Below are 144179 nucleotides of genomic sequence, written 5' to 3' on the forward strand. Positions count from 1 at the left end.
CTTTTTGAAGTTTTTGATTTGTGCTTAAGCAAAGAATTAACCTCTTGACCAAATCAGCTGACTCTTCACTGATATTGCTAAATGTTCCACCTTTTGCAAATGTTCCTGCAGCATTTGCAACAATGGGATCTCTTGGCTCATGGTACTCTCCTCCTTGCTGATTTCCTGTGTCATAATCTCAAAAAGGTGCAGCATTTGGATAAGGTATTGTACAAGTCCCTAATTACTATTCATCTCTATTGTCCCAGCTTTGACAGCTGCATCCCCTCTCCTTTGAAATACATCACCAGTGATAGACCTGTACTACTGAAATGGTATTGCAGCATGTAGTAGGTGGCGTTGCAATGTGAAGGCAACTTCTGTTGCAGGAACTCTATCAGCACACTGAATTATCCTGAACTGCTTTCAGGCTTTGAACAAATTACTAAAATATGTATATATTCTGTGGCAGGTGACCAGTATGTTGTTCATTACTTCTAAGGTGAGGAACTTCTACACAAATATATTTCTGCAGTGCGCTAAACACAGGACTCTGAACTATCCTTTGTTAGCCACGGTTTTGGCAATATTAATCAGTGGCAACAAATCAAATTCTGATACTCGGGTTAAAATAGTCCATGAGTTTGGCATTGTGTGCAATTTCTCCATGGCAAACAGCACACCACCCCAAAAAGCACTATCAGCTAAAGGTTCAGCGGGTAGCCCTTGCATCACTCCCTTGAAGTAGATCCAGTGTGCAGTGATGGATATGTAATCTGTTGCTTGACAAGTCGATCGTGGGTTGGATGGACTGACCAGAGTGCTCCTTTGTAGCTTCACCAGCCAATTGCAGCACCTGATGGTGCCGCACTGCAAATCAACAGTGGGAGACAAGCACAACTTGGAAGTTTACATTTTGGTCAGAGGGTCTCCACAAATTCAAGAAACACCTCTCCTTCCACAAAAGAATAAAGGAGGGAGGTCAAGGTATAACATTTAGGCCAGTTTCCTATTTTATAAACACACTTTCTGATGGGATAAGTGGTACAGCAACTCATAGGTTGCTGTGACTTCTTTATTCATAATGCATTTGCAAGTGAACTACCGAGAGCAGGAAGTCTGCTTGACACTTTGGGTGTGGGCTGTGTCACTCTGTCTATTGTGCCATTCTGAGGTTGCTGGAGGTGCTGTCTGCATACAACACGATTCAGAGAAGATGGTCCAAGTCTATTGGGATCATACAACAGGCAACAGTAGCAGGGCAGTTTCGGAAGATGCTGACATCCTATTCTTCATCCTCCCCACCACTTGATTCTTTCAGTTAAACTTCTTCTCTCTCACCACTAGCAGCTATGTTTTGAGATCCTCTTTCCACTTAATTGCATGTTGATTTTTCAGATTGGCTAGTTGGCCCCCAGTACCATAATGTCCACCTGGCTTTCCACTATGAAATGTATTTGTGGCAAATTGAGCATTCTACGTTGTGTTCCTCTTTTGAGCAAACCACTAAGAAGTTCCAAACTGGGTAGTAGAGCTTTTGTGTGGAGCCAATGCCTAAAAAACTTGTTGAGGTGGAGCTAGAAGGTTGTATAGGCCTTTCATTAGGATGGACATTGGCTGTGGTAGGGGTGGTGCCTGCAGGTTTTTGTGGTCCTCTAGAAAAGATGAAATAAGGTGGAGTTTGTAGAACTCTATGACTCAGAGCACATTGAATAGGGATTAGCTGTACTTGCTTTGTGCCACTCTCCACACTAACAGTCACAGGCTCATCATAACCTTCCTAATTACCTAGGCTCTTTGGAACATTTCATTTCCCTTGTCTCTCGTGATTGGTCTAAGCTGGGTTAATTGATTGTGTTTTAATCTGGAATAATTATATTGTTTGCTAGGACATAATGATGTATTAGGATAAATCATGTGATTAAATTGTTTTTAATTTATATGTATAATAAATACTACACAAATATAAAAGAAATATTTTTCTTTGTTGCTTACAATTATGTACTTTGTATTTTGCTACTGTTGTTGATCAAGAACTGTGAATTAGTTGTCAAGGGGATTCTTGCTACAATTAAGCTGGGTTCCAGTACATCAGAAATAAAGCTTAGAGAAGATGAGGGGCACTCTTTCTTTTCCTCGCTGGAGAGCGTGAAACTGATGTGTCCAATATAAGAGCAGTCACAATATCATCCTAGTCTACAGCAAGCTCAACTTCTATTTCCAGTAGGAACTCAGCTTCACCTTCGAGAATATCAAGTCTCACAGTCTGTGGTTCCTGTTGTTGACTTACCTGTAAATATTCAGTTTTCTGCTGGGACAAATCATTTTCAGACTCACTGTATCAGAACCAGGCACTAACCCGTGATTGTTCTCATGAAGGGCCAACATGCCTCCACAGAGCTGCTTAAGCCTACCTCTCTACCAACCTCATAGCCCAGTCCCAAGGAAGAGCATGAATGTCAGCACTGGAAACGTATGGAAAAGGGATTTGAGAAAACAAGGAGAAGGGAGAGAAATGAGGAGCACTAACGTCTTTGGACAATGGGTGAGGTTCTCACATGGCTTTCTTGGGTTTTTGGTGATCACAATGGGTGGTATGTGGATGTTGCCATGTCACTTCAAACAAAGTACAAAATAATAACTATTGTAACCTCCTTACGTTTTTTACTTCTCTGATAGGTTCTATCCTCTCACCAATCTGGCAACCCACCGTGAGATCCCGATTTCTTCATGTTGTTACTGAGGGGTAGAGATGTGTGCTCGAGTTAATGTAAGGAAAAAACATACAGTATGGGTGAAAGAGTGATCACACAAGTTATTGTCTTGTATTTTCTTTTCTCTTTAGGGAACCTTTCTCCTTTTTTGGAATACTAATCAGGTAAACTGAGAGTTGTTTCAAATATTACTGTGCCTTACATTTTGGACTGTGATCACTTGTTCTTATTGTTTCTTCCTTTACAGCTAGCAGGTTCACTTCACAAGTGGGATCCTCTGCAGGGGAAGACGGCATCTATAGACAAAAACAGGTAAACTCACTGGGTCATTTTTCAAGGCAAGCTCAATGTTCATTTTCTGGAGTTTGACACGGAACCCTTGCCCCTGCCAATACTTCTCAATAACGAACAAGGTGGCTATTTGGGTGCGGTCTATTACAGTCTTGCCATATCCAAAATGGTTGACAGTGACATGCTCGCTCTGAAATCTCTCAAGACTTTGTGAGTCACTTCAAGTCTGTTGGGGGTGTCTTAAGGAGGCGCATTGGCATTCCTCTGTACATAGCGCTAATGATCACAAACACTAGTGTGCAGGTGATGCGTGTGAGTTTATGACGAACAGTATGAGTGGAGTCTGAGCAGCCTCGTGAGAATGTATTATGGTTTCCCCACCCACTGCTCTCAATGACTTAGTCAATGCAGTGTTGAGAGACATGGGCTTTGGTTTTGTTGGTGTTTAAGGCTGATCCTTCTCCCAGGATCTTTCAGCCTAGAAGAGAATGCAGTAGGTATTTTGCACATCTGGAAAAAAAAGAAGGGATTGTAAGTATTATAAGTCTTGTTATATGTACCTATAGATACCTAATGTGATCTGTCAAATGATATCTCAAAGATTACAATTGGTAAAACAACAGCAAGCTCTTATCCCAACCGTTGCACACCAATGTGAGAAGTTGGCCTGATATGTGATGTCCACTATTCTAGTGGGCACCCTGTATCAGTCCAAACAACCCATTATGGTGATGGTTGTAAAGTCAACCTTATAGACCAGCTATCCTAGTGGTCGCATCCTAGTGGTAGCATGGACAAAGCAGTCTTAGGCTAAACGCAAGAGGGCATGTGAAGCCAGCTGTTTTACCAATTGTAACCCCTTTAATATCAAATGAAAGGACACCACACAGGTTATATATAAAATATATATATATATTTATTTCTAACACAACCCCTCTGAACTCTTTATGAGGTCAGAGGCACAAGCACATAACAAGATACTTAATTATCATACAATAAGTTGCACAATATACAGTGGAGCCCTAGGGGCACATAAAACCATATACTAAAATAGTGGTATAAGAACCACGTCACGAAATAAGGATAGGCCTAGGGCCTAGGGAGTCGCTGGGGTTACACTGTACTACCTAAGGATATGAAGCAGGAGGCCCACGGGGGCGTGTGCAGTGTCTTAACACACATGCCAGTTACCATAGAGTTAGAATGGGATGAAAGAAATGGAAACTAGTTCTTTTGGGACACTTCCGGATGGACTAGGAGAAAGCTACTGAAAACTAGGACACTAGGATAGTCAATACCTACTGGAGCACTGGAGTACTCGCGTTACCTCACCCACAGGAAGCGGGTGCATAGGTGTCAAAGTGTGTCGGGTTTCGTCGCTGAATCCTATGGAGCCTTGGAGAAAGATGCTGCAGGCGACCAGGAGAGAAGTGTCCGGTTGGATCCAAGGGCAGGTCGAGGATGAAGAGTACCTGAAAGCAGAAAGGTCAAAGTCTAGGTCACTAGCCAGTGACCAGGAAGAAACCAGGAAGGAACCAGGAATGAACCAGGCGATGTCGTGAAGCAATCAGGTGATGTTGTGAAGCTTGTCTCTGCAGCCACATGGACCAGGAAGTGTCGACGATGACCAAAAGCTGGGCAGGGACTGTTCCACAAAAGATCTCGCTGTCGGTGGTGTTGGCTTCCGGATTGGAGGCAACAAGTCTTGGCAAAGGCAACCCATGCAGGAATCAAAGATGGCTTCTTAATCAGACCAGCAAGGTCTGATGGGCTTCTCCTTTCCAGGGAAGCAAGGGCCAGCCTGGAGCAACCAGGCCAGCAGTGTAGATTTGTAGATTCGTCATCACAGAGGCCACTAGCCAATGGGAAAATGACTGGACAGACGCATCGAGTACAAAAACACTAGCAGGCCCCACGCGGCACTCGTGGAGTGTGGAAGGCTGTGCGTCGGTGTAGAAGGTGCTCAGGGATGGGGCTTCTAAATCCCCAATGCACAGCTTCGAGGGTGCCTCGGGAGCTGCACAGGTAGCAAAGTGCAGGTTTTCCAAGATGGCCGGTCCCACGTCTCTCGTCGCGTCCACAGGTCTCATCTTTGCTGTGGCTGAGGATTGGGCTCAGGGAAGTCTGGAAGTCTGGTTTTTGTCAGGCTCTGCATTCGGGCTCTGGCAGGAGCATCAACAAAGTAAACTGCTGATCGCTGGATGGTGCCTGTTTGCACAGGGTGGTCACTCCCTGACCACAAGGGATATTCTTCAGTCTTCTATCTTCAGTAGAATGTCGAAGGTCCAGAGTTTCGTTTCAAGTTTCAGTTCAGGATAAATCTAATGTCTCTTGACTCAGCTCCTACCTATATACTAATCTGAGGGGCTGGATTACCTGCTAGGTCCCTCCTATGGGTGGGACCAGGGAAGGGGGTAATTACACTCCTTTCCCTTTGTCCAGTTTCGCGCCAGAGCTGGGGCTGGAGTACCCCAGCAACTGGTTTCAACCGGACTATGCATGGAGCACCTTGTGTGCCCCAGGCAGTGTCTCATTTCCTTCAGCCCTCCCTGCCCCAATACACTATGGCCTGTCTGGGGTGGTGCTAGCACCTCCCAAGACAGGAAACCTATTGTCCAAGCCTCCCTCGCTGGAAGGACTCCCAGCAGCAGGAGGTCAGACTTGTGTCTGTGGCAGCAGCATCCATTTTGTGATGCTGAGGCTCTGGTTAACTTTAATAGGGATTGCTAGGAACAACATGTCTTCTCCCTCTAGAAGGGTGGAATGCTACCCCCGTCGCCAGAGCTGGCGAGGGGGTAGTATTCCAAAGCGTATGACACCTTACACAACATGTTTTGATAAAGCCAAACCAAAGTTAGCATTCAACCGTGAGGATGATAATGCACTTAAGAGTATATGGTATGGCTATATCATAGAACAGCTATAAGGACATGGTTCAGAAAGCTGCAGACAGGCTCAACTCATGCTAGAGCCTCATCTCACATAAAACCAAGCACTCTGCCTCCAGGATTGTTAAGGCCTGCCATAGGTGTGACTTATAGGTGTATATGTGTCTATGTATAAGGTTAGATATAGGTATACTATATCTAAAGCAAAGAGTGATTACACCACCTTGCCCCAGCTGAGTGATTAGCCAGTTGTGTCAATTTGGATGGCCAGCCAGATGTGGCATAATACATGCTGCAGCCCCTGGTAGGCCTTGGATGCACCTATGCCCTGAGTACCGAAGGTACACTATACAGGGGCTCATAAGGTGACCCAATATCCAATTGGAGATGTACCTAAAGTACATGGAGTCCATTTTACAGTGAGAGCAGATAGCCTGTGGCCCTGATTAGCAGGATCCCAGACCAACTAATTCAAAAACCAGCTAAACACTAGGCAAAAAAACTGGGGTAGCCATAGTCAGGTATCCACCTTCCTACACACGGGTTCTGTAATTGGGGTTCTAATCTGTTGACTCAAACACCGACTACTTGGATGGCTCCTCCAGATAGGGGTAGGTTTGGGATGTCTGCTGTTCTCACAGTAGAACAGGTAGCACCAGTATCCAACAGAAAAGTGATATTGTGCCTTCCACTTTCACATCAATAAATGGACCTGACTGATCTACCGGCAAGGATGCCTCAAGTACGCACTCCTCTTCCTCCCCCCTCAGGCAACGCCATTGCTCATCTTCACTTTTATTGTTATTAAGTAAAAGGTATTGTGAAATCACAGAATTTTTCTTACCACTTCCTCCATGAAATCCGGCATCCACACTGTACTTTGGCTGATTCACAAATTTGGCAAAGGTGCAGGTGGCACCTGACCCTGCTGATTAAATTCCTGCTTTGGCTGATTCCAAAGCATCTCATTCTGCATCTGTGGATTTAAATTTTGGTTTGGCCCATTATTATTTTGAATATTCCTACACTTGTTCTACCAATGTCCAAGCTTTACGTACCCATGACACAGAAACGTTTTCTTTGCATCCTCTCTATTCATTTATCCTCTTTCTTTGCCACCATTCACCACATGATCACTCTGACTCTGTTCTTTCATCTGACTATCAGTCTGACTATTCAACTTAAGTTCCTGTTGTTCTGCCAATTTCGCTTAGGCCCGCATAATTTTCTCTTTTAACTTTTTATGCATTGCCTCAATATCATCCCCACAGTATTTCGCGTATTTTAGAATGTCATCAATGGGCTTTCCCTGCCAACACAACATGTGTTGTTGAATCATCTGACTAATTTCTGGCTTCAAACCATACACAAACCGATACACAAAATGACCCATATCTTTATCTCCGAAGTTCTCCAATGTTCTCAACGCCACTCTACTGTTTTAACACATGCAGCAATCATTCATAATACGCATGAACAGACTCATTCGGCTCCTGGGTTTTTCTGTCTATCTTTACCCAATCTGTTTCTTTAGGAGGAATCGAAATTTTCCTAGCATAGTAACGATAAGTTTCAATTCTATTAAGGACACGGAGGCGAGGATTATGCTTTTCTCTCTTCGCTGTTTATTTCACAAAAGCACATAGCAGCTAGAAAAGCAACTTATTGTCTTTGCAAAAAATATATGTCAAGCACCCAACACGGGTTGAACATATCAAACATGAGAAAAAACACATGGGATAAACGACAAGTCCCATCAGTCCAAGAACCATAGTCCTTTCATAGTGTCCATGACGTTAAGTTAGGGCATCCATCTTATGCTCCCTTCCTCTTTCTTCGCTGCTTCGCAGCCAGTTAAGTGCCTTTTTCCCTTTCTCCACTCATAATTCTGTAGTGGGATTGTTTGGGGTGGCACTGTGTGGTTATTTCTTGCGTTAAACGGGGACTCTTCATTGCGGGTTTTCAATTGTGTGTTTTTCCTCCCACAGAGCCCCGTAATTTCTTACTTTTGTCGCGGGACGTTTTCGCCCCTGACGCGACTGTCCCCGGGGTTGCGGCTCACATGCATTGCCGCTAGAGGGCGCCGTCACGTCTCGTTCTCCTCGGCGCGATTTCCCCTGACGGGAGTCGCGCTGAGGAGAGCGACAGCGTCGGAGCCTTTGATTGCCGCCTCACCGTGACGCCCGATCCCGGGTTGTATTGCCCCGTTACTTCTTGACGCCCCGTGTGGGGTCTGTACCAGCGGGTTACCGCTACTGACGCCTACGGGCTGTACTCTCAGCACTTGCCGTTGGACGGCGGATTCCTGCAGTTTCTGAAGCCTCCGGTCCTGACATAGAATTTTCCCTTTCTAGAACGTAATTACTTGGTGATATTTCTTCATCACATCATCAGAGGGTGCTCCGGTTTTCGCATCTCTTGGATAATCTTCACTTGGCCAATCAACTGTGATCTTACATTCTGTCCATAAATCAGTGGGTACCACTATATCAAACAGACCATCCAAGTCTTTCAACAGAACCTTCAAAACCTTCACAAACCTCTCAACCTGTTTGAACCATTCAACTGGTTTCTCTCTCAATTTAGGAAAATCATTTGTAAATGACAAAATATCTTGTCGACTCCATGGAACATGAACATATCCACCACCAGTTACCTATCTTAGGCGACACAATCTTTCTACTTTTCCTGCGTCCTTTAACAGATATGCATTAGACACTGCTTTCGTCTGTGCTTCCTCTTTTTTCCTTGTTCACCTCGTTCTCCACTCGTCAATGCCTCCCCACTTTTGCAAAACATTCATCAACTCCTTTACTTGTAACTTCTTTCCAGGCACCTTCATATTTTCTAAATCTTTGTCAGTAAACTCCACTCAATATGGTTTCTGCATCTCCTTTGATCTCCCTATCTCAATTCCCATTTCAGAGGAAAGTTCCGTCAGTTTCTCATGAAACAATCTCACATTTCTGATTCTACTCCTGCATATAAACAACAACTCTTCCTCATGGTAAGTGCTTAACCTTTCTATTTCCACATTCCCAGCTATCATTTCTTCCAATTCTACTTTCAGTTTGTAAATATCTAATATCTTAGGGGGTGAACTTTGTTTTTCTATTCCTTGTGCCCATCTCTCCAAATCTACTGGAGTTACTGCTGTTGAACTTCTGGCTTCAGAGGATACCACTGAACTTCCTTCTTTAGAACTACTGGTTGTAACTCTTTTTGGGGTTTCAATTACTGATTCCCTTATTGGTAGATCCATTAGGGAAATGACTGAATCGCACGATCGTCTGTTATTACAATTTCTTTTCCGGGATAACTCAAGAAAGTAGATTCAGCTTGTGTTTTTAGGCAATTTATTTTGTCTCCATACAATGGAACAACAAGACCTACAGTTACTGGTATTGTCAATGCTTCAGGGTTCAAATTTAATTGGCCTATCTTCTGTATTAATTCCTCTCTATTTTTATGTAATGCTTCTTTTTCCCTATCTTAAAGTATCCTATTAACTGAGATATCATGTAAGATTTGTGGAATTACTGGTGCGCTTGGGATGGCTCGACTTGGTCCTTCTTGATACAGTCGAGAGTTTTTAGTTAAAATGTCCTCCATTAATTCACCATATCCTGTCAATTTTAAGTGCTTTGTTTTCTCCTTACACCTGCTCCCTGACTGTTCCTCTGCCATTAATATTGGATATAAACCTTCCGATACCATTGCTTTTCTCCATTGCTTCATCTGACCCTCATGTGACTCACGCAAATACCTAAGAAAATGACCCATATATCTTCCACTCCAGTTTTTCTCTCATTCAGAGGATTCAGTCTCCCATTCTTCCAATGCCTCATACTGCGTTACCTAGGTCTCGGATCTAAATCATTCATCCGCATCCTCAAATTCTGCAAAATTCTCCCATTAAATGTACCATGTTCAGGAAAAGCTAAAACACCATCATCTTTCATATGTTATATCCAATTCTCCATCCATACACATGTATGATATCCTCTCTCCATCATCATAAATAAAGCAGATGTTTTAGGTGGCGGAATAGGAATTCCCTCTCTAGTCAATGCAGACTTATCTTTCTTAAAGAAATTCTTAATCTTCCTTATAAATGACATTTTCTCTTTTCTCCATACATACTGGACACTCCATACATAAAACAATAATCCACAAATCCTCGAGCTTTTCTGTCAGGGCGACTCACCCTAAAAGGCAAATGTGAATCAAGCATACAAAATTTCATCAACCAATCCAAAATCAGTTTTTATCCAATCTCCCAAACAGATTACGGCTCACGCTCCTGATCTAACGAATGCCAGTGTCCTTTTCTATATTGTCAGTTCTGCTCCTTACTACTGACCCCTTGTTAGATTTGGGGGTCTCTGGTTGGCACAGGTAGGTACTTGTGAGAAATAGGGACCCTTGCCTCTAGTCAGGGTAAGGGGGTACTCTCCTAAAATAACCCCTGCTCACCCCCTTGGTAGCTTGGCACAAGGAGACAGGCTTATCTCAGAGGCAGTGTGTAAAGCATTTGTGAACACATACAGTAATCAAGTGACAACACTACAGATGGACACCTCACAGGTTTTATATCAAAAATAAGTATTCTTTATATAGATTTACCACAAGACCACAAACAACAAAAATCCACAATACTGTACTTAATATGGTAGAATTAGCTTAGTTCTCTTTAGTTCTTAAAATGCAACACTTTCAGTCAAGGTACCTTAAGATGCGACACGCAGGGCAACAAAAGTGTTGCAACGATGAAAATGCTGTAAAGATACGGTGCAAAGAAATAAAGATGGCACTTTCTCATTGATGCCACACGCTTCCTGTTAATGCAACGGCATCTGCTGCGACGTCGATCCTCTCCCCCGGCGATGCGAGATGCTTGACACAATGCGAGCCGTTACAGGCCCTGTGACAAGCTTCCCAGTGATGCAGCGGCATCTGCTGCAATGTCGATCCTCTCTCCTGGCGATGCGAGTTGTTTCCACAACGATGCCAGCCGCAACAGTCCCTACGACACTCTTCCCGGTGATGCGGCAGCATCTGCTGCGACGTTGATCCTCTTCACCGGCAATGAGATGCGACAGGCCCTGCGACACGCTTCTTGGAGATGCGGCGGCATCTGATGCAAAGTCGATCCTCTACTCATGCGACACGCTTCCCGGTGATGCAGTGGCATCTGCTGCAGCATCGATCCTCTCCTCCGGTGATGCGAGGCCCTTCGTGTTGAGACTCAGTAGCGGCAGTTCTGAAACACGCTTCTTGATCTTGAGTCGTGCTTCCAGCTCCTTGCGACAAGCAAGTCCCAAAAAAAGTCCAACACAACTGCAGGCACTTCAGGAGAACTCTTGAGGAGCTGGTGGGTGAAGTTTGTTGTCCCTGAGATTTCAGCAGGAGGCAAACTCTATTCCAAGCCCTTGGAGATCCTTACACAAGTTGATGAAAGTACACACAAAGTTCCTATCTCCTTTCTTTGGCAGTCAAGCAACCACTTCAGGCCAATCCCCCAAGCAGCACTTCAGCCTAGGGTTAGTCTATCCTCGGTTTCTTCAGGTTCCTCTCCTCAGCAAAGGTTTCTTCTTGTTTGTCCAAAAGTGATCTAAATTCTTGGGATCCGGGTCCCAATATTTATACCCCAAACTCCTTTGTCCTCTGAGGACATAGGGGTCTTTGCCTAGTCCAAACCAGTTCTGGAGCACTCTGTTTACATGACTCCTTTCCTTTCAAAGTGCTGGGCAGAGACATCAGATGCACCACAGGAGGTGGAGCAAGCATTGTTGAGGGAAGGCACAGCCCTATTCAGGTCTCAGGTGCAACACCTCCCTCCCATCTAGATGCATATCTCTCTATTCACCACTGGGCTGACTCGTCCTGTCTCCTGGAATCCCCCAGCCCTATCACTCAAACTCCAGACAAGGAATACACAACCTAGCAGAGGCAGGTTTGGATAGTTAGACAAGAAAATACCTACTTTCTAAAAGTGGTATTTTCAAACACAGAATGGTAAAATCAACTTCACTAAAAGATGCATTTTATCATTCTGAGTTCAGGCATACTAAACTCGAATTTCTACTGTGTTCCCTGAGTCAGTTAGGTTTATAAGATGTAATAATCTAACTGCCCATTCTGGCCTATGGAGAACAGTTAGCATTGCTATAGTGGAAAACGAAAATGGCTGTAATTCACTATTAGGACATGCCACACACACCAGGGCTTTTCCTACATTATACTTACACTGCACCCTGCCATTGGACCTACCATAGGGGTGTCTGATATAAAGAAAAGGGAAGGTTTGGGGACTGGCAAGTGGGTGCACGTGCTCAGTCAACATGGCAGTACCAGACTGCACAGATGCTCTGCAATAGCAGACCTGAGACACACGTTTACAGGCTGCTTCCGTGGGTGGCACAACCAGTGCTCCAAGCCCACCAGCAGAATTTGGTTTACAAGTCAGGGGCACTCCAGGTGCACTGTACTAGGGTCTGACAGGTACACCAAACCAGTCAATCATAGAGTCACTAATCCATACATAAATTTTACAATAGGGAGAGCGTATGCACGTTAGCACTGATCAGCAGTGGTAAATTGCCAGAGTCATACAACCAACAAAAACAGGTCAGACAAAATACAGGAGGAAGGCAGAAAGTTCAGGGATGACCCTGGAAAAAGGGCCAAGTCCAACACCCCTCCTTTACAATTTGCGTCAGTCCCACACCTGCTGTTTCAACCTATCCCAGTGCGGCTCTCTGTGACGTCAGTGCAACTCCGGCAACTGACCCTCCCTTCACAAGGTAATTTGAAAACGTATTTCTTTTCCTCTTCCTTTAACTGAATTCCGTTAGTGACAATGTAAAAAAACTAAACAAAGAATAGATTTTGACTTATTCTGTAGACTCAGAATTGCTCCTCTTTCACTGCGAGTAAAAACCTGTTTACCCTTCATTCAAGCTCAAGAGAACCTGTTACTCCTTCCGTGTTACCCTTTCTAGGTGATATAAGCACAAGCAAACCTTTTTGCTATCAATCATACTCAGCTTTTATAAAAAATAGTCCCTAATTTAACACTTCCAGCCCTGCGTAGCTTCTCAGAGCTATTCCCAACAGACGAGTAACCTCACTGCAGTATGGCTTCTATCACCACCCACTATTCATTCCTCCTTGTAATTTTTCCAGACAACATAAAACAGGACATCAACTCTTTTGTTAAACAGGGGGCGTGGCTTGGGCGTCCGGCAAGATGGCCGCACGATAGTGTAGCTCCGCCGGCCGCCTACACAAATCCTACAATAATCCTGTCCTCTACCCTGCCATCGGGTGTGGAAAACAAGCTGGCGTGACACCTGTGGGCTGATCGGTTGGCCCTCTGCTGCGGCTGGAGTCTGACCGGGAGCACTCGATATTGCAGAGGTGCTGCTGACCGTGTGAAAATGGCGGACGACAGGATCGGAGACTAACGGCTGCGGAGGCGAGGTGGCACAACTAACGATGCTCAGAGATGATTACTGAGCCGCGGAGAGGCAAAAGGTGAAATCGTGCCGCATCGGAGACGCTGTGCTGCCAGGGGGGACTTCGGACGGCGTATGAAGAGAGCATGTCCTAAACGGGAGCTGCGGAGGTGAAAGCGAGAGGGGAATCTATGACAGCACCCAGCTTCGGACTTCCTGGTAGGCCGCGCTGACACCGCGCACTATTAGACAGCTGGACTCTGCGGACCTCATACAGTAGCAGTGCACAGTAGTCATACTGGGGGAGCTCCGGCTTGTACACTGGCAGCCACCGTCTTCTAACTATCAAGCAGACTGAAAGTGACTGTGGGACCTGGACACGCGGCATGATATAGTGAGTGGAGGGAACGTCCCGCAGTTATATTTAAATTGGCACTTACAACAGTGGGTGATCCATCCCTGCACCCCCCCACACCCCTCAGCGTTCGGCTACTGCATTCTAGAGGGGCCCACTGCGCCGTATGCAACACCTCTGTGGTGGATTGTGACACTGCTAGCTGCGCATGTGCAGGGGTACTGTAGACACGGACATTACTGTATTTTATTTTTAGAGCACTTGCTGGACGGGCACTAGAGTGCGTTGAAAGTGCCACTGGTAATTGCGCTGAGCCTGGGGAACGACATATTACGATACCACGCGTGTTCGCACTGTTCTTTGAGTGGAGGAGACAATGGGCAACCCGGAAAAAAAACAACCGCTACTAACTTTCGAATTACGCAAAGGCGGGAAAACTGCGCAGAATGCAACGTCGTACTCTGAAACAGACTCTGAGGCACAGGGCCCTACAGCGCTAGAAAAGTCGCTGGCAGCAATCCAGGCGAGTCTCCAAGCTATTGACGGGAAAATGGACCACTTCTCTGCAAAACTAGATAAACAGGCAGTGAGGCTTGGGGAAGCAGAGAACCGCATATCTGAGGCGGAAGATGGTCTAAAGACGGTCACTGACAAAACAGCTGACTTGGCCAAGGTCCTGTGGCTCATACAGGCCAAGAATGAAGACATCAAAGCGCGCTCGAGGCGCAACAACGTGCACATTTTAGGATTGCCAGAATCCACCAACGTGGGGCGTCTCGAGGACTATGTCGAAACACTTTTGAGAGAAGTATGCGGCGCTGAGGCCCTTCCGCCTATGTTTGTGGTTAAGCGGGCGCACCGATCATTGGCGCCTCCTCCCCCTCCGGGGACCCCAGCGTGCCCGATCATAGCTCGACTGCTGAACTTTTGGGACCGCGACACTGTCCCCAGGGCCACACCTCAGCAAGGTACAGTTACTTATCAGGGCAACGTGCTTAATTTCTATCGGGATTTCACTGCGACAGTGCAAGCGGCGCGCAAGGAGTTCCAAGGTGTGAAAAAAGCTCTCATAAAAGAAAAAATCCCTTACGCCATGCTATATTCAGCAAGATTGAGAATTTGAGAAGGAGCCAACGCCAAAATCTTCACCAACCCACGCCAAGCAATGGAACATATTAAATCGCTGCGTCGACGCAGCCCTTCACAACAACATACGTCGGACAATGACGATTGAAATGCCATGTGTATATAGGTGACATTTGCAATGACTGCGGCAATACGGATGATGGTCTTGTCCCTGTGGTAATCTACGGGGTTTCACTGGGCAGACCTCTGACCTAGTGCTTAGACTTGGAGGAAGGAATTGGCCGAGGCACGAACCATGGTGTCACCTTGAATGTATTAGAGTGCTGCGGTTATATTTCTTTTTGGATTGCTATCCATTCTCCTTTTCTGTATGTTGTTGCGCTTTTAGGGCGGATCTGAATGACTAGAGGTTGGGTTGCCTATCTGCTTTAGCACCTAAATGTGGAGGAACAGCTGATCACTAAGGTGGCCCCCTCCCGTTTTCTACTGGGAGTGGATTTGCTGCCACGACCCTCATGGATATTCCCCACCTGAAATGTTACACTGAGTTGTGTTTGTTGGGGGAGGGGTTTTTTAAGGGTTGCACCTTTGGCATGTTGAGGGAGCTGAAGTGGGAGGGGGAGGGAGGGTTTTGTTTTGATGTTAAATGTCGTACATCCCGGCAACATATCTGTAATAGAACAAAGGATCGCAGTAAATGCCTACCTGCATACTTGACACTAACATGTAATGATGCAAATCCTGAATTACATTGCCAATGACAGGAGCCAAAATTAATTGCATAACTTGGAATGTTCGCGGTTTAAATACGCCTAGGAAAACTCGGCAGGTATTAGCACAGCCAGATAGACACAAAGTGCAGATCGCCCTATTGCAAGAAACGCACCTTAGCAAGCACTCTGAGACCTTCATGGCGCGTAGATGGGCAGCGTTCAGATTAGCCTCTTCATACTCTTCTTATGCCAGAGGTGTTCTTATATTGGTTAAAAGAGGGGTTGCATTTTCAGCGGTAAGCACTAGCGTAGATACAGAGGGCTGCTGGGCGATAGTACAAGGCACGCTGGGAAAGACACTAGTGACAATTGTCAATATATACGGCCCAGTAGTGGACGACCCCCTACCCATATCACAGGTGCTCAAAGTACTGCGAGACTGGCCGTCAGAGGCATTACTATTGGGAGGACATCTCAACACCCAACTGCAGCCCCAGCTGGATAAATCAAATCCTGAGGGAGTGCGTACGGTTAAAGTGGCGAGATGTATACACAACATGATGGTGGAACTAGGGCTGGCAGATTCCTGGCGCTTGCGAAATGGGGATACACAGGAAGGGACACATATTACCCCGGCTTTTAACAGCTGGTCCAGGCTAGACTGCTGGTTGTTAAATGAAGATGCTAACACTTGGGTGGAGAGGATCCACACACTCCTGCGCACTCTATCTGATCACAACCCGGTGCTTCTGAAATTAGATATACCTGTAAGCCCACACAGACCCTTCACATGGCGCTTCCACGCGGAGGTGCTGACAGATCCAATTTATGCTGATACCGCCAGGAAAGCTATTGTACAATACTTTGAATTAAATGAGGGGACGGTTGATAGTCAAGCAGTTCTCTGGGACGCTTTTAAAGTGACCATAAGGGGGGTGTGTATTATCACATCAGCTGGTATACTGTGTGACTTGAGACAGCAGCTGCAGAATGCGGAACGAAGACTGGGAGATCTAGAACGTCAGTACAGTCTGACACTATCCAAAGACACACTAGCTCAAATACATGAACAAATAGAAGAGTAAAACACCTTAGTGGACACGGAAATAAAATATTTATCAAAGAGACACGCAGCTAGGGCATATAGGGAAGGTGGGCGACCGGGTAGGGTCTTAGCCAATAGGATACGTGACAGATTGGACAATCCACCCATAGACCACATTGTAGATGATGCAGGCGAGCTGCATCATTCGCAGCAGGCGATAGTAGAACATTTCAGCTCCTGCTATGCAAGCGTGTATACTTCTGGCGGGGGTGGAAGAGGGAGCCCTCGATCAATATTTGGCAGATACTGCATGCGCATGGCTATTTCATGTGCACAGAAAGTATCTGGATTTGCCCATCGCGGAGGAGGATGTCAAGGAGGCGATATTGGCATTGCCTAACAACAAGGCACCGGGGCCACATGGCCTGACTGCGGAATTTTATAAAGCCCATGCTGACTTACTGGCACCGCACCTTCATGCAGTATACGCCGAGGCGCACGAGACTGGTGTCTTGCCTCCGTCTCTGCGAGAAGCCCTTATCATCACACTGCTCAAGAAAGACAAACCACCTGAGAGATGCGAATCATGCCGCCCCCTGTCCCTGATTAATTTAGATGCAAAAATACTAGCGAAAATCTTGACCACTAAATTGCTCCCACTGATGCCCCTACTCATTCGTCCGGACCAGGTTGGGTTTATCCCGGACCGGTCTACGTCCCTAAACTTGAGAAAGATATTTGCAATGTTTTTACGTCCTCAATCCTGAGTTAGAAGCAGTTGCTGTACTACTCGACGCTGCTAAGGCTTTTGACATACTGCGTAGAATGGGGTTTCCTCCAAATTACCTGCAGTGGATTCAGGTCCTCTATTCTGGCGCGTCTGCAAGAGTGAGGGTGGGAGGGTTGACATCAGAGCCCTTCCCCATAAAGCGTGGTGCACGACAGGGCTGTCCCTTGTCCCCTTTGCTCTTCGCCATTGCTATAGAGCCGTTAGCGTGCAGAATTAGACAGGGTCACAGGGCAGCAGCGCTGAACTTCAACATGAGACCGGTCGGAATCTCCCTCTACGCAGACGATATGGTCCTATATGTTCGCAAGCCGAAAACTTTTTTGCCTCAGGTGCTACGTGAGTACGACCGCTTTGGTCTATTCTCCGGCCTGCACATTAACTGGGGGAAATCAGTGAATATTCCCCTGATGAACATCACTGCTCCACCCCAGGTGGAATATCCCCTACAGTGGTCTACAGACCCAGTAAAATACCTAGGGGTGTGGATACACCGGGATCCCGAGGTGGTGACGCAGGAAAACTATGGCCGGGCATATGCCACACTGGTACAACAGATAGACGGCTGGGTTTGATTACCGTTATCCTTGACAGACCGAATAGCTATAATTAAAATGGTGGTCTTACCAAGATTTTTATATTTATTCAGCAATGTCCCCACTCCCACAACTAAACATTTTTTTTAAACTATCCAAACACAGCTGTTGCGGTTGGTTTGGGGAAATAAACAGCCGAGATTAAGTTGGCGCACACTGACACTGCCCTTTAACAAGGGGGGATTTGGGGCCCCAGACCTCTACGCGTATTATCTGTGCACACAGACCCAGTTTGCTTATTTCTGGTTTAAGCCACATGCATTTGTCCCGCACGTGGCAAAGGAAGGGGGGGACCCACAACCAGTACCACTATGCGGCATTTTGTCGCACACGGCCAGGCGAACGCCGAAAGCAGAGATAAATACATTGGATATGACCATTGCTGCATGGCAGGAGATCTGGAAGAGGATGCAGAAACTACCACTATATGCGCCTGTGATGCCCATAGAGGGACACGCAGCCCTCTCTGTGGCTCGTGAACGAGGCCCTATAGCGGCTTTAAAAGAGTCGGGCATAGTCTCCATGGGAGATCTATACCCGGCAGGACAATATAATAATGATTTAGACTTCATACACCATCCCACACCGCTATTCTTATATACCTGTTACAGGTTACGTAGGGCCATCCAAGACCACTATAAAGAGTTCCCTGAGGAACCACAGACCTTACAGGCGCTACAAATGCTAATACTTGCACCGACGAGGAAAAAGATAATCACTAAGCTATACAAGGCACTCCAAGAGGAAACCCCGTGTGAGGCTAACCGTTGTCTGGAGCGGTGGATTGTTGCACTGACCCCTCCGATCACGGAACAACACTGGGAGCACATCTGCGAACTCACAGGGTGATTAACGTCCAATAATAATTTGAGGATTATACACTTAAAGTACATACACCAAGTGTACTACACACCTAAAAAACTGCATAGGATGGGGATACGCGACACAGCCTGCTGCAAGCCCTGTGGGAGAGACGACGTGGACTTCATTCATCTAGCATGGCGCTGCTATAAGGTGTTTACATACTGGGTAAAAGTTCTATCTCTTATAAAAGTAATGACAGGGGTAGAAGTAACATGCGCCCCGCTGGAATGCCTCTTAGGATTCGTACCACACATGCGTGCAACACTGGGGAGGTTTGTTAGAGTAGCGCTGCTATTAGCAAAACAGAGGGTGCTGTTTACATGGGAGAGCCGACGAGGCCCAGAGGTAGATTTGTGGCTGAAAGATATGCCCCTAGATTCATCAAAGTCCCGTTTTGCGTGTCCTTAATAGCGATTATTAAGGAATCGCTATTAAGAACTTGCAAAACGGGATTCATGTAGGAATCGCTAAATAAATTGTGATTCCTACACATTGCTTATTTGCGATTAGCAAATTGCTAATCGCAAATAAGGATGCGATTTCAAGGGTGCTAGGGGTGTCCAAAGGACACCCTGTAGCACCCCTGAAATGTAAATTTTGACTTATGTTGCGCACACACATGTCAAAGGACATGTGTGTGTGTAACATACAACTGAGAAAAATGCACAAAAGTGCATTTTTCTCAGTTTTCGCTATTTACCACGAAGTCAGACTTCGCGGTAAATAGCTGCAAAAAATTGCGAAATTGCAATTTATTAATGGTTCATGAATAGCATTTAAGGAATCTCAAATTGAGATTCCTTAAATGCGATTGCAATTTGAAAAATCGCAATTTTTTGCGATTTTTCAAATTGCGAGTTCATGACCCATTGATGAATTCCAAATGCCATTTTTGCAGGCGCAAACGGCCGAATTCTGCGATTCGCACCATTTGCGCCCGCAAAAATGCTTCATGAATCTAGCTGTATGTGTATTGCTGCGAACAACTAGAACGCTATGCTGAGGCCCAAAGACATCTGGGCTCCACTGTGAGAGTATTATCTTTTTCAACAGGTACTGGACTCTGAATAAATGCCACTTGATAAACTGAAGACATTGTAACAATGATGGAGCTGGAGGCGGCTTGCAAGTTCAGTGCTGATCACAGGGAGGGGTAAGATTGGGTTTGAAGAACTGTTCAACAAGGGAGGGATGTCACGACTTAGATCTTGTGTTGGTTCTAAATTTGTACTATACTGATGTTCGAATATCCTAGTCTGTGCCGTGCTGGACTATGCTGGCAGGGACATGATGTATGTTTATCTAATGTCTAATAAAACCTTTACAAAAAAAAACTCTTTTGTTAAACATAAATCAATCTTCAACACTTATCACCAAACTAACCTATAATACCCATAGCTCTGCTACCAGAAAACTGATCCAGCGGCTCACCAGCAAGAGGTACGGCAATACCGTATACTCACCTGGGCCCATAAACACACTTACACACACACACACCCAGGCAATAACTGTTAGAATCAAAGTTTATGATTTTCTACCATTTCAAGATTAGTCACCTCTTATTCTCAACTATTCTTTCACTGATCAAAAATCTCTTTCCTCCGGTCAATGGACCATTAGTTGAACTAGTTGATGGTGAAATTACATAAAAGTAACTTCCTTTATGAAATCGTCTTACCTTTTTGAAATGACCACAGACTCTGGAAATATTTTAAAACTTCATCTAAAGTAATTTCATGTGAACCACTTACAAAGTAAAGTACATTCTCCGTCGCTCACAGGAAAATTCAATTAATCATCAAACTCCTACTTTATATCTTGCAATGACATGCCTATAAAGGAGAGGACAGAGAAATAATAGTTACCTAGGATGGTGTTAAAACCAAGCCCCTGGCCAAGGAGCTGGGAGGGGTCCCCCGGGAAAGTAAAGGAGACAAAGACTTCAGGACAGGAATCAGTACAGGCTAGATGCCCTGTCTAACACCGACGCTTGTGTAGCACCACTCCCTGACACTCTCTTCCTCCTCGAGATTCTTCTGCGATCTTCTTATAAATCAATTAATTTAAGCTAAATGGTTCTGTATTCGATTCTTCATCAGCATCTCTCGTCACTCCGACAACCACCCAATCTCATGCATTCTAACTAACTAAAGCTACCTCCATTATACCTTTTCACTCATCATGTACCACCCATTAATGTTTCAATATCGGAAAATACTAACTCTGATTGGTCAGGCAAGGGGGGGAGATCATCACACCATGCTTAATTTCCGTCTTAATCTATCAGTCTATTGTTCATAAATCCAACCCCTTAATTCTTTATTCAAAAGTTTTATTCCCACCCGTATTCACATCTTATTTGAAACAAATGTTAAATTTTACATGAATGTCTATTCATTCAGGAGTTTTCGATGCTAGTTCCCAGGGTATGTATCTTTTGTGTCCTTGGATGGCGTTCAAGAGTCTTGTCACTCTTCCGGCTTAATCTCACTAAGCATGCGCAGAGGTCGGTGGTTAACAGACTACGAAAGGCCCAAATATGCACTAATAAAAGAGTCAAAAAGACAAACGTTAATTTAAAAAAATCAATGGGCTCGCTGTATACCACCTATGTCTGCTCTTATCCCATTCATTTATTAATGCTTTCCCCGCATTAGCATTAGTAAAATAGCTTGTGTTATTGTCAGCAAAGCAGATGCCAAGCATGTGAGCTTCCAAGCCACCATCTTAATAGTGTATGCTCATGTGCAAGAAATTCCCTCCAAGCGACAGCTCATCATACTTCGTAGATGCAGTTTACGCATGTGCAATAAAGATTTCCCGTTAGCAGCCATTTAAGAATTTTGCTAAAGTTACTTATTAGTAAACACGTAGGCAAGCTTCTCTGTCTTTTGTGTTTCAATGTGGTGTGTATTAGTATTACACAATACGTAATTAATATACTATTAGAAGTTAAACGAGAGGATTGCTTCTGAGCAAGTCTCTTTTCTACGAGTACTTGCTTCATCAGTACCCCACAGAAGGCATTGCTAGAGACTGCTAGAACCCCCATGATGCAGTTGTGATTGCACTCCCTTGGATTCGGGGAGCCCCAATGATCTCTCCCTAGAATTCAGTTTTTTTATTATTTGTCATGCGCAAGAACATCAGAGAAATAGCTTACAAGCTGCTTGTGTGCAAGAAGGGTCAGGGTGTGGGGGGCGGGGGGGGTAATTGGGGAAACCTTAGTTGACCCGCTAAGGCAAGGAAAGGAAAACTATGGGCTCCGCTGTTGCCCTGTCTCAGCAACGCAGCATGTTGCAATCAGGTAACAAGTATGGCCACTCCATTGGCAAGCTTCTAGAAAGAACATGGATTCTGACATCTAAATAGCAGATCAGCTGTATCTAAGCAATCTTATAATTGGGGGCCCAAGGCCTGAATCCTCTGTCAATATCTAAATAAGGAGGACTTATTTTTTTAGAGACAGGGTGCAGGGGCGTGGATATATGAGTGTACACTCACTGAACTGCTACATATCCAACAAATGAGAATGGCACTGGCCAACAGATGGAAACTGATATTTTGAAACACATTTTATACAGGTCATCTCTAATATCTTTCACTGCCTATACCCAAAAATGAGTAACTGATAGCAAATATTCTGGAAATATAGCGTTCACGCTTTAAAAATTATGTATTTATATTTTGACCTATAAATGATTGAATTGAATAGGAGGGAGAGAATAACAAAGGTTTTTTTTCACTGAGTTTTTTATAGAGCGAACTTGAATTGAAGCTATCGGGTATCAGGGCACTTTACACGAGCACCAGTTGCGTTACATGAGGCCACATTCATCTTTAGTAGGCACGGGGAGATTAACTGATTTGCCCAGAAACACGGGATGTTGTGTGCTGCAGCCGAGACTCGAACCTGGTTCCCCAGCTCTGAGATCGACCGCCAACAAACCTGCAGATCATACAAACAAATTTCATTGAGAGTGGCATTTAACTCATTGCCCTTCTCTGAGGAAAGTCTCCATTAAGACTAAGATTGAGGAGATGAAGTGAAATCACCAAGAGAAGGTGGTGGAGGCGGTAAAAGCATTGCTGAGTATGGAGGACTCTGAAAATGTGGGGACTGATGTGAAGCTAGTAGTGGAGGCATTGATGAGAATAAAAGTGGCATGGATGAATATGAAAGGTAACATGAGTAGGAAGTTGAAGTAGATGGAAGCAGTGGGGTTGATGGAGGGGCAGTGATGGTAGTTGAAGTGTGTGCAAAAGTTGATGAGTTGATGGAGGAATTGTTGAGAATTGGTGGCAATGGGATTGTTGATAAGGACTTTCTGTTGCAGATATTGGGGCTAAAGGTGGTGGATGGTGTGGTGGTGAAGGAGGTGATGGAGGCACTGAGTACAGTTGACTATACAAATGTGGCATGTTATGCTGTGGCCAAATCATGTTTGTATTTACAGGTGGGGTAGAACTTTGCCTAACCAGGTGTCGTAAACAGTCTATGAAACAATGTGGCAAATTATTTCGTTCTTGCTTTATTTTAAATCCTTGCCGATAATGTGGTGGGCACATATTGGACCTCTGGTTCTACTTGTTTGAAGGACAATCTCTTGAACATGGCAGTTTCAAACTGCCATATTGGTGTGAGGAATATGAACTGCTCTGCTGTCTAGATTAATTTTGATTCTGGCACTTTATAAGTTTGAAATTTTTACGCATACTAACAGTCTCTCCCTAGATTTTGCCTCATTAGCACCAGTGTAACATACAAATGCAGCAGTGAGAAAGGTGACCAGTCAAGCTTTGCAAAAGGCAGTCTACTTCTTAGCAAAACAAGTCAGATTATTTGTAACGTTTGATCCGTTTGAGCTACAAACAATTTGTTAAGTTAAAATCATCATTTAATGCGTCAGATGATGTATTATGTGGCAAATATAGCAGAGCCATAATTATGTGGAAAACATTTGCAAACTAGGAAATTTTGCTATTCATGATTAAACTGCTCTTGCAGAAAAAGGGAGAAGTTCTGATGACAGAAACTTCATGGGTCAGAGACAAATTGCTTGTGATTCCAATTTTGAGTGAATTTGGGACATTCAATGAATGGAAACACATCCCACTTTGTGAATGTATTTTAATTCCCAAAACCATAAATTAACTTGCATATCCATTGGATTAATTAAATAACATAATATGCTGTAACTGGTCAGTGAAATGGCAAATTCTAAAAATTGGGATGTATTTCTCTTTCTGGCCACACGTTTCACTCCGCCCACTGAAAAATCCCTAGCATTCTCCACCCACAGTTCCCCTATGTTTTTTCCCCACTTCGACCACTGATGACAGGGATTATGTAGCTTTCAGGCTAATGCCCAGGGTTTTAAGTGGGCCGGGTCTGAGCACTGGCAGTTTTTTAAAGGAGGCCTCGAAACTGGTCTCTATCGGGCACTGTTTTATGCCCTGTGTTAGAATTGGGGGTCCATACTTAGTAGGGCCACGGCCTCTGACCAACTAGGGACCCTCTCCTCTAGTCAAGGCAAGGTGGATGTACGTCAACAGATAATCCCTGCTCACCTCCTTGGTAGCTTGGCAGAGCAGACAGGCTTATCTCCAGGGCAATGTGTAAAGTATTTGCGCCAACACTCACAGTAATTAGAGGGAACACCACAAACGGACACAACAATGGTATAATATAAAAATCATATTTTTATATGTTCTTAGGCAGACTTAAAAACGGACATAAACCAACATAAAAATAGTCTTCTTAAAACAAAAGTGTTCTCCTTGTGGAAAGTGTTCTCACACAGTAAAAACGAGTCTGTTGCAAAGGATTTGGGCACCTCAGAATGCACCCCGAGCAGTCTGTGGTCAAAAGGGACTGCCCCTCTCTTTACGGGGACACTCTGGTGCCAGTACGAGGGTGCGGGGAGGGGCTTAGCAATCGAGGATTCCCTCGCCGGCTGACGCGGGCGAGGCACACACGCTGGACTTCCCTCTCCCCCCAGGTGGACGCGCTCGCACTTGTCTCACACTTGAGCATTACCTGGGGGGGGGGGAAGCTGCAGGCTGTTCGGCTCCCGAGTCTCGGGGGGCCGGTATTCCTCCTCGCAGCGCTGGGGCAATCCACGCTCCTTCTCGGGTGAGGCAGGCTGCCAGCCAATCCCTGCGCGGCTCGCCGATGACGCGGCGGGCCGCCAGCCAATCCCTTCGCTGCTCGCCGATGACGCGGCGGGCCGCCAGCCAATCCCTTCGCGGCTTCAGGAAATCCCGGCGGTGATGTCAGAACCCGCTGTCCAATCCCAGCGCGGCGATCTGGGCGAGCCTCTCCTTCACTTCGCGGCTCCCGGTGCCTGTCAGATCTCGATGTTGGGGGCACCGGGGGACGCCGGGTTTTCTCGGGCAGAGTCAGGGGCCCACGGCGCTCCTGTGTAGTGGCAGGCAGGAGGCCTCCTGAACTCTGGCGATTCCTTTTGGAATTGGAGTTTGGGGAGAGAGGATACGAGCCCACGAGCTCCCGCAGCACCCTCTCTCTCCCTCGGCAATTTAAGTCACCAACCAGTCCTTCCCCTGCACACAGCAAGAAGGGGGGGGAAGGCGATGACCACGGCAGAGTTTCTTTGTCCCTGGACTCTGGGGCCAGGAGGCTAGCTCTTCTTCTAGCCCTCGGAGAGTTCTTCTTGGCAGGAGGGGGGCCAAGCACACAGCACAGTCCCAACGGCCCCTCTTAGGCAGGACAAGACAAGACAGCAGGTCAGCTTCCGGACACACAGCAATGGCAGCACTGTTCCTGGGGTCTTCTTACGGTGTCCTTTTCAGCAGGGCGCCCCTCTTCAGTCAGAAGTAGTCTGATTTTAAAGTACACGGGTCTTTCCTTTATACAGAAAATAGTCTTTGATGCCTTTGAGGTTTTGTGATTTAAGCACGGGTCGCCCTTGTCCAGGCTCTGGCGGTGGGAGTCTCTCGGTCCTGGGGAATCTTTCCCTTTGAAGCAGGGAGGCAGGGACATCCGTCATCCAGCAGACAGGGGAGCCGGTATCGTAAAGGCAGGGTACAGCCTAGCACCACTCCTCCCCTAACCTTCAGGGGCAGCCAGCTATCATCCCACTGCTGGAGCTTTTCCAGACCCTGTCACACTCCCTCTAACTCGCACACCCAGGCAGGCCCACAGACAGACTGGACAGGAAATTAGCCACTTTCTAAAAGTGCTATTTTCAGACACCACATTCAACAAGCATTTACAATGTAATGGTTTTGCCTTTGTTAAAGTTAGAGCTATTGGCATTGCTCTTGACATTATTTTTATTTATGTTTTTTTAACATAAATAAATGGCATTGTAATTTACAATGCCACTAGCTTTATCTCTCGCAAATGACACACACAAACACACACAGAGCCCCCCCACACACACCCACACACAGAGGCCCCCCACACACAGCCACACAGAGCCCCCCACACACACAGCCACACAGAGCCCCCCACACACACAGCCACACAGAGCCCCCCCACACACACAGCCACACAAAGCTTCCTACACACACAGCCACACAGAGCCCTCCACACACACCCACACAGCACAAGCAGGCAACAGGGGCACACGGAGGCACAAGCAGGCAACAGGGGCACACAGAGGCACAAGCAGACAACAGGGGCACACAGAGGCACAAGCAGGCAACAGGGGCACACAGAGGCACAAGCAGACAACAGGGGCACACAGAGGCACAAGCAGGCAACAGGGGCACACGGAGGCACAAGCAGGCAACAGGGGCACACGCAACAGGGGCACGAAAACGGAGGCACAAGCAGGCAACAGGGGCACACGCAACAGGGGCACGAAAACGGAGGCACAAGCAGGCAACAGGGGCACGAAAACAGAGGCACAAGCAGGCAACAGGGGCACGAAACCGGAGGCACAAGCGGGCAACAGGGGCACACGAAGGCACAAGCAGGCAACAGGGGCACACGGAGGCACAAGCAGGCAACAGGGGCACATGGAGGCACAAGCAGGCAACAGGGGCACAAAAACAGGCACAAGCAGGCAACAGGGGCAAGAAAACTGAGGCACAAGCAGGCGACAGGGGCACAAGGAGGCACCAGCAGGCAACAGGGGCACACAGAGGCACAAGCAGGCAACAGGGGCACACGTAGGCTCAAGCAGGCAACAGGGGCACACGGAGGCACAAGCAGGCAACAGGGGCACACAGAGGCACAAGCAGACAACAGGGGCACACAGAGGCACAAGCAGGCAACAGGGGCACACAGAGGCACAAGCAGACAACAGGGGCACACAGAGGCACAAGCAGGCAACAGGGGCACACGGAGGCACAAGCAGGCAACAGGGGCACACGCAACAGGGGCGCGAAAACGGAGGCACAAGCAGGCAACAGGGGCACACGCAACAGGGGCACGAAAACGGAGGCACAAGCAGGCAACAGGGGCACGAAAACAGAGGCACAAGCAGGCAACAGGGGCACGAAAACGGAGGCACACGCGGGCAACAGGGGCACACGAAGGCACAAGCAGGCAACAGGGGCACACGGAGGCACAAGCAGGCAACAGGGGCACACGGTGGCACAAGCAGGCAACAGGGGCACAAAAACAGGCACAAGCAGGCAACAGGGGCAAGAAAACTGAGGCACAAGCAGGCGACAGGGGCACAAGGAGGCACCAGCAGGCAACAGGGGCACACAGAGGCACAAGCAGGCAACAGGGGCACACGTAGGCTCAAGCAGGCAACAGGGGCACACGGAGGCACAAGCAGGCAACAGGGGCACACAGAGGCACAAGCAGGCAACAGGGGCACACGGAGGCACAAGCAGGCAACAGGGGCACACAGAGGCACAAGCAGGCAACAGGGGCACACAGAGGCACAAGCAGGCAACATGGGCACACGGAGGCACAAGCAGGCAACAGGGTCATGAAAACAAGCACAAGCAGGCAAAAGGGTCACAAGCATGAATTGTAATTTAGACGGGCTGAAGTGGAGAACGGTCAGTAGGGAAGTAGTGCGGCTGGTGCAGTGGTACCAGGCCGAAAGGTGAGAGGGGCTGTCTGCATCCCAGTTTGGACAGTTTCCACTACCTAACAGGGATTGGTGGGAGGGGGGGCGTACTTCTTGCTTGCTTTAGGGCTGTTACTTTGGGGACGCAGTGCACGCTCCTGCCTGCTGCCGCCGGGACACGACAACAGGCAGGGAGAGGACAGGCTGGGAGAGGGCAGGGAGGAGACAGGCTGGGAGAGGGAGGGGACAAGCTGGGAGAGGGCAAGCTGGGAGAGGGCAGGGAGGGGAAGGCTGGGAGAGGGCAGATTGGGAGAGGGCAGGCTGGAAGTGGACAGGCTGGGAGAGGACAGGCTGGGAAAGGGCAGGCTGGAAGTGGACAGGCTGGGAAAGGACAGGCTGGGAAAGGGCAGGGAGGGGACAGGCTGGGAGAGAACAGGCTGGGAGTGGGCAGGCCGGGAGAGGACAGGCTGCGAGAGGACAGGCTGCGAGAGGACAGGCTGCGAGAGGACAGGCTGCGAGAGAACAGGCTGCGAGAGGACAGGCTGCGAGAGGACAGGCTGGGAGAGGGCAGGTTGGGAGAGGGCAGGCTGGAAGTGGACAGGCTGGGAGAGGACAGGCTGGGAAAGGGCAGACTGGGAAAGGACAGTCTGGGAAAGGGCAGGGAGGGGACAGGCTGGGAGAGAACAGGCTGGGAGTGGGCAGGCCGGGAGAGGACAGGCTGCGAGAGGACAGGCTGCGATAGGACAGGCTGCAAGAGGACAGGCTGTGAGAGGACAGGCTGCGAGAGGGCAGGCTGGGAGAGGGCAGGCTGGGAGAGGGCAGGCTGGGAGAGGGCAGGCTGGGAGAGGGCAGGCTGGGAGAGGGCAGCAAACAGCTGGCCTGGGAAAACAGCACAGGGATCCTTGAAACCAACGCCTGTACTTCATAACTGTAACCAGTCCCTATAAGACCAGGGAAGCAGTGCTTGGATCCCTGAAACCAGAGGCAATTCTCTGTGTCTGAAGCCTGTCCGGAAACTTGCAAACCCAGGCCTCACTGGTGAGACACTGGCGATTGCATCTTGAGGAGTAAAATAACTGGCGGATCGTGACAACTTCAGGAATAGCCTTTTGGTGCGGTTGGTGATCAACACAGCAGAGGAAGCCCGAGTATCATCTTTGTTGGGGGCTGTTCGGGGATCAAAACAAAAATAGAGGAAGGCCCTCTGAGGGGGGGGGTCTGATTCATCACCAGCTCATGGAAGTGTTCCGAGTTAGAATCGTCTTTAGTTGTAGGGGAGGGCTGATGGGCGGGGGCAGAGGTCACTCACTCTGGTCTCCCTGTAGGGCCACAGCATTCACCATCTTGCAGAGTAAAAGCTGAAGGCCAAGGCGTTGGCCGCAGCCCCGTGCTGCCGTCCTACAGGTGCCTCGCCGATACCACGCAGCGCTGCCCCAGGCTCTCGTCCGCCTGCCTCCTACTTTCCCTGCAGCCAACCATCTCCTCAGATGACGGGCTGCCGGCGATACCTCCCTGCAGCTTGGTTTTCTTGTAAAGTGCTCTGATGCCTCCAGGCCATGTCCACACTATATAAAATCAATGCCAACATTCGTAATGGCCGTAGGAAAGTTCTCAATCTACTGTGGTTGTTGCCTGCCTCAAAAAGTAACTTATAAAAAGGTAAGTTACATCTTTCATTTTTCCAAATTTAAAACTACAAAAAGCTTGTATATAAACTGTCTTTTAAAAATGAAATGTTTATTTCATGCTCACTCCCCCGCCCCTTTAAAAACGCTCACCTCACGACTGTGTTTACATTAAACAAATAAATACTCCCACTTCAACCCCTCATTAGGAGCCACGGGGTGCATGGTGTCTGAGTGGCCGGTCAGTGGTGAGGCAGGGAATTTCTGCTGTACAAAGGATCACCGCAGCCACTGAAACCGCAGGTATCTTGTTGAGCAGGTGAATCGTAGTGGTAACAATTGCTCTTTTGCCTGCCTCCGCTAACGTTTGTAAATTGAGCGAGTGACATCAATAGACCCTCCGAAAGACATCGCGCTACACGAGTGTTGCCAGCTGCCGGCGTACCTTCCCCAATGACCCTGTGCAGATGAAAGCCCCATCACCTAACTCACATCTACACTTACCTTCGCTCAGCTGCAGAGCAAACAGTCCGCTTCAAAAAGTAACGCTCGGGTGACCTGTGCCGCTGGCAAGTACTTCCGGCGGGATAGACGGGACAGTCCTGTGCATAAAAGATTCCAACACCTCCCTGGGTTAGTGCACGTACCCTCTTGTGACGTTACTTAGAGTCTCCCTGCCGGGATCGCGATCCTACACATTCAAAACACCCTATTTAGTGACGTAACGTCTCTCCTGCCTCCTCGCGCTCACCCTGCCGCTTCCCAAACGGCAGAGCAGCCAGTTGCCAGTTAACATTCTCAGGAGGGGGAGGGGGGATCCATCGGCTGCAGACCCGGACCAGATTCGGGGGCGTTGACGAGAAGAGGCTTTCGGCTGACGTAGCCAAAAGCCAAAAATTCACGGGAACGCCCCCGAATCTGGTCCGAGATTGACGGACAGAGCCCTCTCCCAATGGCTAGCCTCCATTTATGGAGCTAGCCAATGGGAGGAGGGGGCGGATACCCGACCCCACACAGAAATCATAACGTTTTTTGGCGCATGCGCACTACGTGCGCATCGCCAGTCAAAACCTAAAAACCACCCAGGCTAAAAGATGTATTATGAATTTCTGAGTCCTGAGAAACCAAGTTTGGATTCTCTATCTTGTTCCTGGGGGAAGATAGGCAGGTCCCCATGCCCCCCCCCCCCCCTCCATTCTGTCCTATGGGCAAGGTAGCCTTGCTACAGTGAAAAACGAATTTGGCAGTAATCCACTACTGCAGCATGTCCCTTACATCTGTACATGCCCTACTAGGAGCACTTGCACTTTGGCACTGATCAGCAGTGGCAAAGTGCCCAAAGCATCTAAACCAGCAACACATTATCCAGCATTGAATCAACAACATAGGAGGTAGAGATTAGAAAGTCAGGGGAAACCACGCCAAGGATTCCAGGTCTAACACCCTGGCACAGGCGGTCCGTTTTTTCCACACTGCAGGGACAGCAGGCACATCATGTGGCGTGCTCACACTGCTCACTTCTCACGTCATTCCAGGGGAGCATAGTAAGGGAAATCCAGAGAGGAAATGACTCTCTATAAAGGATTTCCCTTCTCCTTTTAAAACTCAGGAGCAGAAACTTTGTTGTGGTGTCATCAGGGCTTTAAGTGGAAGCGTTTTCAATATTATATACTAGCCATAGTTGCTGCTTATTTATCTTATTCAACTAACAACCATTGACCAAGCCAATAGTCCTGACTTGTTGTAGGTATGATGTTACTTGTTGCATCTGCATCATATATCTGGATGCAATGACAGAAACGGCAAAATACAAGTCGGGCAGCACAGATTTTTAGCTTAACGTGTTTTAAGCTACTCCCTTAATTACATTGGCCACACCCTTTGAGAGACCCCCTAGTGTTTTTTTCCCACTTAAATCCCTGCTCATACCCGAACTTTTGTTTAACGTATTTGATGTATTGGGAAGTGTTCCCTTGTAACTAGGCTGAAGTGAAACGGAAGACAGAACGAGGACTTTAACAAGGAAAGGGCGGGTGTAAAAACATCCTGGTCACCATTACACAGCACATTTCTCACTCAAAGTCGACTCGCTACTGGCCGCCTCGGGCAACCTAGCCTGACAGACATTTTACACGCCTCCGAACGCGCTGCCAGGTCTCAAGGCTGCGCCCAGTGCGGATCTCTGCACATTCAACACGCAGTACGGGCACGGTGGAGGTGACCGGTGTCAGGGGCACACGGCAATAGGGCTGGGGCGATGTCAGTTTTCAAAGTGTGTTTGTAAAAGGAGAGTGGGTGCCCCAAACTAAGGGACGTTGAACTCATCAGCAATGAAACAGACATTTGTATTTAAGTCAAGGCTGGTTCGGAGACAATCTGGCTCGCTTGACATCTGTCCCTGCTGCTAGCGCCTTTGCATCTAGCCTAAAAGGGTCATTTATTACAGGCTGTTGGAGAAAAAGACTATTCAAATTAGACCCTTGGCCCCGCCAACTCCTTCGTAACCAGACACGTCAACACGGATACTGTGCTGCTCTTCCACTGGAGCAGGGAGTGTGTTTGTGAGACTGAAGGCGTCGTCTCTCCAGTTCCCGCCCAGTCTCAGTACACCGCGCCCTCTCTGGTGATAAAAACCCTCTCTGGGCTGCAGTTGCACTTTACTTGTAGCTGCTGCACATCCTGCCTGCTTCGGCTCCTCTTAGAGCTTATTTCTTCTCTCATCTAACGCCGCTCCCTACCGCCGCCATGGTGAAAATGATAAAGAGTAAGGTATGTATGTCTTCTGCTCCGTATTGTGTCTAGTGGGGAGGCGACGTAACAGGATGGAACAAAAGGCTTGCTTCTGTGTAGGGAAATACCTCCAGTGCCCCAGCAGGTCGTGCCAGGAACATTAATTACGCGGGTTACTCATTCGCCTTAATTAAAATAATTTAGGTTACCTCATAGTTGTTTGGTAGCAATGTTGCACAACTGTATCAAGTCAGCCAGCCGTGAATACTTGATCATGCTGACAGTGCAATTTGCTGCTTTAAGGCGTTGCAAGTTACTTAATTACTTATCGGGGTGTTGCAAGTTACTTAATAACTTATCGGGGAACTTGTGTGTTTTTCCCTTTCATCTAGCTGAAAACGGGTAGATGAGCACGTGGAGGGTTACAACCTATCATGGATGTAGATTGACAACTTTTAGCAATTCACTAACAGAATTCGGGTTACGCCTTGAAAAAAATGCTGAAGTCGCAGGCTTTCAGGTGTACTCTGACAGAAGTTTGTGATTTGTATTTTCACAAGAGCAAGTATAAACATGTGCATCAGCTTATGTGAACACCTGCTATTTTTTTTTCTCCGCAATGAAAATACATTTCCCTGTTTTGAACTCTGTTCCCCCAAGCACTCACCAGGTATTGGGGTGTCTGTTCCCAGCATCTCACAGTTTGTATTCCTAAACTTACCAAGAGTATCTTTCCAGCAATTTCTAGAGTAGGAATGGATTATAATGGAGTTTGTGAATACGCACAGATGTCTGTTTCTGGGTGAACTTTCAGCCGTTCCCGACATTATTTGTTAGTATCACTGTTTTATATAGAGCTTTCCATATCTCTTGCTAAGTCTAAACACTTTTCAATAGGTAAATTGCTTTTTATCATTTATATACCACTTTGGTAACTGCAGCAAGGTCACGACCGCTCTGGCTTTCATTGACTTCCAGGGCACCCAATGGATGGACACTGGAATTGGGGGGGAGGGGTGGTACCAGCTTGGTCTGTTGAGTATAATTTGGTGCAGTAGTTGAGTTTAGGAGGCAGTGTATGGACCTGGAGTTTAAGGATTGTGTAAGTAATCAGGGCAACAACAAATTCAAGTACTTACCGTCTTTTTGTAAAACTTGTTATGAGAAATGGTAGCCTTTGATGCATCTGTGTCGTCTGCAGGTTGGTACCCTGTATAAGGCTATGAATGGTTGTGGAAAATAACTGGATCCTCTATATTGTCTTGCCCAGCAAGGGCCATTTTTAGGGTCGAGCATGCGCTAGCACATGTGTTTCACCTGTGAGACACTCTTGTATCCAAAAAGGCCTTGGAGCCCGCCCATTGCTTACTCATGTGTTTGCTTGCGTGGCACTCTTTTCTACAGCCTCGTAATTGTCACTGTAGGCCTAACATTTCCATTCAACTCAGTGGAGCAGGGACTAAGCAATGATTGGTTCAACTTAATCAATGCCCGTCCGTGACTTCTGGCGTGATTGAGGTGCTATTTTGTTCTTTTTACCTTCCAGTGCCCTGCAAACAGACCGTGTGCGACTGGTGAAAACATGCCCAGCAGAACAAACTAAATTGCAAAGATTTATTTTCTATAATTAACTTTCTTTTATTTTGCCAAGTCTTCTTTTCTCACTTTGCACTCATATAATAATAAACCCACATTTTGTAAAGCGCGAACAATCACCCGTCAGGGTCTCTAGGTGCTGGGGCCCATCGGGAAGATTAAGCAAGCTATTGCCCAGAGTCACATGGTGCTGGGCTAACCTGCCGCCGGAGCCGGGGATCGAACGGTGATCCTTAAATTCCAGAGTCAGTCGCCCTGGCTGCGGCGCCACACCTCTCCCTCATGTTACCTGTTTGTTTTTGCTTGTGGGCGCTGTTTTCAAAAGATAAGGATTATTTTATTCTACAGCGTTTTCTTTCTTATGTGTAATTTCTGAAATTATGCTTTAACACAATTTTACAGTACACCACTATCAACCCCACTCCATCCAATCCACCCCAGACCAATCCAAACCACTCACCCCAATGCAATCCACCACGCTCCAATCCTCACAACCTACACCACTCCAATTCATCCCACTCTGATCCAATCTACTTCGCTCTAAAACAGTCTGCCCCACTCAATCAAAGCAATCTAAAATAATCTGCCCCAATCCAACCTTTCCAGTCCAAGTCACCTCCCCTCCTCACTCCACTCTAATGCACCCTACTCCAATCCACATCTCCCCATTTCAATATACCCTATTCCACTCAATCCAACCTACTACCTCAATGCACTCTCCACTCTACACCACTGCACTATACAACACTCTGCCATTGAACCACTGAACCATACTCTCCTCCACTCAACAACATTCTACCCCCCCCTGCTCCACTCTATCATACGCTACTCCAAAAAATCCAGTCTGACACTCTACTGCCCCACTCCACTATACGACACTCCATGCAACTAACTTTTAGCCACGCTGAACAGCAGCCACACTCGTGTACAACATGGCAGAACACATTGCCAAAGCCAATAGCACTTGTATAGGTGAGACCTATTGGCTTTGCCAATGCTTGTTAAGTTTGCAGTGTCTGCTTCATTTTCTGTATGTCTGATACTTTGGTTGTCTCATATGGAGCATTAACCAAGCGCTTAACAAACTAAAGATCCTCTGTAGTCTTCAATGGTTTAAGTCATATTTTGACAAATGTGTAAATGCGTATTGTTGTACTGAATTCTAGGTGATTGCTGATTGTCCCTATTTACTTCCGAAAGGTGCCCCATAGTTTGCAAGATAGTATTGGGAAAGGTAGGAAGAGCTGCCATCTTCATCTAAGGTTCATCCGTTGAGAGTAGAGTTTGGATCTGGATTGTAAAAAAAATCCTATGGCTAGACATGTGGGTGATATTAGGAGCTCTGAAAGAGGTTCTAGGAACAGGTAGACTATGTATGGTACTGGTGATGTGATCCAGTCTATTCAAGTTTAGCGCTCATCTGGCGGTAGCAATCTGGAGTATGTTGATTAGTTGCTTCGTAAGTCTCATGTCTAGCCCATTGACATTAAATAGTTGTGATAGCACTAGGGCATTGAGGCCTGTACCCTTTCCGTGAGGGAAGTCTTGCTAGGGGAATGTCTATTGTAATGTTCTTTTAGTGTTTGAAGTGCTTTGTCACATTGTTCGCCTGGCTTTAGAGTAAGAGTACATACTCAGATTTTTTTTTTACTTCGGTTGATATACTTTTGGAGATCTAGTCTCCTAAGGGAAAGCCGTGCCCACACCCTCGCCCAAAGATTCAGTGACATGGTTATTTCCTTTGACCATTCCCTGTCTCTGATCCCATAACTCAGCAAAGTAGTTGGTACTATTTCTTAAGAATACTGAGAACTGGTGCCTCTACACTCCTCTCGTGTTTTGGTAGTCCAAGTCCAACTGAGCTTTATTCAACTTCTTCATAAACGCATGTACAAAACATATTATTAAAAAGAAAAAAAAACTGTCCTATATAAAAAATACAGGTACTCTTACAACACCATGGAATATTCCTATTATGAAAGACTTTCTACATCTAATCACAATCTTTAAAAGCCTCCACATAATGTAGCATATAATCAGTGGTTAAGGTCTGTAAAGATAGAAGAGCAGGTCGACATCCTCTAAAACCATAGGTCCTCAACATTGGTAAAAATCCAGCACTTTCTCTGTTCACTATAAAACCTAGAGAATACAATTGTATGTATTGTTGTAAGTAGTGACACATAATCACAGGGGCATTTAGATAAGCATTGTGACCAATTTGTTAATCACTGGGAAACTGACCAGATGGTGGAATATATCCAGCTTGAAAAGCGTTAAAACAGATCTGTCTTGTCAACATTTTGTAAGTATGGTTGCATGTCATAAATGACCCGCGTCATTGGATTGTTACAAACTCTCAGCTTCATCGGTTCCATGGGCAGTCTTAACTTAATTCATCCATTAATGATGAACAATCAGTTTATTAGTTCAATCCTTTCTGCTAATGTGCTCTAGAAATTCAGGCTGATCAAAAAAAAAAAAACAGGATGGCACTTGCCACTCATTTTTTTTTTTTTTTTATATAAGTCAGCCATGGTATTTGAAAAGCAAAGTGAGATGAGATTTGAGACGATCCCAAATCATCTCAAGATTGAAAGTACTCTGCTCCATTGTCCAGATCTTATGCCACAAAAGAATTGACTGGATCTTAACTAAATCAGTTAAAAAGGGTATCCCCAGCTCAATATGGCATATATAGGAGGAGCAGCTTGATATCGCTAGGAGATACTTCAAAAAGGTATCTCCACCAATTGCAGGGACTGAGTGTGCCCCATACCCCCACCCCATATACAGCTATTGGTGGACACTTTGGTTTATAAAGGGTTAATATTTCTTTGGGCGGTTTCCCATGTCATTATTGGTTCACTTCTTGACCACTGTAAAGATCTGTTTTGTGCTGCAACCACAGATTATTCATCACCTGCAGATTGTAAAAAAGGCCACTGTCCATCCTCCTCCTTCTCCTCTTTTCCCCTTCATCTTCATTTTCTTTTCTCTCCTATTTTTCTCCTCCTTTTCTTTTTCCTCCTCTTTCTCCTTTTCCTCTTTTTTTTTTTTTTTTCTTTCTACCATTTTCTCATCTCTTGTATCGGTACCTTGTGTTCAGAAAAACCTCCCACTAAACCTGACCTTTGCAAACTCGACTATTAAGGTTCGCAGTCCCAATAGTTTAGGAATATACTATGGAACTCCTTCCTATCAGATATGAGATGTCAAACATATATTCTTTAATTTTGTGAACTCTTGAAAAATTGGGTGTTCACAGCATAGTCTTCGCCTTGGTCATGTTGCATTTAAACACCAGTATGTGAATTGGATAAGCATGCACTCTGAAAAAGCTAAATATAAAATACATTCAGCTTTAACCATAAATGTTAATTTCTTCTGTGGCACAGAAAAACTTTATCACTATCCACCACCAATCTTAATCTTGTGAGGTTTCCAAGTACCAATTGTGTGTGTATGTTTGTGTTTGTGTGTGTTTTTTTTTTCTTTTCTTTTCAATCCCAGTGATGTTCGTAAACCTATTTTGAATAAAAAATTCTGTACATTTTAAGCCTGTGACCATAGTTTATACTACTTGCTCAAGGGCAAACTGATAGAAAACAAACGAGAACCAAACATTTGGAAAAAAGAAACAAAGGTCGTAATTGTCTGTCATATTTTAAAAAGTATTCAGTTCATAAACTTTATTTCGATTTTGCGAAAATCACAAGTTAAAACAACATTTAGATAAAAATAAAGTGGGACAATTCATTAGCTTTTTGTAAAAAGAGAACAATTATATATTTAGTTTCAGAACAAGCACCATGTATGTTCATAGTAAAACAATAAATAGATTAAAAAAACTTTAAAACGCATCCATACTGGGCAGTCTACATTGGGAACGTTAGGTATACGATAGAAGGGTCATATCTATACAGGAAAGTGCGTAGTGATTATTGCAGGGGAGCAGGACATGAGGTGGACAAAAACCTATGCCTCTTCTCTTTCCATCGAATCACCCACACCCAACCTAGGAACTTTGCTGTAGAAACCACAACCGGTCCGTCTACTGTTGATTTGAGGATTCTAAGAGTCTCCTTGCTGGACCTGGTCCCCAAGTTGGCGCATGTGGGTTTCAGCCATCTGGATCTGGGCTTGCAATATGCTGGACAAGCAAAGATATGACCCAGTGTTTCATTAATGTCCAGACAGAAAGGGCAATTGCTGGGTTTTGAGTGACCCCATTTGGCAGTGAAAGCTAGTGGGTAGTGTTCCCGCCCTAAACTGATAAAATAATTTCCTGTCACGGGTTGATGAATTTTAGTCGCAGTGCCCCTCATATTTGGGTTCCTGTTTAAAGTCCAAGGCTTTGGACAGAATGGAGCTAGAGGAAGACACAAAGCGCTTAGTATTAACCATGGACCAGTAAGCAGCTTTGAACTCTAATTTGGATGGAAATATACATTCGGCTGGGGAGGTCCACAAACGGCTCAACCCCCATCTCGGAAAGTATATTTTTGACACACCTGAACCACACAAGTTTCCTGTTTACATCTAGATCCCTGGCTTCTAAAAGAGCCAGGGCATAGTGTGTGAGTTCAGGAGTCACCCAGAGTCTCCTCCAATAGGCTACCAACCTATAGTGTGCCACGTCCCTAATTAAATGACACTCCAAATCCAAATAAAGAGGTACTAAGGGGTAAACTGGGGGAGACAGATTATGGATCTTTGGAATTTATTCTGGGCCACCACTAAGCAATCCAAATTATGTATCCCCACAGCTCTGCTTCATACAGTATTGAGGCACCAATTTTAGTATTATAGAGCTGAAGCGCAGGTGCTATGGTTTTTGTAGAAGACAGTCTATGCTCCTTAAGCAGAGCACCCGTGAGTTGAGCATGCCTGACAGCACGGGAATCTAATTACGGCTTCCAACTTATTTTTCTATCTAATGTAACACCCAGATAGGAAAAGGTCTCTGTTTACTCAAATACCTTTGTTCATTCTAACATCGGCGATTACCTTTTTGGAATTTGGTAGGACCATATACTTTGTTTTGTCAACATTGACAATAAGATCGTGGTCCATACAAAATTCCTCATCTTGATGGGGCACGTTGAAGGCCCTCTCCGGTCTTTGAAAGAATAAGAGTGTCATCCGAAAACATTAGTAGCGGGATCTTAATCCCTGCTAAAGATGGAGCGTCTGTAGGAAAATCCTCAAAATATTGTACTACCCCGTTAATATATATTGAGAAGATTGTGGGGGCTAAAACACACCCTTGTCTCACCCCCTTCTCAACTGGGAACTTATCTGTGGTACTGCCCCTGCATCCCATCTAACCTGAGCATAACTGTCAGTGTGTAATTTAACGACAAATGCCAGGATATCCACAGCATGCCTAGCTTAGGAGTACACACCACATCTTGTTGGGCGGGACCTAGTCAAATGCTGACTTGAGGTCCACGAAGACTGCATAGATGGTACCTTTCCCTATGATTACAGTGTGCTAGTAAATGAGAATGAACCTCAGAATCTGGTCCACTGTACTGGTGCTTTGCCGGAACCCTGCCTGGAGGTCGGAAAAGATATCATATTCCTCAACCAGGCCTGGATTCTGCCGAGCACCACCCTCGCAGTGACCTTTTGGATGCAGTCTATTAGGCTTATGGGCCTGTAGTTTCCTGGTATCGAGCGATCCCCCCTTTTTTTTAAAGATGTGAAGAATTACTGCTCCTACCCAAGTGCTGGGCATAGATGCTCCCATGGCGATAGCATTTACTAGGAGCTGGATGTATAAGGCCCAGGTGTCTGTATCTTGGAGGAACAGATCAGCTGTGATGCATTTGGGCCTGGGAGCCCTACCTTTGGGAACCAAGAGTAGAGCATTTGCCACTTCTTGCTTTATGTGGAAGATTGGAATGGCAGGCGGCATTTCAAAAATGGCACTTGCTTCTGCATCACAAGCAAATTTCCCTTTTATAGTGGATGACCCACTGTTCTGGCTCCACATGGTTTGTGGGAACTTTATTAGGGGATCAACTCCCCCCACTTCACCTTGTGCCAGAACGCTATCTTGCCTCTCCTAGAACAAGCATCCAGAAGAGCAGCCCAATGTTCTTTGTCACAATCCCTTTTGGCCTGGGATTGTGCTGCCGTACACGCAATCCTGTTTTTACTTATTTATACCCTATCTTTAGTTCTAATCGCTGAACGTGTGTTTTTATTTGGAGTGGGCCGTCACCAACTTCTAGGAGTAATGATGATGAAGACCTATTTATAAAAGTGCACAGATGCTCCTGGATAATGACGCTAACTTCTCAGGGTGTAACCCAAAGTCATCAACAAACTTGAGTTCAACCTCCTGGTACCTATGGACCACAGCAAATAGGATTTACTTAGAGCAACGTGTAAAGTATTCGTGTAGTACTAAAAAGAAATAGTTAAAATACAAAACAAAGAAAACCCTAATATAATTAAATGTTTTAATCAAAATTACACCAGAACTACAGGAATCCAATAAGGAGAAATCAAGATATGAATTTCTAATGCTTTGTAAAGAGAGCCCAAAAATCTCCAAGTGCCTATTCTTGTCTAAGGAAGTTGTAAAATAGGACCTAGGCACAATTTCAGGCTGAACATGATCGTGCACAGGTCAGACACACCAAGCGGGTTCACCCCTGAAAGATATACCTTCTGACTTTATATTTATTTTTTAATCAGCTCCAATTCCTCCAGCAGGCCAAGCCTGAAGGTGTATCCCAGGATGTTGCATCGAAATCTGACACACTTGTCACAAGATTCTCCTGATGGTTCCTGAAGTCTCAACTTTTGTGGTTTGTGGAGCAGCTCCTCAGTTTCCTCTAAGGCTTCAAGAACCTCAGGGACCGCAGTTAAGGACCAGAATTCACTCTTGCAACTGCCACCAGCAAAGTTAAGTCCACATATAGAAGGTACTGGGCAATTGAATACTTAGGCTTCTTGCAGCTAGTTTTGTCACTGTAGCAACACAGAAGGACACACAACTGACCATTGGAGCCCACTTTTGTCCTGGGTGCAAGAGGGAGGGAGGCAGGTCCAGTCCTTCAGTGCTCCACTCAGGTTGTCAAGCATGGTCCAGTCCTGTTCTGATCGTTTGCACATTCTGAAAGTGTTCTGAGGAGGGCTCCTTTGAGTGCAACATTGATGGCTGGTATTAGCCAGTGGGCAAGGAGACTCCTTGATACTCCCTAACTAATGGGGAAAAATTCCCATGGACAACACTACCTGTGTTTTCAACAGTTCCTGTTTTCCCTACTGCAAACCATCCCAGTATCCCTCACTCCTGAAATCCAAAATGGAGAAAATCTTCCCCCCTTTTGCACAGCCTGTGTTCCACCCAGCGGTGTGGCTTCAGAAATGAGCCGCCACCTCCCTTGTGGTCACTCCAAACTGGTTTTGGAGTCATCTCCCCTCCAACTGGGTTTGGTGACAGCCTGGCTGAGAGGGCAAAAAGGTTGCCATCTCAAGGTCTCGCCTTACATTTACTGTGACAGGGAAAGCCCCCCCCCCCCAAGTTAATTAAGTTCCTGGGTCCACCCTAACTAGTCTTTCTCCAAGGGAAAACACTTCACCATACACATGCAATAATTCTTGCTCTGGGAGCACTTTCACAACTCATTAAGGTCAAGATACTGGGTAGGTAATAGACCTTAGCATCCAGGGCAGGCATGAAACATTTAACTTTCTAAAAGTTACTTTTCTAAGTATTTATGAAAAAAACAACTTCACTAATGAATTTGACCTTTAATAAACGTGAAAGATAGTCTTTGAATAAATATTCTACCCATTACCTGTTAAAGATTTGACATTTTCTAGGATTCATCTACAGCCCTGCCAGTGAAAATAGATTTAGGGGGCTAGTCACTGGAGGGACATACCAACTTTAATTTCATACATGTACTTTTAAATATCATCCATCCTACCTTTTTGGCGGAAAGTCTGCTTAGGGTTGACTTCCTACTATTTAAAAGCAGGAATTCCATACTTCATATCTGCATACTGAACCCATGTCTATAATGGACTCTGCCCGATTGCACGGTTTTGATCTTGAGGGTTCCAGCTACAAGGTACATGGAGATAATTGTATGCCTTTCTTTTTTTAATTCAATAAAGACCTTTAAACCATGAAAGCAGGAATTCCTACCTATCAATTTTTAGGGTGCTGCAGCCAAGCTACACATGGTGGACCTGAAGTCATGTTTTACAGGGCAACCCTGTGGATGGCACCGTAGGTGCTTAAAAGTCTACAGGCAAAAGACACACAAATGATGGACAGAGTGCAGAACAAATTAAACAATCACCCCTATTCAAAAGACTGGGTTAAAACCATTGTTCTTTAGCTCACCATGCCACCCCAGTTTAGACCATATGCAAATCAATCTTGACCCACTCCTGATGATGGCACTCCAGCCAGAACTGCCAAGTTGGGTCTTCCCTGCACCAGAAACAAAAATCCTGGGACCAGTTTCGGGGTATTACCGCTAATCAGCCAGGCTAGCTTGAATCCAGTGGCACAGTGAGCCTGGTACCCACATCTGTGCATAAAATGGGGTGACATGGTGACCAAAAGAACAATGGATTTAACCCAGATCTCTTGACTAGGGTGGTGAATGTTTGATATGTTCCTGATTCCGTCCATCATTTGTGTGTCTTTTGCGTCTACAGGCGGCATTTAACTTTCCAAGTCCTGGATGTATTTCCTACTCCATAACACAACATACTAGGGAATTGTACACAAGTTAAGTATGTCAATCAGGGATAAGGCAATTTAACCATATTAAGAGGGGGCACAAGAACATTACTTTTGTTTAGCAGGGGTAAAGTGCATTCAGTAAAAAAAATAAAAAACAGGGTCCAGAAATAGGAAAGATATATGGGTTAACTAAGCATAAAAGGTGGATTTGAGACAACAGCAATCAATAATAAAAAATTGAGCAGTTTCATATTTAGCGGAGTTGTATGTTGAATGGCCTGCACTTGGACTCTTTTTGACCATAGACTTCCATTTTCAGTAGAAATCCTACATTAATTCAAATTGGATATATTGATCCATTTAATTGTAACAATTCCATACATGTCTCAAATGCCATATACATTGTTTTATTTTACTATTTCCTGCATTCCTGTACATCCAAATTCCCTCTTTCTTCCCTTAATGGCTCTTAGAGTTTTACACAAAGCTTTACGTTTGCAAATATTCTCTTTAATGTTTACCTTTTTATTAATTCTAACCGATCAATTGTTTGCCGCATGTACATTCATTCATATAACACTGAACTGTATTGCGGCGGATGAATATTTGTTTCATAGTGTATGTAGTTCCTGTATTTCTTTGTGTTTTGTCAACCTATTTACTGTATTTTCCACATTCATAGCTATAATTAGATATTCAATGGCTTGTGTTTTGTTGATCATTGATACTTGTTTAATCATCTAAGCGACATAGGGGAGTTTTAAGGATTTTACCTTTTTGAAGTGTGTGGAAGAATCCTATAAGTATTTTCCAATATTAGATTTTCTGACCCTGTGAAGAATGTTGTACAATTATTTTTATTGTATTTTGAAAAAGTAAATAACTTCATTCTGGTTTTAATATAAATATATATAGTTTTTTTATCAAACCTGTTAGACTTGGCATCCATGGCAAGGTTCCCCTGAGTTTCTGCCTTCTGACCTCCTGTTTTCCGGACTTCATTTTTGTTGGCTGTAGGAATTTGGGCTCTTTAGCATTAGTTAGCAGTGGTAAAGTGCATATGCTCTGTTACATCTGGGTTTCTCTATGTGGCAATGGTATTCACCTTTATCCAAATAGGGGCCCTTACTTCTAAGTCAGGATAAGGGGATTACACTCCTTATTAATCCCTGCTTGGCACGAGCAGATAGGCTTATTTCAGAGGCAGTGTGTTAAGCATTTGTGTGTATACACAGTAATACAGTGAAAACATTACAGATGGACACAACACGGGTTTTATAAAAATAAGTATTCTTTATATAGACTTAAACACAAGACCACGAACTATAAAAATCCACAATATTACACTTAAGATTAGTTAAAAGATGATTAAAGTCTTAATTCAAGTTGTTGGTAAATGCGACAAAGTTCTCCAAGTACCTGGATGAGTAACTGGCCCGTTGCGCTTCGCAAGATGGCGCCTTGATGCGAGAAGATGACTCCCTGGCAGCCTTGTGACGACTCTGTACTTTGGAGCCGGCGACAGGCCCTGCGACTTGCTTCTCCGGTGATGCGATGGCGACTCATGGTGTCCCACTTCTCCAGTGATGCAACAGCAGACCGCTTTAAACACACGATTCCAGGGAGATGCGACGAAGGCTCGCTTCTCCGGCGTTGCGATTATTTCAGCTGCTACGGAGACACACTTATTCTCGCTGCGTCGTGCTTCCAGCTCCCAGAGGCACACAAGTGACTGGAGTCTGATTCCCAGCAAGGAAATTCAGGAGGAAGCTGGAGGTGAAGTCTTTTGTCCCTGAGACTTCAGGAGGCAAGCACAGTTTAAGCCCTTGGAGAATATTCTGTAGTTGCAAGTCCTTTACAAAGTTCCTTCTCCTTACACTTGGCAATGAAGCAGACACTGCAGGCCAACCCAGCAAACAGCACCCTGGCAGAGGGGCAGTCCAAACTGCTGCAGCTTCTTTGGTTCTTCTCCTTGGCAGAAAGGTTTCTTGTTCCAGAAGTTGATCTTAATTTCTTGGGATCAGGGTCCCGATATTTATACCCCAAAATCCTTTGTTCTCTGAAGGCAGAGAGGCCTATGCTTAGTCCAAACCAGTTCCTGACGACTTTGTTTACATGACTCTCCTCTTCCTTTCACAGTGCAAGGCCGAAACATCAGCGGCTCCACAGGAGGTGGAGACGGCACAGGGGGGGAAGATACAGCTCTGGAGCACTCTGTTGACCGGATTCCTCCTCTCCTTTCACGGTGCAGGGCAGAGACATCAGACAAGCCACAGAGGGTGGAGCCAGCATTGTGGAGGGAAGGCCCAGCCCTATTCTTGTCCCAGGTGCAACTCCTCCCTCACATCTAGATGCAGATCGCTCTATTCACCACTTGGCTGCCCCAGCCTGTCTCCTGGAATCCCCCGGCCCTGTCACTCACAGACCCAGACAAGGAATACACAACCCAGCAGAGGCAGGCCTGGATGGTTGGACAAACAAATGCCTACTTTCTAAAAGTGGTATTTGCAAACACAGAATATTAAAATAAACCTTTCTAAAGTTCTGGCATACTAAATTCGAAGTTTTACCATGTTCTGAGTCGGTTAGTATTATAGGAATGTAATAATCTAACTGCCCATTCTAAAGTTCTGGCATACTAAATTCGAAGTTTTACCATGTTCTCTGAGTCGGTTAGTATTATAGGAATGTAATAATCTAACTTCCCATTCTAGCCTATGAGCACAGGTAGCCTTCAATAGTGAAAAACGAAAATGGCTGTAATTCACTATTAGAACATGCTACACACATCAGAGCATGTCCTACCTTATGCTTACAATGCACCCTGCCCTTGGGCCTACCATAGGGGTGCCTAATATGAAGCAAAGGGAAGGTTTAGGGACTGGCAAGTGGGTGCACGTGCTCAGTCAACATGGCAGTGCTAGACTGCACACAGGCCTTGCAATTGCATGCTTGAGACACACTTTACAAGCCGCTTCTGTGGGTGGCACAACCAGTGCTGCAAGTCCACTAACCGCATTTAATTTACAAGCCCTGGGCACACATGGTGCACTGTACTAGGGGCTGACAGATAAATCAAATAACCCAATTGTGGAATAACCAATTAGTACATTAATTTAACATAGGGAGCACTTGCGCTGATTAGCAGTGGCACAGTGCCCAAAGCATAAATCCAACAAAAACCTATCAAAACAGATGAGGCAGTCCGTCAAAATGGAAGGGAGACTCACTCCAATTATGCCAGGTCTAACACTCTGTACTTAAAACATGGTAACCTTCAGGCCCGTTTCTAGGTGATGTGCCACCCTAGGCGAGAATTGAAAATGCTGCCCCCACCCCTCCCTTTTCTACCATCACTCTCTCCCCCGTCATCCAGGCTAGAAGAATAAATGCATTAGATATAAAATAACTTGTATTAACTTTGCATACATGTGTACACATTTTTATACTGTAACCACTGTCAGAAGTGCAGTCAGAGCTTACAACATTTACTTAGAGCACTCACCCTAAAAATAAAGGCCTAATTAAGGAACCATAAATACAAGTTTGAACAATATGAACATATGGACAACAAATTACCTTAACTGCAGGCAGAGGCAGTGCCCTTCCCTGATCCATAATGTGGTACTGCAAACTGGCAGCAAAAGGGTTTGTACAGCAGGAGGTTGGGCCTCCTTGTCCCAAGGACAAAACACACATGAAAACTTGTTGCCCTTGACCCCAAACAATATGTCCTTGCCGTCCGACTAAAGGAACTCCACATCCCTGACTGTATTTTGTTTTTAAATTTCTCTCTTCTAGCTTCAATGATCTTTTGGGTTCTCTCTTAATCCAACGATACCTTCCTTGCCTTTATTTTAGCAAAGTCTTTAAGAAGATCTCTAATGTCAAGCTGGAAAGCCATGTCTTTTTCTACTGAAATTGTGGCTAGTCCCACAAGTCTCTCTTGGTTCATGGAACTGCGCAGATACGTTTTTATTAATTTGAGTTTTGAGAAACTTCTCTCCGCACTTGCCACTGATATTGGTAAAGTCAAAAGGAAACGAAGAGCTACGAACAAATTAGGGAAACCATTTTCTAACTTGTTTTGGCACGGATAGTTCAGCACATATTCGGGTTTCGCATTGTTTTGTATTCGATGACTTAATCCTGAAAGTTCAGAGCAGAGAGCTGCAGCATCAATGTCCTTTACAAAAGATGGGGTTTCTCCAGGTCTAGGCTGTGTTAGAGCGGTTTCCAATTGGATACACAAATCCATGAGTTCTTTGGAAGTTTTCATCTTGAGGTCACTCATATTGTATAGAAAACCAAATAATCTTGCAATTTCATTTAACTGTGTGAATCTCTCTTTTACAGAACTAATTGCAGTGTCCAATATTGCAAAATAGTAATTTACTCTGAATTTCTCTTTGGGGTCAGCGATAGGTTCATCTTCTGTTTCGTAAGCGAACAATTTCCTTTTCCTCCTTCTTTTCTCTGGCTGAAAAATTGTCTCTATTGATTTCTTCAGCTACCTCTCGAGCATCAACCAAAACTCTCTCAAATTCCATGTCACTCCTCTGTACTTTTAAGCTCATTTACTGTTTTCTCAAGAGTAAAGTGCTTCTCCTGCATCAGTTTACTGGTCACATTGATTTGGAATAATATACTGTGCCAGGTTACAACTGCAACAACAAACTTAAATGAAGAGATACTGTTTAGAAGACCTTCAGCTTCAACCTTGGTCATGGTACCAGAAGAGCCTTTGAAAGTTGAATCTTCAGTAATTTCAAACAACGCATCATATACATGTGGTAACTGGTACCTGATGGGAGTTAAGGCATCGATCCTGCTTGACCACCGAGTATCACTCAGAGGTTTTATAGTCAAAGATGGTATATGACGTTTCAGTATATCCCATCGACGCGTTGATGCAGCAAAGAATACATACAATCGTTGTTTAACATCAAAAAAGGCTGTTGCTTCAGTGCAACACGAAGCAGCGTCATTTACCACAAGGGTTAGTGTGTGGGAACTGCAGGGGACATAGAAGGCACACGGGTTAATATCCAGAATTTTCTTATGCAGACCTATTTCCTTGCCTTTCATATTGCTCCCGTTATCATAACCCTGACCTCGTAGGTCTTCAATTGCCAATGAGAAGCTTTTGAGCTGATCTCTCAGAACATGACTCATTGATTCACCTGTGGTTTCGGTTAGTGGTACAAATCCCAAAAAGTGTTCTTTTATTTGCACGAGGCTGCTTTCTTGGAAATCTTCATCAGAAGACTGACATGGCTCTGTTCCTGAAGATTGCACGATGTCCACAAATCTAATGATCATGGTCATTTGTTCCGTGCGGCTGATATCTGGGGTGCAATCAAGAATGATAGAAAAATACTTTGCCTTCTTAACCAATGAAATGATTTTGTCTTTGATACCGTTTGATAGCACCTGGATCAGTTCGTTTTGAATAATGTTGTCTAAATAGTGAGCATGTCTTCTACCCTTATTTTTTATTCTCCTGAGATGTTCATTCATAATAGGATCAAACATGGCGAGCAATTCCACAATTTTAAGAAAATTGCCATTATCATGAGCATAAAGTTTATCACTGCTGCCACGGAAAGCCACATTTTGTGCACCGAATACTCGTACAAGACATATTACATGCTCTAAGATCTGATGCCAGTACTATTTTTCTTCTTTAAGCTTTTTTTGTACTGACACTATCTATAGTTGCATCTTGTTTGAGACTTTTATACAGGCCCTTCCAGTTATGGAAGTTGGTTATATGTTCAACACTCTTTTCGTGTGAAGACAGAATTGCTGATATATTATGCCAATCGTCGCATCCATTCTGAGTGAGACTTGTACTTGAATTTCCGCCAAATACAGTACAGCAAAAACAGAATTCTTTATCGGTTGATACAGAATACTGGAGGTATTCACGGTAAACAACTTCTCCATTTGGAAGTTCTCTTTTATAATGTACAGCTGAGAATTTCCTTTTTTTCTCATCTAAACGAACTTTTTTGCTCACTTGTTTTGGCCCATTTTCAACCAAGAGTTCTTAATTTGTCTCCACTTATTGGTAAGTGTTCCCAGGAAGCAGGATCTGAATAATCTATTTTAATGCTTTCTTCCGTTGCGGTCTGGCGTTTACTTTGATCACCATCTTCAGTGTAAGGTTATCCTTTGCAGTATCCACTATAACGTCTTCTTGTTCTTGGCTGTAACTTCTATGGCCTTGTCTGGTAGGCCTATATCGTCGTCTTTTTCTGAGGTTGAAGTTGATGCCTCAACAATTTCAAGAGAACTCTTTGGAAAACGTAGACATTTTTCAAAAGACCATTCCAATTTGGATAGTTCTATTTCTCTATCGGCTTTTCTTTTTCTGTACTGAGCACCTGAGTTTTTTCCTGTCTGCCATTTTTGATCCTTTCTAAATTCTACCTGAGAAAATATAGGGCAATAATTAGTCGGAATATTGTATAGATTCAAAATGCATATTACACTTGTAAAAAACCAATACCTCGTTTAATATCCAGAATGCTCTTTTTTTTCTTGTACATATGCCCTTGGTAATGAAACTCTGGAGGATAATGTATTTGCTGGAGGGATCCATGTTGTGTCTAGTCCTAGTTTTTCATATATAGATAATGGCCAAGTTAAGGGGCCATCAGGCCTCCTTTTGATCAAGTGGCCTGGAACCTCACACTTAAATGTAAATGAAACCGAGTTAAACAAAAGTGCACAGCATGTTAGCTTTTCACAGGTACTTAAGAGAGGCATGCTTTTCACTTTTTTTCAGTCCCTTTATGCAAGTGCATGAACTGTAAAAATGTCAGATGTGTTTGTCTGTCACAGTATTTACGCACACTTTAATTGGCACTAGTGTATCTTTTATAGCACTACTCAACCCAATGCAGGGTGTCAGAGTGCTTTACATAACATACACATTTAAAATAAATTGTGCAAGTGTGTAAATCAATGTACAAGATGTGTACAGTGAGGGTTAAAAGATGTAGCAGTCACATAACCTACATAGCTCACTATGGTATATTACAAGGCTTACTAATTATGAACAGCAAGTAATGGTGTTCAAAGCAGTAACCCACTTACCTGGGCTACATAAAAAAAAGATGGTCATCTGCACATTACATGATGTGCTTTGAAGAAGACACACTAAGTTACCTTCTACTACACAGATCTGGGACTACACAAAATTGAGATGTGAGAAGTTGGCCTGATAGGTAGTGTTTCCAATTCTGGAACCACTGGTTATCAGTCCAAACAAACCCCAAAGATGTCAGGTTGTAAGTCAACCTTATAGACAAGCTATCCTAGTGGTAGCATGGACTAAGCAGCCTTAAAGGCTTAACTTAAGAGGTCGTGTTAAGCGAGCTGTTTTACCACATACAATCCTGTAATCAAATGAAAGGACACCACACAAGTATATATTATAAAAATATATGTATTTATTTCTAAATTACTCCCCAGTACTCTTTATGAGGAAAGGGGCACAAGCGTTAAATCAAAAGCACTGTTACACATATAAAGTTGCACGTTTATGGATGAGGGCGGGTGGCCACTCAGACCATATATCAAAAAAGTGGTATAAGTAACACTTTACGAACAATGGTTAGGCCTAGGGCCTAGAGATTCGCTGGGAGCAGTCAGGACAAGCAATGAAGAAGTCGGGAGTAGCCCACAGGAGACGGGTGCAGCACGGAAAATGCAGCGCGCACCAATGCACTGTCAATGGTGCGTAAAAGTCAATTAAAGTGAATAAAAAGATACTTCCGCTGAACCTAGGAACACAAAACTTTAGACACAGACCCTAGAGGTGTGTACCAGTGTAAAGACACCGGCGTTGCAAAGTTACCTCACCCACAGGCCGTGGGTGCACAGGGTCGAAGTGGCGTCGGGTTCTGTCACGCAGGTTCTGGGTGCTTGGAGCTGTTGCAGCTGCAGGCGCTGTGAAGCAGAAGTGTCCGGTGCGATCCAAGGGTGGATCGATGTAGAAAAGTACCTGAAAGCAGAGGGGACAGAGTCTGGGTCACTCAGCAGTGACCAGGGTGGAACCAGGACGGAACCAGGCAATGTCGGGCGCAATCAGGCGGTTGTCGATAGGCTTCTCTCCGCTGTCACGTGGGCTCTGGGGCATCTGCGACGTCCAGGAGCAGGTCACGATCTGTCCCACGTAGGCTCTCGCCGTCAGCACCGTCGGCTTGAAGATTGTAGCAAACAGCACTTGGCAAAAGCAATCCACGCGGAACCGGGAGATTGCTTATCACTCGAACCAGGAGGGTCAGAGTGGGTGCTCCTTTTCACAGGAGCTGGTGCAGATCTGGAGCAACCAGAAAAGCAAGTCGGATTTCAAAGTTCGTCGGCACAGGGGCCACAAGCCAGCTGGCAAGTGACCGGGCCAACGCGTCGAGCGCACACAAGCAGAAGGGCCCCACGCAGCACTCAGCGAGTGTGGAGGGGTGAGCTTTGGTGCAAGTGGAGCTCGGGGCTGGGGCTTCTCAAACCCCGGTGTACAGCTTCGAGGGTCACTCGTGGGCCGCACGGTCAGCGTCTCGTGGCCTTTTCAAGATGGCGTGCCCCACGCTTCCGGTCGCCTCCACGGGTCTCAGCTCTGCAGGGACTGTGGATCGGGCAGGTAGAAGGCAGGCAAGCTTGATCTCGTCGATCTCTGTCGCTCGAGTTCCGGCGGGAACTGCAACAAAGCAAGGGTCGAGGGCTGGATGGTGCCTGTTTGCACAGGGTGGTCACTCCTTGACCACAAGGGAGATTCTTCAGTCTTCTCACGTCGTGTAGAAAGTCGAAGGGTCCAGATTTCGTTTCTTATGTTTCTTCAGGATGATCTGAGGTCCGTTGGGACTGCTCCCCCTCTTATTCGAATCTAGGGGGTTGGACATCCTGCTAGGTCCCCTCCTATGGGTGGGACCCAGGAAGGGGGTGGTTACACCCCTCTCCTTTGATCCTGGCCGCGCTGGGACAGGGGCTGGGAGGCCCCAGAACCGGTTTGGCCGGATCCTGCAAGGGGCAGCCTTGTGCTCCCCAGGCAGTGTCTGGTTTCATTGAAACCTCCCTACTCCAATCCACTATCTCCTGTCTGGGGTGGTTTGACACCGCCCTGTGACAGGAAACTCTTTGTCCAGGCCTCCTCTGCCGGGTTTCGGTCAGCAGCAGGAGGTCAGACCCGTGTCTGTGGCAGGGGTATCCATTTTGTGGATCTGAGGCTCATTTTAAATCAACCGCGTTTCAGCAAAGTAACATGTCTTCTCCCTCTAGAAGGGTGGAATGCTATCCCCGTCGCCAGAACTGGCGAGGGGATAGTATTCCAATTCGTATGACACCTTACACGACATGTTTTGATAAAGCCAAACCAAAGTTGCTATATAACCGCGAGGATTATAAGGCGCTTAAGAGTATATGGTATGGCGTTATCCCGGATCAGCTTAGGGAGTTGTTCCCGACAGCTGCAGACAGGCTCAGCTCATGCCAGAGCACTATCTCACATAAAACCACGCACTCTGCCTCCAGGATTGATGAGGCCTTCCATAGGAGTGGCTTACAGGCTATATATGTGTCCAGATATAGGTTTAGATATAGGTATACTATATCTAAGCAAGGGGTGATTACACCCACTTGCCCCAGCTGAGTGATCAGCCAGTTGTGTCAATTTAGATAGCCAGCCAGGGGTGGCAAAAGATATGCTGCAGCCCCTGGTAGGCCTTGGATGCACCTATGCCCTGGGCACCTATAGTGCTCTGTACAGGGGCTGATAAGGTGACCCAAGCCAATCTAGTTATGCACCTAGGGTACATGGAATCCATTTTACAGAGAGAGCAGATAGCCTGGGGCCCTGATTAGCAGGGAACCAGGCCAACTAAGTCGAAAACCAGCTAAACACAGGGCAAAAAATCTGGGGTAACCATAGTCAGGTAGCCACCTTCCTACATGAGATCTCTCCAACAAATACTTTAACATACATGATGAGCATTACAACACGCTATGTTCCATTTCTTTTATTTGAGAAGGGCAACTTAGCCAGAGTGTTTGTGTTTCTTCGCGCTAAACTGAAGGACAGCCGGAAAACCATCACTAATAAGCAAAAATGAAGCCTGCCTGCTCCAAAATGGCTGGGCCTCAAGCTTTTTACTGGAACCAGAAAACTAAAGCACTGCACGCGCCCTATGTTATGGACGCAAACGTATAATGGCACACAGACCGCAGGTGGCATTCAGGGGTGGCCAAGACAAAGTCGGCTGAGGCACTGGCACAGGCCACATTTGGTCACTTTCTAGCTCCAGCAACGCCACTGCGAATCACCCACCTTCACATCTCTTCCCCTGAACATGCCTGGGGCAGTGCAGACTTATGCTTTCCCTGCCTGCTTGGGGAAGGAAAGGGCCTAGGGGGCGGGGGCCTCTTCTCAAGGTACAAGGGCTGGCTGTGGTGAAATGACACCGTGCTCAGTTCCACTGTCCACGCACTGGAGGCTCTAGACCATCACGAAATGTGGAAAATATACTGCTTGAACTTCCCACTTTCAAGAAGGAAAGATCGATGGCCCAATCCTTTTCAGGCAGCGCTGCGCAGTGGGATTCTGGAACTCACTTCTGCCTCCGCTCCGGACCACCACCACCTCCTCCCAGGCCTTCAAAACTGACCTCAAAGTTCTCCTCCTTCAAAGACACTTCCAAATGTAATTCATGCCCTCTCTATTAAATGAAGTCCTTCCCATTTTAGAAAAATCTACTTTACATGACTATGGAAGTGCCTTCCCAGTGTGTTCTTGTGGTTTGAGAGTCTGCCATTTATTGCAGTATTATCCTAACTGTGTTTGGTACTAGTTTGTAACATGCACACGTCACTTTTCTCTTGTAACGCCCTGTTTTCTACCTCTTACATTTTGTTTGTGTTCGATACTTGCACAAGTGCCACCATTTCCTATGTAACGTTTGGTGTTTGAGTGTCCTCCATATATTGCAGTATTATACCTCTGTTTACTTTGTACGCGTTTGTAACCTGCACACGTCACTTTTTCCACCTGTAATGCACCGTTTGCTACCTATTGTATTTTGTTGGCTCACAATTGTCACTTTTGCCTCATTTAATGTAACGTTTGCTTTTGTAATTTGTTCACTTGTAATGTTTTCATGTATCAGTTCTGTTCCTATTGTGAAGCGCTCTGACACCTTCGGGTAAAGTCTGCCCTATATAAAAACGCATAAATAACAAGGTAAGGGGTCCTCTGCTCTTAAGTTCTGCACTGTGCACACAATTTTATGATTCATACATCTAGATCATGAAAGAAATATACAATATTATATGGTATATCCTGATAATATAGTATAGTCCCATACAATATCGTATAGTTGATGGCAGATGGGCGTCCATTACCTCCCTTGCAACAATTGGCAGGGGTGTCACTCCCTTTGTCTCCCTGGGCCGGTCGATTAATAAATGCTGATTGGGCGGTGGCAGGGGGCCTGAGCAAAAGTGGCCTCACTTGTTTCAGGTGTGGTTCAACAGTGTAAACTAATCGGTGCACTTTTTGTATTGTAACCCCTCCCATCCCCCTTTATATAAAATTTCGCCGAAGCAGTGTTGTGGGGAAAGGCAATATGCAAATGTGGGCCACTTTTTTTGCGTGCCCGGGCCAGTTTTGAATCCCAATCCAACCCTGCCTCTGCACCCCTAATTTATCCCGCCATTGTGTAGCAGCCTATCACACTCGATCTCTGCCCAAGCTTCGCACAGTTCTCCCTGTTGAGGATTCTGTCTGCATGTATGTGCTATCTGTGTTCATGAAGGTCAGCAAGTTAACATAGTGATAACACGTGAACTCAGAAATGGCGGGAAGCTTTCTCAGTGCACTGCCTGGCAAGAAGGGGGTGCTCTTCCGGCTCATAGATGTGAAAACTGTCAGCATCCTAGCTCACATCAGTTCTCGCTTAGCAGATGCCTCTAGATATATGTACACACACACACATGCAGTAGTTACATGTCCTAATTCTGACAATAATGAACAACATTGCTCTATTTTGTAAGTGGGGGCAGATGTGTCAAATTGCGAATCTGGGAGAGAGAGTGCCTTGAAGGCTGACCATTTCGGGAGTCTGTGGGAGGGGCGAGTGTAAAAGGTGAAGCAGGCTTGGTGTTGTCTTTGTAGATGCAAAGAATGCCACAGGCCTCTTCTCGTCCTTGTGTGCTTCCTGTGAAGACCTCCTGGCTCTATCCAGGCCGGACAGGAAGTGGAAACGGACACCTCGCGTTTCTCCCACCCTGCTTCTCACGAGTTTAGCTTCAGTTTGAGCGGTGAGGTCATCTCCCATCTGTTGCCTGCGCTGTGCTTTGCCAGTGGTGAGGTCACTGACTGCAGTGTCACCGGCCCTCGTGGCCATATGTGCACTGCACACTGCATGGCTCACCTCGCTGTGTCAGACACCACTGCTCTGCACACTGTACAGCACACACCCATCGCTGTGTCAGACACCATTGAACACTGCATGAGGTCACACACCTCGCTGTATCTGCACCCGGCACACACAGCTCGCTGTATCAGACCCCACTGCACACTACCCAGCACACTTCACTGTGTCAGACACACTGCACGACATACACACCTCGCTGTGTTAGACACCATTACTCTGCACACTGCACGGCACATACACCTCTGCAGACCTCATTACACTGCACGGCACACACACCTCGCTGTGTCAGACACCATTGTCAGACACCGGAGAGCTCCTGATTGTGCCTGGAAGGGGCCCCTCTACTTACCTTGCAGGGGGGGCTCAAGTTTTGGTATGCCACCGGGAGTCGATCTGATAGGTAGGAGAGACTGGCTTGAATGTGGGTGGGAGGAAGAGAGTGGGGAGTTGAAAGAAGGAGATTGGAGGGAAGGCAGAGTACGGTAGAAGGAAAATGAAAAGATGAGGCAGAAAGAGGGAGATGGAAGAAAAGAGGAGAATCAGAGATTCTGAACGAGGCAGCTTGATGCAGAGAGAATGAGATCGAGTGAGAGAGGGGAGAGGGAGCAGAAGAGCAAGAGAAGGGATGCTGATCAGGAGAGATTTTTTCGGTTGCCAGGGAACGGCTCTGATTTGGTAACTAGCAGCCCCCAACCCTCAGTATGTGTTTTTGTCTGTCTTGTCTGTCTTGTTTCCTGTGCTGGTCTTAGTTTCGACAACATTGCTTTCAATATAGAGCCTTGTCTGTCCATTATCACCTAGGTCTCAGATAAAATGCTCTGCGTATTTTAGATTTGTTTTGTAGAGCTCTGAACCAGTTGTCGTTCTAGCAGCGCGCATCGTACCGAGCGGTCTCATGTCGGAGCTATTGATGCTCATCTGGCCGTATATGTCAGTAGTGATTATCGATCACACTTTCTAGCTGCACCTGTTTGCATTTACCGGTCTGTCTGTTCTGTAGTCTAGATACTCCTGGAAATCTATGAGTATCGTAGATTTCCTGAAACACTCCTGGTAATCTCTGTGGATTCCTCACCGGCAGTCACCCGCCCGCCTCCGCCTCATTTACAACATACATTAGGCCTGACTCCGTGTCAGTGATGAACATTATTACACAATTACAATACATATTAAGATGATTCATTTACCGCACTGTCTTCCCTCCAATCTCCTTCTTTCAACTCCCCACTCTCTTCCTCCCACCCAAATTCAAGCCAGTCTCTCTTACCTATCAGATCGACTCCCGGTGGCATACCAAAACTTGAGCCCCCCCTGCAAGGTAAGTAGAGGGGCCCCTTTCAGGCACAATCAGGAGCTCTCCGGTGTCTGACAATGGTGTCGGACACAGCGAGGTGTGTGTGCCGTGCAGTGTGCAGAGTAATGGTGTCTGACACAGTGAAGTGTGCTGGGTAGTGTGCAGTGGTGTCTGATACAGCGAGGTGTGTGACCTCATGCAGTGTTCAATGGTGTCTGACACAGCGATGGGTGTGTGCTGTACAGTGTGCAGAGCAGTGGTGTCTGACACAGCGAGGTGAGCCATGCAGTGTGCAGTGCACATATGGCCACGAGGGCCGGTGACACCGCAGTCAGTGACCTCACCACTGGCAAAGCACAGCGCAGGCAACAGATGGGAGATGACCTCACCGCTCAAACTGAAGCTAAACTCGTGAGAAGCAGGGTAGGAGAAACGCGAGCTGTTTGTTTCCACTTCCTGTCCGGCCTGGATAGAGCCAGGAGGTCTTCACAGGAAGCACACAAGGACGAGAAGAGGCCTGTGGAATTCTTTGCATCTACACAGACAACACCAAGCCTGCTTCACCTTTTACACCCGCCCCTCCCACAGACTCCCGCAATGGTCAGCCTTCAAGGCACTACCTCTCCCAGATTCGCAATTTGACACGTCTGCCCCCACTTACAAAATAGAGCAATGTTGTTCATTATTGTCAATTAGGACATGTGACTACTGCGTGTGTGTGTACATATATCTAGAGGCATCTGCTAAGCGAGAACTGATGTGAGCTAGGATGCTGTCAGTTTTCACATCTATGAGCCGGAAAAGCACCCCCCTTCTTGCCAGGCGGTGCACTGAGAAAGCTTCCCGCCATTTCTGAGTTCACGTGTTATCATTATGTTAACTTGCTGACCTACATGAACACAGATAGCACATACAGAATCCTCAACAGGGAGAACTGTGCGAAGCTTGGGCAGAGATCGAGTGTGATAGGTTGCTACACAATGGTGGGATAAATTAGGGGTGCAGGGTTGGATTGGAATTCAAAACTGGCCCGGGCACGCAAAAAAAGTGGCCCTCATTTGCATATTGCCTTTCCCCACAACACTGCTTCGGCGAAATTTTATATAAAGGGGGATGGGAGGGGTTACAATACAAAAAGTGCACCGATTAGTTTACACTGTTGAATCACAAGTGAGGCCACTTTTGCTCAGGCCCCCTGCCCCCGCCCAATCAGCATTTATTAATCGACCAGCCCAGGGAGACAAAGGTAGTGACACCCCTGCCAATTGATGCAAGGGAGGTAATGGATGCCCGTCTGCCATCAACTATACGATATTGTATGGGACTATACTATATTATCAGGATATACCATATAATATTGTATATTTCTTTCATGATCTAGATGTATGCATCATAAAATTGTGTGCACAGTGCAGAACTTAAGAGCAGAGGACCCCTTACCTTGTTGTTTATGCGTTTTTATATAAGGCAGACTTTACCCGAAGGTGTCAGAGCGCTTCACAATAGGAACAGAACTGATACATGAGAACATTACAAGTGAACAAATTACAAAAGCAAACGTTACATTAAATGAGGCAAAAGTGACAATTGTGAGCCAACAAAATACAATAGCTAGCAAACGGTGCATTACAGGTGGAAAAAGTGACGTGTGCAGGTTACAAAAGCGTACAAAGTAAACATTGAGTGTCCTCCATATATTGCAGTATTATACCTCTAACACCAAACGTTACATAGGCAATGGTGGCACTTGTGCAAGTATCGAACACAAACAAAATGTAAGAGGTAGAAAACCGTGTGTTACAAGAGAAGTGACGTGTGCATGTTACAAACGAGTACCAAACACAGTTAGAAGGATAATACTGCAATAAATGGCAGACTCTCAAACCACAAGAACACACTGGGAAGGCACTTCCATAGTCATGTAAAGTAGATTTTTCTATAATGGGAAGGACTTCAGATAATAAAGAGGGCATGAATTACATTTGGAAGTGTCTTTGAAGGAGGAGAACTTTGAGGTCAGTTTTGAAGGCCTGGGAGGAGGTGGTGGTGGTCCGGAGCTGAGGCAGAAGTGAGTTCCAGAATCCCACTGTGCAGCGCTGCCTGAATAGGATTTGGCCATCGATCTTTCCTTCTTGAAAGTGGGAGGTTCAAGCAGTAGATTTTCCACATTTCGTGATGGTCTAGAGCCTCCAGTGCGTGGACAGTGGAACTGGGCCTGGTGTCATTTCACCACAGCCAGCCCTTGTACCTTGAGAAGAGGCCCCCGCCCCCTAGGCCCCTTCCTTCCCCAAGCAGGCAGGGAGAGCATAAGTCTGCACTGCCCCAGGCATGTTCAGGGGAAGAGATGTGAAGGTGGGTGATTCGCAGTGGCGTTGCTGGAGCTAGAAAGTGACCAAATGTGGCCTGTGCCAGTGCCCCAGCCGACTTTGTCTTGGCCACCCCTGAATGCCACCTGCTGTCTGTGTGCCATTATACGTTTGCGTCCATAACATAGGGCGCGTGCAGTGCTTTAGTTTTCTGGTTCCAGTAAAAAGCTTTTGAGGCCCAGCCATTTTGGAGCAGGCAGGCTTCATTTTTTTGCTTATTAGTGATGGGGTTTTCTGGCTGTCCTTCAGTTTAGCGCGAAGAAACACAAACACTCTGGCCAAGTTGCCCTTTTCAATAAAAGAAATGGAACATAGCGTGTTGTAATACTCATCATGTATGTTAAAGTATTTGTTGGAGAGAACTAAATTTCGTGTAGTCCCAGATCTGAGTAGTAGAATGTAACTTAGTGTCTTCAAAGCACATCATGTAATGTGCAGATGACAATCTTTTTTTTTTTTATGTAGCCCAGGTAAGTGGGTTACTGCTTTGAACACCATTACTTGCTGTTCATAATTAGTAAGCCTTGTAATATACCATAGTGAGCTATGTAGGTTATGTGACTGCTACATCTTTTAACCCTCACTGAACACATCTTGTACATGGATTTACTCACTTGCACAATTTTAAATGTGTATGTTATGTAAAGCACTCTGACACCCTGCATTGGGTTGAGTAGTGCTATAAAAGATATACACTAGTGCTAATTAAAGTGTGCGTAAATACTGTGACAGACAAACACATCTGACCTTTTTACAGTTCATGCACTTGCATAAAGGGACTGAAAGAAAGTGAAAAGCATGCCTCTCTTGTACCTGTGAAAAGCTAACATGCTGTGCACTTTTGTTTACCTCGGTTTCATTTACATTTAAGTGTGAGGTGCCAGGCCACTTGATCAAAAAGAGGCCTGATGGCCCCTTAACTAGGCCATTATCTATAAATGAAACTGGGACTAGACACAACATGGATCCCTCCAGCAAATACATTATCCTCCAGAGTTTTATTACCAAGGGCATATGTACAAGAAAAAAGAGCATTCTGGATATTAAATGAGGTATTGTTTTTTTACAAGTGTAATATGCATTTTTAATCTATACAATATTCCGACTTATTATTGCCCTATATTTTTTCAGGTAGAATTTAGAAAGGATCAAAAATGGCAGACAGGAAAAAACTCAGGTGCTCCGTACAGAAAAAGAAAAGCAGATGGAGAAATAGAACTACCCGAATTGGAAGGGTCTATTGAAAAATGTCTACGTTTTCCAAAGAGTTCTCTTGAAATTGTTGAGGCATCAACTTCAACCTCAGAAAAAGACGACGATATAGGCCTACCAGACAAGGCCATAGAAGTTACAGCCAAGAACAAGACGTTATAGTGGATACTGCAAAGGATAACCTTACACTGAAGATGGTGATCAAAGTAAACGCTAGACCGTAACGGAAGAAAGCATTAAAATAGATTATTCAGATCCTGCTTCCTGGGAACACTTACCAATAAGTGGAGACAAATTAAGAACTCTTTTGGTTGACAAATGGGCCAAAACAAGTGAGCAAAAAAGTTCGTTTAGATGAGAAAAAAGGAAATTTTCAGCTGTACATTATAAAAGAACTTCCAAATGGAGAAGTTGTTTACCGTGAATACCTCCAGTATTCTGTATCAACAGATAAAGTTTTCTGTTTTTGCAGTACTGTATTTGGCGGAAATTCAAGTACAAGTCTCACTCAGAAAGGATGCAACGATTGGCATAATATATCAGCAATTCTGTCTTCACACGAAAAGAGTGTTGAACATATAACCAACTTCCATAACTGGAAGGGCATGTATAAAAGTCTAAAACAAGATGCAACTATAGATAGTGTCAGTACAAAAAAGCTTGAAGAAGAAAAGTACTGGCATCAGATCTTAGAGCATGTAATATGTCTTGTAAAAGTCTTCTGTGCACACAATTTTGCTTTCCGTGGCAGCAGTGATCAACTTTATGCTCATGACCATGGCAATTTTCTTAAAATTGTGGAATTGCTCACCATGTTTGATCCTATTATGAATGAACATCTCAGGAGAATACAAAATAAGGGTAGAAGACATGCTCACTATTTAGGCAACATTATTCAAAACTAACTGATCCAGGTGCTATCAAACGGTATCAAAGACAAAATCATTTCATTGGTTAAGAAGGCAAAGTATTTTTCTATCATTCTTGATTGCACCTCAGATATCAGCCGCACGGAACAAATGACCATGATCATTAGATTTGTGGACATCGTGCAATCTTCAGGAACAGAGCCATGTCAGTCTTCTGATGAAGATTTCCAAGAAAGCAGCCTCGTGCAAATAAAAGAACACTTTTTGGGATTTGTACCACTAACCGAAACCACAGGTGAATCAATGAGCCATGTTCTGAGAGATCAGCTCAAAAGCTTCTCATTGGCAATTGAAGACCTACGAGGTCAGGGTTATGATAAAGGGAGCAATATGAAAGGCAAGGAAATAGGTCTGCAGAAGAAAATTCTGGATATTAACCTGTGCTTTCTATGTCCCCTGCTGTTCCCACACACTGATCCTTGTGGTAAATGACGCTGCTTCGTGTTGCACTGAAGCAACAGCCTTTTTTGATGTTATACAACGATTGTATGTGTTCTTTGCTGCATCAACACGTCGATTGGATATACTGAAACGTCATATACCATCTTTGACTATAAAACCTCTGAGTGATACTCGGTGGTCAAGCAGGATCAATGCCTTAACTCCCATCAGGTACCAGTTACCGCATGTATATGATGCGTTCTTTGAAATTACTGAAGATTCAACTTTCAAAGGCTCTTCTGGTACCATGACTAAGGTTGAAGCTGAAGGTCTTCTAAACAGTATCTCTTCATTTAAGTTTGTTGTTGCAGTTGTAACATGGCACAGTATATTATTTCAAATCAATGTGACCATTAAACTGATGCAGGAGAAGCACTTTACTCTTGAGAAAACAGTAAATGAGCTTAAAAGTGCAGAGGAGTTTTTAAAAAAACATGAGGAGTGACATGGAATTTGAGAGTTTTGGTTGATGCTTGAGAGGTAGCTGAAGAAATCAATATTGAGCCTATTTTTCAGCCAGAGAAAAGGAGGAAAAGGAAATTGTTCGCTTACGAATCAGAAGATTAACCCATCGCTGACCCCAAAGAGAAATTCAGAGTAAATTACTATTTTGCAATATTGGACACTGCAATTAGTTCTGTAAAAGAGCGATTCACACAGTTAAATGAGATTGCAAGATTATTTGGTTTTCTATACAATGAGTGACCTCAAGATGAGAACTTCCAAAGAACTCATGGATTTGTGTATCCAATTGGAAACCGCTCTAACAGCCTAGACCTGGAGAAACCCCATTTTTCTAAAGGACATTGATGCTACAGCTCTCTGCTCTGAACTTTCAGGATTAAGTCATTGAATACAAAACAATGCGAAACCCGAATATGTGCTGAACTATCTGTGCCAAAACAAGTTAGAAAATGGTTTCCCTAATTTGTTCGTAGCTCTTCGTATCCTTTTGACTTTCCCAATATCAGTGGCAAGTGCGGAGAGGAGTTTCTCAAAACTCAAATTAATAAAAACTTATGTGCGCAGTTCCATGAGCCAAGAGACTTGTGGGACTAGCCACAATTTCAGTAGAAAAAGACGTGGCTTTCCAGCTTGACATTAGAGATCTTCTTAAAGACTTTGCTAAAGTAAAGGCAAGGAAGGATCGTTGGATTAAGAGAGAGAACCCAAAACACCATTGAAGCTAGAAGAGAGAAATTTAAAAACAAAATACAATCAGGGATGTGGAGTTCCTATAGCCGGACGGCAAGGACCTATTGTTTGGGGTCAAGGGCAACAAGTTTTCATGTGTGTTTTGTCCTTGGTACAAGGAGGCCCAACCCCTGCTGTATAAACCCTTTTGCTGCCAGTTTGCAGTACCACATTATGGATCAGGGAAGGGCACTGCCTCTGCCTGCAGTTAAGGTAATTTGTTGTTCATATTGTTCAAACTTGTATTTATGGTTCCTTAATTGAAAGCCTTTATTTTTAGCGTGAGTGCTCTAAGTAAATGTTGTAAGCTCTGACTGCACTTCTGACAGTGGTTACAGTATAAAAATGTGTACACATGTTTGCATTAGATATAAAATAACTTGTATTAACTTTGCATTTATTCTTCTAGCCTGGATGACTGGGGAGTGATGGTAGAAAAAGGGAGGGGTGGGGGGCGGCATTTTCAATTCTCGCCTAGGGCGGCACAACACCTAGAAACTGGCCTGGTGCCGACACGACACAGACTGTCTGTCCCCCGCGCACCGAGAGATGGTGGCACTGGTGCGCCGTGCTGTCACCGCCGTCACTGTCCTGCCCTCCCTGGCAGAAGCACTGCTCGTGTATTTGCCAAGAATGTTCCCCAGGGCAGTCATTGGTAGCGCTATCCCAGCGCTACAAGATTGACGACCCTGGGGACCCACTAGTGTGTCCCGCAGTCAGACCCGCACCCCACTCTTCTACACACTCGTGACGCCATAATAATCTAGGGTGTGCACGCATGCACACCGCCCAGCAACAAGCATCAGCAAATGCAATTCCATTGCAAACATCAGCAGGCCACATCCAGGCCAGGTCAGGTGCATGTGCTTCACTTGCACAGTGCACGGAGTCCAGACTAAAATGCCGCCTTCATCATTTTGCCATCCTAGGCGGCCGCCTAGCCCTGCCTAATGGCAGAAACAGCCCTGGTAACCTTGTCTTATCCAAACTGTTCATGTTTAGTTTACTTAACACATTGGTACAGAGCAGTCAGGTTTAACTTAAGACCCAATCTTCCAGATGTGAAGACAGGTTAATTTAGGTTGTGTATCTGACTTACCCTGACTTGGATTGTGGTCTCTACTTGCGGGGGTGCAATCCTCTGCAAGGCAGAAACCCACTTTCTAACAAACATTCTACTGACTGCCTTTTTAGAGGCAAATATTAGGACATTTATCTCGCTCTTGTTTCAAGGAATGTTTAAGTACTTTCTGCTTTTGCCACATGTGCACTGCTGTTACTGCAGTTTGGCTCTGATTTAATTCCCCATAAGCAATATTATTAATTTGGTTCTTCGAGTGGCAAGATGTGACCCACAGAGTGCTGTTCAAGTTGGTGTCTTTCTGGTGTAATTTACTGTGCAACCTCTCTCCCTAGCCATAAAATTGGACATTAAGAATTATACCTTTGCTGCTATATTAGCTTTGTAATAAAATGGTTATCATTTAAGCATGCATGACACTCCAATATTTATTTTTTCTGTTCCATTATGAAAGTCACCTATATAGTGACCAAATATTATAACCTTATTCTATATGTCACCTGCCTGGGAACTCGAGGCAGCCAGCTTCTCATACTAACCTATGAACAGATTGCCATAAGAGGGGCAAACCTTGATTCCATATATATGATTTTTCAATACAACTTCATTAAGTTGCACTCACTTTAGAGCTGCTGATATAATTAGCTAGTCTAGTGTATAGATAATAAAGGCTGTAATAAATGTTCATGTTGCATTGCTGTGGATCTTTTGCCACTAATTGTTTCCAATCTAATACAAAGCCGAGTTTCCAATCTAATACAAAGCCTATTTTTCCAAAAGGCAGTTGTCCAAAAGCCACACACTCTGAGTGTGCCAATACCAATTTTGTTAAAATCAACGGCCAAAAGGAGTTGCAATAGCACGCAGCTACCGCATCACAGGAACTTTACACAATGTGAAATCTGCAAATGCTCACCACCTTAAAATAGCCTTCCTGATAGACCTTCATGATGTGGACCAATTAAGCATGACTCCATCAGATTTCAAACTCTTCCGAACTGGTGGACAAGGCAACATTGGAGATAGGATGGCCTTAATCGTCAGACTCCTTCACGCTTGATGGCAGGCTCTACCGCCTGACCGCCCTTTAAAACATAAAAGTTGCCCTGCCTTTTAATACCTCCCTTACCATTTATATTCGTATAAGCTATAGTCCCCCCCCCCCCCTCCCCCTTATCTTCAAACAGCTTTTCTGATCTTTTAGCAGAGTATATCTCACTTAGATACTCTTACCCCACAGTACATGTGGGACATTTTTCAATTGACTGGGGTAGTGCAGGCTCCACGCATGCGGCCCTCCTGACCTTTAATTGCAGCTCTCTGAACAGCAGCCCTGGATTACGTTCACTTAACCGAGCACGAACATTCAGAAAACTGTGAAAGAAATGGGTTTCCTTTACATGTCCACTAAAGTAACGGAAAAGGTGGTGTCCTGTGCAACGTATATTTAGAAACCCCTGTAGCTATAAATACATCTTGCACTAAACATGTAAAAACATACACTTTTTTGAAGTTTGGGGAGTTTATTACATTAACATGCATCTGTGTTGCTTTGACTTTAGTTCTTGGTGCATGCTATTAGAGCATTGATGGCTGACGGACGTAGCGTGAAGGGACACCATGCATCTGTTTCAAATTCCCCTACACCCACATTTCACCACAGCGATCCTTGCCCTGCTGGCATCAGTGCGGCCCTCAAGCATGCCATAGATAGTACTTTTCGGGCTCATGGATATGTTTGCAAGTACCAATGATCTAGACTCCTAACGAACATAACCTTTTATTTCTGAATTTTATTTCAATTAATAAAGGAGCACATTTCCCTTTTGCAGAAGTAGAGTGGTTTGACGCATTCTTTTGTGGCTCTATATTTCTTTCTAAAATAAGAAACACACAAAAAACAAAATTTAGTTTGGGAATTACAATTTGTAAGTGTTCTTCTAAGACGTTCTTGAGCCGAGTCTGAGCAAGAGAACTTTCAGATTTGTTTGAATCGATATGTGGACAGTATTCTAAGACCATTGATTTTTCTAAGGCGATTACTCCCATAAAGCTAACAAAGTACAAATCCACACCCTGCAAATCTTAGTTAAACAAGGAATTGCTCAATCAGATAATTTGAGTCTGCCAAAAAGAAATACCAAATAGAGAGCAAAGTCCAAACTAAAAACTCGGTGTATAAACATGGAAATTTCGAAAACCGCGTTCATCCAGAAGCAAATGCCCCAATCTTCCAAACTTTTTTGTTCTTTATTTAACTATGTAAACATTAATGCCAAGCTTTAAATGAAGTGTTTTTTCTCTCCTTACGAGAAATTTAACAAATGCCTCATTTTTGTTCTATAATTTGCCAAAATAAAAGAAGTCTTAAACACCAATTACTCGAATCTGTTATCTGCCTAAAACTGTTGGCACTTGGAGTTCCTTCCAGATACCACCACTCCAAAGATGATCAGTCAAACGTATTCCACTTGTTGCTTCAGAGAAACTAGACCAGCCAAATCAAATTCTAACTTTCGTCTGTTTACACTGTGGTTTGCCTTAATCCATGCTTTGCTGTTGTAAATGAAATATTCCAATGTTACACATAGTACACCTATTTTAAAAATATCTAATGCATATCAATAAGTTCTGGACAGTTTCACACCGGTAAGCAACCTCCAATGGCTGGGAAAAGCCACTGAAGAATGAGATTGCATCCAAATGATTAAGTACTTAAATGAGAAGAGGGTGCTTTCATCAGCCCAATCTGAGTTCAGAGAAAGTCCTAACATAGAAACAGCAAAACAGTCCTCAATCGGCCAATACTAGAGGATGATAAGGCCTGCCTTTTGGTCCTCTGGGACTTGTAGTCTGTGTAGAAAAGTAGGATCTACGTCTTATGGTTACCCCCACTTTTTGCTTTTGTCACACTGTTTTTGGCTTAGACTGGGGTCCTGGATAGCAGGATTCAGACTATCTGCTTTCTCCCTTAAACTGCAAAGCGTGTACTTTAGGTAGACTCCAGATTGGATTCTGGGGTACCCTTATCACTCCCTAGTATATGGTACACCATGTACCCAGGGCATAGGTACTTCAGAGGCCTCCCATGGTATTATGCCATCCTTGAGAGGCCATCCAAATTGACATGACTGACCTGCTACTGCAGACTGTAAGATGGTGTTTGCACAACTTACTGAGATATATGTTCACTAGAACTCTTTAAATCCCTACACTTAAATAACTATCAGTCACCCCTGTGGCAGGCCTTAACAATCATGAAGGCAGGGTGCTGAGTTATGTGAGGGTGCCCCTGCATGAGCAGAGCTCCTCTGCAGCCTTCTGAGACCATTCTCCGGGTTTGTCTGTGATGCAGCCAGACATATATTTTTAAGTGCATTATAACCTCGCGGGAAATGTCAACTTTAAAACAGCTGCTTAGAAATATGTCGTGTTTGGTGTCAAACATCTTGGAATCATACCTCCACACCAGTTACTGATGTGGGAGGTATGAGTCTACTCTTCTAGAGGGGCATATGTGGGTCACCGGTATACCTGGTACCAGCATACCCGGTACCAGCATACCCGGTACCAGCTTTCTCGAACTGGGCAGCACAAAATGGATGCTGCCAGCCACAGACATGAGTCACCCCCCCCCCCTCCTGCTGCTGAGCCAAGCTCACACAGAAAGGCATGACAATAAAAATCCTGTCACTGGGAGGTGTAACTACCTCCCAGACAGGATTTAGTGTATTGGGGCTAGGTGGGTGCACTCTCTGTGCCAGAAAGTCTGCACTGGGGGCACATTTGGTGTCCCTGTGCATAGTCCGGCTCAAACCAGTTCTAGGAGCCATTGGCTCCTGCTCTGGCACAAAACTGGACAAAGGACATGGGGGTGGCTACCCCTCTGTCCTGCCCCTCCCACAGGAGGGTCCACAGAATCTATCCAACCCCTTCCCATGGGCATAAAGTGGGTTACCTGATCATAGGACTTTAGATTTTAACTGGACAAGATTCTGATAAGAAGAGACCAAGTACTTTGACTGCCTGCACAACGCTGCATGACTGAAGAATCTCCCTTGAAGTAAAGGAGATACACTCCTGCAAAGGCAGGTACCTAAACACAGCTACCCGGTTTGCTTCTCCAGAGCTCCTGCAGATTCTGAAGATTTCAGCAACACAGGAGGTGGGTTCCCGAAGGTCCATGAGGTCGATTTGCCCTCTCATTGATTCTGAGACCAGCATCCCTCGTGGGGACCATGCAACCCGAACCCCTGTGCACTGCTTACTTTTGCAGTTGCATATGCTTAGTGATGATTCCTGTGCTTTGGACTCCCTGTAGTCCCGACCCGACCAGTATTTGCACTTGAGTTCCGGCCTACACTCTCAGTCTGGTCCTTTGCATACTTGCTGAAGGTCTCCTCGCAATCCCTGGTCCGTTGGCCTGTGGGTCCTATCGAGGATCACCTTGTGAATTCTTGGGCTTACCTGATTGCTCCAGACATTCCCTGACTCTCCATTGCTTGGAAAGTCCCCTGGACCTTGCTGATCCACACCTCTGACCATGTGGGTTGTAGTTGCCAAGGCTTGTTGGTGCTACAGCCAAACATCGAACCCCTCAGATCTCGACATCCTTCATGGGACCGCTCACCTCCGGTTTCTGGTTGTCCTGGACAACCCCTGGTATCCGTGGCTGCAGAATCAAACAACCCTTCCTTGAAGAACCCAACATCAGGGGCATTCGACTACCGAGCCCCCAGTCACTAGAAGTGACCCAGACTGTCACCTCTGATTTCAGGTTCCTCTCACCTTGAATAAAGGCTTGGATTCCATCGGACACTCTTTGCCTTCCTGGCACCAGTACTTCTTTGCAGCTCTCCATTGAAAGTGACAAAGGTTTCCAACTCCACTTGACAACCTATGCACCCGGCTCTTCTTGGATCGGTACCACGGGTACCTCGGTACTCATTGGTGGGTTGCACTTAGAACCTCCTATTTTCCAAAGGGTTTGCTTGAAGTTCTCTTAGAAGTGTCCGTAACTTCCAATTTCCAACTGCGACTTTCCCATAGAGTTGTACGACGCATGTGCCTGTGTTCCTCACTGCCCCCATCCTCTGTGGGCTCCCTGTGTCGCTCCTTTGTGCTTCCTTGGGGTCCCAGCAAATCTATGTGCTCTAGGCACTGTCTAGTCAAGTCGTTGTTGTTAGACTTTTTAAAAAAAAAAAGAAAAATTGTATATGGTTCGGTCTTCCCCTGGAGCCCGCTGTCTATTGTGCTACTTAAATGTTCTTTTGATTCTTTATTGTGTGCTTTGTGCCCTAGTCTCACATAGGGACTGGTGGAGAGTGTTATATTAATAAATACATATATTTATATAAACACTGTTTGGTTCTCCTTTCATTTAGGAGGTGAGATTCTGGTAAGGCTGCTCCCCATAGCTACCACTAGGATAGCTTTCAATAAAGGTTATCTTTGACCACCTACATTATAAGGGTTGTGTAGAGTGGTACAAGGTGCCCACTTTAATTACCGGACCGTATATACCAACCCACCTTCTCACTCTGCCTTCTGCGCAGCTGACCGTGCCCTATTCCTAAATACCCTCGAAGATGTGAGATTTAGTTGTGTTGGATCTGACCCTTCCTGAAAGGGCACTTGCAGTTAGTAGTACTGAAGAATTGCTAATCTTGCACAGGACTAATCGTATTGAGGGTTCCACGCTCTCATGTTCAACGTACATACAGAACATCTTGGGCTCTTGCTTGCAGACACTGGCATGAAGCTCCACCAGTAGGCTGATGACACAACTGTGAATTAAACTTCAATCGCTGATCTACATACCCTGCTGTGGGGTTTGAGGACAATACAGGACTTGATATATACAAACTGCATTAAAGTGAACACTCATAAACCAGAATGTGTGCTAATCTCCCACAGACACAATAAAACAAAAAATGAACCAGCCACTGTTTCAGGAACTAGCGGAGTTTTGTTAGGTCTCAGCTGGTAATGCAACAATCAAGTCCCTAGTATTCACAATGGACTGCTCGAACTCTCTGCGTCTATGCTTCCTCATGTAAACAAATTGCTAAACTCTGCCAACTTCCTTTTCTACAGACAAAATAAAACCCCTTTCTAGCATTCCATAAACTCCTGCAGCCCACGCGCTCATTATATCCAGAACTGACTTGAGCATTGGTATCTTAGCACTGACTTGAGCATTGGCATCTTAGCTGGTTTCTAAGTTGTTACCCATTCAAAGCTGTCATCTACTCCACGCCTAATTGGAGAGAGAAACATATTTGATCTCATTACTCTAATTTTGAGAGCGCTACACTGGCTACCAGTAGAGGCACAGATAACAACATTTGTTTTCTTCTGCAACTGCACAACTCTGCATTATGGCAGCCGCAGTTACTTAGAAGATCCATTGTTCTTGTCAGGGGGATTGAGACAATCCTAGGAGTATGATCGCTTATTCTAGAACCCCCTAAAACCTGCTCCCCTCATGTTCTGAACAATCATTCTCAAGTGCCACATAGTTCAGTTAAGGTCCCAAATCTCACTTACTCACTTATTCAATTATTCAATTCTTACCTTGGTGGTTCTTATCCTTATGTCCATTGGAGTTAACATCGATTTCGATTTTCAAATGGGAGTTTACTATCAAGACATCAACGTAGGCCACTGACCTAAAACATTAAAATACAAATATGTAATTTTTAGGATTACAGCTAAATTAAATACGAAATTTACCAAGTATGTGTTATTGATTACAGTAAATATTACACAACATGAGAACATGTAAAGACTTTATTAAGCACAGAATTTGACTGGAATGTTGGACAGCTGTGACCTCTTTTCTGGTCTCCTTTATGTATGTTGTCATTTTGTATACTCTTAATCCTGAGGAAGCAAGTATAAATCTCAAAACACCTCAATGGAGGCTATAAATGTACTGATGTTTTTCCATAAAAAATGCATAGGATTATTTGATATAAATCATTGGCTATTGTCTGAGAAAATAAAAAAATAGTAATTGGAAACTTCACAGTAATAAGTCTTGAGTGGAATAAAGATGAAGGGTTTAACTATTTTGAGTGTCTCCAAAAATATGCACACATTTTTTGGAATATAATTGACTTTTTTTTTTTCAGCATTTCTGGATCACCCATATACCAGTTAGGTATCCTGGTATTTGCATACAACAAGAGCTAGGAAAAGACTAGATTGAGAATAGTCAAAACATAAATAGTTTGCAAAATTGGAGAGGACTTGTTTTGTTTCTAATATTTACAAGGGGGAATTGCAAGATTTCTCTTAAATCGAAGGATAAAAGCCCTCCTTGCTGAGTGGTACAAATTACAGGTACCTTTATGTTTGGTTCAGGTTCTGTATTCAAGCTCAGTTTCTACAGATTGAGTAACATCTGCTGGCACCTCAAGATAGTGTGTTACAGTAGCCAAGAATTAATCCATCAATTACTTTCTTACATGAAAAACCAGAACAGAGATTAGATTGACTTCAATCTTAAGTAGAATACATAACTAACAATTACTTTGCACTGTGAGACCTTAGGAAAAGGCTTGTCAAAGGTGACACTGAGGTTATGGACTGTGGTTGCAAGTGTGCAGGAAGACCTCCATCTAACAGCCAACAACTATCAGACCATATTAAGGAAGCTCATCCTACAGTCAGCATCTGTCTTCTTCGAGTTGCTTTTGAGAACATTCAGCTAACGACTCTTGAGGCACCTATACAAGCTGGCCCTATTGAAGACACTGGACACAACAAGTCTCGAAATCTAATACGGTCCACTGCGAAATAAAGAGTGTCTTGGGGATGGTAAAGTGGTTGCTTAAATATTAAACACTGATGGGCTAACGGAGGGCCCCTGAGGAGCTCCAAATGTAGGGCAATGAAAAGAGCAAACACTGGAAGGAAGACTGCTTGAAAACTGCCAGTGAAGAGGTGAGTGTAGGAAGGCGGAATCTAACTACATGGTGGCCCCCATTTTATTCCTTGGTGGTGTGACGACTGTTGACTGGGAACCTGCTATTCAGGTCCACCGGCCCAGCTGCTACCTCTCTAAATTGATTCCATGTACTAGAGGTACACTCCAGTTTGGTTACTGGGGTACCCTTGTGAGTCAAGAGTATATGGTACACTAGGTACTAAGAGCATAAGTACCCCAGAGGCTTACCAGGGGCTACAGCATGTATTATGCCACTCCTGGGAAGCCTTTCAAAATGCACCACAGGACTGCTACTGCAGCCTGGGTAAAGGGGTGCATGCACCCCTTACTAGGATATAGGTTACCTATATTTACCTTGCATCACTGCACATATACACCTATCAGTCACCCCAATGGCAAGCCTTATCAATTCTGAAGGCAGGGTGCTTGGTTTGTGTGAGAGGGTGCCCATGCATGAGCTCGACCCCTCTGCAGAGTTCAGAGCCTATTTTCTGAGGCTGTTCTGTGATGCAGCCAGACCATATACTCTTAAGTGCATTATAACCTTGCAGTAAATACTAACTTTGGAATGGCTGCATGGAAACATGTGACGTTTGTGTCAAACACTTTGGAATCCTACCCCCCCTCGCCAGTCCTGGCGGTGGGGGTAGAATTCAACCCTTCTAGAGGGAGACATGTACACACGGTACCAAGTTTAAAGAGCCCTGACATCACAAAATGGATGCTGCAGCCACAGACACAAGTCTGGCCTCCTGCTGTGGACCAAAACTCTGGCAGGGAAGGCCTGGACAATAGGTTTCCTGTCAAAGGGAGGTGTAAACGCCTCCCAGACAGGCTTTATTGTATTGGGGCTGGGTGGGTGCACTCTGAAGTGCTTTGAAGTCTGCAATGGGTGCACATTTGGTGTCCCTGTGCATAGCCCAGTTCAAACCTGTTGCAGGGGCTACCAGCCCCTACTCTGGCGCGAAACTGGACAAAGGAAATGTGTGTAGCCACCCCTCTTTCCAATCCCTCCCATAGGTGGGTCCCCAGAGTTAGTCCAACCCCTTTCTTAGGCATAAGTAAGGAACCCATGGCAACAGGAATTTAGATTACACCTGGACGATACTCTGCAACTGAATCCTGGAACTTGAATGCTTTACTCAAGACTAGAGGGCGGAAGTATACCCCTTTGGGTCAAGGAAACGCATCTTGCCGGTCTGCATCTCCGAAGCTCCCGCCGGACGCCAACGACTTTGCAACACCAGAGGTGGATTTCCAGACTTCTCGGAGGCTGACCCAAGTCCCCAGCAAAGCTGAGACCTGCAGCCCTCCTGGACACGTGAACATTTGTAAATTCATTGACCTTTCAGCGTCTTTTGAAGCTGTGCTTTGGCTTACTTGTAGCCCAAGCCAGAGGACCTTTTGTACCGAAGATTGTGGGCCTACACTCCACGAGTGTTCCATGAGCCCGCTTCTTGCATTTCCGCTTGAGGCCCCTTCACGATCCCTGATCCGTTGACTGGTGGGTCCCTACGAAGGCAACTCTGATTTTCCTGGGGCTTCCCTGGGTGCTCCAGACGTGCCCTGACTCCCCACCACGTGGTGATACCTTCAAACCTTGCTGTTCCACACCAAAGCATTTCTTTACTTTCAGCATGGGTTGCCCTTGCCAAGGTTTGTTGGTTCCAATCCAGCCACCAACACCGTAGCACTCAACATCTTTGTGGGACAGCTCGATTCCAGATCCTGGTCATCGTTGACTCATCCTAGTCCTCGTGTCTGAAGAGTCAAGCTTCACCTCCTTTCACCTGAAATTTTTTGATATTCAAATCGTATCCTTCCTATCCTATTCCTCTGTCCTCTTAATTGCCATTACGTGATAGAGGTGGATGAGCCCCTGAATGTTCTAGCCAAGCTTGAGCCAGATGCCTGGCTCTGGACCAGTTCTAGGTGCCCTTGAATCCTTGAGCCCAAACCCAGCCAACCATTCATGTGGCTGCTGTCTGCCCCCTTCGCCCTAACATCTCACTAAGAGTTAAAGGCCTAGCATTAACTTTAGATATGAAAAGAGAGTGTATGAGATATACACGCACAGAAGTTGGAATTGCTGGACGTAAAACCAGAACCTGGAATCAATCCTGGTTTCACTTGGTCTCATTTTTTTCTTCATTATCACATATATGTGAACAGCTCACAATTCAGGAGTTGATGTTGCACACTGTACAAAATCATCTTATTTGATTTTAATAAACCATAATGTTAAAGTATAAAACTAACCTAGGCCACTAGCAGGGTGCATATGACGAATGACTTTCCTCTTGATTCACAAAAGGCATTGTTTTCAGTGTGGAGGGAGGGAGAGATGGATGTTTCTACGTTAATATTTGAAAACTATCCCTTTTAATAAACACCTCTCAATGCAGTTATTTAATCTCGTATACCAAGAGGATATTCTTCCACATTAAAGAAATGCACATTTAAAAGCATTTTAAAGGACCTTTTTTTTAAAATGTGTTGCTCAATATCTTTAAAAAGGTGTTCCTAAAGAGAAGTAGTACAGAACACCTTGTTCTTTTCCTTTTCTTCAGTTGACTTTTAAGTAAATGCTTTTGCATTTAAAAGCTTTCTGAATGTTAGTGCTCAGTCAAATAAACAATACTACCTCTGTTTGCTGTTCATCAGGGCCCCCAGGCCATACTTTGAGAGTCCCTGACTTGGATACTCCCCTCATTGCCCATCTTAACTACAACTCCAAGTGTCTTTGTGCTGGAGCTATTTCGGGTTTAGAAGGTGCTTTTTTGAGGCTAACTCCTCAGTAGCCTGCTTTAAGGCTAGCTCCCGACAGCTAGCTGTAGGTGCCCACAAGGTATGACAACCCACCCCCCCAGGCCTGGTCACGATATTCTCCCTAACAACCTACTTTGAGGCGTGGTTTCATGGAGAGTGAGCCAATGATATCAGACAGAGGCCATGATGTCAGGCATGGTCGTCTTCCTGATCGGGAGATTGAAGACTGTCTCCTCTTCCAGCTCAGATTCTCCCAACTCCCCTCGGACACCACATGCTCTAGTCTAGTGCAATCTAGGATAGGGTCCCTTGGTTCCAAGCACTAGTCCCTCAGACTCTGCAAGCTTCCCCCACACTTCTTGAACTCCTCGCGCCCCGGCACCTCAGGGGGCTGCTGATCCTTACAAGCACACTCCTCTGCATACTGACACAACTGTGTACGTAGGGTTGTTCCTTGTCGCAATAGACTAACACTTAAACCCGTTTTGCCACACCCTGTGCGGTCCTTACAATCTTGTGGAAACTGTGACACTTTGTGTCCCTGGGATCTCGTGGACAAGAGGCCAGCCAACCATCCCTTGAAGAGTAGTTGGGGACCTGGGCCAGACAGTTGGCTCCTAGCTATAGGCCAGCAATGTCCATGTAAAATCCCCCAAGTGATGGTCCCCTTCCTGGAGCACGAGAAGCTCCAGAACACCACAAGTCTGTGGATAGTCCAGTTGCAGTCCCTCCTGCCCTAATTTCTTATGTTGATGTCCCAGCATAGTATAGTTCCAAATACAAAAGCGTCTCTACTTTCGCAGGCCAGAGCCCCAACAGTTACACCCACATTAACCTTTGAAGATGGGATCAGTTCAAAAGGTCACCTTTGAAATGCACAGGCCCTCTCTAAATTTTGTTCGGTCTGCTATCCTACCACAGTAGGTTTGATCACTATCTTCAGTGGGGCCAAGACCCTGCCCCTTGGAATGCAGGTGCCTATTCCACTCCCATGTAACTGTCCTAGAAAGACCAGAGTCAGAGGTTCAGTTTCCCTTGAGACCCTAGTTTATGGCATTCTATCAGGAATGCACAGATGTAGCTGTCCCACTAGCACCCAGATCTGAATTGGAGACAAGCCAACTGGCACACAGCCACGAACATCGAAATGTCCAATTACCCAAAGTGATATTTCCAACATTATGTGGGTGGGTCCGCTTGCACTACTGGAGAGAGTTTGGCATTACAAAGTCATCGATATCAAACACTATACTGCTACTATTCTGCCCGTCAAATACTGCTGAATAGCCTTTCCCTACATTCCCCCATGCTTATCCAATGCGAGAAGCAGGCCCTGTCATACCGAACACACCTCTGGTGTTATTCATGACCCATGTATGTAACGTGCTTGCCCTGTTTCTTCCCAACACTGCACCTTGTCCCCAGGGAGAAATCGGATATAGGAAGAGGCATGCAGGACTTTGACACATAACTTTTTAAATGCCAAGCCCGGTAACAGTAACCTGCGCACAAAGGTCCTACCAGGGCAAACCTGTGGCACAATCAATTAGCTACCTTTATGGATGGCACAACCCCTGCTGCAGACCCACAGAGGAGCATTTGAGATTCATGCCCTAGTATAGGTCTTACTAAGTTAACTCAAATCAGCCAATCATGTTCACGCCAATCACCAGTATGGATATAACAAGCACAGTACTTTGTCACTGAATGGCAGTGTCAAACGTGCTCAGTCTTACGGCTAGCATCCAGATCAGCAGAAAACTGGGAAGGAGAAAATCAGTCGAGTGAAAGCACTCTTGAAAGGGCCTTTTCCAGCAGTTACTGCTTCAGCTTGCTCATCCGCAACTGTATGTGGTAGTAATTCCTCTGCTTGGCCTTTAACTCTAAACAAGTTGTTGTTCATAAAAGTTTTATTTGCTGGAGGCTGCAGCTTCATTTAAGGCTTACATGGCACAATCTGCATTTCTACGAACAGCATTTCATGATTAAAAGAGCTAACACCCAAGTATTTTTCGAAAATGTGCAGTTTCTTGAAATATGAACTCTGTAAGGTCTGCAAAACACACCCTGCCTTCCTCCTCCCCAAATACCTGTGGCTCGTCCTCAAATTGAGTTTTCTGGCTCAACCAGTTTTCAAAAGGCCACGCCTTTCAGGCTTGAGAGTTGCTTAACCAGCAACGAACTGAAGATGACAGCTAAATTTCAGGTTGCCCTGACTACTTTCATTCAGATCGTTGTAAATAAGTACATTCCTTGCCTCGTACACTTGCGCACCTCTTTCTGCTACCCTCTGCATGACCTAATCCATGACACGTTTTGAAATCTTCTTTCTACAACGTTGAAAAATAACTCCAAAACCAACAAGGAGACCACCTCAACTTGAGAGAAAAATTGTGTTCAGTAAAATGAATCCTTGCTGCGAATGATTTCAATATGGCTAAGAATTTCACTGTTCACGCATAGGATCTAAAACGCATGCCCAAACAGAAATGTCCTAGAGCGTGCAGATGGAATAGATCCATTTTAGCACAAAAAGCCTCAATTGTGGTAAACTGCATGCATAGGCCAATATGACCAAAGGCACAGTGCGGAATTCCAATGTGAAATTCCACTCGGCATTAAGTGGGCTGGTATCCTACACCCAGACTTCCTGAGTGTCCGAACCCTGGACCCAATTTTACCGGCCAGAATACCCTGCCAGTAAAATCGCTTTATTTAAAGGACTGTATTGCAGCTGGATCTATTCCTCAAACCGAAGTCCCCATAGGAACTCTCACAGCTATCAGCTGTAACTGGGTGTTGGTAATGTTGCCAAGGGACGAAGGATTGGACAGTGGGTGCTGTGGACGTTCTGCAGTCTCCCATGGAGACTACAACCCTCCGCTATGCAGTAGCATAAGTGGAGCCCCTCCTCCGCACCGGTTGCCTGCCCTTGTAATGAGAGATATTAGCATTTTATAACCGGTCGAGAGCTAGGTTGACTCCTGTCTGAGTAGTGATGGAGGCGGTGACAAAGTCTGGATTGCCTGAAAACTGTTTAGGAAAGAAGTAAAAGCGATCCTCATGGCTAAATACACATGATCTATTACTCGGTATTTTCTCATGAATCCGCTCCGTAATTACCTATTTGTATTATGACTTATTTTGATTGCATACGTTCCCTCTTTGTATATTGTTATGTTGTTGACGCACCTGTCTGACTTTGCACACTGTACCTACACCACCTCAACTATCCCTACTTTTGTACTACTGATGCACCTGTGCGACTATACATCCTGCACTCACCTACCTCAACTATGCACACCTTTGTTATCTCCTAAAACACGTTAAGCAGGCTTAAACGAGTATATGCTTACTTTTGTACTTTTATATTATTGGCGCAACTGTTTGACTATGCACCTTGTACAGACACTACCTCACCTGTGACCTACCTCCTGTTTGTTTTTTGACCTAACTATGCACCTTGTACCTATCTACCTCAACTATGCATGTATGTTGCCTGTAGATGTGAACTCTGTCATGTAGAGCCCTCCTTAGTTTTAAATTGCCTACAATTTTTAAAGTCTTCTCCTCTAAAATGTGAGTGATCCTTACAGAATGTGGCCAACACTGGACACTGTAATAGGCTGTGAGAGGTACTTAGGTTGGAGATAAAACAAACTTATTTAGACTTCACATGGGCTGTTACCTGTGCAAAGTCCTTGTACCGATCAAAAGGTGGTGCCTTATCGATCCATGATAATGATTCAAATCCAGCCTATAGAACTCCTTATCCTCTGAATATTTTTGTTGCCACTGTCTTTCCAGATGTCTACAGCTTTCCTTATTGCTGGCAGTTCGAAGGGAAAGTAAGGTGTCTTGGTTGTCCAGTATGTCGTTTGGGGGCCACCTCGTTTTCTATCTCCTTAACCACATATTCAAAGCTAAAGTATCAGCCTCCTTAACAATGGCTTGATTTCAACTACTTTTGCCTTCGCCCATCCCCTATAATATCTAGGGCTGAGTGAGTATCTGTTTACACAAGGGCCGTATCAGTGTCCAAAGTAGATTAGAGAGTGGTCAGACCGTGGAATAACTTCTCAAACTATAACTTCCCTATTCGAGGAAAATGCGGTCAAGGTGTCCAGCCTCATGAGTCAATTGACAAATTGACTCCTATTTAGGGAACTCATAACTCCTTCCTTCGCTACTGTCCTTAAAAACATCTATTGGGCAGCCATAGATCAGAGCAGACTACTGTAGAACTATTGTTAGTCTCATTGATCCTTATTACCCAAACATGCATCTTCTTGAACCTTACCTAGATTCTATACCACTACATCTAGCTAAAATCTTATATTTAAAATTCAGATTTGGTAATCTATCCCCAGCATGTTTTATGGTTAACGGTCCAGTTGCCAAACACTGCCCCATTATTGCTGTTATTGTGGCAGGCAACCTGAGGCATTTTCCGCTTTTGTTTCCTCTAGCGCAAAATCATGATAAAGTGGATTATTCATATTTTTATAACATTGGAATTTACAGCCACTTGGTTGCCTTATGAATTGTGCTTTCTGGTACCTCCACTCCCTATTTTTGCCTGTCTTAATTTTTTTTTTAATTGCATGGTAAATAAGAATGAATTAAGTTTGAAATTGTAAAATGATTAGCATTTTTGATTTAATGCAAATGCTAGTTTTCTTTCAGAATGTTGTCAATGTCGTAGCTATTTATATGATGTATTCTACATAATGTGGCCATTTCAGCTTTTTGTCTTGTATGTATTGTGTGCAGATCTCCTCCTGCTTGCTTTTTAGGCCTTGCCTAGACCGCGCCTGCATGGTCCCTTTGAAACCTTTTTTTCATTTTTCACATTGGTCTTAGAGATCAGCCCATTGCTTACCATTGCCTGGCTTTATTGTCACTCGTTTGCTTCTTATTGGTCAACTGCAGTAGGCTTCCTTCCAGTTTGTCATTCCCCAGGGCACATTGATTTTGACTTCTCATTTTCGTAGGCTCTACCTTTTTTCTTTGCATTTAAGCACTCGAGTGTCTCTTCAAAATGCCCCCCTCGTGTATTTCTCCCACCCCTGTGTTACACTCACTCACCTATGTTGCTTGCCCTCCGTCGCCTATTTTTGCTTGACCCCAACCGCCCTCCCTTCCTCTGCTGTTCCTTGCCAAAACCCACCCTCCTTTCCTTGTTTCCTATTGTTGCTGCTGTTAATTTCCAACCACCTGCAATCCTTCTGTTGCCCATTGTCTGTTGCTGCTTGCCCATTCATCCAACCAGCCTCTGTCCGTTGTTGCCACTGCTGCTTGCTCCCACCCACCCGCCCTCCTTCCATTGTTTGTTGTTGCCCTTTGTTGCTTGCTCCCACCTATCAACCCGCCTTCCAGTGTCTGTTGCTTACCCCCAGCCACATCTGTTGTCCATCAGCTTGCTCACAGCCCCTCTCCCACCATGTTTTGCATGTCCCCTCACCACTCCGTGTTGTCTTCCCCCTCCAATCCCACGATAAACAAACGAAAAAAAGCACTAACACAGCCAAACCTGGCTGCGTCTCAGTAGTATATATATATATATATATATATTTTTTTTTTTTTTTACTTCAGCTGCTCTGCTGTGCAACAGGTCTAAAAGGCATATTGAAAGACCTATTGGCTTTGCCAATACTTGTTGAGCATGGATTATATATATATATATATATATATATATATATATATATATATATATATATATATAATTTTCCTTGATTTTAATGCCTTACTCCTTTTCATTGAGGTTTTATAGTTCAGTTTGTTGAAATAAACTATGCATTTTAAAAATAGTTTTGTTGTACCTTCTGTGTTTTTATGTAAGTTTTTTTGCATATGCCACGCCCTTTTAAAATGAGTAATATTGTTTTCCCGTTTCCAAGCCTATCACTCTAGTACTAAATAAAATTGAAAAGAAGTACGAGTCCCACAATTGATTACACGAACGTTTGCATCACCTAGGCTATGAGTGGGACCTATTGAATCACTTCAATCTCAGCCAGCGCTTTGATGGGTCCTATAAATATGCTCTGTATGTATTTAGTCTACTACCTGTGAATTAGAATAGACTCCTTACTGCAGAACCACTGTCCTTTTCTCAAAAAGTCCAGGTCCTTATGTCTGGGAACTGTGCAAGTGAATGTAGCAGAACGTTCACATTGAATAGGAACAGCTCCGCTCCAGACTTTGGGGCAAATGTATAGTTTGTAACGGCAACGGAGTACCCTTTCCACCAACATACTAGTCCGCCACCCAGATTTAAATGCTGGCAGACCTTTGGTGTAAAGACAGAGGCTACTCCATCCCCACCGTGGTTACACTGCTCCTTTCATACAACACCAGCTGCCTCAGTCCCAGAAAGGCTCACTAGGTCAGGCCTCCCACCTCACCTCCTGTGTAAATTTGTTAAACAGTATGCAGCAAAATTCAACCTCTGGTAGTAAACTGTCAATTGTCTTTGTATTTATTTTTTCCAGTCTTGTGTTCCCTTTTTTTAGAATTGTTTTTCTTTTGCAGCCAGAGTTTGACGACGAGCTTAAAAATGCGGGTTGTAAACTGGTGATTGTTGACTTCACTGCAACATGGTGTGGGCCCTGTAGAAGGATCGCACCTCAGTTTGAGGTAAGGATTTGTTTAATTTGTTTAATGTGTTTGGGTGCAGTTAAGGCATCTATCTCTTTGAAGGAACAGTCTTTAATGCAACTGCTAATACCTCTGAACTATCTTGGTGCACTGACGAGGTGGTGTATCTTTCAGAGCAGAGCTGCTATAAAAACAACTGAATACACTACATAGTAAACCATGGTCATGCAAACAATCAGGTAAAAATGTACATAGATGGAATTTGTACTACAGGCAGCACAGCAAAGTACATTTCCAGAACACTATATGCGCTTAACAGTGTATTTTGTATTTTTAATTGACTCCTTTTTAGGTCTGGTGTTAGCCATGACCTTTTGTTTGTACTAACATATACATGATACATGGGATTCTGCAATCTCTGTATAAAAACCTGTCTCGAAGTTCCCCTTTTATAAAGAAATTACACCAGAACTCAAATGTTATAACTTATTACAATTGAGTCCTGAAGTCACAATGCCCTCTGCCAGAGCCATCCTGTGAGGGGAAAGGCAGGTTAAATCTGAGCATAGTTAAAAGAGCTGTTTAAGGAACATAACGACATTTTCCTTTTCTTTGCTTTGTTTTTCTAGCAGTATAGTGACTAGTAAAACGGAGATTTTTGGCAACATATTTTTTGCACTGCTTGGGTAATTATAGAAAATGTTGTTTCTGCACGTTCCAAGCTACTGTTTTTTTTTAAACTGATTCTAATATATTTTTGTAACCGATATCTAACAGCTTTTTTGATGCATATAATTGAGCACCAGAGATTCTATCTTTATTGTTCATGTTTGCAAACATCCTCTCTTTCACATGAGAGCTAGTCAAGTATTTAGGTAGTTTGGTGATGGCGTGATCATGTATTATAAGGAATATTCTATTATAAGGAAACCAGTACCCCCTGTGGTACATAATGATACTGCAAAAAGACTTCAGTGTTCCATAATGTTATAAAAACTCGGCATTCATCCTCATTCCTCCATATGGTCCTCAGTGACTTGCCATATCTTTATAATATATGGCAGGGTGTACTTTATCCCGGCCACTACAGCATGGGCAGTGGGTCAGCCCACGTTAGTAATTGGCTAGCTTCATAGTACTCTACTCTTTCATAGAAGAACAAAACATCTGCCAACAGCACTTCCCTTCATTGCCATGAAATTAAAATAAATGTGTGCTTTTAGAGACCAAAAAATGTTTACTTGTAGCCAATGCTTTTGTGTTTTATCATTGGTATATATTTGTGTATCTAGCAGCTCCCCAAGAATAACCTGTTCCAAAAGCTATGACAAGACGAGCATGACAAGACAAGCATGGACCAAGTCAAAAGACTGCAAGCAAATGCCTTGAATATTGCCTTTGCCACTGCTTGTTTTTTAATTTTTTTTATGTTTTGAAGCATCTGATCTTACACCTTTAAAATTTTAAGTTTAACGTCCTTTCACACCCATTTGCTGTGAGCAGACTCCAACCGGGAATTTATTTAGTAAAAGGAAACTTTGTCTTTTTCCTAAAAACGAAATGTCATAAGTTTTGGTGTAAAACTATCCAACAGGTGCATTTTTTGTCATACGTGAAAATACATTAAGTGACATATATTACAATATGTTGTACATTTCTGCAGGAACTCAGCAAGAAGCACAGTGGAGTAATATTCCTGAAAGTAGATGTTGATGAAAGCGAAGTAAGTAATTTTTACAGTTATCTTTAACTATATAGCTGTTGCAGACCATGTTCCTGAGGTTGGTGATACAAAGAGATAGATTAATATATATTAATCTATCTTTGTATCTCATGTTGCTTAATCATTAAGCTATTTTTGGCTTTAATATTTACTCCTTACAATAAGGTACTATCATCTTTCGGAGTCAGGTGTAAAAAGCAGCGCTGACAGTCTCATTTCTATGGCATTGAACCACAGATAATTTGTTTTGTCATTCTTAGGGAAACTGGCAATATGAATTTGAAAACCACCTTTTCTGAATAAATATTGCAAATGTATAGGAGCTTTCAACTAAACCCCTTCTGTTGTCATTCATATTTTTCTATCGCACACTACGGCATACTGCATGGGGCAGTGGCTGGGCCCAATTCATCTATTGACCAACTTTACAGTTGTGAAAGAGCAGAATACCGTTACCAAGGAGTTTACCCACAAAATAGTTAATTTCTTTCCATGGACGTCTATAGTGGCAAAGAGTGCTTTTTGAGACTTTAAGAAATTTGATTATTATTTGGGGTGGGGTGGGTGACTACCCACCTCAAAGGATAATCACAACCATTTTCAGGATGAGCCGTCAAAGTCGCTATACTAACCGGAGCAGAACTATCTGGTAGCAATTGCACAGGGGAGACCTTAACTTAGGGCAATGTGTACAGTACTTGTACAGTAATAATACAGATATAAAGTAAAATACAAAACAATAATTAATCCTAAATTAAATTAGAAAAATAGAACATTTTACACCAAAATGACAAATATCCAATATGGGGAAAATGGGCATAGCAATTTTTAAAGTAGGAATAGCACCAAGTTTTAAGAAGGAATAGCACCAAGAAGCATAACGTGTCAATGACCGTCGGTCACAGTATGCCGGAATTAAAGTAAAATTTGGCGCTGACTATGATGGAGTGCAGGTTGGATACACCAACCAGTTTGATTGTAGTCAAGAAGTTTCCTTCTCACTTTAGTTTTTTTAAGTTCCAATCTCCAACAGGAACACCTATAAACTCCCCCAGGAACTCATAGGAGGCATTTAGAGACTCACAGGTTGTCATTCATAGGCTAAACTGCAGTGCCAGTCCAGGTCCAGTTGCCATTGCTCAGCTGGGTTGTTGCAGGAAAAGGCCTTTTGTAGGTTGTTGTGTCCCCGAAGCTTCAACAGAAGTTCAGTCTTACAAGCAGGGGCGGCTGGTGACACTTTAAAGTGGTGGGCCGTAAACTAATTTGCATATTGCACCGCAGCGATCGAGCGCAGTGAGCGAGCCCGAACCACCTTGCATCCATCCATACATCATCCATCCATCCACCCACCCTGCATACATCATTCATCCACCCATCATGAATGCATGCATCCATACATCATTCATGCATCCACCAACCATCCTGCATCCATACATCATTCATGCACCCATCCATCATGCATTAATCCACCCACCCTGCATCCACCCACCCTGCATCCACCCACCCATCCAATGCTTTAACACACTGAACTATCGCAAGTCATTTGTGCAAGCTAAACACCGAAAAACACACTCTTACCTTGCTGCCGGTCCCGCACACGTCACAGGCTCACAGCGCCCCTGGCCAATCCTGGCGCCAGGGGCACAGGTACCCTCTCGCCCGCAGCACGCCCATTAGGGCTCCTGATGGGCATGCGCAACGCCGCCAAAACACAAGTGCGCATGCGTGGGCACGGGTAATAATTCACCCTCCGTCCCCACGCATGCGTACTTGTGTTGCCGTCTGTACAATCATGTCAATGAATCAACATGACGCCTGCCCGGCGGTCTGACGTCATGTTGATTCATTGACATGATTGTCATGAGGGAGCTACGGGCGGCGTTGGGCAGGGGGGGCTACGCCCCCACGCCCCAATGGACGAACCGCACCTGCTTACAAGCCTTTTTTGACTTTAGTCCAAGAGGGGGAGCAGGGCCATTCCTTTAGGGCTCTTTCAGGGCATCAAAGAGCAAGTTCAGGCCTCTTCTGATCTCACAAAGTTCCAGTAGCATTCTGAAGTTTTCCTGGAAGTGTCACATTTATGTCCGACATGAGCTAGTGGGTGGTAGTGACTCTGGAGCACACCCTAACCAATGGGGTGAATGTTCTTGGGGCCAAACCTATCCACATTTTCAAGATAATGCAAGTCTTCTGGAACACTAAACTTGGACTCTGAGGGCTTGGAATGTATGGAGAGTACACTGTTGTAATCAGTGTCCTCCCACGGTAACCCTAAAATCAGTGTGGGGCAGTCACAGTACCCACAATAAAGCCAGATACAGAAGTCTGTTAGAACATAGCAGGGTTTTACAGCAACCAGGCAGCGGATACACAAGAATTATTTTGGAATCCTTTCTCCTTCCTTTCAAGTGCTCCCCCAGTGTTGTATGTAAATCCCAATGACTATTCTACATTCACACAGGATTTAACACTGTAATGCCAACAAGGATGCCCATAGCTCCAACTTTCATATTCTGTCATGTTCAAAGAGGTCAGACTATTAGCGTCTGAGAGGCAATTCAAACCTTTTTTACGCCAATTGAAATGCGACTTACTGGCTGGCAGAAGTGGGAGAGCAATTGCACATTTAGCCTCCATGAACTTCAGGTGTGAAAAAAGGTAACTTTCTAAAAGTTACTTTCCCTTTAGTATTTACTAAAATTCTAACTTCACCATTTAATTCAACATTTAATAACTATTAAATAGTTTTGCTTCTAGCTAATCCCATTCCCGAGACTGTATTAGGATTTTTTTATCTGTACTCTGGGCTTCTACATAGTACAGCTAGGCCTGCCACAATGAAAAATAGCTGAAGGGTGCCTGTCACTGTAAGGACATGTTAACAGTAAATTTCTACATTTAATACTTTAAAATACCATGACCTCCCTTGTTGGTAAAGATGCATGTATAATGTAGGTTTCGACTTGCCAGAAGGGTTTATTTTGACCGGTAGAATTGCAGTGTTTAAACTGCCACAGTCGGGCTGTAAAATATAGCATCAGGGCTACCATTACATTGTACTGTAATAGACGGCACAATAGGTTCTGCAGTCCATTGGTGACTAACTTGCATGCCTAGAAACATTTTGTAATAAGTGCTAGATGACTTATAGGTAAGATAAATATTCCAAATAAGAATATTTCATTTCAACGATGCTTAAAGGGGGAGCACAGGCACTATACTGCTGGCTGGCTTAAAGAGAACCACGAACTAACACCAGAAAAAATACAGAATCCTGCAAGGGGGAAATCTCTGCCGACCACGCAGAAAAGACTGTTTTATTACAGAGACCAAATTAATATTTTTGGTTTGGAAAAACTGGTTGTCAGATCACCAAGATTATTGAAGGTAAAGGAATTTCCATCCCTCGATCAGAATTTTGCTCTGCTTTCAGCACAGAATTCAGGTTAGAAGTCACAATTTATTAGAACCAGTATCGACCAACGAGAAGCAGTGATCATTTTGCTTGACCTGTCAGCTGCATTTTAATATGGAGTCCTGTGATATTCTTCTCAAGCGATTTGGAGGAGGCAGGAATTGTGGACCTAGCTTGGTGGTGGCTGAAATCTTTTTTGTCAAATAGAGTACAAGTTATCTACTTATAGCCATTCATCTCCAAAGAGAGGGAAATGTGCAGCAGGGCTCGGCGCGAAGTATCAAGGGTGCAGCCGTAGGACTTTAATATTATGTCGCATGTGGGGTGAGATCCTGGGTGGAAGCAACTCACTTCAACATTGTGACATTGCAGAAGATCATCCCTTTGATATCATATCTGGGCTATCCAGCACAGATCTGCAAGATGCCTACTTTCACATCCCCATCCAGGCAGATCACCAAAGATTATTCCACTTCAAGGTCCTCCCTTTTGTGTTAGTCGGCCCTGAGCTTCTTAACCAACGTCCTGGTCTTTACTAATTTTACTTCATCAGGAGGAGGTCTTCATACATCTCTTCCTAGACCATTTGCTTACCCATTCCTCTACAAGGTCCCAAGTAGTGCACTGTAGGAGGCTGGCTTAGTATGATGCACACTTATTTAAGTGAAGCACCTTGCACTAATCCAGACAAACCGTATGGTGGTTTCAGTGGTCCTAGGCAACCTTCGAAAGCTCTCCGTGGTAGCTGTTGAGAGCAACCTTCAAGCTTAGTCCAGGAGGAGTGTTAATAATCTTGTTGTTCATCTTGTTTTTCCAGATCTTATCTAGTGTAGGTTAAACTAAAAAGAACCACACAGTGTAGTTATAAAAATGTCTATTTATTACAGAACACTCACCAACACATTGGTATATCTCCTACCTGGAGATATCAACACAAATACACAACAATAATTCAATTACAATAGGTAAGTAAGCACAATGGTCTCCAGGGGGAGACCAAACCATATACTAAAAAAGTGGAATGCAAACTGCGACCGAAGTCGGGACGTGGACCCGGAGACTCAGAAGAGCTGGTGACATAAGGAACCACCCAAGGCAAGTACCCAGGAACTCCATGGAGGCAGAGTGGAAACACAGCCATGTACTCAATAAAAGTTAACCAGAAAATCACGGTTACAGTTTTTATGCAGTAAGACCCTTCCGACTGAACCCTGAGGAGACCCTGTAAAAGATGGGTCCCAGTGGATTCCCCAGGAACCAGGATACATACACCAGGAAAGCCGGGTGCATAGGTGCAAAGTGACATCAGAAACTGCTGTAGACCACAATGGAGGACTTGAGTAAAGATTCCGCTGGCAAAGACTGCAAGAGTCCGGTGGAATCTGAGGGTGTATTATTGAAGAAAATAACCTGCAAGCATAGGGGACAGTCTATTCCCCCTGGAGCGGACCATGAAACCTGGAAGAGCAATTCCCACCGAGGTTGGAAGATGTAGGAGAGCAATTCCCACCAAGGTTGGAAGATGTAGGAGTGATGACCGTGACTTTGTTGCTACAGCTGTGAGGACCAGGAGATGCTAAGGAAGACCAGGTGCTGTGCATGAGCTGTCCCAGGTCCGAAATAGAGTATCAGAAGTCCAGTACCAGGGGGTCTGTGTCCAGCGGGAGCACCAACAAGCCTTGGCAGCTGCAACAGGCATTGAAAACTATGAAGGAGCAATGTTGGGACCAACCAGGGCCAAGGCACTTGCTAAGTGCAGGAGAATCAGAGCGCATGCAGGGAAGCCCACAGAAGCAAGAGAAGACCTTCAAGAGCACCCACAAGCCGAAGTACAGAAGTCGTAGGAGGACCTCGAGCAAATCACCAAAGATGAAGGTCCACGGTGCAGAGGACGGTTTGAAGACTAAGATCTTGGCAGGAAGGCATTCTGGAGGCTGGAGCTTCTTGTAGCCCAAAGAGCTCTGGAGTGCAGAGCCACCAAGCCTTGTTGACTGCAAGTAGATACTGTGCACAGGGGTTTGGTTGCGACTAAGGAATCTAGCCTCAAAATTGCAGAGGGACCAGTCAGGCCTTGCTGGAGTTGCAGAACTACCACATGTGCTGCTGAGCCTTTCAAAGTTTGTGGAAGTCAGACACAGCAGACCGGTCAACATCGTTGCGGTGCCTGCAGATGCAGGGAAGTAACTCCTTCACTCCAAGAGATGATTTTGGATGTCCTTGATGCCCACAGGCTTGTTGAAGACCCTGGAAGAAACCTAGACAGCAAAGAAGACTGGCAGAACAGCGAGACCAGGAGCAGGAAGAGTCTTCCTTGATGCAGTCTCGGTCCCAGGCAAAGTCCAAGTGTCCATATGGTCGAGGAGTGATGTGGTATCGGACTTGAGTTTTGTCCCACGACAAATCTGAGGACCCACCCACACATAAGCCCTTCATGACAGACATTAATATAAATGTATATTTTAACATCTACACATCCTAAGGTTTCTATCTCTGGATGCCAGTCCTTCATCCCACTGATTTGCTTGCCACAATATTACATTGAACACGTCTGTCGGATTTTTTAAAATGTTTTTTCAAAACCTGATAACTGAAGGGAATTTTCGTTGCACAGTAACATTCCTACCAGAGCCCGAAGAGAGTGTGAAAGAGCCATACAGACGGAGGAATATTGGATCTTTGTATTGTTAACTATCATTTATTAAGGATTTATGAGGCCCGTCAGATCAACTATGAGGGTCTCATGGTGCTGGAGTTGCTAGCTGCCTCGCAGAGAAAGCAGCTAAAAATGAGGCAAAAGCAGGAGAAAGGAAGAAGAAAACAGTAAAAAAAAAAAACGAGGAGAAAGCACTGACTGGGTGGAAGCAGAGATGTGCAGCAGCATGGGAAGAGCAAGGCTTTCGGCCTGCTCAATGGGGTCGCACTGTGGCCTTCATTTAAGTAGGGCTTGAGGAGGGAGGTGCACTGGTAGGTGGGGGATGGGGTAGGCTGGAGGTGGGGAGCAGGCGAGAGCTGCAAATGAGGAAAAAAAGCAGTGAAAAATTAGGCAAACGCAGGAGAAACTCTGAAAAATGGGAGGGGTGACCAAGTAAAAGAGAAACGTGGAAGCAGAGCAGTGTGGCAGCACAGGGAGAGTTAGGCCTGGGACCTGCTTTAGGGGGTCATGCTGCGGCCTCTATTGTATGGTCTGGGAGGTGGGAAGGCCAGTGGGAGGCGGTGGGCAGGGTGAAGCGGGAAAACAGGCAGATGTGGCAAATGAGGGAAAAAGCATTCAGAAGGCAGTAAAAAACAAGGCAAAAGCTGAAGAAAGCACTCTGGAAAATTGGGGGGGGGGCAGGAGAAAGGAGTAAAAAAGGAGGCAAAAACATGAGAATGCACTCAGAAAAATGGAGCAGAGCGGTGCAGCAGCACAGGAGAGGGGGGCCTGTGGCCTGCTACAGACTTGTTACAGAGTGCAGCAAGGAGGCTGGGTGAATGAGCTTCAGAGTAGTGCTGAGGCCTGGGTGCCATACGCTGCTGAGGTCCTGGTACAGCTCAGCACCAAAGTTGGTAAAGGTGGGCATGCTAATTACTGGTACTTGTGGACCTGCTGACTTACTGTGGCAGATAAAGTGTGTGCACTCCATCTGCAGACACAGGATTCGGTCTGCCCTGGGGAAAGTTGATAAATGCCGCTCTGGTCTTCAGATGCTGGTGCAAACTCTGGTGTGAATGGAGCTGTGGAGCAGGGAGCTTGCATTACCTGAGCCTGGTGGTCAGCCATAGGGTGTGGAATGTCTAGGCATGTACTTGCATATGGATTGTTTATGGAACTTTTTACAGGAGACACCTGAACCTGATGGAACAAGGCATACAGGGACGCAGCACTTTGATACTCCTGCGCCTGGCACTTTTACTCACCCATGTGAAACTGCTCCTGCTCTAGGCCCCTCTCCCGCGGCTGGATATCCAGCATTCCAGGTCAATGGAAAGCAAGTGGAATCTGCTCTCTCCCACCTAAGGCTCGAAGGGGACTTTTTGTCTCCGGTGGGTACAGTGATCGGCGTGCAGGTGGTGGTTAGTGCTTAGCAGCACTAGTTTCCACAGGGCAGTGTGGGCGCCAGCAGCACGGAGGCAGTCGGGCTAGGTCCTAGTGTGTCTTGTGTTCCTTGGAACCCCCTCAATCTTCCTTTTTACTCTGCCCCATTATTTGCTTTCAAAATGGCTGCAAACAAATTGTTTGGGGCAATTCATCTCCAGCAGAACTTGCCATAAGAGGAAATTGAACCCTTTGAAAAACAAATCTAATTCTATTGGAGCACTTATAGGGCTTGCATCCATACCAGCTTTATTGCTTAACTCATCAGGATCTAATACTAGTGTGGAAATTGGAAACATTAATGCCTTAAGAGATCCTAATTGGATTTAACCCCTTGCTCACTACTAGCGACAACCAAGGAAGACCTGGTAAAGAAACTAACAGAGCTACTCAATTATTCTGCTCCACGAACTTTGCCAGATATTCCCCCAACAGCTCTATCTATCTGTCTCCCATAGTTTTTACAGCTCCATTGGCCTTGCTAGTGAATAAAATCTCAGTGCCTTTTCATTTTAGGGCACTCCAAGTAAACCTGCTTCGGTCTCCAACCAATAAATGTCTGCAGATCTCAACTTGAACACTTCTATTAATCTTCCAAGGGAATATATTTAATACTCTGCAGCCTTCTGCTGTTTGGAACGAATTTTGTCTGTCCTGAATCTACTTAAAAAACTTCAGATAACTTTAATCATATGCTTGATATATTAACCATTATCCTTAAAGAATTACCAACAAAAGCAGAGGTCAGGTCTAATGAGAAGCATCTTGATGTCATCCCTAGCATACCTAAGGATGTTGGTATTCAAGTTGGCAGGCCATGGTCAAATTTTCCGAACACAGACAATCTAGCAAGGTCTTGACATTGTATCGGACTATTTTTCTTTGGAGGATTTTTCAAAGCTCCCGAAAGAGTTGTACAGGATGAATAATAGGGCTTCTCTAAACACTTATCTAAGAAAATGGGCAGGAGTCTGAGTGCTACCCCGTAGGATAACTAACAAGCATTTACAATGCAATGGTTTTGCCTTTGTTAAAGTTAGAGCTATTGGCATTGCTCTTGACATTATTTTTATTTATGTTTTTTTTAACATAAATAAATGCTATTGTCATTTACAATAGCAGGGCACAAGGAAGGGGGGCGAGGAGAGGAGAGCTGCGGGCTCAGGGAAGGGGGGCGAGGAGAGACGAAGGAGAGCTGCGGGCTCAGGGAAGGGGGGCGAGGAGAGACTAAGGAGAGCTGCGGGCTCTTGTTGTAATGCTTGCATGGATGAGTTGGTGGATGCATAGATGGGTGCATGCATGGATAGATGCATGGATGGGTGGATGGATGGATAGATGCATATATACAGCCAATCTCTCAACAATTTATGCATTCCACCAACCCATCCAACCAACAACCCATCCAACTCAGAGTGAAATTAATGTTTTCCCGTGAATGTCGCGAGGGGGGCCTTAAAGGTTCTAATAGTCGCTGCATGCCGTCCTAATTAAAGACCTCAAGTAACGGTCAAGAATGATCGCATTTGCAATACTACAAGGGGAGCGGAAAGAATATGAAAGGCGCGCCACAGACTGTCATTATAACAGAGCCACAGACCATAGCGTAGGGAGGAAAAAAACGCGCGCACTTCGTTCAACTAAGAATGCTGCGAAGAAAAGCCGCGTTAACTGCGCACCTCACTGGTGTAGCAAGATGGCTCATGCGGCGTTAGATCACAGTTCAGACCACCCAACCTGATCGCCACCCAGGGCAAACTCAGTAGTAGAAGCACAAACCATGCGAGCCACTACCCCAGACCGGGTTTGTTTTTGATAAACAGGAGAGATGAAAATACATGCTGAATTGTGAGTGAGGTGCTGAAATGCGACGGAAAGCACTGGAAGTCGGGGAAGTCGGGGGTCCAGGGAAAGATCTTGCGAGAAAAGGTGGAGTTTGCGGTGTATGCGTATACTCCGAGTCCGAGATTGCTGGTTCAATCCCCAGGTGGGGAGACTCTTTGCAACCATGCTTTGATCTCTGCAATGTTTTGCTTGTGGGACTGCTGGGGTGTTGGAACAGTTTTAGCTGCTAGATAGCTCGTCGCGGTTCGGCTGTCTTTGTCTCTGCCTCTTGTGGGAGAGTAGCGGAGGCGGTCTGTTTCGGTGGGTTTAGGGGATATTGTGGCGCTTTCATTGAACTCCGTTGTGGTGCCGGGCAGTCATTGTTACAGCGAGCGGAGCATTGGGAGTACTGAGGTGGGGGAACGGCGCTCACCGAGCCCAGTTTCTGCCACAGTCTCCTATCTTTATTGCAGTATGTCGAGAGTGCTTTGTACTCAACATGATTAGTGTACTTTTGCGTCCAGCTAAGGTCAACAAGGGCCAATTGGGATTTGCGCTATTTGAATTGAAACAGGCTTCATTGGGGGTGTGTTCGATCGTGTCTTCTCACGGCTAGATGCCCTCAGCTAGTCCTCACATGGGTGCAATGGACCCTGTGTGTGTTTCTTTGTAACAAACGCATATACTCCATGAGGCAATAGGGATACATTAACTAATTTAGTCATTTCTGGACGGGTTCTCAGACCGGGGGACATACGTTGTATAAGCGTTGGTGACCCTTTGGTAAACGTTCGAACTTGAAGTGCCTCAGTGCTCGGGATTTGTAGATTCCAAGAATTAGAGAGAACCCAGTTTTTGCTATTCATGTTAGTCCTCGAGGAAGGATTGTTCTCGGGTGGAGTCGCTAATGCCATAATACTGTAAATAGGAGACCGGGTGATCATTTTGGTCATGGTTTTCTTTACGGGGTATAATGTCTCTTGCAGTCAGCGGCGGATTATAACGGGGGTATTCCGAGCTGTGCCCGAGGGGCCAGTTTCCGAATTCCAAGCGAGGGCTGCTTTCGAGCAGCCTGGATGCCATTTTTGGGCGGTGTCCATGTTTTTAGTACGCCGCCAGCGGCCCAGCGGGTGTCTGCATGGACTTTCTGGATGGAGTTGGGCACTCATTTTCTCCCTTATATCAGCAACGGGTAGAGGTGCCTCCCCTCTTCTTTTGATGGGCCGCCCATTTGTAGGCATACTAAACGAGGCAGGGGGCATTTACAATAGTGGACTCACATGTTGTCGGGTGTGTCACTAGTATAAAATGATGCGTGCAATCTGTTCGCCCCCCCTTTTTTCTGTAGAGCATGCTGAAAGTTCGCAGTGCTCTACGATGTTGATATACCATGTCTGGGTGAGCGCTGATGGATGTTTTCCTCGTAGAAGGACTGGCACAGGATGCTTTCGGCCACTTTGTATTTTGGGACCACGTGGCACGGTTAACACATTATGTCACGGTTTCTATATTTATGCACTTGAATTATGCTGCAATGGCTCAGGTTAGGGCCAGCTATATATAGGTCTGCCATACTAGTGTTCACTCCGCTGCCGCCTGCCAGGCCGTGCTGCGCAAAGCATCGTATAAAGAAAGGGATATGCTTGGATGCCTCGTTCCATATAATAAGTATTCGAGTGCAATGTTGCTTTAAACAGACCCTCCAGTTTATCGCGATTTCGCGATTCACGAAAAAATCGCGAAATCGGCAGACTACCGCGATGGCCGCGATAATTACCATATTGGCCGCGATATTTCGAAAAAAGTGTCTCTACCGGCGGGAGACAGCAAAACAAACAATGCCTTTAATTGGCTGTGCGCCCCTCCCCACTCGTGTGTCAGCAGCTTCCCGGGGACACACAGTCAGTTTTTTTTTTTATCTGCCAGCCGCACCAGAGTACTTAATAGGTCTTTAAAAGACCTTTCACTTGTTAATGAGGCTTTGCGTTTCACCCCTTCTTTGACCCCTCTGCCTAGGGCTGGAATAATTAAGCACATGCGATCACGACAGTCGATGTAAGCCACAACTCTATTGAAGCCTTATCTTCCCAGACTCTGAAAAGAGGGAAACGGACTGTTAACCAACAAAAAAACTGCACTACAGAGCACAAACTATGCTGATTAAATTTACGAAATCTTCTATCGAACAAACCATGCAAATAAAATCAGATCTCAGTTAATGAGGGTTGACACCAGGTCTCTTTTTACAACCGAGCCTCGCCAAGACAACAAATGTGCGAGCAAGGTATTAGTAACTTCTCCGCAGTATAAAAAATGCCTTTAAAAAAAAAATGGTATTGGATGCATTTCCATTATTGAGACAAGATTAGAGACAACATGCATGCCTTAGACTAACGGAAAACGATATAAATCTTCAACTGGAGATGCTACGTTTTCCAAGAATGCTGCCTCACAGCATGGCCATCAGAAAGATGGCTATGACAATAGAGTTATGTTATATTCTTCATTCATATGTATTGTTTGTCTGCTTTTTGTATAATTAGAAATGCATCTTTTGATGTTCTCTGTTTCCTAGTTACTTATGCTCATTATCACCTACAGCACTTTAACTTATGTGCTTTTACTCGGAGGACACAAACCACCCTCTGTGAAATGATTCCCATCAGTACGAGTTCACTCCTCCTTGACCACATGCTTTGAAAACACAGAGTTCACCAGGCTCACAATATCATTAGGCCAACTCTGCCACAGCACAGATACAACGAACCATAAACTACACCACATTTTTAGAAGTCTGGCACAGTCAGACAAGCCCCCTTTAAATAGCCACTGTGAGGTTATTTTTTAATCCAATCAAGGCCAACAGGATTTCAAAAACTGCCCAAACATTGCCCCTTTCAAGTTGGCCAATCTGCAGTATCAGACTTCCAGAAAGGCAAGTCCATAACATACAAGTTAGCTTGACAACCAAACCAGTATTAATACTAGATAGAGTATTATTCACAAAGATGCAACTTTATCAGTCGGAGGTAGAGCCACTGGAATTATGAGATTCTGCAATAACTACAATTTCCGAATTGTTATCAATTTGCCAACCTTGCCACATAATATTCAACATCCGTTCAATAATCTTAAGATTTTAACAAAATTAACTGAATCATCAAACAGATATAACAGTGTTCACCACTGTATGTTACCCTGGTGATGGCAAATCTTTTTGTTAATGTTCCTGTGAAGATCTACTGGTCATGGGATTGCTAGCGACAGCGGTTATCCATTGTTACTTTTATGGTACAATTTTGGTGTTACTCAGATATTTGTGGTATGATAGTGGTGACTTGGCGGAGTCTGGGCTTTCTTAGTATAAGACAGGTTTTATGAAGTGTAAAAATGTATTGTTGAATCCGGACCCTCGTAAGGTTTTTTATTTCCATTAGAATGTACCCCTTTTCTGTGTTTGGCGGAATTGCTATATAGGTACAGCTCTTGAAGGAGGTTAAGAAATCTCTATTTCCACTGAAATGTGCATTGGCGGAGGTTGTAGGACACAACATTGGAGATGTTGAAGCAGTGATCCCCATGCTGGATTGCCAATTAAATTCCATCAATTTGGGTTATGTTTGTTTTGAGTGAGCATAAAAGGAGGTGACCTGTATGAATGAGGGTCAGTGAAAATGGAGTGGTTGTTCGATCATTCTGTATTTATGATCGCAGTTGTTTTCTCTAATTGACCCAGTTTTGGGGTGAATAGAGAAGTAAAGTAGGATTGTTTTTAAAGCACAATGTATAAAAAAGAACGAAACTATAAAATGTACAAAATTGAAAAGGATTTATTAACAAGCAATTAAAATGCTTTAGTTGGGTCAGTGCTCATTGTGGATTGACTACCTTCATTAAATAGGTTAAGCATGAATGTATATATTTGTTTTTCCCCTATTCACAAACCTAAAATTATACTGAGAGGGCCCTTTTCAGCGGCGGGCCCTGGGGGGGATTGCTTTTGGGGCATTTATTCATTAGTTTATGTCCTATATGCAGCCTTGAAGCCAAACCAAGTGTCTACATTGTAAATAAACCAAAAATACATAGCTTCATGTTGTTAAACAACGAAAAAAACGAAGATATCTGTGTTTGTTGTAGGAAAAACCGCCAAATAAAATGCCGCTAAATTGCCGCTAAATTTCCATATTTGTGCCGCTATATCCTGGGGGGTCTGTTTAAACTAGCGTACACACATTCAGGTAAAGTATTTACCATCTGAGAACATTACACGAAACCAGATTACAAAGCATACATTCGTTGCATGTACTATATGCGAATCAGTTATCGCTTTTTCAATCATAGTTGTCGAGGCCTCAGGGGCTGTTCTCGGCGGGGCAAGTGGGTCACGCACTGGACATGGCCTATGTCAGTGCTTTTAAGGTGTGCGGGTTCGTCCTGCTTGTTGGATGTTTTAGATGCATCTTGGTCCTTTTGTCCCCTTGGTGGGCATGTGGGGTGGCCTATAGGGGCCCGCTGTTGGGACCGCCGGTAGCATTTAGGCGCGGTGGGATTGTGCAGAGTCATAAGCGTGCGGATGGCCCGTGTGGTCATGTAAAGGCTTCGGCGCCCGGGTAGGGAAGGAGGCTTTGTAGGCTCGGGCAGTGGTAACGAGAGCTTGTCGGTAAGCGGATCAGGGAGTCACGGTGCAGTCCGAGCAACAGTTTTACCGCACCATTAGATTGGGAGTCGAGCGATGGGTTTGTTATCGATATGTGCATTATTGCAGGGGGATGTGGTTGCACCCAGGGCTCGGCCTTTCATTCCGCGGGGTGCAGTGAGGTGCTTAAGGCACAGGGCGGCTACTTTTCCGTAACCGAATCGATTTAGCTGTCTGCGTGTTAGTGTGCGGTCCGTTGCCAGCCTTGGAATTATCTAGGTGCCGTTATATGGTAGCCACATGTAGGCAAATTTTGAGCGGTCTGTCGTAAGGGGGCAGGTATTTCAGGTGCTCCAATTGTGTGGGGTTTTCTTGGGAGATTTCTCCGGCTTTGCCTGCACGGTTGCGGCATCTCCTGCCCCTTACTGAGCTTGTCTTGCACTGCGCATGTGGGTAGGGCTCACGGTGCGGACATTTGCATGGGCAGTTTCTTCAAGATGTCCGGCGCATTAGGGGATTGGTGCCCGTTTTTACGGCCTTCATCTTCTTTCGATGCTTCTTGTCGGGGACATGGCGCTCAAATTTTTTACTACTTTTGTGCAAGTGTTTCTGCCTGCAGACTTGCTGTATTGCCTCTGGGAACCTCCAGTAGAGTGGCAGACGTGTCTGTTTTACCAGCCGCAGGGGCATGGTTCTGTCAGCTGTACGCGCGGGCAGCAACAAGAGCGGAGAGAGTGCTGTTGCTCTTGTGAATGTGTGCCGGCCTTTCCTCCGAGGTTGCGGTTTTCCTGCCCACTATCTTTTACTTCGCTCTCGGATCTATTTCCCTTAGGAACCCTTGCGGCTCAGGTAGCGAAGCCGTGCCCTTGCGCTCCAGGGTTCGCCCCCCCCCCCCCCCCCCCCCCTCGCTGCCGTTTTGGGCCTTCTCGCGGTTTACTTTTGCGGGGGTTACCCAGGTGTGCCGCATGCAGTGGGTATTCCTCTGGCTCACTCCAGTGCCATCAGCGACCCGGTAGCCAGGCTGTTTACAGGCAATTATTACTTAGGCTGGTCCGCGAAGAAGGAAAGGCACAGGGTGTACTACTTTGCACGGTGTAGGATTCTGCATGGGCCCAAGTGCTGGGTTTTGGTCGGACAATTATTAGGACCATTGTGGGGCCCATCATTAGTTACCGGCATGTAGGGGGGGATGGCGGTCGACGGAGCCTTACCAGCTGCCTGGGCGTGCTGTGCATATCCAGGGAATGCCTCGGCTACGGCGAAGTGTTTAGAGGCACGGGGGTGGCACGCAAACAAATACTTAGGGCTGTACAGCATCACCAAAAGGCATGCGCAAAGCTAATGTGTCCCAAAAAGGAGACCAGTTGGCTTTGCCATTGCCCGCTAGGTCTGGCTTTAACCAAAACCTTCATTTTTTTCTAAACTTATTTGTGCAATATACTTATTTATGGGATCTTCTAGCTAGAGCTCTTCATCCAGAAGTCTTTTATTATGTCGTTAATACTTTGCTTCCATGGACTACGCCACACATCAGAGGTCAGCCCACTTCAGCTTGCCTCGCTGTGAATGATTGCTTTCTGCCCCTTCAGAAGCGTATTCAAACACAAAGTAGTTCCTTTCAGTTCAATGGACTACTGCGGCAATGGGTGCTCTTTGAGACCAATAAAACCTGTACTTTCACTTTAAGTGTTGTCCAAACCCAGCAGCTTCCCCCCAAAAAATACGTTTTACAAAAGCCATAACAAAACAGGCAGGGATAAAGCTTAAAGGCTGGCAGCCAATAACAAACCTATTGAATTTGCCAATGCTCGTTAGGAAAATGTTGCTGAAAAGGCATTAAGCCAGCTTTCGCCAAAAAAAAAAAAATGAGTGCTATTTGGGAAGACTTAGAAGAACCTTTAATGCCCTTTGGGAAGGTCATTCTATCAGTTTGAAGATTACTTAACATCGCACAGCTAACATAGCTGTGATGAAAGAATTATGCAAATTCCTATTTTAGGTTATCACTGCCCTCATGCCGTTTGCCCAGATGGCTGACGTCAAACATGCTAACACGACACCAAACGGGACTCGGAGCACCCGCCTACACAAACCTTCAATAATTTAAGTGCTCCTGGCTGCACCCCGACATTCCTGAAATGTTGCGGACAAACGTTATTGGGCAGTCGCGCTCCAATGTGTCTCAATGTTAGTAAACAATGTGGAATGTCTCCCACTCACAGCTCCGTCAGCATCTCTCGAATGCGCCCGCAAGACATGACAGTGCCCGGGACCGGGAGGAGGGCCGCGTTAAGCCCCAGCACTTAGCACAATGAGCCAATTACAGACTAGCCTCCCGCCAACACCTTAATAACACACCAAACGGCAGCTCCACCAGGACCAGTCCACAGCAAATCGCGGGGGTTGCTCGAGCGGCGGGGCACGCGCCAGACACGCTGTATTCTTAGTTTGTTTGTGTCTGAGAAGTTCCTGAATGAGTAAATCAGAGCGTGGAAGGACACCGGAAACCCCCGTGTCTTGTGCCCGACCTACCTCCAGCCGAATATTAATCTGTCATACTTGGGGTGCAGTCACTGGCGGCCCTCAACATTCTGAGCAGGTACAGCACCAAGGCGGGGGTTGCACAATTCCTGGTGCTTGAGAGCATTCAAAACCTTTCCCAAGAGGTTGGTACCCGTCTGCCTCTCCAGAGCGTTGTTTTAATGCACTATAGTAAGAGTGAACCCTTGGGGTTTTACCGATGGAACAAGCCGTTTTTGTAAATGGAAAAGATGACTGACATTTTAAAACATAGCTGACTAGTGGCTGCATACCACGTGTAATCCCTCGAGCCAACAACACTTGCTAAGCTGGGAGTGTGAGTCTGTTAGGAAACTCGACGGCTGCTTCCTTCAGCAGGAAGGCGGGTGTCGGCTCAATGCAGACCCAGATTCAGGGGCGTTCCGGAGAACAGGCTTTCGGCTGATGTAGCCAAAAGCCAAAAATTCTCGGGAACGCCCCCGAATCTGGTCCGAGATTGACGGACGGAGCCCTCTCCCAGTGGCTAACCTCCATTTATGGAGCTAGCCAATGAGGAGAGGGCGTATTCCCGACCCCACACACATCAAAAGGATTTTTGGCGCATGCGTACTGAAGTACGCATCGCCAGGCAAAACCTAAAAAGGAAACCAGGATAATGAGATTTGATGTTAAGGATGCTAAACAAACTCATAATTTAGATTGCTGTGTAGAGTTGGCTGTATCTATATGCACTGCCCATTCTATCCTTATGATGGTACTTCCCATCATACTTCTCAGCCAGAGGGTGTAGATGGTGTCCTTATGCGAAATCAACCTTCTATGTTAAGGCGTTTGGTGGCTACATCAGTGCACCCTTCTATTTTAGATCTGACCACTGACACTTTTAGTCCTAATGTGACATCACGGCATCCCAGTGAGCAGACCTCTACCCGTTTCCTTCGTGCAGAACTTGAAATATAAGAATCATTTGATGCTTGATTTTGTTACATTGTTTGAGGATGTGTCCTTTCAATTGCTCTATTTTACTAAAGTATATGTCAAACGGACCGGATAAGGACATCTCTATGGTACAATTTCGAATCCCTCAACTGAAAAGAGAATTAGGGTCACTTTTATTTCTAAAGTGATCATAAGCCTGATTTTTAGAAAATTATGACTTTTTAATATGGGGTATAGATGTAATTCCCTTTTTTCCCAGCAAGGATATAGATCCGGCCTATTATGCACACTACTCTTGATGATGATGCCACTTTAGAGAACTAGAAGATCTTTTTTAGGGGACTAGGTAAATAATGCTACGTCAACTTCGATCTCAGTTGGGTTAAACAGTAGATCTAGCTCTGGTAAGTAGGCTCCCATTGTTTTGGGGATGATTATTTGAACAAGTGAAATTGGCGCGGGGCACTTAACTCCAATTACATAAGGAAGTCCAAAAATTGGCAGGCGTTTTAGTAAGGGCATTAAAGTTCTTTCCTGGAGCTAAGCGAGTGGTTTCCCTAAGTCACAAGCTTCGCTTTTTAGATCCCCCCCCTGGAACCGGAAGTAATCTGTCTCCAGGAGACCAGATCAGATGTACCCGACCATTTGAGCACAATTATTTTGTAATAAGCTGTCCCACGAAAAAAAGCCAGGAAAGGGTGCACAAGGAGGTGTTGAAATCCTCCTTAGTACAGCATATACCCGGTCATATAAATCTATTCTACATTCTTCAGATTTACTACAATGCATACTTCTTAACTGGACGGATATTACTAGCTTGAAGTCTGATGGATATCATCTTGCCAACTTTTATATCCCTTCAGGTCTGACTTAGACAATCTCATTGGTTTGTTACTTCATTTTTTTTCTTCATATTGCTGAAAGAGAATATCATTAACTTGACAATTGTGGGGGTTTTAATTCAAAGGTTTTCCATTACACCGTCAGTTTGTTTGCAGATGGGGTTAGGTAAGAAGCTTTAAATATTACTAGTCCTACCTCTCCGCCATCATGTAGAGTAGATAATATAGGTAAGCATTTGCAATTTTTTTTGGGGGGGGATAATAGCTCTTATCATGAATAGAAGATTAACCACTGATATCCCTGCCCACCACACTTATACATGTGGTAAGGGTAAATCATTAAATGTTTGTTACATCTTTTCCTCTGTTTAGATTTGTAACTGTACTTGATGTACTGGAGTCCCTTTGGAGTGATCATACAATAATCTCTTTATCCACTTAAAGGTCTCTGCCTTGGAATTGTAAGGGTGATACAGGGCAATTTAGTACTGTCTAGGGTGAAATACACTGGAGCATTTCAAGTAAAGAGAATTTAAAAGCTGTCCAAATACATTACAGCATAGTGTAATACTTTTTGTGGCCTATTTTGAGAAGAATATGTGGGTTCTGGCGGTAAGCAATTAATATTAGAAAAGGCTGTATTTGGTACATTTCAATGAATCCTGATAGGATACTGTGTAGGAGAAAGAGTAAGATGAGGATTATTTAATCCACTTGTATGGAGGCGTTTCCCGCCCCAATCTAGAATGGAACTTGGAACATGGTATTTGACGATTCTTATTTTTCCGTATAAACATTTTGCAATTAAAATCTGTTATAGGGGCTTGGGGAGGGATTGCTCCAGAGAATAGACTATGATCTTTGTGCGTACTCTCAACAAACCATCAAACGTGTTTTTCTGGCTTACTCTGCATTGCATGCTAATTTGTGTTTGCTGAAACCTTTGTTTTGGAAATATGAGGTTCATGCATCAAACGATGCATTGCAACTGATCTTTAATCCAGCGAATGAAAACATTTGTTTTAAAATGTTTAATGTTTTTAGGGATTTATTGCATTGACATTGATTGTGCACTTGGCAATTTATAATAAAAGTGGATCTCATTCTAGATCTATATCTTATTAATAAAAGAAGTGTGCAGGAACATATCCTGACAGCAAACTTTACTTTGGGCCTCCTTAGTGTGGGGGTACTAGATGAATGGGTTCAGAGTGCCCATAGGTAATAAAAGGAGTGTAGTGCATTTTGGAAATTAGGAGAGCAGCTGCAAGCAAAATGGCAGTATAATGCACAGGTCTTTTTGTCTCCGGTATCACCCCTGGGCTGCATGGGAACCATATATTTCTAATATCCTCACCTCATAAAGATTATATTGCTGGGTGCCAGACTGCCCTCACCCTAATTGGCTGGCCGGGACAACACCCTTGACAAAGCAGTTGTCAGCCTTCATTATCTTTTTCCCAAAGCATGGCAGTTTCCTTTAGTTCAGGGATTTCCAAAGGTTTGAGCATGGATCCAAACTCTAAACAGAGGATGTTTGATGGGGAGGGGATTCCATTAGGGATGTTTGCAGTATTTAAAACAGGGTCGGCTTGCATTCTGGTTAATTTACCAGTCCCAGGCACTTCGGAAAACTAGAGGCACAGGGGAGTCCACTGTGATGTGGCATGCATGGATGCAATATGTGGTATTCCCGAAGTATCCCAATCTCGAAGTATGGTTACAAACAAAACACTATTCCTCCCTTCTCTATGATCAAAATTCAAAAACTTCAAGGAGATGGCAAAAGTCCTACTTTCCGGTGCTCCCACACTTTGCACAATACAAATGGTCTCACACTGTATAGGTGGCCTACTGCACAAACAGGTGACAATTGTGACCATGCGAAGACCACATTGATACTATATTGACTTCACACACTCTCATATCTGACTTGTTCCTGTCCGTTACAAAAGGCCCACCCACATATTTTATGCACTGTTTTAATTGATTAGTGTGTGGGAACACTGTATGTTGGGAGATTTGCTGTTCCCCACACATGTCTGAGATTTCTTTAACAAATATGAGGAAATCCTTTTTTTTTAACCAATGTTTGCCCTGTGAGGGATTTCTGCATAAGAAAGTGGTGGCTTCCTCACAAGCCAAACCAGTCCGGAGACCTTTAGGTGTCTAGTGTTCAGAATTTGTAGGTTTTCTGAGGTGCTGGATGATGCTAGGCTTTCACGTGTAGCTCGGCATGTAGCAAGTTGGGGTCTAGAATAATAAGTCTAAACAGCATCCAGGCTCCTCACTGGGTGCACACGTAAGCATGTGGTGATCTGGACACTTCGCTTTTTTTTTTTTTGGTTTCCTTGAGGCTGAGGAGAAAAATCCAAACAGTATCTTGGCTCTTCACTGGGGTACAGATGTGTCTTTGTACCCCAGCAAGGAACCAATAGCTGTGTAATTTTTATTATTCTAATCAAAAATCCACAAACGGCACTTGACTCTTTGCTAGGACATGGACACACTGCTTCTTCCTCTAATGCTTCTCTTGCTCAGAGAATCGGACGGATGAAGGAGCAGTCTCAAACTGAATGGGGAGGTGGCGTTTAGGCATTTACTTGGTTGGTGGCGGCAAGGAGGGTGGGGAACAGCAGCGTTGCTCTTCCTGCTCCCTCTCCCACATCCCTCCCACCTCGAGAAAAAGTAGTTTGGGCTGGTCAGCATGGTTAGGGAGGAGCTGAGGGCAGTAATGTCTGCCCTTAGGATTGCTCATCGCTCTACACACCAGCCTCTTCCTTGCTTGGACCAGTAAAGGGCTAGGAAATCTCACCCATTCCATCTATACGTTTTTTATGCCTTTTGTGGCCTCCGATGCATATAAATGCAGTACCCCAGAAGTGAGCACCAGGCTGGGCACCGTAGCAATCCCTATTGAACAATTTAGCAAAGTAATTTCCGCATGTTTTTCCCAGACCTCAGCCCCCGATTGTTTCCCATACTTGCCAATAGACCAGATTCAGATGGAAGACTCCTGATTGTTTTAAGCCAAAAAATATTTTTTTTTGTCTGTCTCCCATTTGAAATTGTTTTTGCTCAATGGAGGTCAATGAGAGAATTACATCCTCAGTTTAACTCCCACATTCCTTCTAAAATGTTGGCATGTATGTTCCTCCCTCAAATTTTGACAGGCTTGACCTCGTGAAATCTTTCGGGAAAACAATGTGAATTGTTTTAGGACTCTTAATTCCCTTTCCAGGGCTAACATATGTTTGCACAGAGAGCGAAATTTAGCCCAAAAATTGTAATGTGGATCTAAGTATATCATTCTCATGTAATTTTTGTTTACCATGTTTGTAGGCTTAGACCGTTTCGTGACGTATTGATGGTAAATTCCAGTATCTTCATTTTTGTTTTTTAATTTCTCCTTCTAATAACCTTATTTAATTTATGCAAAGCCCGCTGCCTTGTAGGCCGTATAAAAGTCTCCAAGTAAAAACTAGAGTAGTTTTCAGTGTCTCTATCGTTGATTTCCACTTTTTCAACAGCACTGCAAATGCACCATTGTCCACTTGCTTTGTTAATTGTAGGATCGTGGACTTCAGCGATTTGACTATAGCCAGTTAAACCACAAACGCTTTTTGTAAACCTGCCGGTATACTGGTTATATACATTTATTGCCTGGTGTGATATTAGTTTCATTATATTCTATGCAAACTCTTCGAGAGAGGCACATACATGGCTGCCTGCCATTGATAACCATCCCGGAGGTATGCATCTAACTGTCAGCGATGTGTAAAAGTGACACTCTGAATTTAAAACTTTGTTCTGCTATTTTTGTTTTTTGATCACTGAAGTTCAGCGTCTGATTGGTAACACAGGCCCTCGGCCAATGGCTGAGGGGCCATTCTCTTCTGAATTCCAGCATTGGGCTGGTTTTTTGAGCAGCTTGGGGAGCCGATTTGGGCAGTTTCTGCATTGTTCGATGCTGCCAGCTGCCCAGTGGGTGCCAGAGTGGCCTTTCTAGAGGTAGATGGGCATCCATTACCTCCCTTTTATCAACGGCAAAGGTGTCACTCCCTTTTTATTGCTGGGCCGACCCATTAATATATGCATATTGAGCGGGGGCAGTGGCTCTGAGCAAAAGAGACCTCACTTGTTTTCAGGTGTTTCACCAGGGTAAAGTAATCCCTTTTTTTTAACACCCCCGCCGAAGCAGTGTTTTGCTAAAAGGAAATATGCAAATGTGGGCCACTTTCTTTTTTTTTTTAATTTTTTTTTTTGTGCCCGGGCCCATTTTTAATCCCAATCCCACCCTGCTGAAGTTAATCATACTTGTGTGAGTTCAATTAAAAACTGATCCCCAGGGCTGATGATTTTTGGCTATGACAAAGAATGCTTCTGTTCTGAACGCTACTATGGTTGTTGTAATTGTTTTGCATTTTGCAGTATGTACTATATTTAAGCAGTGCATTTTCACGTTCCTGGTTGCTTTTACATTTTGCTGGACCAGGTAACTTCCGGCACTTCAATGTTACTTGAGCTGAGCGTTATGATTGATGTTTACAACCTCCCTTACACTAACCGCTTGCAGGGACATAGAGATGAGACTGTCTGATATTATTTTGTTTTGTTTCCAACATAGGATATAGCCCAAATATATGAAGTTACTGCAATGCCCACATTTATTTTCATCAAGAACTGCGAGAAGGTATGTTGTGTGATAATTTCATTATTTGTTAAATTATTTTTCTTTCTTGTATAAATCTGATTTTAGGGAGTCAAAAAGTAGCACCCTCATACCTTGTGTATTGGGTATAAACATGTGACTTTTATGCTGTCATATGACCTTTTTCAATTTTAACATCCAGCTGACTGTAGCAGGGATGGTGATTGAGAACTGGGCCCTTGAGAATCAGAGGGAATGCAGATATTGAGATTCTAGAAACTGGGACTGTAGACCATGGTAGGGTTGGAGCACAGGTTTTCTTTTTCACCTTCTCATCTAATCCTAAACCCCGCTATACAGGTTGATCGATCTTTGATGTCGGCAGAAACGTAAGGAGTGACAGTCAATATAAGACTTTATCAATTATCATTTCCTTTAATTCAGTCAAAGATATTTAGTGCCAGTTAAAAGGGTTTTATTTTAGATCTTTTAGTTTGTCATCTTTTATTAAAGTATTATCTTCAGAGTCTCATTAACAAAGGTTATTATAATCAGTCAATATTAGATAATTAGGTTAGTCAATGCAATCAATATTATAATAATAATGAAAGAAGCATGTTCCATAAAATAACTACCCTATTCTAAAAGTCAAAAATACGAGAAAGGAAAAAAAGGTGTATATTCAGATACTTATTAAGGATTTCTGATGTAAAGAAATCAAAGGAACTCCATGAAGAGTTTCCTCTTAGTGTTGGGGGCTGTGCAGAATGAGATGTTGCTCTCAGTCGAAGGAAAAGTATGAATGAAAATCTCAATCAATCTGACTAGAAATTGTCTGAGAACACATACTAATATAAATAAAAAAATTCTATGTCGTAACAATATTATTTCTTCGTCATGGTGACTAATATGAATGATTTCAACACCCTCCTGGGAACAGGTTTACTCCACATCTTATCTCCAGATTACCAGGGTCGGACTAGCCATAGCAGGCACCAGGTGGTTCCTCTGTGGGCTGCCAGGGTGAGGGCTGATTTTTGGCCCCTAGGGCCGTCTTTGTTCCAGGGCTGTTTTTGCAGCATAGCTGCAAAATCTGCCCCTGTAACAATCGTCCGAAACCGGCCCAGGCAAACAGCTTGGCTGCTCCCAGGGGGGCCGGCCGAGCTCTTTGCCGAGGCCAGTTTTGGTACCCAGTCCGGCCCTGCAGATTACAATTGTCTTTTAACCATGTGTCCTTAAATGTTGCGGCACATCCTGTCATGATTTGCAAACACTTCTTCCCATCAATCATTCTCCTTGTCGTCTGCATCTTTTGAGGTGAGAACCTCACTATCAGTCATCTAATACAAACAAGTAGCTTCTGAAGTTGCAATGTCTGTGGCAAAGAAAAACATCTTGCACAATGAGTTTTTTATGTGAAAAACAAGCCTTTCAGTATTAATACATTTTCTTATTTATTCATGGCATAATCTGTTATTTCCAGTTAAGAACTGATGCTTCATTTCTATGTTAGTTGTATAGTTTTTAAGTATGGTTGCTTTGTACAAATTTAGCATTTAACACATTTCATTTTTAAATGTAAACTTTGCACATTATTTTTTATAAATTTTGCAAATGATTAATATCACAGTTGAATTAGGATAGTATCGTAGAGTTGATAACCTCAGAAAGGATTCAAACAGAGCTAGACAACACACCTAATATCGAAACAAAATATCAGGCCCCTCTACAAGTATACTCTCTCATCCATTTCAAATCACAAGTATGCTGGTGACTATACTTAATTCCGCTGTAGCAGTGTAGATATCTTGCAAAAAAAAGTTCCCCAACAGACTTTTTTTTTTTTTTTTTTTAATTCTATGCGCTGGTCCTTTAGCTTTTCAAAGTCTTGCAACTTCAGATCTAGCCACCAGAAATGCTAGAGCCCACCACTTTTGTGTCACAAGTAAGCCTGGGCGTAGTTCGCGTAGCCGCACTCCGCGAGCTACGCGAAGATGCACTTGCACTCCGCGAACTACGCATAACTCCGCGAACATGCGTAGTAGCTTGCTTGACCCGTTCGCGAGCCGTTTTTGTCTTCCGGAGCGCCGTGGAACTCTGGAACCTGCTCGACACCACATCTCCAGACGTCGCCTTCCTCACGGAAACATGGATGAATGCCTCCTCTGCACCCGACATCGCCGTCGCCATCCCGGACGGATACAAGATCACCCGGAGAGACCGCGTCAACCAGACAGGAGAAGGCATCGCCATCGTCCACAAGAACACCATCCGCATCACGACCAACTCAGACGACACCCTCACAGCCGCCGAACATCTTCACTTCCAGATACACACAGACCCCAAGACCACACTCAGAGGCAACCTCATCTACAGACCCCCAGGACCTCGCACACAATTCAGCGAAGACATCGCAGACTTCATCAGCCCGCACGCCCTCGCCTCCACTGACTACATCCTCCTAGGGGACCTAAACTTCCACCTGGAGAACAACAACGACAACACCACCACCCTCCTGCTGGACAACCTCGCCAACCTCGGACTCATGCAACTGGTGAACACCCCCACCCACTACGCCGGACACACGCTTTACCCAGTCTTCTCCTCCAGCAAGTACATCTCCTTCAGCCACTCCACCGGACTCCGCTGGACAGACCACAGCTGCGTCCACTTCAGCTTCAGAAAGACCACGACTCACCACCACCCGCAACAGGTTCCCCGCAGGAACTGGAACAAGATCACCACCGACCAGCTCACCACTTCACTGAGCCAGAACCCTCCCGCCAGCTCAATGGACCCCAACCAAGCAGCCAACAACGTCACACAGTGGATCACCAATTGCGCTCGCCCAACCAGCCTCGACCACTCGCAGTCCGGCTTCCGCGCCAACTACAGCACCGAAACCGCCCTCATTGCAGCCACTGACGACATCCGATCCCTGCTCGACAACTGGGAAACAGCGGCCCTCATCCTCCTGGACCTCTCCGCAGCATTCGATACGGTCTGCCAACGCACCCTAGTGCAGTGCCTCAGCAACATCGGAATCCAAGAGAAGGCACTGGAGTGGATCATCACGTTCCTCACCGGAAGAACCCAGAGAGTCTGCCTCCCCCCGTACAGATCCAAGGCTACCGAAGTCATATGCGGCGTACCACAAGGATCATCACTCAGCCCCACCCTCTTCAACGTTTACATGAGCCCCCTCGCAGCCATCGTACGCCAACACAACCTCAACATCATCTCCTACGCCGACGACACCCAGCTGATCCTCTCCCTCACCAACGACCCAGGAACCGCCAGAACCAACCTACACGAAGGGATGAAAGACTTAGTCGAATGGATGAGGAACAGCCGCCTGAAACTGAACTCAGACAAGACGGAAGTCCTCATCCTTGGATCATCACCCTCCGCCTGGGACGACTCCTGGTGGCCCCCTGCCATGGGCAGCGCACCCAAACCAACGGACCACGCACGCAACCTGGGCTTCATCCTGGACTCCTCCCTCTCGATGACCAGACAAGTCAACGCCGTCTCATAATCATGCTTCAACATCCTACGCATGCTCTGAAAGATCTTCCGATGGCTCGCCACCGAAACCAGGAAGACGGTCACACAGGCACTCGTCACCAGCCGACTGGACTACTGAAACACCCTCTATACCGGAACCACAGCCAAACTCCAGAAAAGACTCTAACACATCCAGAACGCCTCCGCACGACTCATCTTGGACATCCCCCGACACAGCCACATCTCCGGACACCTGAGAGACCTTCACTGGCTCCCCGTCAGCAAGAGAATCACGTTCCAACTCCTCACCCACGCACACAAGGCCCTCCACGACCTGGGCCCCAGGTACCTCAACAACCGCCTGACCTTCTACACTCCCACCCGCCAGCTACGATCGACCAGCCATGCCCTCGCCGCCGTGCCACGCATCCGAAGATCCACCATGGGAGGAAGATCCTTCTCCTACCTGGCAGCCAAGACTTGGAACTCCCTTCCCATCCACCTCCGCCTGACCCAAGACCACCTCTGCTTCAGGAAGCAACTCAAGACATGGCTGTTCGAGCAGTAGCGGACCCCCCTCCCCCAAGCGCCTTGAGACCCTCTGGGTGAGTAGCGCGCTATACAAATATCCTGATTGATTGATTGATTGCCTGCATGCTCGGGATGTGTAGCGCGTGAAGTTACCCATGAGGTTTGTCCCGCCCGCTCGCGTCCCCTTATTTCCGGTCACTACTAACGTGTTCGCGAGTAATTCTGTGCCAGATTGCAGTTTCTGCGTGTTCGGCAACTCAATCTTACCAACAAGCATCCTCGTGCACGCGAAAATGCTATTGAGCGCGCGAGAACTACGCTACGCAGCAGTTTGCGGAGTATTTGACAACTTCGCGTTCTCCGCGGAGTTGCCGAAACTCCGCGAACGGAGCGTAGTTCTTCGCCCAGGGCTAGTCACAAGGAGAGTAACTCCAGATGCCTAGAACTAATCAATGTAGCCAGTGAATCTGGGACACCTGTATCCAAGACCATGTCCTGAGGAAATTGTAACCTATACAAAATCCATATGGGTTTGGACAGCAGTTTGCATGATTCCCCCCCTTCCTCCCTAGCGCCTCATTCATGTGGGCAAGGGGGCCTACACTTCTTACTCCACACCCTCTGAGTGCATGTTAATGTGCACCAACAAATCCCCACACTTGGGACAACCCCAGAAGGCAAAATCTGTATCCAAGTGCTAAGGGGCCAAGTAATCAATAAACGTGCTCTATACACATGCCACATAACCTAACATATGAGATGATTTATTTCATTAAAGATACGAGTTTCAGGCAAACTCGGAGGAGGGGCATAATTAATATTGGTAAAGATTGTTACCTAGCTGAACTTTGACTTTCTGAAAAGAACCATGCTGTGCAATATGTAGCTTATGTACAAGCATACTGTTCTCTTTCGAAGTTGTGGGGGGTTGGTAATTGGTAACAAGTGAGTAAAATCGGAACTAATGTATTTACTGTAGCATCTGCTGCCATGTATTCCTTACCCATGGCTGAAACCAAACCCTATTCTTCTCACATTGTATGTCATTCATCAATGCTCTAAGGAAAGTACAGATACTGGGACAAGTGAATTTTCACCCTCTGCTCTTCTCAAGAAAAAGTTTCATAAGATCATATTTCAAAAAGAGATTAAAAGGTGCTTTGAGTGAGTGTAAAGAATAAAGATCTAATTAGCCTACCCCAAATATCAAGAAGTCTAGAATGTCCTTTTGATTTTCTGCTTGATTTAAGAGTCTGATTGTGACTCCAATGCTAACTGCATCTTTGAGCTATTTTCCTGCATTATTCCCTTACCCATTGTCATGCCCTACCATTCATCACTTGTTCAGCTTTGACATATCTACTCCTATGTTTCTCATTCGGTCTCTCTGCTCCTAGTTGTATGCTAATACCTTTTATTAGAGCCTGCTTACAAGTTATTCGTGATATTCTAACCTCTGCATAAACTCCCGTTCAATTTTAGGTCAGAATTACAAGTTTGAAGGTATTTAACACGTTTTAAAATTATTGGTCGTGCTAAATAACTAATTCTTCATACAATTTTGGCAGATCAATCCTGCTAAAATTTAACCGGGGGAAACTCATATGGAATTGACCATATCATTCGATTTTTGGTGCGTTGAACTCCAAAATCGGCATTTTATTGCCTATGAACTCTTAATAGGTGTTATTTATCACATCTGGTAAATAACATACCCCGTGGTATCCTTATTTATCAGAGGAGATAAATAATGTCTTAGATTGTAATCAGGACCTTAGCATCTGTGGTTTGCCCACTAAGCTTTTGTGCAAACTCATGCCACCCTATATTTTTTTATTTCTGGTCCATAATGGCCATCTGCCTCAACAAGAAAAGACATTGGTCATTTAATTATGAATGGACATATCATTCCATATCCTCTCCTACTTTGAGAGCAGAACAGTGAAAACCATTCCCAGCTGATGCTGTCTGAACCCTATGCACTCCTGCACTGAATCACTTTCATTGTAATGTATCTCTGTAAAGAGTTACTCGGCTTTATTTATCTGCTCCATTTCTTGCTCTGCATCATGGTGGATGTATTTATTCCTAAAGGCCAGTACAGAAAAATACATCAGGCCCAGGTATATTAACATTTGGCGCAAAGCGGCAAGACCACTTTCTGCGTTGCCCTGCATCAGATGCAGAGAGCAGGAATGGTCCATATTTACTAGGATATGGCGTAGTCCTGCTCTTTGTTTGCTGGTCACTTAGTCTTCTTGAGCCTGCGCAGGCACCTTTACGCAGTAGTGCAAGGGTGCCTGCATTACTATCGGGATTTGTTTTGTGCAGGAAGGAACACCTTCCTGCACAAAAACAATCCTTAGAGGAATTTTCTTCGTTCTATGTGTGCTGCATAGAAAGAGGAAATAACCAGGTGAAATTAACATTTATCCTCATTACACCTTTTTGGGACGGTTTGTCATTTTGATGCATTTCCAGGTTTGCAATTCTTATTAAATCTAGGAATGTGCCAGAATCCATGGGTGGATGCATGAGAACACCCATAGACCAACCAGGGAGTCTCTGGCCAACACAGAGTAACTAAAGGCAGTGACTTGCACTGCTGTGCGTTACTCTAGATTTAATAAGCCATGCCAGTGACTTAGTAAATCTGACTTAAGTGCTTGCGTTGACCTGCACAATGCAAGGGTAACTCTAGCCCTTGGCAAATCTAAGCCCTTCTTGACTGTTCGTTTAAAAAAATAAAATGTTATGCTACATGTTGTGAAGGAGAATGGTGCCTCACTTTCTCATTTTTATATGGATATTTGTTTTTGATTTTCAGGTTGACGTGTGCACAGGAGCTGACATTCAGGCGGTCGAAAAAAAACTAAAAGCACACATGTGATCGCTCAAGATTTATGATGATTTTTCTAACCACTGTGGAGTCGTTATGATGCAAGCTTCTATTCAAGCAGGATCGCAGCATATGACGAATGCAATAAAAATATATATATTTAGTATATTGTTTTTTTTTATATACTTTCTAATTATCATTGCCAAACTTCTTTGATCTGTGCAGGTCAAGTCTACGTAATTTTTTAAAACCGTTTCAAAACATGCAGTTAAATACAAACACCCATCTTTTAGGGAACAGCTTGTCAGGTTCAAAGACATTTCATACAATTGGAATTAAATGCGTCCTTTTTTCTTTCAGGTATTACCTATAATACAATTGGTTCTTACATTCTTTGTCTCGGACAGCCTTTCACTCACCCAGGTTGGTAAGTATTTCAAGCACCTTCCTGCCTCCGCCCCTTTGTCCATACGTCCTAGACATACCTCTTTACGAGGTAAATGCCATAGCACCTAGCACCACTGAAGAAACGCAAGCCTGACCGCAAATGGGACAGCCCTCCCATACTGAACTATACAAAACAGTGAAGTATGGGATGCTTGAATCCATCCCAGACACTGGTAATTACTCAAGCCGGATCCCAGCCCATCGTTATTTTGCACACATTGCAACCTCAGTTTGGGCCCAGTTATATGCAACTCGGTCTTGACCCTGCTCCAATGAGAATAGTCCAGCCCAAACTTACGAAGCCAGGTCCTCACTGAACTAGAATACAAGTTTGGGGTTACCCATGCAGAATGCAATTCAGAGGGAATATTTGAAAAATTTGATCTTTCCTTGCTCGCTAGCTTACATGTTAAGTCAGCACTGAAGACCAATTTAATTGGTAGCAAATGTTCCCACAGTTGTCTATGAAAACAGTACCCCTCTTGTATGCCTGGGCCTATAGCTGCTCCAAAATGTGGAAAAATCTACATTTCTGTCTTGTAAATTGACCATTTTCGCAATGTGTAGCAGCTGTATTTGGACTGGACCTGGCTGCCACTGAGAAACTACTAAACCCAGAAATTTCTGAAAACTTAAAAACCAGTGGAGTCAAAGGGTGGTGTTATATGCGTGGATCCCATTATGTTTTCTTACCCAGAATGCCCTGCAAACCTCGGGTTTGCTAAAATCACACTTTTACTGTGAGGAAGAGTTATGGAATCTGTAGGGATCCACATAATTCTACCATAATGCATACCTACACTACTCTTAGGTTTGGAAAAAAAAAAAACAATTGCACCACTAACTTTGCTGCTGTATTACAGTCCTGATACCCACCTCCTATGAAGACTAACATCTCATTCAACATGTAGGCACTATTTCAAAAAGCAGTTTCAGTGCTATTAAATATTTCACTACATTTCAGTAATATACATTTGGAGAGGCTTACAGAAATGAACATGTTCTGCCTTAGAGGCAGGCAAGTCACTGAAAGCTCGAGCCTGAAGCCCGGCTCTGGTGTAGCTTGAGGTCCTGTTGGAACCTCGATCCTATAACGAGCAAACTATTCCTGTGGCTTCTGCCTTCCATCCTCACTCTAACCCCATGCAGACAGAGGTCAAAACCAAGCATTAACATTTGAGGTAAAAAGGAGAGACAAATATCCATTAAGTGGATGAGCTGTACAAAATTAAACCAAGCCTGGAAAAATGCCATTTTTTCACTTGTGTGGAAATTTAAAGTTGTGTGATCTTAGGCAAATATTTTATTTCACAACCCTTCTCCATTATCACATATGTAAGCACTTTCAAATTAGTGAGTTCAGAATACCAGCTGTGGGGAAACCTATTGTGTTTGATTTAATAGACTATAATGTTCCTCTATAATAAATTGGGCCACAAAGGTCTGCTATAACCACTATCTCGATTCTTTTTCACTATTGGCGCTGTTGCCAGTGTGGAGACAGTCGGGAATGGTTCTATGTTTACGTTAAAAAAAAAAAAACTATGGGGCATATCGGGCAGGGTGTTAAGATTATCACCGCTTTAGCGGCAGGAAACTGCCGCTAAAGCGGCGATAATGGGCTTGATAAAACGCCGTAGAGAATTCCCATGTTCACACCGGAACATGGGTTTCTATAGGAATTCACAAGGGCATATTATCAAGCCCATGATCGCCGCTTTAGCGGCAGTTTCCTGCCACCAAAGCGGCGATAATTCTAACGCCGTTTCTGGATAATATGCCCCTATCACTTTTAATAAGTACTTCCCTGTGCAGTGCGATAAGGTAATGCATTATTGTCAAAGCTTCCACGTACCATAAACGAAAGATCCAATTCGTACCATAGTGTCTGGTAATGATGATGCCAGGGGCAGCTATTGAATAGATACAACCTAGGGTTTAGCAATGCAATTTTCTATGTCCTGGTCAGAAATGAAGTGCTGTTGCACGGTCATAAAAACCCAATTGAGCCTGATACTAATGCCTGGTAAGATGTTGAGCGTACCTACGCTGCCTAGACACAAACTACAGGGTGGCACACAGGTTTTCCTGTCACAATAAAAAATGTAGTGCCTGTAACTCTTTGGAAAAAGTCCATTGAGCCTGTCAATAATAAAACGATAAAATCTAAGTGCCAAATTCAGTGGTGATATTTTAAGTCAAAAATTATATCCAATTTAGATTTTTGTGCTATAGCTGGACACACCACGTGGAGCTCTAAGATGTCGCCCAGAATGATGAAAGGAAGTGCAGTCATTCTTTAACAGGAGCTCCTGTTTTGGCTAAAGGATAGCAGTGCTTTTCGCCAAGAGCCCTTTGCAGTGTCAATGTCCGTTTCACCAATCACAAAGGTCTCTGGTGCAAGAAAAGTGTTTCCAAGCCGTGAATCCGATGACCAGCCACAGTGGCCAGCTGGCTGAGAACGAGTGAAGGAGGTGTGTGTGATATGCTGTGATGCAGCGGGTGGGTATATAAACCCCCTGCATAATCAATTCTATACCCGGATAGAGAGCTTTAAATTATGAATTTGCTTAGTACTGCCTTCTCACCCGCTCAGACACCGTTGCCCCCCATTAAGGGGAATGGTCGCAATGCTAAAACACAGCAGCATTTTTAAAAAGCTTTTAATTACTTCGTCGTTCCTTCTGTCCTCGGCACAAGGCAGCCAGTGTAGTCTACAAAGGCAGCAACCGTCTACAGATCATTACGATTTTTGATTTAACATCACTTCCCATATATTTAAATGTAAGCTTATAGTATAGTGGTCAGCACTGCAGGTCTCCCCTGTTACTGATTGACTTTATATTCATGACCTGTGGCCTTGATTCTCAAAGGTAAATTTTCACTTTTGTACACATAAAAAGATAAGCCTGTCCCATCTTTTTATGTATGGAGTTCTTCACCACGACTGCAGAGTCTCCGTAGTCGTAAACTCATGGGGTCTCATTTGTGAAGCCTTGCGTCAGATTTGCGCTTTGAGTCAATTCAATTCAATTCAAAGAATCTTTATTCGGTGATTAAAAAACACCATAAAAGCACATTTATATTTACACAATAAAAAAGCATTAAACATTTCAGAATTCTTTGTACAAAAAATTAACAGACATAGCTGCAGCAGTATGACCATATTTAACATTAAAAAGAGAGAATAAAAAGTTTCAATCTACATCTCTAGTGAGCCTTAGTCTTAGGGCAACTTTAATAAAATTCATGATGCTACACAGTGTCAAAGGGTCCTCGGCTTTCTGTAAGAAAACTAATGCCTCCCTAGCGTGGACCAGATTAGCTTTTTTCAAGATATTCACAAGGTATTTACGCCGGGGCATAGAGTAGAAGGGGCAAAGTAAGACCAGGTGAAGGGAATCCTGCGGAGACCTATTGTCGCAGCCGCAGGGCCCCTTCTGGTCTATTGTTGTGACGAACCCCGCTGGTGATGCCAACATGAATGGGAGTAAGTTTAGCCTAAATCTGCACATCAGGAACCTATCCTGGGCATTGTGCATGAGAAACAAGTATGGCTCCATACCTTGGACGCTTTTAACTTGGCAATGGGCCCTCACAGTCTTTTTACATCCTTCAACCTCCTCTCTGCACGTAGTTTTCTGTTCCAGGAATATTCTCCCCACTTGTTGTTTATCCTGGGCTACAATCGATGCAGGGTGAAAGAAGAGGTTCCCAAAACCTAGCTCCTCTAAGCTATTCTTTACATAAAGGAGCCAGGGGATGCGCATACATTTGTCCCTCTTCAGACAATCTGATAAAATTTCTCTACTTAGTGACGCCTCCGGGTTCACCCAAATTTTTAACCATGCTATGATTGGCCTCAGTTTTATCAGATCTTCTATATATGGTCTCCCTAGCTCACCGTGGACAATCAAACCAGCAGTACATTGTGGGGCCCTCAGAACTGATTTCAGGTATTTGTTTTCTTCTCTTTGTATGCTAGTGGTATTAACAAAGCCCCATACCTCCGCCCCATAGATTACCTTGGAGCAGGATACAGAGCTATACAGGTTTAACACCTGTTCCGGGGACCATCTTCCTAGCCTCCTGCCATAACTGGCAATTGCCCCATTAGAAGATACCATTTTGCCACAGCGTTCCACTACCAAGGTGTCAAACCGCAAGGCACCATCAAATGTAACACCAAGCTTTGGGAATGTTTTAACCTCTTCCAAAATGTGGCTCCCTATTTTGTAGGTGAATTTAGAGGCGCTTTTTTTCCCTGCCAGGAGGACATAACATTTACTAAGATTTGCAGAAAGGTCCAGGGCAGACATAAAGCTAACGAATCAGTCAATCAGGGTTTGAAGGCTCCTCGGTGTGCGTGCAATCAAAACCGCGTCATCTGCATAAAGCAGAACGGGAATGTGACGCGACCCCACCCTTGGGCAATCTGCCTTCAATCCTAATAAAAACTGCTCTAAGTTGTTGATATAGAGTGAGAACAAAAAGGGAGCGAGAATGCAGCCTTGACGCACTCCGCTCTTACAAGGAAAGGAACTAGTCAGCCCCCCCTCCCTATTAAAGCGGACCTTGGCAGTGGTATCACTATGCAGTTCTCTCAGGATGTTAATTAGCCCGCTCTCTATCCCCATACTGAGCATCATGCCCCACAGTTTTTCCCTGTTCACGTGATCAAATGCTGCTGCCAAGTCCATAAAACCCATATAAATGGGTTCATCACTAGCTATGGTATACTTGGCAGTCAGCATATATAGATTCAAACACTGATCACTAGTGGACCTCCCTGCCCTAAAGCCGTATTGGGTGTCCGAGAAGATGTTCCTTTCCTCGGTCCACTCGGACAATCTATTAAGGATCGCCCTCCCCAAAAGCTTTGCTGACACATCAATCAGGGAGATCGGGCGGTAGCACTTTGGGTCATCCCTGTTGCCCTTTTTGAAGATTGGCACAATTACTGCCATGGACCAGGATCGGGGCAGGCCATAAATAATAGCGGTGTTTATTACCCTTGTCATAAGGGGGGCCCACAATTCGATGTTACTCAAAAAGAGATCGGGAGGGATTCCGTCAGGCCCCGGTGCTTTGTTTTTGGTCAGACCCTCAATCCCTGCAATTATTTCCTTAATGGAAAATTCCACCAGTGTGGACTCGCTAGAATTTGCCGGGGATTCTACAAAGGAACCTGGCTCGTGATTATAGAGGCCCCTAAAGTGGTTAATCCACTGCTCTGGGAGAATATTAGCCCCTATACCCGGGGAGTCTTTTTCCTGGAAGGTTGGGTTATTAATTATTTTCCAGAAACCCGCTAGGTCCTTTTTTTCCCCCGCTTCTCGTAGATCTGCCCATGCTTCCGCCTGCAAGGCCAACTTCCTCCTCTTAATTTCTCTTTTGTAAACGTCTCTAGACTCTTTTACTTTGTGGGGGACCCTTGGTTTGGCTTTAAGGGTGCTTCTCAGCTCCCTCAGGGCTTTAGAGCAGGCTTTATCAAACCAACGGGGATTCCCGTCGATCTTGAGAGGCACACTGGTTTTTTATAAACCGTCGACCAGCTTTGCAATCTGTTCGAAGGCTTCCATTACCCTTGGTCCATGGACTTCGGTGTCCAGGCAATCATTAATGGCTAGTTTCCCTGCGTCCACTAAGCCCTTATAAAACTTTTCCCCATCAATTTTAGCCTCCTGCCCTGATCTGATGTTCTCTCAGTAATGGTAGGGTAGGCTCTAATTCTTGGGCCAGCCAAATACAGCAGTTCCAGGACAAGAGGGTTGTGGTCGCTAAAACCACTCCACTCAATCCCTACACTGATTATCTTATTCATTAGTGCCCTAGAGACCAGGATATAATCTATAAAGGAGGAGCATCCTCTACCCTTAAATGTGGGGGGGAGTGTGCCACCCTCCTGTATCCCTACCATATTAATGGTATGCCCAAGATCATATTTAAGCCGTGACATCCTAAGGGCTAAGCCCAACGGCGTGTGAGAGAAATGTGGTCCCTTCTCCAGAGGACATCGGGACCAATCTATGTTTGTGTGGACCAGTGCTGGGCACAAATGGCAGTTAAAATCTCCCATAACCACTAGCCCATATGGAAGCCTGTTATTTTGACCTAATAGTACCTGGCTCAACCTGTTATCCAGTTCGAGGGCAAAAGGGGAGTTAGATCCCGCAGTCTCATTGTTATAGAGGTTTACAGCGACGAATCTAAGACCTTTCTCCGTGAACCTAACAGCCTGAATCCTGTGGGAGTTGCACTCCAGGCAAGCATATTTTCCCGGTATGCTCAGATCTGTATAAATAGCCAAACCTCCCATGGCTCTCCCTGATCTTGATTTTTGCGCGGGTACAAAAAAGGACTTATACCCTTCTAGATGAAAATTGTTCTCCAGGGCCCAGGTCTCCTGCAGGCATATTATGTGAAAATTCCTGATATATTCAAGCCACTCCTTGTTGTTGACCTTCCCAGCCAAACCGGCTATATTCCATGAAATAATTTTTAGTGCATCCCCCCCCTGGATCCCACTTCGTTGCATCCCATCTAGTGGTTCTCGCCTTTCCTCCCCCGGGACTGGTCCTTGCGCATCACCCAAGTGTGCATTTTCTACGGCCCTCGGTTCATCCAACATCTGGTTCCGGGCACTACTTGTTGTTAGGTGGGTGGTAATCTCCTGCTCAATGTTTTGGGCACCACTGTCCCCGCTATCCCCCCTGCAGTGTTCTGTTTGTCAGTCCACCCCCTCGAGTCCATCCAAACAATGGAACCGATTAAAAGTTTGGAAAGGTGGTAGTGGCCTGTTAGGTGGTGGCCTGGGATTGAACTCAGGGTGCTGGGCGCCCCTTCGGCCCACCCTTTCCCAGTTGTCATAAGAACGGGTGCCATGTGTGTGAACCGGGACAGGGGGAAAGAAAAAGGACACCTGAAGTGTTTGGATTGTTGTCACTAGTGATCTGTTCCTTCCCTGGCATATGTGAGCGACTGTTCCAGTATCCCTGAAGCTCACCAATATGCAGTCCCCTATGATGGATTTACGTGTTCTCCCTATCCAGGGTACCCTTCTGACCATTATTATCTCATTACTTAGGTGTACAGGTAATGGTCTATTCTGATTTAGCCACGTAATCACCTTAGCTTTTAAAGTGCAGAAATCCTCAGCTTCACCCTCCTTTAATGGTGGAACGCCCGCCATAACTACTGTGAGGTCATTCGCCTCTGGTGGTAAGTTGGGTCTGCGTGGCCTAGGGGGGGGCTTCATTAATGGGGTTGGTGCTACACTTACTTTCGGCTGTACTATGGGGACGCTGTTTGCCTTTACAGGGGTGTTAGATCCTATGCAGTTGGATGGTTTATTTAAAGCAGGATTGTTCCTGAGTTTGTGGTGGGATGGTCGTAATGGGCGCCTGTGGGGGAGCCTGATGAAGTGCGCTATTCGGGACTTTTGAACTGACAGTTGATTTAGGGGCCTTTTCATGGGAATTGGGCGGGTTTTTAATGCTACTTAGCGTGGCCTCAAGGATGGTTAATCTTATTTCCACTTTCTTAATACTTTCACTAATAGGAAGCAAAAGTGACCTAAGCAGGAATTCCAGGTTGCCCAGCGGGACAACAGAAAGAGGGGCATTGGTGGTGTTACTAGCCACCTCGTTTGACACAATGGGGGCCCCACCCTCCTTAGCCGTGGGTATGGGGTGTAAATCACCCGCCACAGTCCCAGAAGGTGTCGTGTGTTTAGGTGGCTTCCCAAAGTCGGAGTGGGAGATCTTGGGTTTGTTTTTAACCTGGGCACCCTTCGACTTCCTCCTACGTTTATTTGGGGGGGGTCCAAATACACCCTGCGCAGCAATTTGTTTTGGTTTAGCTTTTCTAGGCTTTGATTGTGCGGGGGCTTGGGAGATTAGATCAATGGTCTCCCTGGTTGGGCTTTCGCTCCTCACTGGAGTTGAGGTCCTTGGTGTTTCAGGGGGCGTTTTCGTGACATCCCTAAGCAGGATAGGGACGTCTTCCAATAATGTTAAATCTGGGGTAGGTGTAGGGGGATGGTCTCCTAGGGGTCGGCCTTTCAAGTTGTCAATGGAGCGTCTCTGCTCGGCCCTAAGTCTACTTAACATGTTTTCCTTGTCCCCTTCAACCCCTGCCCGTGGGAAGTAGTTCTCTAGGGTCATATTTTTTGTTCCTGCCTGTCTTATGGGGGTGCTTTCTCTTGCCGGAGACGGCATAGTTTCTTAGGGTGTGATACCAGCAATAAGGTTGCTTAACAGCTTCAGTACCTGGGGGTGGGTGGCGGGCCAAGAGAATAGGCCCAGCCCGGCCTCTTCCGGCCCCGGACGGCCACAGACGGTCCCGCCCTTGTCCCGGGCTTCTCCCGGGCGCACTCCCGCACGCTCCCGCGCAGCGGGCGTGCTAAGGTCTTAAAGTACTAGTGCACGTTATGGGCGGGGTCGCGGCCGGCAGGGAGAGCAGCCCAGCTGATGGTGATGGGGCTCGCAGGGGCTCCTGGTCCACGGAGTCCCTGCTTTGCTCGCAACCCTGCCGGTCCGGAGAACAGCCCAAGACAGCAGCCCCTCGAGAGATAGCACGCTGCGGGACCCGCGTAGCGGGTCCGGCGAGGTGGGAAGCAGGTCCGGTGACAGAGAGCAAAGCGCCTTCAGCAATCCAAGTTCAGCTCCTCAGAGTGTCCCGTTTGGGTGCGGGAGATCCCGCCTGTTTAAGCTGCGGGGGCGTGGCCGGCAGGGAGAGCAGCCCAGCTGATGGTGATGGGGCTCGCAGGGGCTCCTGGTCCACGGAGTCCCTGCTTTGCTCGCAACCCTGCCGGTCCGGAGAACAGCCCAAGACAGCAGCCCCTCGAGAGAGCACGCTGCGGGACCCGCGTAGCGGGTCCGGCGAGGTGGGAAGCAGGTCCGGTGACAGAGAGCAAAGCGCCTTCAGCAATCCAAGTTCAGCTCCTCAGAGTCACTTTTTGTGACTCATCGGTGGCGTAAAGCATGCCTCCTGTTGCGTCATTTTATAATTAGTGCGCATCTAAGCAGATGTCACTTTGTAGACCCCCTGCGCTACATTATATCTGCGTCATGTATAATGTATGCAGGGGGGAGCACTCTCCTGCAAAAAGCCTAGTAGAATTGACATCTAGAAATGATGCAGTGAAATCTCATAGGACGCTGTTGCGTCAATCTTTCGCCTGCCTCACAGCAGGCTTAAGACTGATGTAGGGCAAGCTCCATATGAAAGGGCCTATCTGAAAGGATGCATTGCAGGAGTTGCTTCACTTTTGTGACACCATCAATGCGTCACTTTTGCACCATAAAGATACGTCAGTATTTGACGGATCTGTAACTCCTTGATGCTTCATACAGTAAATATGATGCATCAGGTATGTCCCAAGGAGTGCGCACTGAGAAGTGACATATCGCTGCTTTCACGCAGCGATGCGTCATTTCTCATGAATGAGGCCCGTAGTTTGTAAATCGTAATTTACACAAGTGTAAGTTAATCGTTTGAATCCGGCCCTTAAGTATTTAGCACGGCCACTGTGACACTTAGTCAAACTTTTTTTTTTGGCAGCAACATATTCTTGCAATGTTAAAAAGTGAAACAATTGCCACAATGCAATTTGCTGTGCTAGGCCCTAAATAGGCACTACTGGCTGTGGGAGCCACACATGATATAGTCACTTGCAACTGTTCAATCTTGCTGACACATGATCAACTATATGATTGATATGTACTTAAGTTGCAGATGCATTAGAGCAAGGAGGTCTTCTTTCCCCCAACATGTGTCATGCTGTAGTTTGCTAAAAGTAAATCTCTCCAGGAAGGGAGTGAAAAGGATCACTAATGATACTGCAGCCTAACCCTACATTCCCTTCCTTTTCAAGGGCAAATTCCATATCTGAGCATTTCTTATACTATCTTTAATTGTGCCATCAAATTATATTTCATACACTTCTGCTCACTGGGGTCGGAATTTCCCCATATAGTGGCACTGAGCTTATCGCTTTGGGTAGGATAAAGATCAGAGTTGCGCTTAAGCCTTCTAACCTAGAGTCCACATCTTTCTTGCAGACAGGCATGTAGTCTGGAAAGGGGAAACTTTATGTTCGAGGCACATGGGCTGCAGATGGTACATTATGAATAGATCGCCATCTGGTGTTGGGCTCGGATGATTGCACTTGTTTTTCTCTTGGAGAGTCTTTTGTAGCTTGGTGACTCCTCCTTTGGTTGCTAGTGCGCATGGGCATCGGCTCCATCCTTAGATTGTTTTTTTCCGCCATCAGGTTCGGATGAGGATCGAAGCGCTCCAGATCGACTTTGGAAAGAAGTGAACTTTCGGCGCGTATTCCCTTTCCAATTCGACGGTATTGTTATCGAATGCGATTTCATTTCCATTCCGACGCGTTTCGATTTCAACATCAAAGAAAAACCTTTGATCTACGTCGACGAACAGGAGGCCTTTCTCGACGTGGTCAAGCCCGGAGTCCATGGAAAGGACTCCATTTAAGAAATGTCCAACGTGTGGTGCTAAGTTCCCACACAAGGACCTACACGAGGTGTGCAACCTCTGCCTGTCGCCTGAACACGAAACCAGGGACTGCGAAGCCTGTGCAGCATTCTCTTCAAAGTCGACTATTAGAAACCATCGAGCTCGAAGACACGAGGTTTCCAGAATGCAGTCGGAGGCGATCCCGGAGCTGTTCGAAGACCAGAACCTCGAAGAAGAGGATCAAGAAGAACAGTCTGGGTCGGAAGGGAACGAGTCGGAGGTCGAGGAATTTGACGTTCAACAAACAGTGAGTGACGACATCCCCTTACCAAAAAACAGACCCCGTGCGGTAACGACCCCGCCTTCGATCCCGGTCAAACCGCAAAAGGTTTCTGACGCCCCGCCTTCGGGCCCGGCAACGAAACCGAAACTGAAGCCGAAACTCTCGGTCTCCCACCATGTCGGATCCGAGAAACGGTCGACATCAACTTCGACACCGAAGCTTCATGCAAGGGAAAGCTCGCCATCGACACTCCATGTCGAAACCGAAACATTCTTCGACGTCTAAGACACAATCGATACTGAAAAAAATCGGACTCTAGCAAATCCTCGGTGCCGAAGACACCAAATATTGGCGATCGGAAGCAAAGGCACCTTTTGGAACCGAAAGCTTCGGTACCGATACAGGATCAACAAACGGATCCGAAACAAAAGATTTTGTTTATTGATCCACAAACTGGCAAAGTGGTGACGAAGAAGAGGAAGAATGAACAGCTAGAAGACAAAGCTCTTCCTTCTAAGAAGAGAACAATGGGGACAAATACAACTCCTCCTACTTCTCCTCGACCTAAAGTCACACCCTCTTCTCCTATTCCTCACACTATGCCAACTACTCCTCCACCTTATACACCAAGACCATCCACACCTCAAACAGATGTAGACAGTGACACAGGGGAGGGAGAACCTCATGGGGATGATGAATCTATCCCAGATGAGGAAGACCCATGGGAGAATTATGACGCAGGGTCAGATGATAATGACCCAGTTATATCCCTCAAAACCTTCACCACCTGATAACACAGGTTTTGTACAGCTCATTAATAGGGCAGCAAAATATCATAAGGTAGAACTACATGCAGAACCTCAAGTAGAGGATTTCTTATTAGACACTACCTACTGCACAAAGAACATCAGGTACTCTACCTATGCTGAAAGGTCTTCTCAGTCACACAGCCGACATATTTAAAGACCCAGTGAGGGCTAGGGTGTTGAACCCAAGAATTGATAAAAATAAGGCAGCTCCAAAGGACCCAATATTTATCAAGGGACAGGTACCTCTGGACTTGCTTGTAGTTTCCAACGCTCTCAAAAGAGCAAATTCATTATCTACAGTAGAAGCCCCTCCACCTGCTAAGGAGTCAAAATTAATAGATGCATCAGGAAAAAGAGTAGCATCACAATCGGCAAACAGCTGGCGCATAGCCAATACACAAGCGCTACTTGCACGCTACGATAGGGCGCATTATGATGAGTTAGAGCTCATCACAAATCTCCCTAAAGAACATCAGAAAAGAGCAGATCAGCTTATACAGGAAGGAAAGATAATAACTAATACTTCCATTAAATGCGCACTGGACGCAGCAGACACTGCAGCAAGATCCATCAACCCCAGTATCATGATAAGAAGACATGCATGGCTTAGTCTCAGGGTTCAAACAAGAAGTACAAACATCTTTATTGAACCAACCTTTTAATCAGAAGACACTTTTCGGCTCGGGCACAGATGAGACCTTAGAAAAGATGAAAAAGGACACAAACGGCTAAGTCAATGGGAGCATTACAACAGCCAACACAAAGGGGTTCCTTTCGTAGATCCACCTATAGAGGGGGCTCAAAGTACAGGAACAAGTCGGCAATCTACCTCTTTTACGCCAACATCACCCAGAGGTAATTCAAGAGGTGGTTACAGAGGTAACAACAACCAGGGTAGAGGTCGCGGAAATAAGAACAACCGTAACTCCCCAACCCCAAAACAGTGACTTAATAAAACTCCCCCCAGACCACATAACACCGGTCGGGACGTCTATCACAGTTCCTACCTGTCTGGGAAAACATCACATCAGACAAGTGGGTGAGACAAATTATCCAACATGGTTATTGCCTAGAACTCAGATACCCCACCAAACATCCCCCCCAAACAGCGTCCAATGAGTCAAGACCATCTGACTTTGTTAAAAGAAGAAGTACTATCTCTGCTACAAAAGCATGCCATAGAGAAGGTTCCAAAACACCAACAAGGGACAAGAGTATATTCTCTATACTTCCTAATCCCCAAAAAAGACTGGTCTCTAAGACCAATCTTAGACCTCAGACCTCTCAATGCATACATAAATTCAGAACATTTCCACATGATCACGCTCCAAGTACTTCCTTTACTGAAGAAAGGGGACTTTCTTTCTACACTGGATCTAAAAGACGCTTACTTTCACATCCCAATTCACAAAGCCCACAGGAAATACCTAAGGTTTGTAGTGGAAGGACAACATTATCAGTTCAAAGTCCTTCCGTTTGGGGTCACAACGGCACCAAGAGTGTTCACAAAATGCCTAGCAGTGGTTGCAGCACACCTAAGAAGACAACAAATACATGTCTTCCCTTACTTGGACGATTGGTTAATAAAGGCCAAGTCACAAGAAGAATGCCTTCACAACACACAGAAGACCATTCAATTACTGCACCACCTAGGGTTTACAGTGAACTACAAAAAATCCCACTTACAACCAAACAGGATTCAACAATACCTAGGGGCTAATATAGACACAGAAAGAGCCAAAGCATACCCCAATCCAATCAGGATACAAACAATGGTCACGTTGATGCAAAGATTTCAACCACAGCACTCACTACCAGCACGAGTGTTTATGCAACTGTTAGGCATGATGTCCTCCTGCATACTACTAATACCACATGCCAGACTACAGATGCGTCCACTACAGGAGTGTCTAGCGACAGTGGAATCAGGCTCAAGGCCAGATTACAGATCTAGTGTTGGTAGACGACTGTACGCATCGCTTTCTGAAGTGGTGGAACACAGCAAACATATCCAAGGGACGGTCGTTCCTAGAACCGATTCCACAACTGATCCTGACAGCAGACGCATCGCTCTCCGGATGGGCAGCGCATATGGACAAATACACAGTGCAGGGGCAATGGAGTGTGCAGCAGAAGAAACTGCACATCAACTACTTGGAACTACTAGCAATATTTCTAGCATTAAAAGCTTTCCAAATGCAAATAACCAACAAAGCAGTCCTGATCAGAACAGACAACATGACTGCAATGTATTATATTCAAAAACAGGGGGGGGGGGACACTCTCTCCAACTATCCAAACTAGCACAGGACATTTGGAGATGGGCCATTCCTCAAAAGATCTGTTAGCAGAACACCTACCAGGAGTTCAAAATCAGATAGCAGACATCCAAAGCAGAGAGTCAGAACAAGTACACGAATGGGAGCTGCACGACCAGATACTGCAGCCATTCTTCCAAAGATGGGGGCAACCAGAGATAGATCTCTTTGCCAATCAGAACGCAAAATGCCAAAACTTCGCAAGCCGGTACCCACACCACCTGTCTCAGGGCAATGCGCTATGGATAAATTGGTCCAACAAATTTGCTTACGCTTTTCCCCCTCTCCCACTAATTCCATTAGTGGTTCGGAAACTGCAACAGCACTCGATGACAATGATACTAGTAGCACCCATGTGGGCAAGACAGCTGTGGTTCACCACGCTACTGCAACTCTCACAGGTGCCACATCAAAGCTAAGATTATTACCCATGCACCTTACACAGAACCATGGAGAAATAATGCACCCAGATCCCAAACAATTGAACCTAGTGATCTGGCTCCTGAGGTCATAGTTTGGATATTCAGATTTACCTACAGAATGTATGGAAATCATTAAACAAGCAAGACGTCCTACCACCAGAGCATGCTATGCAGCAAAATGGAAAAGGTTTGCTGTACACTGTAACAGTAATCACATCAACCCTCTGGACGCATCCACTAAACAGATTATTTGCTATTTACTAAACTTGCAGCAATGTAACTTAGCATATACCTCTATCGGAGTTCATCTTGCAGCTATAGCGGCATACCTACAAAACAGACAACATCTTTCCCTGTTTAAAGTACCAGCAATTAAAGCTTTCATGGAAGGACTCAAGAGTCATTCCACCAAGACTACCACCTTTCCCAGTCTGGAATCTCAACATAGTACTCACCAGACTAATGGGACCACCCTTTGAACCTATGCATAGGTGTGAAATACAATTCCTCACATGGAAGGTAGCCTTCCTCATAGCTATCACGTCACTCCGAACAGTAAGTGAGTTGCAAGCGTTTACAATTCAAGAACCATTCATGCAGTTACACCAAAACAAAGTGGTTCTTAGAACAAACCCAAAATTCTTGCCTAAAGTAATTTCAGCATTCCACATCAGTCAGTGGAACTACCGGTCTTCTTTCCAAAACCAGACCGTAGCGGAAAGGGCCCTACATACATTGGATGTCAGAAGGGCAATATTGTATTATATAGAAAGAACACAAACTTTCAGAAAGACAAAACTGCTATTTGTAGCGTTTTCTCCTACGCATAAGGGCAATCCCATCTCTAAAGCAGGCATTGCCAGATGGATTGTAAAATGTATACAAATATGCTACTTAAAAGCAAAGAGGACATGAACTGTTCCTCCTAGAGCTCACTCTACACGTAAACTAGGAGCATCTATGGCATTCTTGGGAAACATTCCACTAGATGACATATGCAAAGCAGCTACCTGGGTTACACAGCATACCTTCACAAAGCACTATTGTGTAGATGTGCACACAACACAGCAAGCTAGAGTGGGACAATCTGTATTAAAGACTTTATTTCAGACTGTTGCAACAGACACGGGCAACCACCGCTAGGGAGAGAACTGCTGTATAGTCTATTCATAATGTACCATCTGCAGCCCATATGCCTTGAACGGAATATGCTACTTACCAGTATGCATCTGTTCTTGGCATAGAGGGCTGCAGAGTGGTACATGCCCTCCCAGCCTCCCCGGAAACATGTGTCTGTTCCAACAATATCTTATTTAGATACACTTACATGGGCATTTCTATCTGTATTGTATCATACTACTCCATCTAACCCTACTATGGCAAAACAATCTAAGGATGGAGCCGATGCCCATGCGCACTAGCAACCAAAGGAGGAGTCACCAAGCTACAAAAGACTCTCCAAGAGAAAACCAAGTGCAATCATCCGAGCCCAACACCAGATGGTGATCTATTCATAATGTACCACTCTGCAGCCCTCTATGCCAAGAACAGATGCATACTGGTAAGTAGCATATTCCTTATTCCTTGATCATAAGGCAACAGTGGCCTCCATTCTATGTTGGTATGTGAGGTGGGGTGATGGGGAAGCAGTAAGACTATGACATAATATTGGAATTGCTGTGAATATACTGGCTTCCTTTCCACTGTGAACCCAGGCGCTGAGAGGATTTAGCCCCCCACCCTGGAGGGCTTCTGTGTTGTCAAAATAAAAAGCTTTACCAAATCCTTCTATGGGAAACATGGAGGTTTTTGTCTTTTCTCAGGAGAAAAGGGACAGTCAAGGGACCGGTCGGCACATCCTCCTTTTGCAATAGAGCTCTTTTTAATAACCAGGACTAAAAATAATTACAGCTGCATACACAAAAAGCTGACACCATGCGAGATATAGGATGTTGTAAATAAATGCTTTTTTTAAATTTTTTTATTATAAATGGCCCCCCTCAGGTTTTTGGACTGGAGCTGCTGGATTTTCGATTCTGACAGTGGACTGAGGCCTGCTAACCAGACCTCAATGCGTGTGCCCTTACCCTTGAACTGAAATGTGCAATATGCTTCTACCCAATTGGCTGAGCTAGCTTATCTGTAAACGCCTAGCAAATGGTACTCTAAGCATGTAAACTAGAGACTCCGCCCCCTTTTTTTTTTTGTTTGCAACCTGGGTGGGGCACAAGAAAAACGAGACTCCTAGCTCTCCATTTGCAGGCTAGGAGAGCAGTTTAACTTGCAGCCCTGACTTTACCATTTAAATCAATGACCAAGCCAGACTTCCCACCTGGTATATGATTAAGTCATCTCTATAAAAATGAACAATTGATGGACAGAATGCTGCACAATTTCAAACATTCACCCCTGTACAGAGATCTGAACCTAACTCCATATTGTGTTGCTCTTCCATGCCTTTCTAGTTGAGACCCAGCCATATGCAAATCATTTTTGACCCTGTTCCCCATGGGAAAATTCTAGTCCAAACTGTCAGGCCAGGTAATCCCTTGACTGGAAATGAGCATCCTGGGACCGGTTACGGGACATCACTCCTCATCAGCCAAGCTAGCTTGACTCCAGTGGCATGGACAACACAGGACCCACGTTCCGTCTCACTCGGAGTGACAAATACAATTGATGGACATAATGCTGGCACAGTGTTAAACATTCACCCCAAAACAGAGATCTGGACCTAGATCCATCGTTTTATTGCTCCCCATGCCTTTCCAGTCATGACCTAGTCGTATGCAAATCAGTCTTGACCCTGTTCCCCATGGCAACAGTCCAGCCTGAACTGACTGGCCAGGTCCACCCTGGACTGCCAACCAGCATCCTGGGACCGATTTTGGTGAATCGCACCATCAGCCAGGCTAGCTGGAGTCCAGTGGCATGGAGAGCTTGTGACCTGTGTCTTTGCATTTGTCACTCTGACTGGGAGGTGTATGCCCAAAGGACAACTGATGGACAGGACAATTGATGGACAGAATGCTGCACAATGTCCAACATTCACAGCAGTACAGACATATGGGCCTAAATCCATTGTTTTTTTTTGCTCCCTGTGTCTTTCCAGTTGAGACCCAGCCATATGCAAATCAGTCTTGACCCTGTTCCCCATGGGAACAATCCAGCCCAAACTGCCAGGCATGGTCCACCCTGGACTAGAAACTAGCATCCTGGGATCCGTTTCCTTGCATCACCTCTCCTTAGCCAGGCTAGCTTGACTCTAGTGACATGGAGAGCACGGGACCCACGTCTGGGCATGCCCGTCTCACTCTGCCTTACAAATGCAAAAAGAACAATTGATGGACCTAATGCTACACAATATCAAACATTCACCCCTAAAGAGAGATCTGGGCCTAAATCCATTTTATTGCTCCCAATGCGTTTCCAGTTGAGACCCAGACATATGCATATCTTTCTTGATCCGGTTCACCATGGGAACAATACAGCCGGTACTGTCAGGCCAGGTCCTCCCTGGACTGGAAACCAGCATACTGGGACGGGTTTCGGGGCATCACTCATCAGCAAGGCTAGCTTGACTCCAGTGGCATGAAGAACACATGACTCACTTCCTGGCCTACCCATCCCACTCGTGGTGACAAATACAAAAACTGAGGGACAGAATGCTGCACAATGTCAAACATTCACTGCAGTACAGAGATCTGGGCATAAATCCATTGTTTTTTCCCCTCCCCATGCCTTTCCATTGAGACCCAGACAAATGCAAATCAGTCTTGACCCTGTTTTCCATGGTAGCAGTCAAGCCCGAACTGCCAGGCATGGTCCTCCCTGGACTGGAAACTAGCATCCTGGGACCGGTTTCCTGGCATCACCCCTCATCAGCCAGGCTAGCTTAACTCCAGTGGCATGGAGAGCACGGGACCCATATCTGGGCATGCCCGTCCCACTTGGGGTGATAAATGCAAAGAGAACAATTGATGGACATAAGCTGCACAATGTCAAACATTCACCCCAAAACAGAGATCTGGGCCTAAATCCATTGTTGTATTGCTCCCCATACCTTTCCAGTTGAGACCCAGCCATATTCAAATCGGTCTTGATCATATTCACCATGGGGACAGTCCAGCCCAAACTGCCAGGCTGGCCTAGCGAGTAGGACTCGGTGCAACACATCTCATGGGCAGGACATGTATTTCACATGTTCTAGTAGGAAAATCAGTAAACTGTAGCAGAGACATATTTCTGCGATCCCGGGGAGAAGTGTTAACAACTCCCAAGAAAGAATACTAATGTGGAAGGAGGTGTCACCTCCTTCCTGCAGGAAGCCACACAAGTGTTGCCCCAAAATATGAGCTTTAAATGAGAAGCTTCCTTTTGAAAAGTAATTGGTAACAATTAGGAGAATTTGAACGCAAAGAGTTGATCGAAGGAGCACCAAAACTTTTTCAGACGCTCATTCCCAGTCACACATCTGGGTTGAATCCATCATTGTTCTTTAACTCACTTTGCCACCCCAATTCTGACACCCCTATATGCAAATCAGTCTTTACCCAGTGCCTCATGGGAACAGTCCAGCCCGAACTGCCAAGCCATGTCTTTCCTGGACAGGAAATCAGTATCTGGGGACTGGTTTTGGTTTAAAAGACCATCAGCCAGGCTAGCTTGAATTCAGTGGCAAAGGGAGCAAGGGACTCACGTCTGGGCATACCATGTCAACTTGGGGTGAACAAACCAAATGCAAGGAGATTATGGATGGAGTGCTGAAACTTTTCAGACACTCACCCCCCCCGTCACAGATCTGGGTTGAATCTATCATCGTTCTTTAGCTCACTTTGCCACTCCAGTTCAGACAGCTATATGTAAATCAGTCTTAACCCTGTGCCTCATGGGAACAGTCCAGCCCGACCTACCAAGCCATGTCTTTTCTGGACTGTAAGCAAGCATCCAGAGACCGGTTTCAATTAGGAGAGTGACTGCTCTATTATTCGGGCAGACATGCGGCACTTGGGGCAACAGAGCGGAAACCAGCTGCCAAACCAGTTTTCTAGGGATGTGTAGCCCCTTGGTAGCCACACATCTGGGTTGGGCTAGGTAGCTCCATATGCCAGGTGAAATGTTCTTTCAAAATAGCCCAACTGCCGAACGACATCGTAAATTGAACAATGAGTAACTAAAGGCTAAAAAAGACCTGTAAATGGTGCAGGAGGCAGCACTAACACAACTGTGGCATTAAGAGGTGGCGGGAGGGAGGAATGCCATATTCAAATGTATGCCCAGAAGGACTAGTTTGCACACTTTAAAGAGAATACCCTAGACCATCAATTCTAGGGTTCTTATTGCCTTATTTAGCTTATTTTAAATTATTTAGATTAGCGAAGCAAATAAATATTTTTTCATGTCTTAGAAAAGAAACCTTCCATTTACAAAAACACATTTATACACAATGTTATATTCCACTTAAAAATAAAAAAAATTCTCTTGTGAGCTTGGGATTGTGTATATATTGTGCCTTAAGGAATGTAGTAATACTTTTTTCCTCTTGTGTAGGCAACATTGTTTTGAAGACGTAACCCCCGGTCTCTTGGCCCAGGCAGGACAATTAACAACGTCTAGTTAAGAATCTAACGTCCGCTTGCTGCCTTATGTAAACACCAGGACTGATGGTGTACTTTCAATGTTAATGTTATTGCACACAGTTGTCGAAGTCTGTTTCACTTGTCATTTATGTCATGGAATGTTTTTGTTTTTAAGTGGAATATAACATTGTGTATAAATGTCATACATTTTAATATGGCATTCCTCTCTACCGCCTCCTCTTAATGGACACACTCTTTTCTCTAGTATTTACAGTGGTCCAGTCCAGGAGGTTTTAGGACCCGAGCCTTCTTTGTCCTCAATATTAAAATGTAAGCAGCTATGTCACACAGGCAAACATTAACAGAGCAAGAAACCTTGGAAAAGGTAGTTCCCAAAAGAACAGATAAAGAACCATAGCTTAGTGATATAGTACTTAGGGGCATATTATCAAGAAACTGCGTTAAAATTATCGCCGCTTTAGCGGCAGGAAACTACTGCTAAAGCGGCAATAATTGGCTAGATAATATGCTCTTGAGACTTCCAATAGAAGCCCATGTTCTGTTGTGAACATGGGCTTCTATTGGGCATATTATCAAGCCCATTATCACTGCTTTAGCAGCAGTTTCCTGACGCTAAAGCGGCGATAATTTTAATGCCCTTCTTGATAATATGCCCCTTAGTCCCTAGACAGTGGGAAGAATGGAAGAGAAAAAGGAAGGACAAAGATACAGGACTGACCACTAGCAAGCAAGGATTTTTAAGAAACACTGCCATAGAAAAATAAAAAGCAATCGCAAGCAATAAGCGGAGTTTAACTCTACAAACCATATACAACACGCCAAGCAACAGTGCAAGTGTCTTGGCTCAACCTAAAAATGATTTTAGGAGTTTTCCACTACCAGCACATGTAAAACCTAAACCCAAACCCTACTTTTCAAATCCAATGCACCCTCTAGTATGAGCTTTTGGGCCTACCTGAGGCGTGACACATGTATGAAAAAGGAAAGTTTTGGCCCAGCAAAATGTGTAAAACTGCCCTACAGGCTTCAATGGTAGGTCTGAGACATGGTCTAAAGTATTATGTTAGGAGGTGGTACAATTGGTGCTGCATGCCCTAGAGCACCGTTCAATTGACAGGCCCTTTGTATATGTAGCACTTCATTCTAAGGGCTTATAAGTAAATTACATTTGCCAAATAGGAGTAGGTCCGTTTTTACGTAACTTGGGGAGAGAGCACAAGCGCTTTTGCACTGGTTAGCAGCGGTAAAGTGTGCTAGGTCCTAATGCCAACAAAAATAAAATTTTACAAAACGAGCAGTGAATGCAAAACGTTTTGGAGAATACCACGCCAAGGATGTCCAGTCTATCACATGCACACTTGCTTTCCAGGTAGATTCCCTTTTCTAGAAAATAGTTTTACTCATACGCCCGTCCGTGCCTGGACAGTGACAGGAACCCTGGACCCCGCGTACACCACGACGCCAGACTCTGATATGACGCCCTTCACACTCTCAATACCAGCCGAGACCGCCGCTGCTTCCAGCCCACCCCGAAACTCACCCACGGACCCTTCTCCTGCCACACCTGCAACTTGGCCTGCGACCGAACCGCCCAAACTGCAAGGACCAGATCCAACCACTTTTGCTGCATACTCCTTAACACCCGCTCCGCATGCAAACACACCGTCTAGTTTGGGGACCTGCTCAACACCTCCACCCCAGACGTTGGCTTCCTGACCGAGACCTGGTGGAACGACTTCTCGTCTCCTGACATTGCCATAGCCATCCCAGACGGCTACAAGATCACCCGCAGAGATAGCACCAATGGAATTAGAGGAGGCTTAGCCATCGCCCACAAGTCCACCCTCCTAGTCCACACCGACGACACTCTCAACACTGCCGAACACCTACACCTCTGGATTCACACTGACCCCAACACCACCCTCAGAGGAACACTCATCTACAGACCCACCAGACCCCGGTCTCTGTTCAGTGACTCAATCGCCGACCTCACCAGCACCCACGCACTCTCCTCCACGGACTACATCCTCCTCGGGGACCTGAACTTCCACCTCGAACAACACCGACACCAACTCTGCCACCCTGATCGACAACCTCGCCAACCTCCACCAACTCGTCACTGAACCCACTGGCCACAAGCTTGACACCATCTTCTCCACAAGCACCCACATCTCCTTCAACCACACCACCGACCTCCACTGGACCGACTACCGCTACATCCATTTCACCTTCAAGAAACCAACCACGCACCACCGCACCCAACAGCTGCCTCGCCGCTGCTGGAACAAAGTCACCGAAGACCAGCTGACCTCCACCCTTGCCCAGAACCCACCGACCCAGATGCCGCCGCCCTCAACCTCAGACAGTGGATCGACGACTGCGCCAACACCCTTGCCCTGCTCAAGAAACCCTCGTACAACCACACCAGCAAAAAAGCCACCTGGTTCACCTAAGAGAGCCAGACCTCGAAACGTGAATGCTAGAAACTGGAAAATAAATGGCTCCACGATCGCACACCGGACAGCCACGCAGCCCACAAGGATGCCACCCGCAGACATCACCAACTCATCAGAAAAGCCAAGAGAACCTCCTTCAAAGCCGACCTGGACAACAACGCACAAGACAGCAAAGAGCAATTCTGCATAGTGAAGGAACTCTCCAACCCCAGCGCCAACACCAACAGCATCCCGCTTTCACAAGATCTGTTCAACTCACTGGCCACCTTCTTTCATTGTAGGATCGCTGACATCCACGACAGCTTCAACACCCCCAACCACGACAGATTTCCCCTGCCCCCACACCAACCGCCTGACCTCCTAGTCCTACGTCGACGAGACACTCAAGGTCATGAACTCCATCCATTCAGGATCACTGTCAGACCACTGCCCACACATGTATTCAACAAAGCAGACACAACCATTGTACCCCCAACTACGGAAGATCATCATCTCCTTCGAGACAGCGAAATTCCCGGAAAGCTGGAAGCACGCAGAAATCAATGCCCTCCTCAAGAGGCCCAAGGCGGACCCCAAGGGCCTCAAGAACGTATGGCCCATCTCCCTGCTCCCTTTCCCGGTGAAGGTCATCGAAAAAATCACTAACATGCAACTAGCCCGCCACCTCGAGAACCACATCATCTTAGACCTGTCCCAGTCCGGATTCAGATGAAACCACAGCACCGAGACAGCCCTCATCGCTGCCACAGACGACATCAGGAAGAAACTAGACATCGGCGAAACATCAGCTCTCATTCTTCTGGACCTGTCAGCTGCCTTCGACAGTCTGCCACCGCACACTAAGAACATGCCTCCAAAAGGCCGGAATCCAGAAAAAAGGCCCTGGACTGGACCACGTCCTTCCTCTCCGGCAGAACCCAGAGAGTCCGCCTCCCACCCTTCCGATCCAAAACCACCGACATCATCTGCGGAGTATCCCAGGGCTCATCCCTCTGCCTGACTCTGTTCAACGTTTACATGCCCCCCTTCACGCAAGTGGCCCGCAAGCATGACCTGAACATCATCTCCTATGCCAACGACACCCAGCTCATCCTCTCCCTCACCAAGGACTCTCACACCGCCAAAACCAACCTCCACGAGGGAATGAAGGCAGTCGCCGAATGGATGAAGAACAGCCGGCTGAAACTGAACTCTGACAAGACGGAGGTCCTCATCCTCTGCCCCACCCCCTCTGCCTGGGATGACTCCTGGTGGCTGACCACACTGGGAACAGCACAGACACCCACGGAACATGCATGCAACCTTGGATTCATCCTCAACTCCTCCCTCTCCATGTCAAAACAGGTCAATGCCATATCCTCCTCCTGCTACAACACCCTCCGCATGCTCTGCAGGATCTACAAGTGGATCCCGACTGAAAGCAGAAAAACGGTGACCCAAGAACTCGTCAGCAGCAGGCTGGTCTACGGCAACGCATTCTATGCAGGAATCCCGACCAAACACCTACGACGACTGCAATGCATCCAAAACACCTCCGCCCGCCTGATCCTCAACATCCCTTGTCGCAGTCACATCACCCCCACTTAAGAAACTTGCACTGGCTCCCGTCAACAATCCCCTTCCTGCTCCTCACCCACACACACAAAGCACTCCACAACATCGGAATAGCCTACCTGAACAGCAGACTCCGCTTCTACACCCCCACCCGCCAGCTCCGCTCCGCCAGCCTCTCCCTTGCCGCTGTCCCTCGCATCCAACGAACGACCTCCGGTGGCAGATCCTTCTCCTTCCTCGCCACCAAGACCTGAAACACCCTCCTGACCCAGCTGCGGCAGACCCAAGACCTGCTCACCTTCAGAAGACTCCTCAAGACGTGGCGATTCAAGTAGTAAGCAGCCCCCCTCCCCTCAGCGCCTTGAGACCCTCACAGGTAAGTAGTGCGCTTTACAAGTGATTGATTGACTGCAGTTCCCAAAGGCATTCCACATCTCTCACCATCACCCTTAAAAAGCATTAACAGACTCCTATTCCCCTCCTCTCTCTTATTTAACCAGGCTTTTATTAGCACTAAAATACCTTCATTCACACAGTCATCAGATCCCTCCCAGCTCCAAGGTATAATGAAAACAGTACTGCTGCCCACTCCTCTATGAACCCTCATCTTGCCACCACAGAAGGAGCCAGCAATTAAACCAATACCTGGTTAATCACCGCCTGATGGAGGGTAGAGGCGTGTACAAGAAAACCGCCAGTGGAGGTGTACATTATTAAAGTGAGAATGTGCCAATCTGACACTCCTCTGCATAAGGGACATGCCTACGCATAGTGCCAAGATCAAAGCAAAACAAATGAGCCCCCCCCCCCGACTCTTGCAACATCCAAAGCTTCCATCGCTCAGTTGTGAATATGGTGTATGGGTACTCCGCCAGAGCCAGGGAGCATTGTTCCCCATAAGCCTGATGGGGGATTTCTATATCAGGCCCTTGATCTCAAAAAAGTTTTAAGCATAAACCGAGACAAAATGCGCTTATAATAAAAGAAAAAATAGAAGATAATAATCTTATGTTATTTTAAGAAGTGAAATCTTCCAGGACGTTCAACTGGTCTTACAAAACAGCATGATATGCCACTTTACATGCACAGCCCAGTCGCCCCACTGAATTAAAGCTGTCTTTTATTGAGCTCCAAGAGCCAGAATGGAGGACAGCAATGAAAATACTTTATTAGGTGAAAGTAATTTCATTATTTTAATCAGAGAACATATTTAAATAAATGAACTGACCGTCCCTGCTTAGTTTGAAGAAAGCACATTTGAATACTCTGAACGAGACAACTGTGGTTCATTACAACCTATAATAATCCACTTGGGCACCTTAGGAAGGTTAGACGCTGGTGAGAAGGTTATCTTTGTTATACTACACCTCTGTCATCCAAGCTCTGTTATTCTTGACATAAATACTCTAAGATATGCATAATCACAACAAATCAGGCAAAGGCTCTGATAATAAAGGCGAATTTCAAAGCCTTTTCAAACGAAATTATTTCATGATTTTTTCCCAGAAGCCTAAGTGTTTATTTGTAGTTGCAAACAGTTGCATATGGGAAGTCCGTTTATCTCCGAGTATCTGGTTGTTTGTTTTATAACAATATCATGTAGCTTTTAAGCTACTGAAAACATGTTTAGGAGCTGCAGCAGGAAGAAGCGATCAAATAGCCAAATGCAAAAAAGAGACATCAGACCTTCACAGTGAACAGAGGGAACTGTTCATTAGAGGATTACCACTAGGTGGCGATATGCGGCCATGCACAGCTAGGTTCTGAGTAAAGGTGAGCTGCTTGGGAGTAAGGTACTTGATGCATCATCACCAAGAAGATTTAGTGTTTCAAGAAGAGGAAAAAGTAAGTAATCTTGGAGTTTATTGTGCTGTATGTAGGGTTGCTTTTGGATAGTAATGGGCTTTGTAGTAAGAGTTGCATCTTCTAGAACTACTATTTAGTTATGTATTTTATTTATTTCACATTTTATAGAGTTTAACTAAACCAGACAGGGGTCTGTGCGCTGTACTTCAGAACAACATGGTAGTGCATGGCACACCCTTATAAAGTAGTAGCATAAACTGGCAATAAGTGAATTGTGAAAAGGAAAACCAATAAACAATTAAATAAACAATTCAACAGGAGTCTCAGCAACAAGCATTTTCAATGCAATCGGTCTCGCATTCGTAATAGTTAGAACTTTTGGCATTGTAAATTAGATTGTTTTTTTTATTTTTTGTGTTTGTACGTACATAAACAAAGATTATGTTCCGTGTATTTTATTGTGACAAAAATCCAAGAACAGAAGTGAAATATTAACATCTTTTTGTGACATTTGTAATAAAGCTTGAAACATTGAGAGAACATATTTGAACCAGTGATGCTGTGGTAGTGCTGAGTGATGCTGTGGTTTCACTGAGGGATGCTGTGGTTGCGCGGAGTGATGCTGTGGTTGTGCGGAGTGGTGCTGTGGTGGTGCTGAGTGGTGCTGTGGTGGTGCTGAGTGGTGCTGTGGTGGTGCTGAGTGGTGCTGTGGTGGTGCTGAGTGATGCTGTGGTGGTGCTGAGTGGTGATGTGGTGGTGCTGAGTGGTGCTGTGGTGGTGCGGAGTGATGCTGTGGTGGTGCTGAGTGATGCTGTGGTGGTGCTGTGGTGGTTCTGAGTGATGCTCTGGTGGTTCTGAGTGATGCTCTGTTGGTGCTGAGTGGTGCTGTTGAGTAATAATGTGGTGATGCTGAGTGATAATGTGGTGGTGCTGAGTGGTGCTGTGGTGGTGCTGCCGAGTGGTGCTGTGGTGGTGCTGCCGAGTGGTGCTGTGGTGGTGCTGCAGAGTGATGTTGTGGTGGTGCTGCTGAGTGGTGCTGTGGTGGTGCTGAGTGATAATGTGGTGGTGCTGAGTGATAATGTGGTGGTGCTGAGTGATAATGTGGTGGTGCTGAGTGATAATGTGGTGGTGCTGAGTGATAATGTGGTGGTGCTGAGTGATAATGTGGTGGTGCTGAGTGATAATGTGGTGGTGCTGAGTGATAATGTGGTGGTGCTGAGTGATGCTGGGGTAGCGCTGAGTGATGATGTGGTGATGCAAAGGGCAGAAAGACACAAAAACGAGTCTAACAGAGGGCAGCAGGGCAGAAAAAAAAGGGAAAAACGAGTCTAACAGGGGGCAGAAAGGCACAAAAACCGAGTCTAACAGAGGGCACAAAGGCACAAAAACCGAGTCTAACAGAGGGCAGAAGGGCACAAAAAATAGACACACAGTACTCTTGCAGCAAACAGTGCACAGCGGGCCCACGAATGCGTGTTGCCAAGATGTGTCTCTGGAGGGTGAACTGGGGCCGTTGGGAAATGCAGATACAGAGGAGAGGATGTTACTCTGCATGAAGCACTGTGACAGCTAAACAAATACATGGATGCATTTAACGAAAAGCCCCGGTATTATAAAGAACAGGCATGCAGCTCTCACCTCAGCTAAACGTGGCTCGAGGCCAGCTATGCTGATCAGAAGCAAAGAGGGTAATTACGATGTGGAGAAATTCTGTGACATTGCACAAAGGTAAAATTAAACCAGCAGAGGCACAGGCTTGCAATGCAGCCGCAAGTAACTCCGGAAATGGCGAGGGTGGGAAGGAAGATATTCTTCAAGCATCTCTCACCCCAGCTAAACGCTGCCGCAAACAAGCTCTTGGCATTGCTGTGGGGGGCGGGGGAGAGCATTCCTTTAAAGTGTGAGCACAGGCTTGCAATGCAGCCGTGAGGTTCTGGGATTTTGCGTGCTTTTAAAGTGCACGACTTTCTTTTCTAAACATGGGTTTTTGCCATGCGTCGTGACTGCCATCTGGTGTTGCCTTTTACGTAGGCCTCTGAAGTTAGTCTGCGTGCAAAGCAGTCTGACCTTTTGTGGGTCATGTATACATTAACTAAGGTTTTCTTCGTGCTCTGGAGTTAATTTCAGAAGCTGGCCTTTCACCTGGAATTGACCCTGCCAAGCCAATTTCCCTGCAAGATCGTTATCCACTTTCCCAATCACCATTCAAGACATTTGTTAACTTTTAAGTTTCTTTACGTTTCTGTTATCTTGCACATTATCTGAAACTACTTTTCTTTACTGTTTCTTCATTTCATGGGTTACGCTTTCAATTAAGGGTTTGTCCGGGCCTTTCAGATTATTATTTAGATATGCCTGAATATTAACTTGTGGGTTGGGACACTGTAAAATGAGCTTTACTGTATGATGCTGTGTGATGTCATGCATTTTCTATTGGTTGAATTTTGGTGCAGGGGCGTGCATTTTTAATGTACCTTTTTGTGTATAAATAGGGATGTCTCGCCTTAGTAAAATTGAGCAGTTTCTTGAGTTGTACACCGTGTTGTATTGCTGGAATTTCTGCTACTAGCTGCAGCTAATAAATTTGATCTCTGACGCCACCTAGAAGTATTCCGTGTCTTTGTATACCAAGGCAAGGGAACCTAGAGGACTTTGGGCGTGTCCCTGGTGCCGCTGGGTATTTGACAACCCAGTTCTTCAGTTGGCGCGGCCAACGTGGGACGACTTCAGTGGTACCGGTCCAAGCCCGAAGACTGCGAGGAGCCACGTGAGGAAATTCTGGAGGAGGGCCCCCACTTCATTGACCCCTGCATGTCGACGTGGACCAAAGGTCTTTTCTCTGAGGCTTCCCGCTTTCCAATGGCTACGAAGGACTGCTGCCATGACTGTCGCCTTGTCTTGGACCCTCTGATTGATGTTTGTAAAGCGAGACGATAGACGGTCTTATGAAGGCGTGACAGATATTTGGTTAAGTATAAGTGGGTCGCTCCCACAACTTTGTTTGGTTCCTTGGTTTTGATTTGGTTGCTGCAGTACCCAAAGCCGAAGGGCTTGTATATTTACGAGTGTATCATTTTTTGATTCCCTTTGAAGTTTGAAACCAGACTAGTGAGAAAGATGCCTGGTCTTGGTAAATTTGGTAATTGGTTTGTTTGTGGTAGTAACAGGGATTCCCAATTGGAGGATTCATGTCCTATACCTCCGGTTGGAACTCCGACTTATGAGCTCTATTCTAAACACGGAGTGGGCCCTATTACTTATAACGCAGTATGGGTTCGCTACACGAAAAAAGATGGTGTTTTGCAATGGTCCCCACATGGTAGTTTTGAAACAGAGATTTTAGACAATCTAGAAGTTAGGCTATTTAGGAAGAAAGCCCGGCCGGCAATGTTTGACTCTTTCCGCCTTTGGCGTAAGGAAGCCAGACAGCGACAAATTAAGCAAGCAAAGAGAGATAAGAAAGATCAGAATATGTCAGTACTACAAGCTGCTAGACAGTTTAAGGAAGATGGAGAAGAGCGTGCAAGTGAAGTCTTAGACAGCGTTGCATAGCCATAGATAAATGTTATCCAGCCTTGCCATCTTCTCCTCCGAAAGTGATGGAAGACCTTGAAAAAGATCCTTTGATCTCTCATTTACTGAGATTGCCTCCTCCCTATGTTCAGGGTGCTACTGTGCCTCCATTACCCCCGCTTGTTCCACCCTTTGTTGTTCAACCTCCTGCTGTTGTTCAGCCACCCGGTGCTCCACAGATGGTTTTGCCTCCTCCTGCGTAACCCATTCTAGGGTCGCCAGCCATGCTATCAGCTTTGCCTCAAACTCCTTTGCCTTCTGCATCTTCTACTGTTCTTGTCCCTACACCTTCCTTGCCTCAGAATACTTATTCTCCTGTTCTTATGTCTACTTCTTCCCCTTCTGCTCGAAAACGAATGACCGAGACTGTTGTTAATCTGTTGTCACCATTGTTTGGGTCATTGAATATGACCCCTGTTTCGGAACGTAAACAGAGTTGTAGTCAGCTTCCTAGTTCTGAAGAACCGACAGTGTTGGATTTGTTGGCTCGTAGGTGGATTTTAAATGCTCCGAGGTATGATTTGCCAGCAGTTATGAATGTTTTCTTTCAGTGGGAACCGCCTAAGCAAAGGTATGTTTTTTATGTAATGTGTACTTTTCTGCGTCCGGAATGGGAAGATAACGAGTTGGGTCCGATTCCGCAGGATGTGCTCGATGTTCAGTCAGATTTTGCTAAAGGGATGATAGTGGAATCTGATGTTACAGATGCCGTAGAGACAATACTTGCTTTCAGATCTAGACTTTCGCCTCAGACATTGTATGAACCTGATTCCTCTGTTAGGAGGAAAGTGAAACAGTACCCTATGAGAGAAGTTCCTCCTGTATGGAAAGAAGCAGTTCAGGCTAATGTAAATTTGGGTATTCAGGCTGCTCTGGCTCATTTTCAGCGAGTATGGGTACATGTCCCTTGGAAGAGAGCAGAGGTCTTGGCTCTTAAGCAGACCTTACCTGACCCTCGTAAGAATCCTGCTGGTTATTACAAGGAGTTGTCCCAGAGAGTTAAAGCGTGTATTATGAATTTAGCTGACATCGATATGTTGACGGGTAATGTAGTCCCTCAACCCTTGTGGGCGAAGATTCGTCATGAGAATCATGCTGCTGAATTAGGTGATACCTGGGCGAATATTGTTGCTGCAGATGGTAGACAGGAGGGAGGTGCCAAACCTGAACCTTTAGTTTCAGAATTACCAGGTAGAATTATTAATCTGATGAAAACAATGATTCCCGCTTTACGAGTGAATTGGGACAAGTTAGCAGCATGTAAGCAAAAGAAAGACGAGAGTGTGTCTGATTTCTTCACAAGGTTTGAAGAAACGTTTATCCATCATAGTGGTCAGGATATGAGTACGGAGGGTGGTCAAAGGTTGTTTGTGGATAAATTTGTTTTTAATTTGCTTCCCGAACTTTCTAATAAGTTAAAGGACTCTGAGAGTTCATGGGCTGTCTCTTCGTCTGCCGAGATATTGGCTACTGCACAATATTACGAGAATATGGATAAAGATGAGGATAAAGTGGAGAAGAAAACTAAAGAGTTAAAGATGAAAGTTCTTTTGCAGCAAGCTTATCTGCCTCGTCAGAATCAGCCTCAGTTTCAGCAACCTCCACAATTTCAGAGATTGTTACGGAAGCCTGAGCCTTATGTTCAGCAATTCTTCCCTGGCCCTAATCAGTGTGCTTATTGCAGAGAGGAAGGTCATTACAAGAATAGTTCCCCGGCTTTGTTACAGCGTGCAAATGGTGTATCTGGTCAGAGAGGTTGTGGTAGTTTTCAGCAAACTCCTAGGGGTAGGGGACGTGGTGTAATTCCCTCAGAATGAGCGTTCCTCTTCCCTACAGAATTCTGCAAATTATTTTGACAGACAGAATGTTCCGAGTGGTCAGTCTGCCCAGTACTATGTTGAGGATTACTATGTCGAAGGTGAGAGTTCTGGATATAATGATAACTAGGACAGCCAAGGATAAAGTGAGGGAGTAGTGTCAGTTCCAGTAGATCAGAGTGGACCTTATGTTGAAGTGATTACATCCGGTGTGGCAGAACGTTTTCTTTTGGATACTGCTGCGACGAAGAGTTCTATTATGCACTCTAAACTTCCTGGCGCACCTTTGTCTGGCTTGACCAATGTTTCAGTAGGATTTTCAGGCGCCCCAGTTCGTAATCCGGTTTCTAGTTCTTTGTCCCTTTCCATTGGCTCTTGTGAATTGGAAGCTC

The 144179-nt window shown here is 45.2% G+C and overlaps 1 protein-coding gene across 2 annotated transcripts; it reads left to right on the forward strand.

The window, feature by feature from the left end:
* The first annotated feature begins 31503 nt into the window (after positions 1-31503).
* LOC147728322 (thioredoxin-like) lies at positions 31504-112381 on the forward strand. 2 transcript variants are annotated; one of them, XM_086963265.1, is made up of 5 exons: positions 31504-32168; positions 80653-80757; positions 82382-82441; positions 105320-105385; positions 112209-112381. In XM_086963265.1, the coding sequence occupies exons 1-5, from the start codon at positions 32145-32147 to the stop codon at positions 112269-112271; spliced, it is 318 nt and encodes a 105-aa protein (XP_086819391.1). In that variant the 5' UTR covers positions 31504-32144; the 3' UTR covers positions 112272-112381. The 2 variants fall into 2 exon arrangements, with proteins under 2 accessions (XP_086819391.1, XP_086819392.1); XM_086963266.1 differs by lacking the exon at positions 82382-82441 and having other exon boundaries at positions 32030-32168.
* Positions 112382-144179: the final 31798 nt, after the last annotated feature.

The sequence above is a fragment of the Lissotriton vulgaris genome, chromosome 3_1 (genome assembly GCF_964263255.1).
Source record: "Lissotriton vulgaris chromosome 3_1, aLisVul1.2, whole genome shotgun sequence".
NCBI lineage: Eukaryota > Metazoa > Chordata > Amphibia > Caudata > Salamandridae > Lissotriton > Lissotriton vulgaris.

Coding starts and splice junctions, on each gene's coding strand:
- LOC147728322 (XM_086963265.1), top strand. CDS start 32,145: ATGGTGAAAATGATAAAGAGTAAG. Junction 82,442..105,319: donor TAGATGTTGATGAAAGCGAA/GTAAGTAATTTT, acceptor TTTCCAACATAG/GATATAGCCCAAATATATGA. Junction 105,386..112,208: donor TCATCAAGAACTGCGAGAAG/GTATGTTGTGTG, acceptor TTTGATTTTCAG/GTTGACGTGTGCACAGGAGC.